The sequence below is a fragment of the Lactuca serriola genome, chromosome 4 (assembly GCF_051521515.1).
Source record: "Lactuca serriola cultivar US96UC23 chromosome 4, Lser_US96UC23_V15, whole genome shotgun sequence".
In the NCBI taxonomy this organism is placed as follows: domain Eukaryota; kingdom Viridiplantae; phylum Streptophyta; class Magnoliopsida; order Asterales; family Asteraceae; genus Lactuca; species Lactuca serriola.
The window spans coordinates 333,118,442-333,262,620 of NC_136411.1; positions in this window are offsets into that span (position 1 = coordinate 333,118,442).

Sequence of the window (144,179 nt, forward strand, 5' to 3'; positions counted from 1 at the left end):
TATTTTGAAGTGCTTTTAAATGTTTGAATATAAGTTACATGAGTGTTTTGATTATAATAAATGAAATTTTTACCCTATGATTTTTGGGATGTTACAAACAAATAACCAAGATTCAATAGGACTAGAAGAATCCACAACATGAAGAATGCATTCATAACAGTCTTATTTCCAATGATTTTGATTCAAACACAAATTTCATCAATATAGAGGGCCAAAAAGATGAATGCATAGTCCTTGAGGTTTGATTTCTAAGTTCTAACTTCCCCAAAGAAATCCACCAGGATAATCAGAAAACCAAAAAGTGTCATAGACATCATCAAGCTAGAACATATCCTATTAGTTGCATTTTAATTTCGATTTCTAGGTTTCAAGTTTCATTAGGCAAGAACAAACCCCAAAAATGCAAATCCTAGAAGAAACACGCAAACCCAAAAAAATCAAAAACCAAAACCTCATTGGAACCTGATGAAGGTTGTCGATGACGTTGGAAGAAGAAATCAGGAAGATGATACAAAATTTTGTCATCGCAAACTTGCACCACTGCTATTCCCTTTTTCCAACGGCTCGCTTCTCAGACCTCAGTTTGTATTTAAACCCATCAATGTCAGAGTCCACTTCCACATTCATTTGCATCAATTCCTCTTCCGCCGGTCAGTGTCCATGCCTTCCCATGATTAATCCCAGCTCCAATGACGAGATCTTCGATTGAATTTGTTTGCATTTGATAGGATACCACCGACATAGCTTTCGTGGTTCGCTTCTTATATCTGATGGGGAAATCGAGAACCGGTAATACATTAAGTTACAATATCGAAAATGAAGATGGGGATACTGAAGGTCAAGGGAGCATGTATAGATGATTTTATGCCTATAAATGGCCCCTACAATTTTTGAAATAATCATAAAATACAAAGATATATGAAAAAGGAAAACAAAGAAGGGTAAGAAAGTCATTTAACTGAAATTTACCAGCATTTTTTTGACTTCGTGTATTGGAGGGACCATCTATGTAATATCGGCAAAATACATAGACCAGGTTTGTCCATTTTGTTGAAATTGGACTGTATGTGTCTATTTTGCCAAAACTTAGGGACCATTTATGTAATTCTGTCTTCTTCCGCTTATTTATTTATCTAATTTTTTCCTTGGTAATGTCACGCCACGCGTAGAATGTATACCCGATGGTCTTAGTTACATTTCATCTCATCAATTTTGCTTTCAAAAGAAAAAGGGAAAATCTAATAACTGCCGACCACCTTAATGTTCTCCCATTCTGGCATTTGGAAGGTAACATGCACTGATGCGTGGGTACTCAAGATAACGTTGCTAACGGTCAATTTCTAACTCATGTGGCTTTTCAGATTTCACATGGGGTCATACAGAGATATAAACTCATTGTTTGAACGTAACACAATATGAAGGATTTTAAAAAAAGTATATATTTTGTATATAAAAATAACTAATAATTATACATGGTTATGTCTCCTTTATAACAATTAATGCTATGTTTTTTTAACGAAAGTTCATTCTGAAATTAAAGCATATGGTAAGATGTTTATAAAAACATATTTTTAAATGTTTCATAATTGCCTCTGGAACCAATAAGTTAATTCTTTTTTTTTTTTTTTGCCAAATTGAAAAGTCCTTTCAAAACAATTTTTTAACGCCATTCAAAAAAGTGTTTTTGAAAAGTAAAAATATTGACTTTTTGATATGTTTTTGGCTTTTTGAAATCAAAATACCATAAATGCCCCTCATTATATGTATAAACTAAACTATATTAAATACTTTTTTGAAAAACAATTTATTGATTTATTGACTTACTGATTTTTTTCACCGTTAAAACTAATCTAAATATTTTTTAAAAAATTTCTTTTGCAACCACCATCCATAAGACAATAAACATTTTAACAAAAATGACTTTTGGAGTTTAAAAAGTTGTCCCAAACATCCTCAATGGGCTACTTTGATGGTATTGGTTGTATTATTATATCCAAAATTTTAACTTTTCTATAAGGATATCTACAATGCATTGAATTATCACATCTTTTTAAATTTCATATAACTCTATCAATTTTATACTATAATGCATTGAACTCTACGACGTTCAATAGAACATTACAAAAGCTAATTTATAGTGTGTGTGTGTATATATATATATATATATATACACACACACACACACTATAAATTAGCTTTTGTAATGTTCTATATATATATATATATATACACACACACACACACTATAAATTAGCTTTTGTAATGTTCTATTGATCGTCGTAAGAGTTCAATGCATTATAGTATAAAATTGATAGAGTTATATGAAATTTAGAAAGATGTGACAATTCAATGCATTGTAGATATCCTTATAGAAAAACTAACACCAGAAAAGAGGATGGAAGTCACACCAATAAACTATTTCGAAAATCAAACCGGATGCCAGACATGACCTAATGCCAAAGAGAATTTGTGTTATCGACTACTAAAACATACTCCTTAAGGTGGGAATATTTTAGTTGAAATTACATTACATAATGCCATATTTTTAAAACTATCTCATACCAAATCAAAAGTAATGAATAACTATTATTTTAAAGTTATATGTTACAAACACTACATTAAAATTCAAGTTGAAATCATTAATATTCGCCTTCCATTTTCTAGTGATGTCCCTCACATGTACCTATGCCTAATTTAGTTACGAGTATCGTTTTCATCATAGATCACATTATTGGCAGCTTCATTGCCTCAAGCACCATCTTATGTTGTGTTTCCCTAGCTACCCTATTCCCTTATCCATGAGATAACATAATACCAAATATGTTGATATAAACAATGAACAAAAAACCTACATATAATTTCAACATAGTTAATGAAATTTGTACAAATGTGTGAGTGCATACCTGAGGGAAGGGGGTTTAGAGCATACGCCATTTCTGAAGTTTTTTTTATATAAGTTAGTCATTTCAAATCACAAAACTAACCATGCAAACTATAAAAACTATACATTTGTCCATTAAAAAGAAACAAACTATAATTTTTTATCATTTCAAATGATAATTGAAATATTAAAAAACAAAAACAAAACAATCTAGGAAATTTTGCTCTGGATAAAATGAAGACCATAAGAAGGAAGTATGCATTTTATAAACAATAAACTTGGTAGAAGATTGCTTAGTTGCATGGCGTGATAATTAATTACGGAAAAAAACAATATATATATATATATATATATATATATATATATATATATATATATATATATATATATAAGACAATCTTGGTATTTTGAGATTACCAATTTATATTTCACGATCATGACAAACTTGGCATTTTTACACAAACTTATGAAGTTTTACTTTTGGTCAAACTTAATAGTGATTGGGTTAACTTCAACATGAGGTCTTCACTTGGTTTGACTTTGATTAACATGATTAAGTGCCATGTCTATCCTCCATTTCAATGCTCTTAACACAACAATCCAGTATTGGCAGATTTTGCTTCCAAAACATATCTTCAGTCACCGGCTTGTGAAATTTAAATCAAATGCATGTTAGTAGTTTATTTACATCAAATAGGTCAATTAGGCAAGTATGTAACTACATCCGAACAAGAAAAAAATACATGAAAAGTTGAAGTATCCGAAATCATATGATTAGTTAAAATTTTCCAATAAGTGAGCTAGTAAAATTTTGCATCTTCAAAATGTTGTTATGTAAATTCATAAATAAGATAAACTTCAAATTGATTAAATAATATTAACATAAACAATCACTAAATAAGCTTCGTAACATATACCAAAATGAGCAAAAATCTAGAACATTGAGTCTTATAGAAATGACAAAAGCCTGAGAAGGACTTAAAGCACTAACCATGATATGCCATTTGTAGTAGGAATCTTGAACTTCACAAGCCTCCAAAATACTCCAAGAAAATTCAACTTTAGCTATTTACTTTTAGCAGGATAGGTTTGTAGCATAAAATATAATCAAAACTTGATTATGGTTTAAGGATCATGAAATATCAATACAAGCAACAAAATTATAACACTCTATTTCATATCGTTTCCATTTCGAGGTGGTGATCAAGGACTAAGTATTAGCAGGCTTAGGATCCTTGAAGAAGTTAGTTTTGGGCTCATTTGGAGGTGGATGATATATATTGGATAATCTGGGTATTTAGTTTGCATTTTGGAGTCAAAGGGTATTTCAGTAATTTGTCATCTTGGGATTTTATGGAAATTGAATGATGCTTGGGAAATGGTAAGGCAAGCATGAGTTGATTAAAGTGTAGAGCTTCTTGTTACCTTTTCGTGGATATAAGGAACGTCAGAATCGGGTTGGTAACAAAGAAGTTATGACCTTTTCATGGATATAAGGAATGTTGATTAAAGCAGAACGCGGGGTGTACATATATGTACACATGATTTACTAGTTCTAAAGTCGTTACATATGGCGTATAATAGTGTATGCAAAGCGTATAGATGCCAAGCAGGATCACGCCTCCGGGCACATACGCAGGGCGTACGTGCATCTTAATGAAAATCCTAATTTCGATGATGTACCCTATATAATCTCATTAAGTCTTTTTGGTTGGTCCTTATACCATCCTCCAAGTTCCCAAAAAAACCCTAGAAATTATCTCTAAGCCTCCATGGTTGTAATTTTGAGCTCATGATGTGCATTTTGGTGTTTTTGGGTTATTTCCAAGAAGATGGAGTTTGATACAAGGTTATGAATAAAGGATGAGCTTATGGATCTGGATTATGTGCTTCATTTCCAGCTTGTTTGAGGTAAAATGCTTGAACTTTTTTCATTGTTAGCTTAGTTCTAGCATGTATGAGTTTTTGGTTCAATTTTGGTCCTATGGATGAGATTTAGTGGTTGATACCATTCCTGGACCTTAGAGTTTCCACTCTTGGTTTTTTTTATGGTCCTAGATTCATAAATTTGGCACCTTTAGGGCTTAGAATCCCCTACGCTTGATTTTGAGCTCATTTAATTGAAGTAGAAGGTTATTTCGAGATTAGGTATGTTTGGGTCATGCAAAGTCACCAAGTTAGTAACTTGATGGTTCTAGACATTGTTTTTATGATTTAGATCTATGGTTTGGACTTCTAGACTTACGCATTAAGAGCTTAATGTTGTAAATGGGTCAAAGGAGGAGTACGATGGGCGTACAAGTCGGTACGCACATTGTACAAGCCAGATTGCATGTACGTTTAGCAAACAGCTTAGTACGCCCTGCTTACTCAGTCAGGAGGGTTTTTGGCCTTTTGGGCTTTGTGTTGGGCTTCCTTATTGGACTTGGGTGTTTGAGTTCTTAATTTTCCATCTAAGTGTGAGTGTCTTGGACTAGGAATTTTGGTTGGGATTTAGGGTAAGGCCCATGTAAGGGGTTTAGGCCCAATTTGGAGAAGTGAGCCATAACTAGGCCTTGGTTGGTTATTTGACTTTTGGGCCTTTCAGGTTATGAGTTGGGCCTTGGTCTTGGACCAAGCTAGATTAGGGTAAAATGGTCTTTTCACACCGAGTATGGATTTATGGTTATGGTTTGGAACCCAATTGGTAATTAGATTTTTTTTTTGATATTGACAGTTCAGAAATCTGTCAGCCAACAGCTAAGGATCGTCTATGTGTTTCGACAGTTCTAGGTGAGTCTCCTCACTGGGTTAAGTGAGTCGAAGGTATCAATGTCGACCCATGGTTTTATGTTAGGATGCTAGATGTCTGTTCTACTCTTGCGTACGTGAGATGATGATATATTTACTAAGCAAGGCTCGATGTCAAGCGAGGCCTGAGGAGGATATCGTATGTCAATTATCAGTATGTGTCTTATGATTTTCGAGCGAGGCCCGATGTCGGGTGGGGTCCGATGACTATATGGTATGCTATAGTCTTTGTGATTATTGCATATGCTGGTATGGTTATATGTTTATATGATTATATGGTTATATGGTTATGTGTGTACCAGACGGGGCTTGATGTCTGGCGAGGCCCGATAACTGGAACATATGCTAGTGTTTATGATCATTGTATATGTTAGCATTATTATGTGATAAATTGTATGTGTATAGTGGGCGAGGCCTAGGGACAGGCGATGCCTGAGAATAACAGATCTGTAATCCGAGCAGGGCTCGATGTTGGGCGAGGCCCGAGGCCGAGTGGGACTCGAGACCGGGCGAGGCCCGATGGAGGGCGGGGGCCCAGTATGTGATTTATGTATGTGTGGTATATGGTAACTCGGGGAACTCACTAAGCTTTGTGCTTACGATTTTCAGTTTATGTTTTAGGTACTTCAGTTTTCAAAATGAAAGGGGCTCATGATGATTGCAAAGCACACACCACATGTTTCCACATTCTGTGAAATACTTTGATTTAATGATATTTTGCTAAATCTTGGCCACCTTGGTTTTATGGAGTTGTTATGTATTAACGAATTTTAATCTAAAAAGAGAAATTTTGTGTCATTATTTTGGGACGTTATAGCACCAAATACAAAATTAATGACTCCTTTAGAACTGTATTTAATATGAACAATGAAGATGATTGATCCTAATTGACACCTTAGTTCCACAACATATCCAATCCTCAAACCAGAATCTAAGATTTTTCTTAATTGAAGAGTTGGAACTGTGTACCTGTAGATCAAAACAAGGAGAGGAAAAAATAGATAACTCAACATCCCAAACAATACACAATAAAATTAGAAGCAAATAAGCATAAAATTGTCATCTTTCTTATGCTACAGAAAGTGCAAGTCAGTTAAAACAAAAAATTTACACATAAGGAGCCAAAAAATAGTAATGACCTCTATGGATGTCGTTGTTTTATCAGTTACCAGAACCAAAAAGTGCCATGACATCCATATGTTCATTGGTTGTACATTTTCACTCCATCCCAGCCTATAAGCTGCATAGATCAATCAAGTAGTTAAAAAAGGAAAATGTATTAAAATGTAAACAATCCATTAGTTTCTAAGCCCCTCTATCCTAGTAAACAGCCTCTAATGACTCATATAAGCTCTAATAAAAGTCAAAATAACTCAATTGCATAGTCAAAGGCTCCAACAACCCCTAATCCTTTACTCCTGTTATTTTCAAGTCACCAATTTCTTTACCCTGTTTTTATAAATTACTAAAAATATCATATCAAAACACAAGAAAAAAAAGCTTGACATAGGTAAAGAAAATGTCATCTAAGATTCTATAAAACAAAACTTTATAATAAATCATTCTTCAAGAGAAGATGTAGAGCAAATGCAACTTACTTCGAAGAGAATCAAACCTTATATTGAAAATCAATGCACATAAAGATGAGAGAACTGATTCAATTCAACTGGCTGAAAATTGAGGGAGATCAATGGTTTGAAAATAAATTATGATGGCTTGAAAAAAAAAACTAACCATTAAGTTTTAGATCCGATCAACAAAATCATAAGTAAAAAACCCTCTATTTGAGGGTTCATATCAGGGGAGGAAAGGAAAATGATGGCCACAGGTGATGAAGGCAGCGAATTATGGTGGTACACTAGCTGTGCGATGGACAGTGGGGGAGTGACGACTAAACAGTGAGAGGAGATGTTATATAATGTGCAATGCGTGGTTACTGATTCATGTTGCTGAAAGTGAGGAATACCAATTCTATGTGGTTTGACTTTTACAAAATGTTGACCGTATAAGATTTATCTGTTTTGCAATGCATAAATTTATTGTACAAATTGCATTATGTTTTGTACCTCTTAAAATTCAGCATTTTGAGGGTAAATGCTTATTAAGGAATATATATATATATATATATATATATATATATATATATATATTCAAGAATTAGGAAACTTTCGTTTTTCTCAATGAAAAGTTCAGTGACCATTGAACTACAAATTCATTGAATGTCAAGGTGGCATCTGACAATGATATTATTCCAAATGACAACAAGACTTACCACCTCATTCAACTTTCCGTTAAAACTCACCGTCGTGGATACTCTTATGTAGAATGTAAGTCAAAGTATACGAGATGGTTTTACGTTGTTTTATAATTATTGTATCGGAGATATGTTCAGTATATTGATTCTAGTAGACTTTTCTTGGTTTTAATTCAAATATAGTTGTCTTATTTAAGTGTTGGGTGTTGTTTTCTTTACATATATGTCTTAATTTGTGTATTAATATATAAATATAGATTTATATAATTGTTTCTTTTCAATTTAAGAGAAACATAACAAAGTAATTAATAGATTTGTTTTGAACGGCCAAACCAATAAGATTAGAAAAAAGAAAGTCAGCTAGTGGGTTGATATGTGCATATTTAACTATGTATTTCATGCATATTTATAATACTTTTAGCTACAATTATGTTTATTTTGGGACAAAATATGCTTATTATGTTTGAAATATGTTTTGTAAGCGAAGACTTGCTCGAGATGAAATTGAAGCAAACGAGGAGTTTGAAGCAGGAAACTGGAGCTAAAACAAAAGAAGAAGAAAAGGGGACTGAAGACCACGTCATGGTGATCTCCAACATGACGTGGTGAATGGAATATCTGTGACGAATAAGATGGCGGATACAAGATTTACACGAGGACCACATTGTAGTGGCGGTCAACCACATTGTGGTGATCAGATGTTCGGGAATCTATATATTTCGAGAATCTGGACGAGTTTTAGGGAATTATTACGACTTTTATTGATCATTGGTCGACAAGAAACACTTATTCTGATGTTTTGAGGGTCTAGAAGACGTCCAGAAGGCTGATAAGGTGATACGGAGCGAAAATCTAAAGGATTAGAGAGTGGATTCATGCCAGAAATCATTTAGTTTGTTGTTCTGATCATAATTAGCATTCCAATGTGATTCCATATGTGTTTACTTTCTGAATTGGGTGTTAAAACTCTTTGCTTTGTGTTTATGACTAGATGAATCTTTGAGATTATAGATTAATTGCTATTTGGATTGTTTATTATTATTTAATTTAATTTGTCAAGTTTGATGGCAAGATCCATATGTGTTAATGATTGTTACTTGATTCCCTATTGTTGAATTAATAGAGTTTAGATGATCATTCTGACTGTGTTAATTTGAATCATAGTTATTCATGATCATTGGTAATTATGTCTAGAGTTAGATCAAAACCTAGGGTTAGGAAATAAAGTGATGAATTTCAATGTGTGTCCATGAGTAGATGCTCATTCTATGCATGATTTAATTCCTATGATCATTAGGATTAATAAAGAGCAATTCTTGTTTAATACGAACCAAATACTGATTTACATGATTGTATGTTCACTTGATTACTGAATTGATAGTTGTGTTAAAATCAAAGGATTAGTAGTTTGATCATGATGCTAGTCATATTAGGAATCGGTGAGTAATGAATAAATATCCATTGCACTTAGTATTTATCCAGTATCTTGAGATGAAAACTAGTCTAAACCAAAGTACCTAAAGAGATTTGTCTTTAGTCAGATTATCGAGATTTGCTGTTTAGATGTTTATTTGAGATTAATTTCATAAAACCCCTATTTACTGTTTTTGTGTGTTTAGTTTAACCTATAATCACAAACTCCAAATTAATTCACCATCTTTCCCCTTGTGTTCGACACCTGGTCTTACTACAACTATACTATATCACGATTAGGTACACTGTCTAGTGTGTTCATTGGTTCAGTTGCAATAAAAACAGTATTATAAATTTAAAACGTGAGCAATTAAAATATATACATAAAAATGCACATCACGGGTGAACAACATTGTTATAAAGAACATGAAACAATAGAAGACAAGCTAAAAAATAGCAAGATAGAGGGCTTAATAAAAGCAACAAGCACTTCAGGTCAACTAGTAATAACAATGAACATTGAGCTGGAACCAAAGGGGTGGTAAGGAACACACAAACACCAGCCAACACCGAAGAAAGACCAAGGAGAAACGAGCATGAATAGAGGAATCCCATAAACAAGCAGTAATAAACCACACAATACACAACCAAATCAAACACCAAAGGGCAAAATGGTCAAGATCGACATCCATAATTTTGACAGAAAATAACACAACTTGAACATCGTGTTCTATGAAGTCAAGAAAAAAACATGGAAAACAAGATGAAAAACATTGGAAAACCCAAAGTAAGCACTAAGGGGCAAAATGTTCAAACTTAGTAGAAAACCGTAATTTGATAGTAATGAGCACAACTCATTCTACCATCTTCAATGAAGCCAATGAAACCAACTTCACATAGATCCAAATGGAGAATGGTCAAAATCGCAATATCACTCCGAGCAGCAAACATCATTGCAATCCCAAGAAAACGAGTGACAAGGGTAACAAAGCTAAGCCAAATCTAGAAAACTTTGCAAAACACCTTGTATCAAAAACCACCAAAGCATAATCCAGAGAGCATCAATCGCAAAGCCTCTGAAAAAAAAAAAAACTATAACCAACTAAAGAACAAACATACACACCCAAAAAAGACACCAAACGAACGCCCACCCCTAGCGCCACACGGAAAAGAAACCACACCAAAAAAATATTGCATCACATAAAAACCTACCATATGTCTACGCAAACAAACAAGAATATGCATACCAAACACACACTTCCTGACCTAAACCCTAAAATCCACATTACTAGAATTTTTAAATATGAGACATACACCATGTGGACCAATCAATCTTGACAAAACTGGACCTATTCTTAATCCAATTAAATGTATCCATACATACATCATCCGCCATCATCATAAGTTCACACCTTTTAGATCCGAAAACAATAGCATTTTGTGTCATATTATTCTTTCCCTTCGTGTTCAACATCTCCAATAAATCATGACAGGTAGCAGGTCGTTTGTGCATGATAGATGATCATTCTACCAACCAATTCCACAGTTTCATAGCCACCTAACGGGAAAAGTAAACATTATCCAAAATCTTTTCTTCATATCTACAAAAAGGACACAAACTTGAGCTAATCGATATCCCATGATTCATCGCATTAACATAAACAAGGATTTTTTTTTTTTTTTCTGATTAGACGTCACACAAAATATTTTACCTAGGGGAATCCACTTTACCCATTTGAAAGGTGAGATGTTGTTATCAAGCGAGCATCCCATAAGAAGCCTAAGACTCTTGAAAATGAACGTCTCACTTCCATCACCTTTCCACAGCCACATTTCATATCCATTAGCAAAATGAAAATCATCCAAGATAGTCATTAAATTCTCATATTGAGATGTTTCTCTTCCCTTCTAATTTGTCGAGACGGACACTAAATCCATCTAGAATCAGTCACATCATTGCTATTCACTTTCTTCATGACAAGGCAATCTTTATTTGACATTAACCCATAATTTCGGACAATGACATTTTAAAGTAACATCACCACACCATATATCCTTCAAAAAACAAGTTTTATCGCTAATACCAACCACCATTTTAGACAAATCCATCAAAAAAAAAAAACCGCTTTTATCATTAACTCCAACTCAATATTAGAAATATTTAACCAGAACTTTTTTTATAGATTTTTTAGCTAACGGTTACCCATCAGCGAGCTTACGATTGTGTATAGATTTAATACATGAGGACCAAAAAGAATCATACCCATTTTTCAATTGCAATCACCATTTTGCAAAAATCCCCAATGCACCCAAGTCAAGATACCTAACACCAAGACCACATTCACACTTAGGTTTTGTCACAACATCCCAAGATGCCTAATTAATATTCTTTTTTGTGTTCATCCCCATCCCATAAAAATCTCCTTCTAATGACCTCAAGTAAATTAATGATCTTAGTTAGAATAATAAATTAGTAAACTATTAAGCACCATTTTAATGAAAGCAAGACGCGCGGCCGCCAACCGAAAGCGTCTTTACTTTTCATTTTTAGATAATTTCCTGTAAAACCTCTCAAACACTGAATTTCAATGCTTGACAAGCTTTATATTAGCATCCACAAAAAGTCCAAGATAAGTAAATAAAAAAACAGCAGACTCACACTTTAGACTGCTCACAATTTTGAATGCTTTTAAGTTCATAAATCTCCAACTCACTTGTATTACGAACGTACATAAAATTGCCCTCATTTTCAAATTTCATTGCTACACCCATGGTGTTTCCAAGATAAGTTTTAAAAAGTTAGATTTTGTTATTTACTTATTTTGGATTTGGAATCGAATGTGGGGAAATAAATATTGTAAATAAACTTATGTTAAATTTAATTATTACCTTTTTTGTTTTGTTATAATTATATTTCTAACATTATTTATATAAAAAAAATTATTACTTGCGTTTTAACGATAACAACTTTTTAGTTGATATTTTCTCCAACATTATTATATCTATACTAAAACCCCAAGTTCGTGGCCCGACTTTGGTTTTGCAACTTTAGTCCTTCTTCTTTTATGTTTCTATTGTTATTAACCCTTTATTTTATAAAATGATATTTTCACCTCTCTACATTTTAAAATGTCATTTCGATCCGCCGATTTTGAACTTTGTAGAATATCACTTTCGCCTTCTTTTTTATTTATTTATTTATTTTTAAACTTGCGTGTTTCCCCCATAGTGTGTGTGTGTGTGTATATATATATATATATATATATATATATATATATATATATATATATATATATATATATATATATATATAATATGATTTTCCTATAATTATCATCCTTTAACTTTGTAAAAAGTCACTTTGACACCCTTAGCTTAAAACTTTGTAAAATGCATCTTCAACTCATGGTCTTTCTAAATTTTCGCATCAATCCTCCTCCAACCACAACTACCACCCCTTAACATTATAAAATGTCACTTTCACTTCTTCAACTTTAAACTTTATAAAAGGTCACTTATTAATTTAATTCTTCCTTATTAACTTCCATTTGTTAACTTAAAAAAATAATTTTTAACATTCTTGTTATCTATTAGTTAGTATAAATTTGAGATGGTCAATATTTCGTTATAAATATAGAATTTTCAGTTGTCAGTCTAAAAAATAATTGTTTTTATGTACATATCAGTATAAATTTGAGATTGTCTACGTTTCGACGTAATTTTTTTTTTATGTTTTCTTGCTTATTTTTATTTACATTTCCTACATATGATTCGAGCAACTATAATACATTTTTGCATATTTGAAATTCGTGCGTTGACTTCAAAAAATTCAAGTTTCTTTACATTTCAACGTAAATTTTGTATGCGTTTTCATGGTTATGTTACGTTTACATGCTTAGTTTTAGGAACGTGTCGGTATAAATTTGAATTTCTTTACATTTCAACCTAAATTTTGTGTAAGTTTTCATGCTTATTTTTATGTACGTTTCTACGTATGAGTTCGGTCACATATAATATATTTTCCTTCGACAGTTTAAACCGAAGTTAGTGGTACCTACCTTGTATATTAATCTACAAACAGATGAAACTTTGCTTATTTTTTATCAATACAATTCTCAACGTTCAACTTAAATCAATTACTGCGGCCGCGATGTACGGTGGATAAAATTTTAACTATTTATCAAATTGATAAAATAAGAGTTTATATATATATATATATATATATATATATATATATATATATATATATATATATATATGGTTAGGTTATTTTGTTTTCACTATCTATTGAGTGCATGTATGATTGATTCTGGACCAATCATTTTAGTTATTTTAAGAAAGTAATTAATACATATTACATGTTGAAGATATAATATATATTAATTACATCTTTAGCATTTAATATGTATTAATTACTTTCTTAAAATAACTAAAATGATTGGTCCAGAATGAATCATACATGCACACAATAGATAGTGAAAACATCTGAGCCTTATATATATATATATATATATATATATATATATATATATATATATATATATATATATATATATATATATATATATATATATATATATATATAGTGAGGTTTAATAGAGAATCATAATTAACAAGGAACCAAAGAACCAATCGTGAGCGGAAATCATAATGATCAACGGCCAAGGAAATAGATGTACACTTGTACATTGGACGTACACACATCAGATTATACCAAAAAATCCACCTCCTTACCAAAAAAACCCACCTCTTTTTCTCGTTTAATTTTTTTTTTCAAGCCACATTTTTTATCAAAAAAAATAAAAAACTGAATATACCGTTGTTCTCGATTTTTCGTCCTCTTTCCATAGAAATCCATGTTGATATATATAAAAAACGATTTTTTTTCCGAAAAAAATACACTTCATTTTTGTTAGTTGTTTCAATATTTAAGTTTATTTTTATTAAAAAAAAACTAATTATACCAAAAATATTAACTTTTTCTACTCTATTAATAAACATGAACACCGACTAAAAAAAACCTCGATCAGTATAGGTTCACACTGTGAATCTAAATTATAAATATTTCAATTTTTAACATTCACAATGTGAAAAAGTTCGATCCGTTCAGATTCACATTGTAATATGACTTACTATTTTGCATACTGTGAATTTAAGAAGATTCACAATGTGAATCTGAACTGAACTATTGATTTTTTTTTAACATCAATATGAATCTATGTTTAAAGAGTACCAAAAAGTATGAATTTTGATATATTTTTAAAAATTTTTTCTATAAAAAATAGACCTAATTTTTAACAAATAAAGAAAATGAAGTGGACTTTTAAAAAAAAATCATTTTTTATATATCAATGTGGATCTCTATGGAAAGAGGACGAAAATTCATGAACAATGGTATTTTCGGTTTTTTTTTTTTTTTTTTTTTTTTTTGATAAAAAACATGGCCTAAAAAAATTAAACTAAAAAAAAGTGAGTTTTGTTATAATCCGGTGTCATTTGTAAAAGTCTACAACCTTTCATTTTGCTGTTGATCGTTTTAAAATTTCTAAGTTTGAATTGGTTCCTTGGTTCATTTATTAATAATGGTTCTCTATTGAAGTTATATATATATATATATATATATATATATATATATATATATATATATATATATATATATATATATATATATATATATATATATATATATATGGCACACATTTCAAAAGACAAAAAAAATAGATAAGGCTTTATTATGTATTTCAATAAAATAGTATAAATATTATATAAACGTTATAATTACATCATTTCATCTAACAAATTAAACAAATTAATAAAGAGTAAATTGCTAAAGTGTCCCCTATAGTTTATTAAAAATTATTGTTTTTGGCAAATTTTATTTTTCATGTCCAAAATTGAAACTTTGAAGCAAATTTGGTCCTTTGAGTTAATTGTCCATGTAAATCTTTCGTTAAGTGTCACATGTCTTTAGGAGCCTGGGGTATTTTCATCATTTCAGTTATATCTTTCTTTTTTATTTTATTTTAGAAAAAAATATTTATTTTCTAAAATATTAAGCAATTAAAAGAAATATATTTTTTCGAAAAATCACACATCAGGGAATCTTCTCAACCGTTCCTTCTTTTTCTTCACCATATCCTCTTCCACTATTACCATCTCTATGTCGTTGAAAGGGGGTGAAATGGTTGTAAATACCATACCTTACTCTTATCCCTACTTGTAATCCATTGTCCCTTATACGTGCTTCCATCCTTTATAATCTTCATTTGCCTCCTTGATGCCAATTGGGATGTTGATTCCCCCACCACACCTCATCAATCTCACCCACTTGTACAAAAATGACCAATAACTTGTTACAGATCTAGGGTTTATGAATGTGGCTGTCAAGGAAGAGGCGGTCAATCAAGGGCTCATTTAATGAAGCCAGAAGTCGAAAAAGGATGAAGCCGATGCTAGGTTAGGAGTCCGCAATAGGAGAAGATGAAGGGAATAGTGACGTTCTAGATCATGAAACCATGAGCATCTATCCTCTTCTCCATCAATTTTGTTTTCATTTTCGGTTACTAGAGGGTTGTAGATGTGGAAAATTGAGTTTTCTAAGTTTTTGTTTATAGATCTCAAAAACCCAATGATTCTGTTTTCATTTTCGTTTGTATCTCCAAAAAATCGAGTTTATTAGTTCATGATTCTAAGGTTTTTGATTTTGTAGATCTGGAAAAATATGAACTTGTTTCCAGTTAAACTGAGTTTTAAAAAAAAAATGAGTTTTCATGTTTGAGCTTGTAGATATGAAAAAGGAAGTGTTCATATTTGAGCTTGCAAATTTGAGAAAATTAAGTGTTTTGTTCTTCATATCTGAAAAATGTGTTTGCACGAAGATAGTGGTTGTGATCGGTAATGGTGGTGGTATTATTTATCGGAAGGTAAGTATGTAAAAATTTGGAGGAAGAAAATGAAAACAAGTAGGCAGCTGGGTGGAACTCGCATAAATGGCAGTGGCACCAATGGTTTCGGCAAAACAATTGATGGGTTTTATACAAAACAAATAAACTTAAGCTCTTAAGTGTGCAAGTGTAACAACCCATTATTTCACGTCAAACACGACTTTTTGATAAAGGATTATTTAGAATACATAATCTTATCTAAGTTGTAGTATATGTCATAGGGTTTCCGTACATATAAAGAACGCCGAAATCCAAGTTATAACGAAGAAGTTATGACCAATCGAAGATCCACGACAGAACCGGCACAACGCTGTGTGACGTAAAAAGTGAGTTTTCAATCGAATGCTTTTAGCCTTAACAATCAAAATGAAAGTCGCAAAATTCGTTAAACCGAGAACATCTATAAAAAGAATGTCCAAATCATACTTCGTATGAGGAAGTTATGATTTTTCTAAGATTCGGTATAACAATATACAACCCAAATTTTGAATTTTAGATCGAGCAACTTTTAGCCAAAACAAACTAAACGAGAATCGAAGATCTTGTCATTTGTAGTTCAACGGTAAAAAGACAGACGAAAACGGATGTCGGATGAAGAAGTTATGAATTTTTGAAGTTTCGAAAATAGAAGTACGCCCCGCGTACAAGAGTATGCCCAGTGTACTCGGAAACTAGACCTAGGATTGACCACGTCGCCCTTACCCTCACATGTGTCACGTGTCAGACACGTCCGCGACTTCGGATATGATCAAAGGGACTACGCCCAACGTACAAGAATATTACGCCCCACGTAACCTAACTAGCTTTGATGTGTATCTCGTAGCCTTGCCACGACCGACGATCGGATAAGACTCAAACTAGTACGCCCTGCGTACGAGATGTATGCCCAGCGTATTGAGGTTTTCCGTTGTACGCCCAACGTACATGAATATTACGCCCAACGTAAATTGATATTCCAGCCTCCTATAAATAGGATGCGAGGCTTCCGAGTTTTGTTTATAAAATTCAAAACCTCTCTCCTTTTAAACACTCATTTAAACCTCTCTAAACCCTCCAAAGTCCCAGGAACCTCCCTACCACTTGAAGCAAGCCCGGAAACCCCAAAGTCCTCGAGAAAAAAAATCTTTTCCTGTCTAAACTCTGCCTGCATAAAGCCCATTTTTTCTCCAGAAACTTGCGGTTTCTTCGAGAAAGATCATTTATAGAAACGAAACGCTACCCAAATCACCACTTATCAGGTGAGTTCATGCCCCCATATTTTTCTAAGCTTTTAAAGGTTTTTAGGGGGGGGGGGGGGGGGGGAATACAAGTAAAACACATTAAATTTTGTGTTTTAAAATACAATTTACCTATTATAATTTACTTATCATTATTATGTATGAAAACGTGAAACTTGTTAAGAATCATGGAAATAAACTTATAAACTATAATAACTATAGTTTATGGACAAAAGGATTCTTTTTACAATATTACTTGTTATTTAAAAAAAGAAGTTTTTATTACTTTATGTAACTAATTAATACAGGATTGTGAACCACTAATGGTACCAGTTAGAATCCTAATTATAACCAGAGTCACCTTGAGGGAGAGCGTGAGTTGGTGTATAGATCTATACAGGACTGACTATGTATTAGTATGGTTATAATTAATATTCACAATAAGTATTAACTAATTATATACATAAAGATATACTTTTCCTAAACATACCCAATGGATATTAACTATATGATACTCGGTATATACAATAAGGTTAGATAAAATTGAAATCCGATAGACAGTAGAATGTGTGACTTCCGCCTCATTTCTTATTCCTTGTTTGATTGTGGGCTTAGGACAGATTCACCCATTCAACTGTCTGTTTCGATCTTGTTTATATACAACTTGTATGTATTAAGTGATCATAGGAGGGTAGTATCGCCGTATCAGGTTTTCAGGATAAACAAGTCTTTATTCAGTTTAACTTATCAACTAAACTAGAAATCATTAAAGTAAGTATATTGATTATAATTGTGCTTTGTCGATCTTGGAACAACATAGACTACCAGTCGGTTTTATAGAAAATATAGGATTTTCTATGGTAAACAACGTTCTTTTAAGATAAACGATTTTCTATAGAACTTTATGAAAAAAATAACATTTATTACCAAAAAAAATGTTTCACAATAGAGTTAGTGAAACTGGAAACTTATCTATAAAAGGTTTAATACGTATTATTTAACTAGTATAACATAAAGTACCTTAAATGGTTAATTCTATAATTCCTTAGTTTACACATCAGAGGTATATATACTTAATATCTAGTAGTCAGTGGAATGTGTGACTTCCGCCTTACTTCCCGTTCCTTTTTTGGTTGTGGGCTTAGGGCAAATTCACACATTTAACTGTCCGTTCGATATTAGATTATATATAGTTAGTATAAACTAAGTAATTATAGAAGGAACTATTGTGGTTACCATTTTACAAAAAGGAAATATAAGATTTTCATAAGGAATATTTTCATCAGATACAAAAGAACTATTAAAGTTAACTCTGTAAGCACCTGGTGAATACGTTAGGGTTATATACAGTAAGGATCTAACAAACAATGAGATGTGTGACTTCTGCCTCATTTCCTGTTCCTTGTTTCGTTGTGGGCTTAGAGCAGATTCACACTATTTATTGTCTGTTAGATCTAGATTGTATATAACTTGTATTAATTATGTACCCATAGAAGGAATTGTAAGAGTCATTTTTACTTATCATTCATCACATCAGGAAATATAGGATTTTTTGGAGGAATAGGTGAACTCTTCTAAAGAACTTAGAGTGTACCTTTTTATAACAAAAATGCTTATGAAATCACCAGCTTAAATGTTGATACTCTCTTTCAAACCACTTGTATTCTCAGGATCGTTACTAGACAAGTATCCTCTCGGGTGTTGCGAAGACGGAGTTTTACGTCTTAACTTTTGTTGAACTTTTAATGTATTTCAAGTAATGTTTTGAATATAATGTAAATATTATATTATCAATAGGATGGTTGTTGTTACTTTGATTACTATGATGCATGTGTTGTGATACTTAACATGACCTCCTCCGCCCCCGCACGTTTCCGTCGTTCCAGTTTGGGGGTGTGACATATTGGTATCAGAGCATTGTTTATAGTGAACTAAGTATATCAACCTATAAAAGATATACAACAATAAATACAATGAGGCCGAAGTGCTCTGACTAAAAGTATACTTTTAAAATATAACAATATTTTATAAGAGTATATATAAATACTAGAACAAATATCACAAGAAGAACAAAACATAAGTATTTAAAGAGTGGACACTGCGGTCAAACCCGGATAGTTATGTAATCATATCTAGGATCAATATAGCCTGATCAACTATATTTATTTAAGATATGAGCAACATGTGTTTGGGAGTGATGTGGTGTTGCCACATATTTAAAACTTACCCAATCCTATATATAACAAAATACTAGAACAAAACATAAAGTTAAAATACTATAGGAGTATTTGAAGTACCATAACTAAGTTATGTGGAAACTAAAAGACCTCTACTGGTAATGTTATAATTATTGAGTGTATACCTAAGGTCATATATAATTGGGATTTTATAGACTTAGAATTTGTGATTTTCACTCTACTTCTTTTACCTTGTTTGGATGTGGTTTTAGAGTAGGATCACTTATTCGAAGGTCTATTTGTTTTGGATTATATATAATCTGTACACACTACGTGATTATAGAAAGACCTGGTAAGGATCATTTTCATAAAAATTTATTTTTAATAAAAATGTTTTATTAATCTCGTAGATTCTTTAGACACTTCCATTCTCGCACAACCGATACACCTAGACATCGCAATAAGCCAACAGAGGAATCGAGACAGAACCAAAAGAGGGTTCACGAGGAGGATTCTGGGAAAGAATCGGATGAAGAGAAAGACACTAGAAAGATCGTTAACAAACCTTACCCTATTAAGAACAAACTAGAGAGCACCGTATGCATGACACCAATAAATAAGAAATTGATATAAACTAGTGACTCGGTGATTACACTCCTCACACTATGTGTTAAATTTATAACGTATCTCATCATAACTAGTAACTGTAAATCAAGTCACGAAACTTTAGTGAGGTTAGTCTCTATTGAAAAATTCATAAGTTTATTTTACATAGACTCCTGTTTTGAATTGTTTACAAAATACTTTCAGAGCATGATACGCTTAAACTACAATAACCTAGTTCGTATGTCATTCAATTTATAACCACTACCGATATCTTACCAACCTTTCATCTTTAAACTCTATTACAGAAAGATGCTGCCTCGTAGATAGATCAGGCGTAATAAAAAAAACAACAACAAATCCACCACCACCACCACCTCCACAATATGACTCCGCTATGTTCCAGTCTGCGGTGACTACCGCCGTAATAGCTGCCATGGCTCATATTCACGCAAGTGGTACCAATGGGATGGGAAGTAGTGTTAACCCATCTAACCACGAAAATAACCAAATACACCTTAGGGAGTGTACATATAAAGACTTCATGAATTGAAAACACAAATCCTTTAGTGGGTATGGAGGAGTCATTGCTCTAATGCAATGGTTTAAGAAAACAGAATCAGTTTTCGAAATTTGCATGTGCCCAGAGGGGAGCAATGTCAAATTTGTTGCCTGCACTTTTTCCGCCAAGGCTCTGACATGGTGGAATGACCATGTCAAGTCACTGAACCTTGCAGTGACAAACTCAATGGGCTGGGAAAGCCTAAAAACAATGATGCTAGAGGAGTATTACCCTAGGCGCAAAGTGCAAAAACTTGAACAAGAGCCGTGGGAGCTTACCATGACAGGTTCAGATATAGTAGCCTACACCGATAGATTCAGTGATCTAGCGGTACTATTCCCCGGGATGGTTACCTCAAAGAGCAAGAAGATAGAGAGATATATCTTGGAACTATCTCCTCAGATTGAAGAAAACGTGTTAGCTGCAAAATCTCTCACGTTCGACAGTTCCAAGCGTTTGGCACATACACTCGTGGACCATGGGGTTCGCCAAGGAATGATGACCCCTGTTCCAGAACCACCAAAAGGGGACGACCATAAACGAAGATCTGAGAGTAGAAAAAAGGGACAGTCAACTCAAGATCCCTCAAAGAAACAACAAATTGTTGTTATTCATATTGTTACAACACCTTCCATGCCAATGCTAGCACGACAATATGCGGGGAATCGCCCAAAATGCAACAAGTGCAATTTCCATCACTATGGAGCATGCCAAGAATTACACTTCATAAATTGCAACAGAAAGGGACACACTGCCCGTTTCTGTAGGACACCGACGCAACCCCTTAACCAAGTCCCTAATGTTTGATTGAACCTGGCTTGTTACCAGTGCAGTGAAATTGGACACTTCAAGAGGGATTGTCCAATAACAAAGAATGTTGGTGGAGATGGAAGAGTGCTGATGATCACCGCAAGAGAAACTGTCCAGGAACCCCTGTGAACAGTGGTACGTTTTCCCAATGAAAATATTTAAAACATAAAACTTTTTATAGATAATTATAAATTACACTTTCTTTCGAACAAAACACATCATTCATATAAAAAAACTAAGAACCCTTGAAGGTAAGCTATGATGGATTAGTGTATACATTAGGGTCATTTTTAATTAAGATTTGTTGGCTTAGAGTGAGTGATTCTGCCTTATCTCCTGTTCCTTGTTTTGTTGTGGATTTAGGGCAGATTCACTCAGTTGACTGTCTTTCTAATCTTAATTATACATGACTCGTATACACCAAGCGATTATAGAAAGACCTGTTAGGGATTATTTTTCGTCATATTCTATTATCAGAAGACTCGTACTTTAATACTTTCTAATGTGGTACAAAATGTTCGTAGTAATAATAACAAGGATAAAACTGATAGCATTGAAAACAATTACATAGAATAATTCATCGTTCTAACAATCAATTCTTCCAAATCGACTTAACTTATGTTACGATAAGAAGTTCTAACATCATCATTCGACGTGGATTGTTTTGGTCCTCACCATACCAGTTTTATATGCTATGTAAAGAACCTACGCCTTAAACAACCGTCTAACAAAATCCTTTCAATGTATAACGACAAACTTAACGGAACCTTCGTATCGTCTTTCTCTTCAAGACTCAGAAGTACCCATGCGAGGGGTACCACGCCTTTCAAGCTTACTCCATAGACAAAAAAACTTAAAGTGAAACACACCGAAGATATTTTGAATGTCCCTAACCCTCCCGAGGTATTCCCAGTTGATCTCCTAGGAATACCACTTGTACAGCAAGGCAAGTTCGAGAAAAGAGACTAAGGACCCATGCGGTTAACCTATCACTGCTAAGTGTATACGCAAGGGTGGTATATAATTAAGATTTTACAGATTTAGAATGTATGATTTCACTCTATCTCATGTTCCTTATCTGGTTGTGGACTTGGGGCAGAGTCACCCATCCGACCTTCTTTTTAATATTAATTATATATGACTCATATACACGAGACGATGATGGATTGATCAGGTATGAGTCCTACCATGAACTTCAAGACAAAAGCTGCCCAAAGCTACGAGTGGACATCTTACCAGTTGGATAAACGTAGTCAAGTAAGCCAAACTCGCACTCTCTACTGATCATAACAGAAGATTAGATAGGATCGAAGTACCTACTTCTTTCCTCGTTCCTAGTAGCCACTCAGAATTCGAATTTTGGGAAGAAATTTCCTCTAACGGAGGGATAATGTAACTACCCATTATTTCACGTCAAACATGAATTTTTGATAAAGGATTCTTCAGAACCAATAATCTTATCTAAGTTGTAGTATATGTCACAAGGTTTCCGCACATATAAAGAACGCCGAAATTCGAGTTATAACGAGGAAGTTATGACCAATCGAAGATCTGCGACAGAACCGGCACAACACAGTGTGACGTAAAAAGCGAGTTTTCAATAGAATGCTTTTTAGCCTTAACAATCAAAATCAAAGTCATAGAATTCGTTAAACTGAGAACATCTATAAAAAGAACATCCAAGTCTGACTTCGTATGAGGAAGTTATGACTTTTCTAAGATTCGGCATAACAATATATAACCCAAATTTCAAATTTTAGATCGAACAACTTTTAGCAAAAACAACCTAAACAAGAATCGAAGATCTTGTCATTTGTAGTCCAACTATAAAAAGACAGACGAAAACGGATGTCAGATGAAGAAGTTATGAATTTTTGAAGTTTGGAAAATAGAAGTACGCCCAGCGTACTCTGAAACTAGGCCTCGGATTGACCACGCCGCCCTTACCATTGCATACGAAACGTGTCAGACGCGTCGACGACTTCGGATATGATCAAAGGCACTACGCCCAACATACAAGAAGATTACACCCGACGTAACCCCACTAGCTTTGACGTGTATCTCGTAGTCTTGCCACTACCAAAGATCGGATAAGACTCAAACCAGTACGCCCAACGTACTAAGGGTTTCAGTTGTACACTGCGAGGCTTTTGAGTTTTGTTTACAAAATTCAAAACCTCTCTCCTCTTAAACACTCATTTAAGCCTCTCTAAACCCTCCGAAGTCCCAGGAACCTCCCTACCACCTGAAGCAAGCCCCGAAGCCCTGAAGTCCTTGAGAAAATACTATTTTCTTGTCAAAAATCTTCCCGCATAAAGCCCGGTTTTTCATCAGAAACTCGCGGTTTCTTCGAGAAAGATCATTTTTAGAAACAAAACGCTGCCCAAATCACCACTTATCGGGTGAGTTCATGCCCTATATTTTTCCAAGCTTTTAAAGGTTTTATAGGGGGGGGGGGGATTACAAGAAAAACACATTAAATTTTGTGTTTTAAAATACAATTTACCTATTATGATTTACTTTATCATTATTACGTATGAAAACGTGAAACTTGTTAAGAATCATGGAAATAAACTTATAAACTATAATAGGTATAGTTTATGGATCAAAGGATTCTTTTTACAATATTACTTGTTATTTAAAAAAGTAGTTTTTATTACTTTATGTAACTAATTAATACAGGATTGTGAGCCACTCGATGTACCACTCATGGTACCCATTAGAATCCTAATTATAACCAGAGTCACCTTGAGGGAGAGCGTGAGTTGGTGTATAGATCTATACGGGACTGACTATGTATTAGTATGGTTATAATTAATATTCACAATAAGTATTAACTAATTATATACATACAGATATACTTATCCTAAACTTTCCCAATGGATATTAACTATCTGATACTCAGTATATACAACAAGGTTAGATAAAACTGAAATCTGATAGACAGTAGAATGTGTGACTTCCGCCTCATTTCCTATTCCTTGTTGGTTGTGGGCTTAGGGCAGATTCACCCATTCAACTGTCTGTTCGATCTTGTTTATATACAACTTGTATGTATTAAGTGATCATAGGAGGGTAGTATCGCCGTATCAGGTTTTCAGGATAAACAAGTCTTTATTCAGTTTAACTTGTCAACTAAACTAGATATAATTAACGTAAGTATATTGATTATACTTGTGCTTTGTCGATCTTGGAACAACATAGACTACCAGTCGGTTTTATAGAAAATATAGGATTTTCTATGGTAAACAACGTTCTTTTAAGATAAACGATTTTCGATAGAACTTTCTGAAAACAGTAATATTTATTACCAAAAAAAATGTTTCACAATAGAGTTAGTGAAACTGGAAACTTATCTATAAAATGTTTAATACGTATTATTTAACTAATATAACTTAAAGGACCTTAATTGGTTAATCCTATAATTCCTTAGTTTATACATCCGAGTTATACATAATTAATATCTGATAGGCAGTGGAATGTGTGACTTCCGCTTTACTTCTTGTTCCTTGTTTGGCTGTGGGCTTAGGGCAGATTCACACATTTAACTGTCCGTTCGATATTAGATTATATATAGTTAGTATAAACTAAGTAATTATAGAAGGAACTATTGTGGTTACCATTTTACATAAAGGAAATATAAGATTTTCATAAGGAATATTCTCATAAGATATAAAAGAACTATTACAGTTAACTTTATAAGCACCTGGTGAATACGTTAGGGTTATATACAGTAAGGATCTAACAAAGAATGGGATGTGTGACTTACGCCTCATTTCGTGTTCCTTGTTTGGTTGTGGGCTTAGGGAAAATTCACACAATCGATTGTCTGTTTGATCTAGATTGTATATAACTTGTATTAGTTATGTACTCATAGAAGGAATTGTAGGAGTCATTTTTACTTATCATTCATCACATCTGAAAATATAGGATTTTCTGGAGGAGCTGGCGTAATCTTCTAAAGAACTTAGAGTGTACCTTTTTATAACAAAACTACTTATGAATGCACCAGCTTAAATGCTGATACTCTCTTTCAAACGACTTGTATTCTCAGGATCGTTAGTAGATAGGTATCCTCTTGGGTGTTGTGAAGATGGAGTTTTACGTCTTAACTTTTGTTGAACTTTTAATGTATTTAAAGTAATGTTTTGAACATAATGTAAATATTATATTATTAATATGATGGTTGTTGTTACTTTGATTAGTATGATGCATGTGTTGTGATACTTAACATGACGTCTTCTGCCCCCGAACGTTTCCGCCGTTCCGTTTGGGGGTGTGACAACATGCAACCCTAATAAGGATCTTTGTATTCTCTATTGAATCTATAACTATGAACTTCAAATAAAACCCTAAGGATACTTGGGTATTTTCGGAATTTAGAAAGAAAGAAGGAAAGCATACCTTTTGATCATTTGGAAGAAAGCGCTACAAATGTCGTGCCTCTCGTGGTTCATACCCAAGCTACCAATGAAGATGAGGAGGAGAGAGGGAGAGTGAATTTTCGGATTTCTCTTGGATTGGAAGTGGTCGAAAAGTCAATGGCTTAGGACCCTTTATATAGTGCACCAAGGAAACCCTAGATAAGCTTAAAACCAATATAATAACATTACATTATTTTTGGTATTTATCCAGCTTTCTAATTATCCTCTAAGGATAATTCTGGAGCTCCTTTTATCTCCATAAAACCGTCCACCACATGGTAGAAGGTTCTGGAGCCTTTCGCTTAACTATTTAATAATTCCACTTTAGTCCCTGCATTTAATTAATTTCATTAATCCTGAAATTAATTCAAATTAATTTCTGATTAGTTATTAATTAAGTATTACTATTTCTAATTAATATGTTATTCACATAATATATTAATAAATTATTTAAATCAATTTATTAATCAAATAATAAATTAACCTCTCTCCAAAAAGTCACCCTGTCCGATTGCTAGGTTTGATGGCAAACCAAAAGGACTGTGCTCCTATCAATTCAAATTTATACGAATCATAGTTAATGGCTTACATACCTAATGCAACAATCTCCCACTTGGATAAGTCTGTAATTCTAATTTCTAGTATAACTTCAAAACCAATTAGCAAATTATAGCTTCCAAAAGTCGTTGTCGAACTCTGACCTAGTCAGATACGTATCCTAAGATAAGTGATCATATAGTCCTCCGTTCGTCAAGATATCATGGGAATATGAGACATGGAACATAATCAATCTCATTGTCCAATACTTTGTTTCCCTATTTATGATTAGCAATGAAAAAGAACTACTAATCGAACACATTAATTTAGTCCTAGTCACGCCCGACACTATAAGTCAACACCAAAACATCAAGGGGCCCAAAGATATTGCTATTCCTGTTAGGGAAAAAGGAACAGATAAAATTTGACTTATATGCTTGTACCATCTACTCACCAAATTATACATAACAATACGTTTTATAAGATCAAGTTAATGATGTGTTTACCTATCATCAATGCACAAATGACTTGTAAACTACAACTCATATATCTCCGTTTCAATATTATAAGATATTATTGTCTCGGAATTACTCGTGAAAAATTCCATGAAGTAATTCTTTGAGCATGGGTTAATCTAATACTTAAATCTCCATTTCAAAGTACTCACGAATATTGCACTAATACCATTGCTATGTCTAAAACCTTTTAGACAATCTACAATCTAGTTCACGAAAGTCTTAATTCACTACTTACTTCCAAAAGTATGATCGACTGTGGACGTTTAAATAATCGAATTATTTGGGAAGTAAAACATGAAAAATGAAACACAATAATAAACAATTGACAAAAGGTAGTAAACAAACTCATTAATATTTCTCTATTAGTTAATCACCAAAAGTCAATTACATTTACGTTGTTACAAGTTTCAAAATAACTATCTAACTACTAAAACTAATATCATCTCTCAGACCAATGCTCCTAGCATGTTGAACGTGCTTGACCCTACTCAGACCTTTTGTGAGGGAATCGGCTGGATTCTCTGCAGATGACACCCTCTTTACAATGAGGTGACCTTCTTCTACTCTATGTATGATGAAATGGTATTTTATGTCGATATGTCTTGATCTGCCATGATCTATCGGTTCCTTTGTTAAGGCAGCCACTCCTTCATTATCACAAAAAAATTCCATTGACTCCTTAATGGATGGAAGAACTCAAAGGTCTCCAATGAAATTCTTCGACCAAATCGCTGTTGGATTAGGTGTCTAAGCTCATAACTATAATTGGTATGTACTTGATTTGATAGTACCATGGTCCTTTTGGGTTGCCTTCACCATATCAATTTGATAGGATGAATTATGGAGAAAAAGGTTGATAAATGATTTATTAATATATTATAAGAATAATATATTAATTGAGAAATTATATTTTAATTAGTATTGATCAGAAATTAATTTTGAATTAATTTAGTGATCAAAAGAGACTCATTAAAAGTAAGGGGACTAATATTGCAAATCATTGATAGTTGCAAGTTGGGCTGATGGTCTCCTAAGGAAGGAGTGGATGAAATCTATGGGAAGCCCATAGAGATTTCGTCCAAGGGGCCTTCTAGAAGGTGTCCATGGATAACTTAAGGCTTAAGCAGAGAATTAGGGTTTCCACCTAAAACCATGGAAGCTCAACTATATATAAGGAACCCTTGGCTTAAGGTTTTCGGCCCCTATGCATTGTTGGAGAACCCTAGCCGAAATCTTGAAGCCTCCATCACCGCTCTCTTGTTCATTCGTTGCTAAGTGGTGTTTGTGACTCCATTAGAGGTGCAACACTTGAGGCACTAAGCTCTTGAAGGTCAAGATCAAGCTACTAATAAGAAAGGTATTCTTCTAAACCCTAATATGATTAGATTTCATTTTTCTTGTATGCTAGATAAGGATTTTGCTTTGGAAAATTAATTTTCATGTATAACTTGAGAAAAATCTAGATCCAAAGCAAATAGGGTTGCATGTGCACATAGGAATGCTGTAATTCTCAAAACCCAACAATCGCCTCCTTTGATCCTTCGCTTGCTGCTATGTACTCTGACTCACAGGTAGAATCAACCACCATCTCTTGTTTGGAACTTTTCCAGGTTACCGCTCCTCCATTTAAGGGTAAACACCCAGCCAAATTGAGAATGGAAGTTTTCTCTGTCTGTTTGAAATTTGGTGTCACTATACCCAGTTACTCTCAATGTGTCATTGCCACCAAGTACTACGACCCAGCCCTTAGTTCTCGCAGATACTTGAGAATATTCTTAACCGTTATCCAAAGAGCTCTACCTGGATTTCCTAGATAACGATTGGCCATGCTCAAAGCGAAGGACATATCAGGGCGAGTATATGTCACAACATACATGATAGATCCAATGGTGGAAGCATATGGAACTATACTCATTCCTGCTATCTCATCATCTGTACTCGGGCTCTGAGTCTTACTCAGTTTGATAGTACTCTGTATAGGCAGTTCTCCATTTTTGGAATTTTCCATACTAAAACGTTGTAGTACCTTTTCCAAGTATGTACTTTAACTAAGTCCAATTAGCCTTTACTCTTGTCTCTCAGAATTCTTATCCCCAGAATATAGTTAGCCTTTCCTAGATCCTTCATAGCGGAAGCAATTTACAAGCCAAGACCTAACCTCTTGCAAAGTTGAAATGTCGTTTCCTATAAGAAGTATGTCATCAACATAAAATACCAGGATGGTTACTATACTCACACTAGCTTTGACATATACCCAAGATTCATCTTCAGTTCTAGAGAAGCCAAACTCCTTGATCTTCTCGCCAAAGCAAAGATCCATCTGCGAGAAGCTTTTTTCATTCCATAGATCGATTTCTCAAGCTTACACACTCTATTCGGATACTTTGCATCCACAAAACCCTTTTTCTAACTCATGTGAACATCCTCAACCAACTTCTCATTAAGTAAAGCGGTTTTGACATCCATCAGCCAAATTTCTTGGTCATGAAATGTAGCTATGGCGAGCATTATGCTAATAGGTTATATCTTAGCCAATGGTGAGAAGGTCTCATCATAGTCAACCTTTGGGGTTTGAGTAAACCCCTTCACAACCAATCGAACCTTGAAAGTGTGTACCTTTCCATCCATGCCAGTCTTCTTCTTGAGGATCCATTTGCACCCAACTGTCTTACGACCTGGTACATTATCAACCAAATTCCAAACTTGGTTGTCATACACAGACTTGATCTCGTTGTTCATTTCCTCTTGCCATTGGCTGCCTCAGGGCCTGCATTGTTTCTTTGTAGTTAGTGGGTTCATCCAAATTTACTAGTGTACTATCACTGATAGACGTATCACCATCTATCATAATATGAAAACCATAGAACCCAGGTGGCATGCCAACTCTACTGGAATGCCTAAGAGGTAATGATTCACCAAATGATTCAATTGGAATATCTGCCTCTGGTTGAACCCTAGCGTATTCAGAGGTTCCTTCATCGTTTGACTCTTAAATGTCTTCAATATCAACGATACTCCCACTGTCCTCTATACATATGAGTTCTCTCTTGCGAAAGACTCCCCTTCGTGCTACAAAAACCACGTTTTCACTAGGTCGATAGAACAAATATCCAAAGGACTTTTGTCGATACCCGATGAAAATACATCTCTCACCTTGAGGTTCAAGCTTGTCGTGAGTCTCTCGTCTAACGAAAGTTTCACAACCCCAAACAGTGATAACCCGAAATTTCTATCTTGTACATCCATTCGATTCAATCAAATTCTGAATTGTTTTTGCTATCTTATAGCTTTGTTAAGGGTCTGTTTGAGGGTTCTAAGCCTACTACCTTCAAGAAGGAATGTTAGGAAGTATATTGTAGAGTTCAGTGTGCATGATACAAGCCAAAAAACTCCATCATAAGGAGTTTATGGCCGTAAACTAGAGTTTACGGCCGTAAACACCTCCTTGGCCGTGAACTCACCCCTTTATATATGACATTCCTTCTTCTTTCACCACGTTTTCCAACTTTTAACTCAGGAACTCGGATTTACTCTCAACTATCATCAAGTTTTACCTTGATCTTCCAAAATGTGAGCAATCTTTCCATTTTATTAGTGGTTATCCTTCTTGATCTTGTATCACCCTTTGATTTCATCCATTAAAATCATCTTTTTGGGTAGATCTTCAAGTATTCAACATTATCACCAAGAACAAGTACTAGTTCTTGGACCATGAACCCCCTCCCAAGCTTCAAAAATGTGAGTAGCTCTTCTATCTCCTAGTTAGACTTGTTAAACTCTTGTGTTGGTGCATGTTTTGGCTGCAAACTCCTTTAAGACCAAACCTAGGACCAAGAACACTTAGGGAATGCTTGTTAGAGCCATAAATCACCTCATTTCAAGCTCTTCAATGAGTGTACGACCATAAACTCCATGACCGTATACTCATTTGCCGAAAACTCCCTTATGCTGTAAACTCAATGGCCGTAAACTCCATTGTGTGGATTTAAACACCTTAGATGCAATCCTTTGTGATTGTAACACTTCCATATAAGTGTTTCCTAGTCCCTAAGGTGGTTTCCTTGCATAATTCATTGTATATACACTAATTATATCCATATATATGTCATTATAGGCTTATTAGTATCTGGTTGTGCCCGAGATTTCACTAAGCACTTAACATCCTACAATCGATCTTCATTCGAATCACTCACTACAGGTGAGTTGATACGCCTTTAATCTACCTTTTAAATGATTTTAAATGCATTTAAGGGCGTGGGGGGTGGGGGAATACAAGTTGATAACATTATAGTTGTTATATAAATCACATATGATTAATTACTATCAAACAAGTGGATTTTCTTATACTTCAAACTGTTTTATCAAACAAACTCTTCAAAACATTTTATAAACTGACATCAAGTCATATGTTACCCTTCAAATGGTTAAAACTCTTTTATATGTTAAACTTTTTATTAAACTCTTTTAAACTTATATATTGTCAAAATCATGTCTATATAGATATAATTATATAAGTAAGGTTGAAAGGACTCGGGACTGATAACTCACTTTATTTCCTGTTCCATGTTTGGTTGTGGACTTAGGGTATCCGATTATTTGTCCGAGTGTCGTTTGAATCTTAGTAATATATTATGTATATATATGTATAGATATAAAAGTTCCTACATAGTTCAGCACCTTTGGGTACCAAAGGTGTACAAACATACTCAGTCATTCAAACAACATTACTAGTAAACTATAATAGGTATATTTTAGAGGTTTAGTACTCACTATTTCTAGTATAATGGAACATACAAGAGTCAATTCATTCATGAGTCAAATACAAACGTACTATTATGAGAAATAGAAAGAACATACTATGAAGAGAAACTAAGAGAACATACACTACACTATACTCAGAGAACATACACTACACTATTCAAAGAGAACATACTATACACTAGAACAGAGAGAACATACAATACACTAGAACATATTATACAAACACTAGAATACTATCACATTAATGTGAGCCACTACTTCATGGCATGTCAATCTATTGCTGTGTCACGTTTTGTAACCAGAGTCTCCTAGAGGGAGAGCGTGAGTTTGTATATAGATCTATATGGGACTGACCGTCCTACACCTTGCTGCTAACTATAGTGGGACTTGCAGTTCTACAAGTGACGAATGTCATACCATTTCAACGTCTTTGATCGTCGTGTTTTACTAGTCAATCAAGTATGGTTACAACCTCATCACATTTTACCTTAATTAACAAACTGGTTTAAGGTAGTGAGTACATTGGTAGTTACTTATATACAATACTACAATACATCGTTATTTTCCGCATTGGATTCATATTGTTATCTTCTCACATAAACGATAATGTAAACTATATTTTGGTAATGATAGTCATACTTGGGAAATATACACACTTTTACAAACAAACAACATACAGGACATTCGAGCCTTGATAGAAGGCTACTTTTTAGTAGAAAATATAGGATTTTCTAGGAGATACAAACATTTACTACAAACACTTACAAACATTTACATCGAAAATTTACAAACACTTTCATATAAACAATGACACTAAAATACTTATGAACTCATCAGCTTTAATGTTGATCTATGCTTTCAAAATAACCTGTATTCTTAGGTCACCAGTAGACAGGTACCGATGAACAGGTTTTGAGAAGATGGAGCTTTCAAGACTCGTCTTTATTTTTATTATTCATTTTTGGTGTCTTTTAAACTACATAGAACACACTTGTATTAAAATTATATTATTAATGCAATGGAGGATGTTGTTGCTTGTTTACTATTATGCATTGTTGTGATACTGTACATGAAGTCCTCCGCCCCAGAACGTTTCCGCTGTTCCGGTTTCGGGGTGTGACAGATTGGTATCAGAGCTTTGTTTATAGTGAATTGAGTATATCAACCCATATAAGATATACAAACTATAAACACCTCGGGATTAAAATACTCTCACGATGAGTTTATACTTTTAAATAATAAAATATTTAACCAAAGTATACATACCTGCATTCATACTAAAATCAGTGTCACTAGGACAAAACAAAAGTATTGTGGTTGTTGGACAACATAAGTAGGCTTGGGGACATATAATCAGATCTGGGAGTGATATAGCCTGATCAATTATATCTTTCCGAGAAGTGATTAGCATGTGCCTAAGAATGGTTGTGGTGTTGCAACAAGTCTAAAAACTTACCAACACTACTACAATACAAACATTAGAACAAAACATAAACTTAAAATACTATAGCAATATTTTTTGTTACTATAATTACTTATTTGATAACTAAAGGTATTTATTAGTAGGTTAATAGTTTCTTATTGGATGCACTAAGGTTATATGTGACTAAGTTGTCATAGACTTAGAATCTGTGATCTTTGCTTTATTTCCTGTTCCTTGTTTGGTTGTAGATTTGGAGTTAGGGTCACTTATTCGAAGGTCTATCCGATTTTGTTTACATGTAACTGATATGCACTATGCAAGCATTGAAGTAACTGATAAAGATCATACTATAATTATCTTAGGTAGTACCTCTATGAACTATCTCATCCCTTTTCTCGCGTAGATAACATGGTTTGATTCCATCCCCACGACGACCTGTACTTCCCCAACCAAGGCAATGGTGGATGGCTCGATGCAGAGCCAGAAGAAAATAATCCAATCCCTTTGGATGATGACTTCACAGAGAACTTTCCGGAGGATTCTGACTCCGATCCAGAAGTTAATAATCTAACCCCAGTGGCTCCTGTTCTAAATCCTAACCCTCATTTGACATTTCAAGCCCCACACCTTTGTGGGCAACAAACTTGAACAGATGGAGTTACAAACAGGGTCAACCCTTACCCTACAATGGAGACAGAAGTTTCTACAACCTGAGCGAGGGAGGCTCAGCAGACAGAGTCCTGCCTATTCTTGTCCGTGGTATTGCTCGTAATGATGAGCAGGGTAGGGCAGCCATCAACCGAATCATGGAAGTTGATGCTGATACGGGAGTCAATACCGTATGCATTCGCCATCTGGAATCTGCTCATGAAAGAAATCAGAACCAGAATTTTGCCCAATAGAGAGAACTTACTGCAACCCAAGCCGAAGTCAGGGAACTTCGAGCTCGCCAGACAACGTTTGAAAGGCACATTAGAGACATGGAGCGCCGTCTGGAAGAATCAAGGACTCATTCTAGTGGTTCTCGTCGCAGATAGAGCCTACTTAACTTTATCTTTAGGATATAACATAGGTCTATGTAAGAGCTCTAGTTTTAGTTTACTATCTATGATAAGACTTTGAACTTGTTAGTCTTTTAAGGTCTTAGTACTGTCAAAATTTTCTCATTTTGCTTTGATGTAATACCTACTTCTAGGTCATTTTTCCCAAACTTTTTACGTCATTAATGCCAATATTATTGACAGTCATTTAACCTTTTGGGGAAATCTATATCCAAGTACTTTCAGACTTCTACTGCTAAGATCTCTATATTAATCATACTCTCATTTGTGTTGTTGGACTATGGAGAGTTAGTCCATGGACCACTCCCATTATACTTACCGTTGATGCTTACTACCATATTCATGTTTGTAAGCTTTTAGTTGAAGGATGCCTCCACTGAGAGTGACAAGGCATAATTCTCCGATAACCCCTACGCAATCTCCACCTCCTCCACAATACAACCCGACAACAATCCAAGCTGCGGTGAATGCGACTGTTATGACAGCCCTAGCTCAGTTCAATGCTAGTGGAACTAGCGGGAGTGGAACAACTATGCATTCCACTCAAGGTGATGCTCCAGTGCGCTCTAGGGAGTGCTCGTATAAGGACTTCACCAACTGCAAGCCCAGGTCCTTCAATGGGACTGGCGGAATCATTGCCCTCTCGCAATGGTTCGAGAAAACGGAATTGATCTTTGAGATCTGTTCCTGTCCGGAAGGGAGCAAAGTCAAACTTGTTGCCTGCACCTTCGCGTACAGAGCCCTAACATGGTGGAATAGCCATGTGAAGTCATTAGATCTAATAATGGCAAATGCCATGGGCTGGGAAGCTCTTAAGGAGCTCATGATCGAGGAATACTGCCCGAGGGGCGAAGTTCAGAAACTTGAACACGAACTCTGGAGCCTGACCATGAAGGGCTCCGAAATAGTGGCCTATACTACCAAATTCAGCGATCTGGTAGCACTATGTTCGGGAATGGTCCCTACTGAGGGAAAAAAGATAGAGAGGTATGTATGGGGGTTGATGCCTCCATTTCAGAGGAATGTCTTAACTTCAAACCCCACTAACTTCGATAGTGCCAAGCGATTGGCACAGCGACTCATTGATCATGGTGTTTGCACCACAACTACAACAACAAAAACCCTGGCTATCACAGAACCCTCCAAAGCCGCTGACAATAAGTGGAAGTTCTGGGATAACAAGTAGAAGAACGCGCCGCAGAGTTCTGCCAAAAAGCAGCAGGTCATGGCCGTTCATGCTGTGATAGCATCTACTGCTACTGCGCCGGTGCAGCAGTATGTTGGAAGCTTGCCTAAGTACAACAAGTGTAGCTTCAACCACAACGGACCCTACCGGAAAATGCAGTGCGCTAACTGCAACAGGAAAGGGCATACTGCCCGTTTCTGCAAGGCTCCGGCAGGACCAATCACCTAAGTCCCCGACGTTGTTGTGGGTCAGGCTTGCTACGGATGTGGCGAGGTGGGTCACTACAAAAGGAACTGCCCAATGGCAGGGGACGCTGGCGGAGTGGGAAGAGTTTTGGCTATAGGCCATGAGGAAGCGGTTGCCGACCCCACAATGGTCACTGGTACATTTCTCCTCGATAACTCATATGCATGCATATTGTTTTATAGTGGAGCGGAGAGGAGTTTCTTGAGCCAAAAATTTACTCACTTGCTCAAACAACAATCACATACATTTAAAGAATCGTTCAATGTAGAAATGGCTAATGGTAAGACAAAGAGTACTAGCTGTATATACATAGGATGTATTCTTACTCTAGATAGCCATTCATTTTCAATCAACATCATGCTGGTCTCAATTAAAAGTTTCGAAGTCATTATCGGTATGGATTGGTTGAGTCTTGATCATGCCGACATCATGTGTTATGAAAAGGCCGTTCGCCTTAATCTGCCGTCTAGCGAAACTCTAGTTTTCTATGGCGATAAACCCGACGCGAACCTTCGTATCATCACGAGTATTCAAGCCTAGAAGTACTTGAGAAAGGAATGTCGCGCATTCCTTGCTCATGTTGTCGATGTGAGCCAAGAGACGAAGGACATAAAGAACATCCCAGTGGTACGCAATTTTCCCGACATCTTTTCAGAAGAGCTACCACGATTATCTCCACAACATCAAGTCGATTTCAGAATCGACTTAGTTCCAGGGGCTACCCTAGTAGCCAAATCGCCCTATCGTCTAGCACCAATTGAGATGCAGGAACTATCTAGTCAACTTAACGAGTTGCTCAACAAGGGCTTTATTAGACCGAGCTTCTCACCTTGGGGAGTACCGGTCTTGTTTGTGAAGAAGAAAGACAGATCGTTTCGTATGTGCATCGACTACAAAGAACTAAACAAGCTAACCGTCAAAAATCGTTACCCTCTGCCTCGCATTGATGATTTGTTCGACCAACTACAAGGGGCAAATTACTTTTCAAAGATAGATCTGAGATGCAGGTACCACCAGTTACGAGTGCTTGAGGAGGATGTTCCGAAGACAACCTTCCGAACTCGTTATGGACACTATGAGTTTGTAGTGATGCCATTTGGATTCACTAATGCACCCGCCGTATTCATGGACTTAATGAATAAGGTATGCTGTCCTTACTTGGATCAGTTCGTCATTATGTTCATTGATGACGTACTTATCTACTCTTGTAGTAAGGAAGAGCATAACAAACATCTACGTCAGATCTTGGAAACATTACGATCAGAGAAGCTCTACGCGAAGTCCTCTAAATGCGAGTTTTGGATTTGAAGAGTCGCGTTCCTGGGCCTTGTTGAGAGAATTCATGTGGACCCTTCCAAAATAAAGGCCATTGAGAACTGGTCAGCACCAAATACGCCTATAGAAATTTGCCAATTTCTAGGCCTCGCTGGCTACTATCGTAGGTTCCTTCAAAACATGTCTAGGCTCGCGAAACCTCTTACTACGTTGACCCAGAATGGCGTGGCCTTTGACTGGGAAGAGAAAAAAGAGAAGGCGTTCCAAACGCTGAAACGAGCCTTATGCAGCGCACCGATACTATCCCTTCCAGAAGGAATAGAAGACTTCGTAGTTTATTGTGATGCATCAAACCAAGGACTCGGTTGAGTTCTTATGCAACGAGGTATGGTCATTGCCTATGCCTCAAGACAACTAAAGTCACACGAGGTCAACTACACCACATATGATCTTGAGTTAGGAGTGGTTGTGTTTGCTCTGAAGATATGGAGACACTACCTGTATTGTACAAAAAGCACTATCTTTACAGACCACAAATCCTTCAACATATATTCGACCAGAAGGAGCTCAATATGAGACAACGACGGTGGGTCAATCTGCTCAATGACTACGAATGCGAAATTTGTTATCGTCCCAGTAAAGCCAACGTAGTAGCTGACGCCCTAAGTCGGAAAAAATACTTTATTTCGTAGAGTCAAATCATTGACTATGACTATCCATTCACATCTGTCCACAAAAATTAAGGAGGCTCAACTCGAAGCCTTAAAACTTGAAAATGTTACGGGTGAATCCCTGAGAGGGATGGATAAGAACTATGAAGTCAAGAGTGGCGGAGCCTTATATATCATGGATCGGATCTGGACACCAAAGCACAGTGGTTTCAGATACGTGGTCATGACAGAGGCGCACAATACTCGATATTCCGTCCACCCAGGTTCAGATAAGATGTATCTGGATCTTAAAAAGCTATACTGGTGGCCTAACATGAAAGCAGAGATTGCCATCTTCATGAGTAAATTCCTTACTTGCGCCAAGGTTAAGGTCGAATACCAGTGCCTTACTTGCGCCAAGGTTAAGGTCGAATACCAGAAACCATCAGGTTTACTTCAGCAACCAGAGATACCATAATGGAAGTGGGAGTGGATCACGATGGACTTCATAACCAAGTTTCCCAAGACTGTGGGTGGTCTCGATACCATACGGGTGATCGTAGACAGGTTAACCAAGTCCGCACACTTCCTGCCTATCAAATAGACTGTCAAGATGGAGAAACTCACTAGAACCTACATTAGGGAGATCGTACAACTGCATGGTTCTGGCAGTCGCTACAAAGTTCCCTTGGAACTATGTTAGACATGAATACAGCCTAGCATCCGCAAACTGATCGATAAAGTGAGAGGACTATTCAAACTCTGGAAGATATGTTGCGAGCCTGTGTCATTAACTTTGGAAAGGCATGGGATATTCATCTACCCCTTGTCGATTTCTGCTAATTAATAATAGTTATCACACGAGCATAAAGGCTGCTCCATTTGAAGCCATCTATGGCCGAAAGTGCAGATCCCCTCTGTGTTGGGTTGAGGTGGGTGACACTCAGTTAGCTAAAGGACATGTTCCTGACAGCACACTCACAGGTCCGGAAATCATTTGAGAAACGACAGAGAAGATCGTTCAAATTCGTGAACGATTGAAAGCCTCTAGAGACTGACAGAAAAGCTACAAAGACAAGAGAAGGAAACCTTTAGAATTCCAGGTTGGTGACCGTGTTCTATTGAAGGTCTCACCCTGGAAGGGCTTGATACGCTTCGAAAAGCGTGGAAAGCTAAATCCAAGATACGTAGGTCCTTTCGAGATTATTGCGATAATTGGCCCTGTAGCTTACAAACTCAAACTACCTCGCGAACTTAGTAACGTACATTCTACTTTCTACATCTCAAAATTGAAAATGTGTCTGTCCGACGAGACTCTTGTAATCCCACTCGACGAGATCGAGATCAACGAGACCCTCAACTTCGTGGAAGAACCAGTAGACATCATGGACCGAGAGGTCAAGCAAACGAAGCAAAGTCGTATCCCGATAGTGAAGGTTCGCTGGAATGCCTAGTGAGGACCTGAATTTACTTGGGAACGCGAGGATCAAATGAAACTGAAATATCCTCATCTTTTCGCTTAGTTATTTGTAATTGCTTAAAATCTAATTTTGGGACGAAATTCTCTCTAACGGGGGGGGGGGGGGGGGATAATGTGACAACACGAAATTTCTATCTTGTACATCCATTCGATCCAATCAAAGTCAGACTTATTTTTGCTATCTTATAGCCTTGTTAAGGGTCTGTTTGAGGGTTCTAAGCCTAGTACTTTCAAGAAGGAATGTTAGGAAGTATATTCTAGAGCTCAGTGTGCATCATACAAGCCAGAAAACTCCATCATTAGAGTTTACAGCCATAAACTAGAGTTTACGACCGTAAACACCTCCTTGGCCGTGAACTCACCCCTTTATATACGATATTCCTTCTTCTTTCACCACTTTTTCAAACTTTCAACTCAAAAACTCAGATTTGCTCTCAACTATCATCAAGTTTTCACCTTGATCTTCCAAAATGTAAGCAATCTTTCCATTTTATTACTGGTTATCCTTCTTGATCTTGTATCACCCTTTGATTTCATCCATGAAAATCATCTTTTTGGGTAGATCTTCAAGTATTCAACATTCTCACCAAGAACACCTACTAGTTCTTGGATCGTGAACCCCCTCCCAAGCTTCAAAAACGTGAGTATCTCTTCTATCTCCTAGTTAGACTTGTTAAAATCTTGTGTTGGTGCATGTTTTGGCTGCAAACTCCTTTAAGAATAAACCTAAGACCAAGAACACTTAGTGAATGCTTGTTAGAGCCATAAGTCACCTCTTTTTAAAGCTCTTTAATGAGTGTAAAGCCGTAAACTCCATGACCGTATACTCACTGGCCGAAAACTCCCTTAGGGTGTAAACTTAATGGCCGTAAACTCCATTGTGTGGCCGTAAACCCCTTAGATGCAATCCTTTGTGATTGTAACACTTCCATATAAGTGTTTCCTAGTCCTTAAGGTGGTTTCGTTGCATAATTAGTTGTATATACACTAATTATATCCATATCTGTTTCATTATATGCTTATTAGGATCCGGTGGTGCCCGAGATTTCACTTAGCACTTAACATCCTACAATCGATCTTCATTTAAAACACTCACTACAGGTGAGATCATACCAATTTAATCTACCTTTTAAATGATTTTAAATGCTTTTATGTGGGGGTGGGGGGGATACAAGTTGATAACATTATAGTTGTTATATCAATCACATGTGATTAATAACTATCAAACAAGTGGATTTTCTTATACTTCAAACTGTTTTATAAAACAAACTCTTCAAAACATTTTATAAACTGACATCAAGTCATCTGTTACCATTCAAATGGTTAAAACTCTTTTATATGTTAAACTTTTTTATTAAACTCTTTTAAACTTATATATTGTCAAAATCATGTCTAGATAGATATAATTATATAAGTAAGGTTGAAAGGACTTAGGACTGATAACTCACTTTATTTCCTGTTCCTTGTTTGGTTGTGGACTTAGGGTATCCGACTATTTATCCGAGTGTCGTTTGAATCTTAGTTATATATTATGTATATATGTATAGATATAGAATTTCTTACATCAGTTCAACACCTTTGGGTAGCAAAGGTGTACAAACATACATAGTCATTCAAAAAACATTACTAGTAAACAATAATAGGTATAGTTTAGAGGTTTACTACTCATTATTTCAAGTACAATGAAACATACAAGATTTAGTTCATTCATGAGTCGAATACAAACTTACTATTATGAGAAACATAAAGAACATACTATGAAGAGAAACTAAGAAAACATACACTACAATATACAAAGAGAACATATTATACACTAGAACAGAGAGAGCATACAAACACTAGAATACTATAACATTAATGTGAACCACTACTTCATGGCATAGTAATCTACTGTTGTGTCACGTTTTGTAACTAGAGTCTCCTGGAAGGAGAGCGTGAGTTTGTGTATAGATCTATACGGGACTGACCGTCCTACACCTTTCTGCTAGCTACACTGGGACCTGCAGGTCTATGGGTGACGAATGTCATACCATATCGACGTCTTTGATCGTCGTGTTTTACTAGTCAATCAAGTATGGTTACAACCTCATCACATTTTTCCTTAATTAAGAAACTGGTTTAGGGTAGTTAGTACATTGGTAGTTACTTATATACAATACTACAGTACATCGTTATTTTCCCCATTGCATTCACATTGTGATCTTCTCACATAAACGATAATGTAAAATATATTTTGGTAATGATAGTCATACACGGGAAATATACACACTTTTACAAACAAACAACACACAGGACATTCGGGCCTTGGTAGAAGGCTACTTTTCATTAGAAAATATAGGATTTTCTAGGAGATACAAACATTTACTACAAACACTTACAAACATTTACATCAAACATTTACGAACACTTTCATATAAACAATGACACTAAAATACTTATGAACTCAATAGCTTTAATGCTGATCTACGCTTTCAAAATAACCTGTATTCTCAGGTCACCACTAGACAGGTACCGATGACCAGGTTTTGAGAAGATGGAGATTTCAAGACTCGTCTTTAGTTTGATTATTCATTTTTGGTGTTTTATAAACTACACAGAACACACTTGTATTAAAATTATATTATTAATGTAGTGGAGGATGTTGTTGCTTTTTTACTATTATGCATTGTTGTGATACTGTAGATGAAGTCCTCCGCCCCAGAACGCTTCCGCCGTTCCGGTTTTGGGGTGTGACACAAACCTTGATATGTGCTAATTAGGGAACATTCCTTTTCCACGTCCCGTGTGGTGTTTTGGTAACCTTATTAATTAGGACAAGTTAAGAATGTGGGCAACAGTCTCTAAGGCATACCCCCATAACGAAATTGGAAGAGAAACATGACTCATCATGGAATGAACCATTTCTAACAAGGTTCAATTATGCCTCTCATCCACACCATTAAGTTGTGGTGTCCTAGGAGGTGTCAGTTGTGAAACTATTCCACAATCCTTTAGGTAGTCGTGGAACTCGATACTAAGATACTCACCACCTCTATCGGATCTAAGCATCTTTATGTTCCTGCTCAATTGATTCTTGACTTTTTCCTTAAACTCTTTCAGTTTTTCAAAGGTTTCTTACTTATACTTGATTAATTAGATATAGCCATATCGGCTATAATCATCAATGAAAGTCACATAGAATCGATTTGCCTCCCTTGTTGTGGATATGAAGGGCCTACACACATCTGTGTGTATGAGGTCCAACAAACCTTCATCTCTTTCACAAGATCCAGTGAAAGGTGATTTTTTTCATCTTACCTAATAGACAAGAGTCAGATGTATCATTTAACCTTAAGTCAAATGATTCCAACACTCTATCCTTTTGGAGTTGGGCAATGCGTTTCTTGTTAACATGTCTAAGACGACAATGCCACAAGCATGTTTTGTCTATACCATTAGACAAATCAATTTGAAAAACATTGCTACCTAAATTGTCTACAGTCATCATAGTTTCATAAACACCATCACAAGGTAAAGCTTGAAAATAAAAAACACCATTTTTATAAGCAGAAAAAGAACCATTCTCACCATTAAAAGAATATCTAAGCCATAAACTCCAATCTTGGTGCTAGGTGAAGATCGCCTATTCCCCATGATCAAGTTTATCATTCTGTGCTCCACATCCTCACTTCTATTTAGCCCTTGCAAACCAGAACAAATGTGAAATCCACATCCTATATGAAGGACCCAAGAACGAGAACATGATGAGTTATTAGATAAGATAGTGTATATACCTGGTGTAGTTGGCTTCGCCTTGCCATCTTTGATATCTTGCAAGTATTTTGGGAAGCATCCATTCTAATGCCCTTTGTCATTGTAATATAAACAAGTGGCCTCTTTGGGATCAGAGATAGGGGGAGCATCAGAACTGGATTTTCCTTTGGGTCCATTGCTTGATGACCCAACTTGAGACTTTCCCTTCCAGTTTTACTCAGGAGAACCTTTCCACTTTTTCCCTTTCCCTTGACTAATGGCCTAAACAGGAGCATTATCAGGAGTGGAGGCAACACCATTTCGCTTCATCCCTACTTTATCTGTTCGCAGGAGGTTGTGTAATTGAGACAAATTAGTTTCATTGTTGTTCCAATGATAGGTCAAAATTAACTGACCATAAGGACCTGGAAAGGAATTCAACACTATGTCGATTTCTAACTCCTCATCAAAATTCACATTAAGCTTGACAAGCTTGTCCACGTATCGTTCCATCCTCTGAACGTGGCTGCTAACACATTCTCCCTCTTTCATATTGCTATCTATGAGGGAATTTACCACTTCATACTTTTCCTGATGAGCTCGCTTATGGTATTTCTCCATAAGGTCCTTGTTCATCTTTTATGGCCAGTAATTCTTATAGTATCTTTGCAATTCGGGAGTCATTGTGGCCACCATGATGCAAACAACTTTTATTGCATCATTGTAGTGTTTCTTGTAGGCGACCATTTCTGTAGGAGTGGCCTTCTCTTCGTCGATCCCATCTAATGATCTCTCAAGGACATACTCCTTATCCTCAAAATGAAGGGATATTTTTTTTTGCGCATCCAGTCATTGTAGTTAGTGTCATCCAATTGTGCCTTGGAGCAGATGTTAAACAAGGAAAAGTTTTTGTTGTTGTGGAGGAGGAGGGGGAACCAAAAGCATCAGTTAGAATAGACATCTGTAGGAAGATAGTTTTAGTTAGATAAGAATAATCCTCAATATAACACCCAAAATGAAATTTTATGGCTAGGATCCAACTAGATAATTCACAACTTAGAAAGGGATACCATAATCTAATTGTAAATTATATAAAGGTAGGTAAATGACGATTTACCAATTTCACCACAAGAAAGCGAATTTTGAACGAATTAGGTTATAATGAAATTCCTAGTTCTTTTGAGATTCATTAAAACTCTTCAATGGCATGTTTAATCTCAATTATTCTCTTCCATTGTGACTGGGATACTGAGGATCACAAACAAGATGTGAATAACCAAGAAAATTAGCTTGGTACTCTTGATGCACTTATCATCTCATTTTAATGTGCCTGTTAGCTACACACGCTCCATTAATCAGTCACTATTTATTATTACCCATTAGTGTGTCGGTTAACCATACACGCTCCACTAACGACTTATAACATGTAATGTGCAATTTCATGGGTTAGCATACAAATTCATATTTTTCCTAAAGTAATTAAGATTAGGAATGTTAATAAAAGGTTTAGTTACTTTTTAATTCTATACTTATTAATGAGAATTAATTTGTCCTATCAACCCCATTGAGCTAACGACCTTCTACTAATCAAGGAAGCCGTGGGTGAGAGTGGACACCCATTCAACTACCATTTTATAGGTAGTTTTCTTATACCCCCTTATAGACTAGCTTCTTGAATGAGGCATACTAGCGGTTTGACAAACTTATTCTTATACATATATTAATTATTAAACTTTTTATTTAACCTATAGTATAAGGTGTATTTAAAAGCTTTTCAAAATACTGGGTTTAAAAATTAAATTTCGAAAATTAAAAAGAATTAATTTTAAATTTAAAAGTAAACCAAATGATTTCATAATTATCTATTAATTAAACATTTAAATAAATATATTAAATCATATAAGGATTATCCAATTAAATTAATCAAATAATTTAATTTTAATCCTTACCCCTTAATTTTCAAATATATGGGGAGGGATTATCCAATTATATAATTATCCTATTTAATCAGATAAACTAATCATTACCAAAAATAAGAAAACCTTATCTACACTAAACAATTTTCGAAAATTGCTTGCTTTGGAGGAAGTAAGGATTTCAATCCTTACCTTATTTTCGAAATCTTGAGGGGAAGGAACCCCTCTCCAAAATCGAAAAATTGAAGGGCAAGGTAAGGGTTTCATCCCTTACCTAAATTTCGAAACTTAGGGCCTAAGAAACCATAATTTCCAAAACCCTTGTACAAGAGGGTTTAATTGTAATAAACCCAAATTTGATCAATTCATCTATTATAGCAATTCAACTGAAAACAAAACTAATGCTCTGATACCACTGATGCATTTTATGCAATATAAATAAACTTAAACTCTTAAGTGTGCATGGAACCCTAATAAGGATCTATGTTTTCTCTATTGAATCTATAACTATGAACATCAAATAAAACCCTAATGATACATTGGTATTTTCGAAATTTAGAAAGAAATAAGGAAACATACCTTTTGATCCTTTGGAAGCAAGCACCACAAATTCCATGCCTCTAGTGGTTCTCACCCAAGCTAGAAATGAAGATGAAGTGGAGAGAGGTGGAGTGAATTTTCAGATTTCTCTTGGATTTCAAGTGGTAAAAAATTCAATGGCTTAGGACCCTTTATATAGTGCACTTAGGAAACCTTAGATAAACCCAAAACCAATAAAATAACATTATCTTATATTTGGTATTTATCTAGCTTCCTAATTATCCTTTAAAAATAATTCTAGAGCTCCTTTTATCTCCATAAAACCGTCCACTACATGGTAGAAGGTTCTGGAGCCTTTTGTCAACTATTTAATAATTGTACTTTAGTCCATGCACTTTTAATTAATTCCATTAATCTCGAAATTAATTCAAATTAATTATTAATCTAATATTACTATTTCTAATTAATATATTATTCACATAGTATATTAATAAATTATTTAATTCAATTTATTAATCAAATAATAAATTAGCCTCTCTCTCCAAAAAGTCATCATTTCCGATTGCTAGGTTTGATGGCAACCCGAAAGAACTATGCTGCTATCAATTCAAGTTTATACCAATTATAGTTAAAGACGTAGACACCTAATCCAACACTCCAACTTCATGTTAGTGTTTTTAAGAAAACAAACGAAAAGAGGCATTAACATACTCAAGGCCCCGTACTTACTCATTATGAAAAAAAACAAAGACAAACCACAAAGAGAAGGAATGAAAATAGGTTTTAACTTAGAGTCAAGGAAGACAGGTGCTCTGTGGTGATATGTGAAAGGTTTTATAGGTTACAAAAATTAAGTAGCGGAAAAAACATAACCCTAAGTTCACATGCAACGTAATGGATCTATGTTTTCACTATTTATTGGCAACAAACAATTGAACATCAAGAACCCTAGGAGTGCTATACTATTTTGGAAATTTGTAAAAGGGTTTTAGGGTTTACATACCTTTTGATTGTTGTAGTAAGTTATCAACTACTCTATCTTGATCAAGCTTCAGAAGCAATCACCATAAGTACCGTGCCTCTAATGGTTTGTATCTAAACCCTAGCTATCGAAGACTTTAGAGGAGAGATGAGAAGGAATGGAGTTTCGGCTCTAAGGCTATTAGAGACGGAGTTCCAAAGTTATGAGGTTTTGGCGATTAAGGAGTCTAGGATAAGGCGGGTTTCGTTGGTTAGGACCTTATCCTTTATCTTACTCCCTAAGGCTTCCAAGAAGCTCTAGAAACCTCCTCGAAACCCCCCACCCCCCCCCCCCCCTGGTATGGAAAGGTTCTGGAATTCTTCAATGCTCAAATTTTGTACATTATCACCTTTAGTCCCTATACTTTTAATTAATCCAATTAATACTAAAATTAATTCCATTTAATTTCTGATTATTAATTAAATAATACTATTTCTAATTAATATATTAACCTCATATTATATTAAAAAATTATTTATTGCTATTTATTAATTTTATAATAAACCAATAAACCAACTCTCTCTCTAAAAAGTTATTCTTTCAATTACTAGGTTTGAGAGCTACCTAAAAGGACTATGCTTTTAATTCAAGTACATATCAATTTAGTTATTGGCTTAGACACCTAATCCAAGAGTCTTCCACTTAGATAAGTCTATAATTAGAATTGCAAGTATAACTTTTTCATTAATAGCAAATTGGTGCTTTCCAAAGCAACTTTAGTCTCCGATCTGATCAGATATCGATCCTAAGATAAGTGAAATATTTCTTCATTCTACAAGATATCCTATGGAGATGAGACATGGATTATAGTTAATCTTTGTCCAAAGTTTTGTTTCCTGATTTCCCGATTTATGATGACCCATAAGATTTACTAATTGAACACATCAATTTAGTCCTGGTTGGGCCCAACACTATAATGTCAACATCAAATCACTGAGGGGCCCACACATATCCTTTTTCCTATTAAGGAAAAAGGAACGACTAAATTTCAACTCATATGCTTGTATCTTTTACTCACCAAATCATGCATGACACTATCTTTTATAACATCACATAACTGATGCGTTTACGTATCAAGAACTAATGACTTTAGTAGTATGAAACGTTTAGATAACTACCTGAACTGGATTCAGTTGCTTGAACCGAATTATCCTTATCATGGTTCAGGTATTCGTGGTGTTTTGGTCAAAAACTGATCAAGTATTATTCAACCAAATTATATGAGAGGTTGTGGTGTTTAAGGTAAGGCAAATATCATATGGTAATCAAAGTGAGACAAGTGAGTTACAAGGAAATCCCTTGATCCTTTATAGGATCTCCGACATAAAACCTTGGGAGGTGATAATGATCACCGACCTTGTTGTGTTTGATTGATTTAAATCAAAGATTACAGAGATGATGAAGATAATACGAGTACAAGTGTAGTAGTAGAGCTAAGCGTGTCTTTAGTGTGTGATTTAGAAGTGTTATTTATAGTCTAAGCTAATTATCAAGAAGTTCGAGATTTCCGGGATCCTCCTTGAACAAGTATTTCCATGTTGTTCGAATTGGTATTCCCGGGTCTTAAGCTTGGTTATTCTCCATTGGGAATAAGTGTTGAGTTGATTAATTATGAACATGTGAGAAAAAGAAAGAAAAATATAGCCATTATATGTGTTAGGAAATATTAGTGATAATAATAAGGATCTTGAGACTTTAAGAGCATTAAGGATCCTGAATATGATTCTGGGATCCCACCCCTAATAACAATTGCCCCATATTATACCTGCGGAATATTAAGGTTAGTTTCAAGATATTTAAAGGTATAATTTAAGAAATAGAAATAAAAGAGATAAAAAATTTCAATTTCAAACCCTAATCAGATAGGTTTTATCCGTTCCATAAGCATCAGTGCTTAGTAAAATCAAGTTCTCTCTCTTTTGTCACATAAGTTAAATAGGGCTAATCGACTTAATTTCTTTTACCTTCCCCAATAATTTTTTCGAACATCTCTGGCTACCTTCACATGTAACTTTTTTCTCATCTTTTCCTTTTCTTTTCCTCTTTCTTCCGATCATGGGAAAGAAGGTGACCTATTCTCATGCCAACATTACTGCCCCTCACGAGAATGACTTCATGCACCAGGGGATCCTGAGTTATGATGAGGTATGTTCCTTGATGATGAAGACATGAAGTCTCTCAAATATAGTGGAGCTTTTACTTCTGATGTAATCTGTAGGTCCTTTGAGGCTTCTATTCAACCTAATTTCGTTTCTCCTTCCTAGGCATGCTTTCTTGAGTATCCCTTTTCTTTGGGTCTAAAATACCTTATTTCAGGTATTGTTTCTGATTTCTTCCAAGCCACCAAACTTCCATACATTTAATCCATGCCTATTATCTGGAGGATTTTATTCTGGATTGATCGAGTGAATCGTTCCCACAATCTGGACACAGGTCTTACCGAGTTGGCTTATGTTTATGAAATTTCTACTTTTGGGAATTCTCGTTTTCTGCTTAAGGTCAATACTAACAAATCTCCTCTTATTCTGAAAACAAAAAACAATGATGGGGCTTAGATGGAAAAATATATTTTTTTGTGAGGTGTGACTCTATTGCTAGTGGGGATCTCTTGCCTAAAGCTTGGGTTGAAAAGGGTAGGATCTATATGTTGATCTTGACGATCAAAGGATTTACTCTTGTTATTTTGTTCATTTTGATAAAGGTTTCAAGTTTGGAGAAGCTTTTTCTATTGATGGAGATACTGAGGATAAGATCACGAATTTCGTTGCTTTATCTACAGACACCAGATCATTAAAGTTTGAGTGACCTAGCCTTTAAGAAGGTTCATCTACCACAACATCAATGGTGACTGATAAGGATCCTTCTTAGTGTGTTTTATCTTTTTGACATTAGGATCTTGAACCTTTGAGGATCCTTCATGGTATGCAGGATCCAAAGCTACTCGTTCTAGTGCTCGATTTATCTTATCTGAGCCTGAAGATGACATGTCTAGCGGTTTTCTTGTGGTGAAGAAGGAAATGATCCCTCATTCTCTTCATCCTAAGAATACTTAGCTTGATCTTACTATGAAGATCCCAACATCTCACAAGAGGAAATCGTCCAACGCATGGGATCTTGAGAAACTCGGAACAAAAGAGGCGATAAAGAAGTTGATCTCCTTATCCTAATCCATAAGAATTCTTGTATTCTTTTCCATTTAATTTTATTTTCTACTTATAGTTGTCCGTCTTAGGTTGTTAATCATGTCTTTCATCTTCAGTGAAGATCTCATGGCCAAGCTTGCTAAAATTAGAGCATGCTTTGAAGGAACAAGAGGGAATCAACAAGGATCTCCTGTAGAGGATGGAGAAATTGAATAGGGAAAAAGATGAGAAGGAAGTGGAGCACGTGGCCGAGACGGACGAGGTGATTGCGGAATTGAAGGCAAGTGTTGATGTTGCTGTCTGGGAGGCGAAAATTAAGCATACGGAGGATCTTAAAAATGTGGGATCCTGGAATGTGGTCGATGGCATGAGGCCCTGGGCAAGTTAATTGGTGAGCCTGTTAATGCCAATCAGGATCCTGCATCGCAGCCAAAGGAAGGAGGAGAGAAGACAGAGGCGGCTCCGGGTGGTGGTCATCAATCTGCAACTTAGTTTTTGTTTAGATAAAAACTACTTTAATATTTTGGGCATTTAAGAAAATATTTTGCTTTTTGTGGGGTTGATGGACAACCCCCTTTTCTAGTCTATGGCTATTTTATATTTCCCTGCTTGCATGGTTGACTTGTGTGATTGCAGTAATAGGATTTTTGAGGATCTTCCATAATCAAGATCCTAACAAGGTCACATCTTATAGGACCTCTGAACAACCTGAGAATAGTTAATACACAATTTTTTGATCTTAACGTAGCTAAGATCTTTTAAGATAATAAACCTTCAAACATCACGTAGGAAAAATATTTTTAAAGGACGGAGAGAACGTGGTACTCTTTAGGGTTCATAACATTTTTAGTCGGGTGAAGTTTGAAGTTGTGATTCCTTTAGTATTATCCGACAGTTTGCGTATGAAAGGATTACTTTAGGAGTACATGATATAAGATCGTTGTTAGTCTTTTATTTAGCAAACCGGGGAAGATCCATCCTTAGGAATTAACTGGGAATAACCCCAACTTAGATTACAACTGGGAAGGATCCCTATTTTTAACATGATAATGCTACAAGCCTTAGATATTTCCTAGGTCAAATCACAACTTATGAAAACATGACAATGTTTATGAACAAACCACTGTAGAAGAAAATAACTTAAGATAACACATCAGTGTTATAAACCTTAGGAAATTACTGGGGAAAATCCCAACCTAGGATAACACGTCAGTGTTACAAACCTTAGGTGATTACTGGGGAAAATCCCAACTTAAGATAAAACGTCAATGTTACAAACCTTAAGTTTAAACGTCAAGATCTCGACATATGTTCAGAAATAAGAGTGTTTCCAAGTCGCTGAAGCGTGAAATGATCCCCTTATTCTCATCCCATAGTGAGATTTCGTGCATCCAAGCGAGGTGTAGAAACCTTAACTCTTATGAAAGAGGTAATTAACTCTATTTGTGGTTACTTGGATACGTGCATATTGCAATCATTAAGATCACCGAACTATGTATCTATTAGGATCCCTGAGTGCTAGGATCCTCAAATGTTAAGATCCTATTGTTTCGGGATCATTGAATGTTAGGATCCTTTAGTTCCTGCGCATAACAAACGTTAGTTTGGGGTGGGCGTTATCTTGGTTAACGCCCCTCCGATGCTTATATTAGTAATAGCTTTTAGAAGAATGAAAGATTTAGATAAAGTTAGAGGGTAGAGAGAGTGTACCTTGAGTTTGTTTGAAAATGATTAATACAACTTACATGAAATATGATTTTAGATTGATGGTGTTCCAGTATCTTGGCAAGATATTCCCTTCAAGGGTAGTTAGTGAATATTCCCTCTTTCCTGCTCTTGAATTAATGAGATAAGGTCCTTCCCTTTTAGGTGCCAATTTGCTTGCATTGGGATCCTTGGAATTTTGGAACGTTTTCCTAAGTACCAATTCACCTACCTGGAACCTTCTGACTTTGATGTTCTTGTTGTTTGCTTTAGTGATCCTTTGTTGATGAGCAACAATGCGGATCCTGGCAAGATCCCTGAGTTCACCGATAGTGTCAAGATCCTGGGCTAGGATCCTATCGTTGTTCTCTTAATCCTGCAATTGATATCTTGACATTGGGATTACTACTTTAGCGGGGATTATGGCTTCCGTTCCAAACACCAAGGATTATGGAGTTTGGCTAGTGGCCATTTTTGAAGTGGTCCTATCTTCCTACAGGAAGAAAGGAAGTTCCTCTGCCCATCTTCCATTCTTCTCATCTAATATCTTCTTTAAATTGTTGACTATGATCTTATTGATGGATTCAACTTGACCATTAGCTTGAGGATGAACAGGAGTGGACATTGTCATTTTAATCCCCCAACTTGTGCAAAAGTCTCTAGTCCTTTTTCTTATGAACTGGGATCCATTGTTGCATATGATCTCAGTAGGGATCCCGAACCTAGTCAGGATATTACGTTTGATAAAAGAGACTACTTCCTTGTCTCGTACTGGAAAAAAGGCTTCAAACTCTATCCACTTCGAGAAGTAGTCTATCAATACTAACATGAAGACATTTCCAATAGGAGCTTTCGGTAACTTGCCAACTATATCTATTCCCAATTTCATGAATGGAAAAGAGGAAATGATAGGATGCAACGGTTCTGCTGGTTAAGGATGTTGCTATGTCCTTGAATAGCATCCCATTTTTAGGCATGCAAGAAAGCATCCTTTTTCATTGTTGACCAGTAATATCCCGCCCTTAACGCTTTGGAGCATAAGGATCTGCCCCTAGTTTGGTTGCCACAATCTCCTTCGTGTATATCTTTTAGGACTTATGTAGCTTCGTGATCTTCTAAGCATCTAGGGTATGGGTCTGCCATTTATTTCTTATATAGTCTTCCTTGGATCATCACAAATCGTGAGACCCTCATCTTAAATGCTTTGTTACTTTTCTCTTCTCTTGGGATCATGCCATTTTGGAGATATTCCACAATGGGTTTTATCCAAGATTTAGAGTACTACAAAAGATCCTGAATGTTGGGATCCTAACAAGTAGAATCATGAGGAAGTGGTTGAGGGTCAGGATCCTTGATTATTGACATTTTGGTTGTTTAGTCATGGTGATTGGGATCATCGAGTTTGTTGGAGGGAGCTTCTATCGCTGGGATCCATATGTGGGTTATAGGGATCCCAACTTCTAGCGGTATCCTAAGGGAAGATCCTAGGTTGGCTAGTGCGTCTATCTCAACATTTTCTTCTCTCGGAACTTGGCTAAGGCTAAAAGTTTCGAATTCGGAGGACAACTTGTTGAGGATTTGGAGGTATACTGCTAGTCTTTCTCCTTTTATTGCATAGGATCCATTAAAATGATTATTTAATAATAAGGAGTCAACAAATACCCGAAGATCCTTGGTCAAATGTAATCCCATGATCCATGCTTTGTATTCAGCTTTGTTGTTGGCTGCATGAAATTCACAGCTAACTGCCTTGGGTATGATGTCCCCATGTGGAGATTTTAGTATGATCCCTAGGTCCATTCCTCTAAAGTTTGAGCATCCATAAGTGAAGAGTGTCCATCTTCCCATGCTTTTTTTTGGAGTTCCTTGTTTTCCTACTCCGCTTCAGGTTGTAGATCATCACTGAAATCAACCACAAAGTTTGCTGATCTTGGTTCATATTTGATATCATATATGCTTAGCTCCATGGACCAATTATCCATTTTACCTGGCATCTCTGGTTTTCGATTAACATTCTTGATGGGGTAATTAGTTCTAACATATATACTGTGTGTTTCAAATTGCGTCTTAATTCTGTGGAAGAAGTTACTAATGCAAGTATTTTTTTCAAGGTGGGAATACCTGGTGTCAGGATCCATGAGACTTTTACTTACATAGTATATAGGATGTTGGTCCCTATTGAGATCCTTGGTTAAAACAACACTTATAGTTTTAGAGGATACTAAAAGGTACAAGAGGAGTGGTTCCCCATCTAGTGGTTTCACCAGCAAGGGTGCAAAACTTAAATAATTTATAAGTTCCTGAAAAGCATCTTTGTGCTCTTTATTCCACTCAAATCTTTTTTTCTTCTTCAAGATGTAATATAAAGGTTTACACCTCTCTGAGGATCTTGAAATGAACGTGTTTAGTGCTGCTACTCTTCTTGTTAGTCTCATAATATCCTTTGTCTAGGATGGGGATCTTAAATCGATGATGACCATGTATCCAAGGAAATTGCCTGATCTCATTCCAAAATGACATTTGGAAGGATTCAGCTTCATGTTGTATTAGTCTAGTATGTTGAAGGCATCGTCAAGATCCTTGAGGTGATCTTGATATTTCTTTGATTTGACCACCATGTCACCAATGTAAACTTACATGGTGTCCCCTGTTTTATCCTTGAACATCTATTCAACTAGGATTTGGTATGTTGCACCTACATTTTTAAGACCAAAAGGCATAACAATGTGGCAATATATACCAGTTGGTGTTATGAACATGGTATCCTCTTGGTCAGATGGTTCCGTTTGAATTTGTTGGAACCCTGCTGATGCATACATGAATGTTAGCAACTCATGGCCAATCGTAGCATCTATCATGGAATGTATGTGTGGTAGGGGAAAGGATCCTTAGGGCAAGCCTTTTTAAATCCGTACAATCCACATACTCTCCATTTTCCATTCTTCTTTTGTACTACGACCACATTGGTTAGCCACCTTAGGAACTTCACTTCCTTGATCATCCGTGTTTTAATAATTTTTTCTACTTCTTCTTGGATGACCTGATTTCTTTCAGGTGCAAACTTCCTTTTTTTTTGGTTTATTGGTCTTAAGAAGGATCAATGTTAAGTTTGTGAGTTATACTATTTTTGTCTATACCTGTCATGTCCTCGTGCTTCCAGGAGAACATTTTGCATCTATCTTAGGAACATTATTAGTTCTTGCTCGATATGTTATGGTAATGGGGATCCTATGAGGACTTTCGCTTTAGGATCCTCGAGTTTCAGGGGAACTTGCTTCACAGACCGCTTTCTTGTTTCTAGTACACCTCGTGCCCCTACTTTTTATTTCTATGCTTGTTGTGGTACCGTAGATGGTTTCATTGAAGTCTTGTAGAATGCCTTGGATTCTTGTTGATCACCTCTGACTTTTACTATCCCCAATGGAGTGTACATCTTAGCACACTGATGGTATGTTGAGGGTATATCGTGGATCGATGGTCTACCTAGTATAACATTATATGAGGACAATGTTGATGGGTTTTATATGTTACAAAAATCATATTTTAGGTGGAAAAACATAAACCCTAGGTTCACATGCACCTTAAAGGGTCTATATTTTCAGTATTGAATTTAATAACCAATTGAATATCAAAAACCCAACAAGAACCCTAGTGCTTTTGAAATTAATAAAAGGGTTTAGAAAAATATACATTTTAATTAATTTCTAATTAATTATGAATTAAATAGTACTATTTCTAAATAATATATTATTTTTATAACATATTAATAAATTCATTTATTGCTATTTATTAATCATATAATAAATCAATAAATCAGTCTCTCTCTAAAAGTCATCCTGTTCAATTACTAGGTTTGAAGGCAACCCAGAAGGACATTGCTAATATTCCTTCATTCTACTAGATTTCATATAGATAAGAAATATGGATTTGAATCAATCTCATTGTCCAAGTTCTATTTCTCGATTCCTGATTTGCGATGATGACATAAGACTTCAAACTGAACACATTAATTGAGTCCTGGTTGGGCCCAACACTATAAGTAACCACCAAACCACCGAGGGGCCCAATGATATCGCTTTTCCCCTTAGGAAAAAATGAACGAATAAACTTTGACTTATATGCTTGTATCCGTTACTCACTAAATTATACATGATACAACATTTTATAACACCATGTTACTGACACATTTTCACAATACCAATGCACACCGACTTGTAAATTACAACTCATATATCTCCGTTTCAAGAATATAAAATATTATCATATCAGAATTACACGTGATATAATCAATGTAGTAATTCTCTGAGTATGGGTTTATCCAATACTTAAATCTCCATTTCTAAGTACTCAAGAATGTTGTAGCAATACGATTGCTATGTCTAACTACCTTAGACAATATACAATCCAATTCATGACATACCTCATTCACTACTTACTTCCAAAGTATGAGTGACTATGGAATTTGAATATTTAAATTATTCGGGAAGTAAAACATGCAAAATAAAACACAAGAATAAACAATTGACGATGGTAGTAAACAAACTCATAAATAATCTATATTGTTTAATCACCAAAATCAATTACTTCTATAAGTTTCAAACTAATTATCTAACTACTAAAACTAATGTCATCTCTTAAACCAATGCTCCTAGAACCCTGACTATGCTTAATCCTACTTAGATCCTTTGGCAAAGGATCTACAGGATTCTCTTATGACGAAACTCTCTTTACTATGAGATGACCTTCTTCATCTCTATTTCTGATATAATGGTACTTTCTTTCGATATTTATTGATTTGCGATGATATCTCGATTCTTTGGTCAAAGCAACCACACCTTCAATATCACATAAAAGTTCCATACTCTTCTGAATGGTTAAAACTACTCCATGATCTCCAATGAAGTTCCTCAACTAAGATTCTTCCTTCAATGCTTCACTGGCCGCTATGTACTCTAATTCGCATGGAGAATCATCCATAATGTCTTGTTTGGAATTTTTCTAAGTTATTGGTCCTCCATTTAATGTGAACACCCAGCCAGATTGAGATTGAAAGTATTCTCTATCTGTTTGAAAGCTGGCGTCACTATACCCTGCCACTCTCAATGTATCACTGCTACCAAGAACAAGAACCATGTCCATTGTCCTTCGTAAATAATTGAGAATGTTCTTAATTGTTGTCCAATGAGTTCTACTAGGATTTCCTTGATAGCAACTGACCATGCTTAAAGTAAATGATACATCAGGGGTGAGTACATGTCATAGCGTACATGATTGATCCTACAGATGAAGCATAAAGGACTCGACTCATATCAGATATCTCTTCATCCGTACTTGGGCTTCCAGTCTTAATCAATTTGGCATTGCTCTGAATATGTATCTCTACCTTCTTATAAATTTCTATACTATACCATCTTAGTACCTTGTCCAAGTATGAATTTGACTAAGTCGAATAAGTCTTTCCTTTCTATTTCTCATAATTTTTATCCCAATAATATAGGCGTCCTCTCTTAGATCCTTCATAGCGAAACACTTTCGAAGCCAGGATTTTACTTCTTGTAAGGTTGGAACATCGTTTCCTATAGGTAGTATGTCATCAACATACAATACTAGAAAGGTTAATACACTCTTACTATCCTTGATGTACATACATGTCTCATCCTCACTCCCAGAGAAACCAAATTCTTTGGCTTTCTCATGGAAGCAAAGATTCCAGCAGCGAGACACTTGTTCCAATCATAAATGGATTTTTGAGGCTTACACACTCTATTAGGAAACTTTGCATCTACAAAACCCTCTGGCAGACTCATGTAAACATCCTCAGCCAATTTCCTATTAAGGAAAGTAGTTTTGACATCCATCTACCATATTTTATAATAATGAAAGGCAGCTATGGCGAGCATTATCCTAATATAAATTATCTTGGCCACAAGTGAGAAGGTTTCAACATATTCAATCACTAAGGTTTGAGTAAAGCCCTTCGCAACCAGTCGTGCCTTGAAAGTGTGTACCTTTCCATCCTTGTCGGTCTTCTTCTTGAAGATCCATTTGAAACCAAATATCTTTCGACTAGGTTCTTGATCTACCTAGTCAAAACTTGGTAATAATACATGAAATTGATCTCGCTATCCATTTCCTCTTTCCACTTTGAAGCCTGTGGGCCCGTGTAACGCCCGCAAATCTGGGCTAGTCAAATTAGAGGCAATAGGGGTTGAAAACGACTTTTCAACAAAAGATTATTTAGAATAAATAATCTTAACCAAGTTTTAGAGTATGTTATAAGGTTTTCGTACATATAAAGAACGCCGAAATCTGAGTTATAACGAAGAAGTTATGACCCGTTGAGGTTTCGCGACGGAACCGGCACGATACCGGGAAGCGTAAATAGTGAATTTACGATAGAACGAGATTTAGCCTTAGCGATCTAAACGAAAGTCGTAGAATATGTAAAACTAAGAACATCGATAAAAAGAACGCCCAAATCTGACTTCGTATGAGGAAATTATGATTTTTCTAAGATTTAGCATAGCAGTGCACAGCCCGAAATCTGAATTTTAGATTGGTCGATTTTTAGCCGACGGGATCTAAATGAAAGTTGTAGTACTTGTAAATACCAACGCGTGGATATAAAGAACGTCGATAATAGAGCTCGTATGCGAAAGTTATGGATGAAGCTTAGTCCCTACTTTTCGAGCGCGGCAAATTCGATACAGTTTTGTAAATACGAGATAGATTGAGAATTAGCCAACGAGGTCTAAATGAGAGTTGAAGATCTCATTAATAGGAACTCAACGGTAAAAAGACAGACAAAAACGGAACTCATATGCGAAAGTTATGGACGAAGCTTAGTCTCTACTTTTCGAGCGCGGCGAATTCGATACAGTTTTGTAAATCCGAGATAGAATGAGAATTAGCTAACGAGGTCTAAATGAAAGTTGAAGATCTCATTAATGGGAACTCAACAGTAAAAAGACAGAGAAAAACGGAACTCGTATGCGAAAGTTATGGACGAAGCTTAGTCTCTACCTTTCGAGCGCGGCGAATTCGATATAGTTTTGTAAATCCGAGATAGAATGAGAAATAGCTAACGAGGTCTAAATGAAAGTTGAAGTCTCATTAATAGGAACTCAACAGTAAAAAGACAGACAAAAACGGAGCTCGTATGCAAAAGTTACGGACAAAGCTTGGAGACTACTTTACTATACACTTCCTATAAATACAAGGGTGAACTCCTCATATTTTCTTCACACCATAAGCCTTTCTTTCTCTCTCTAACTTCTCTCTAACCTCCCTAAACCCCTCCCAAGTCTAGGGAACCTCCCTATCACGAGAAGAAAGCCTCGGAGCGCCCGACGGCTCTGAGAAGAAAAGCTTTCGGCTCGGAAACGCTGCTCCAGGGAAGCCCGATTTTTAATAAAACCCCCTGTAAGTGAGCTACGCCTATAGTATATTTAATATAGATTTTATTTAATTATAGTAACATTGTTAGGACCTTAAAATAATTATTTAGGCTATTATTATGAGTTATATTGAGTGTTATTTAACGCTTATATAATAATAATAATAGCTAGACTATTAAATTAGTCTCGTCAAGCGTTAGACTAAACTCTAGTGGTAATGATACTAGGTTTCGTCAAGGGATAATTGTTTTAAGAGTAACGAAGTGCTGTCCGAGTGCCGACTCACCACCTTTCAAGTGAGTGCATAGTTACTTTCATCTTACACATAGATATGAAGTATTTTATTATAAATTTACGTGCTATGTGTGCATATTGTCTGAATACTTGCTGTGTATGCTGGTGAAAGATTTTTATACATGTTTTAAATGATGTAAACTGTGTAAAGTATTTTATATCTACAAGATATGTTGGGTAAAACATGGGTAGATGAATGATGAGGGATAAAAGTTGAAATAGAGGAACATTAGTAGCATGGACCTAGTGCCTTATAGGTATACATTGGCATCAGTGGACCTAGTACCCTATAGATGAGCACTGGCAGCTGCGCCACAACCCGTAGATGTTTTAGATCTACGGTAAACGTCCTAGCAGCTGCGCTCTAAGGATAGTATCAGTAGTAGTGCCTAATAGGGAGCCTTATGACCATGAAAGTGGTGTTAAAAGGTCAATACCGGCAGAAGCGCCTCATAGGAAATGTCCCAATTCTGGCAGCTGCGCCTAAGTGACAAGATTAGCAGCTGCGCTTGACCAAAGTGTCATTGGCAACAATGGACTTAATGTTGTTTCCTTAGGATGATCCTTACGAATGAATGAATGAGAAATAGCTGGTTCTTAGGGTAGATCCGTAAGAATAAAGAAGATAATGGGGATGGGTAATTGGGTTGATTGTTTGATTGTTTAAACATAATAATTATATTATTGTGGGTTGAAAACCCTATGTACTCACCAGGTTTCCCAACCTGACCCACTCAGTTTATTTATATCACAGGTGTTGATATGAAGTGACATTACACTGAGAGATTTAAAGAGATGTAGATCACTAGTGTAAATAATTGTAAGTTCTGTTTATGCTTATGTTTCTGTATTAACGATGACATCCCAAATGTTTTAAAATGAAATAAAGACGTTTCTTCGAAAATGTTTTAATAACGTATTTACCATGTTTTTCTGGGAACAAAGTCCGCAACATTTTTATAAAATGAAGTACTCTGATTTTTATAAAGCATAAACAACATCGGTGTTTTCTGGCCGTGAAAATGGGGATGTCACAGTTGGTATCAGAGCATTAGTTTAAGCGAACTAGGGATATGGATTTATTTCTAGACTTAAACTTACAATGCTAAGCGATGATTGTGAGGTATGAGCACTAGCTTATTTTAGGAATTGTGCCTAAAATGCTTTTATGTGCTAAATGCTTGTGCCTGATATGCTATTATTTGTTCGGATCTATGGTTTGTTGCCGACCGGATCTGGAAACCTTATGTGTTTAGGATTCTAAGCGTTTAACTACGATATTAGAACTAGCATATAAACGTTTTGGAGTGATAAGAATGATTTAAACGTCAATCCTAAGTAAAGGTCTAGATTCACCTTATTCGGTGTATAGATCAAGATGGCAAGAACCCGTAGCGGAAACGTGAATGCAAATGGGAACCGAGATCAACCTCCAGCGATTGAGCAAATACCGGTTGTGGTAGCCGCTGCTGAGCCAATAACGATGGCAGGAGTGCAAGCGATGATCCAAGCAATGTTGGATCGTCAAATGGAGGAAACCAGATGTTTGCTCCAGCAAAATCGAGAGGAAGCGACTATTCAGATCGAACAGCCCAAGTTGAACGAAGGGCAGACTGAGGAAGGAAACTACAGTGGGACTGTTGGTCAAGTCAACCCACCAATAGTTCGACAAAACAACCAAGATGACGAAGTCGAGAGGAATGGATGCAAGTACAAGGATTTTCTGACTTGCAAGCCATCGACTTTCACTGGAAAGGAGGATCCGATCGGGGTCATGGATTGGATCTCGGAGATGGAATTAGCTTTCATGACGTGCGGTTGCAAGGGAAAACAACAGACCACGTTTGCAGTGCGTCAGTTTCGAGGAGGCGCTGTACGATGGTGGAATACCTTGGGAAAGACGCTGAGCCCCAATGAGCCCCTGCAACTAACATGGGCAAAATTTCTAGTGCATTTCAAATGTAGGTACTGCTCAGCCCAAAATCTGCTCGAGCTAGAAAACCAATTCCTTACCTTAAAGAAAGGAAGCATGTCTATTGATGAATACACCAACAACTTCATAGAGAAGATGGAGTTCGCCTTACGTCTTGTTCCAGATGAGCTGACAAAAATTGACAAGTACGCAAAAGGACTTCCATGGGAATATGCAGTGCCAGTGCGTCAGGCACCTACTTTGGAGGCAGCTATCTGGACTGCCAAGTCGGTGGAGGAGATGATCAAGGTAAGAGCCGCCAACAAGACAGAGGTTGGCGAAAAGAGGAAGTTTGAGGGGTCTGCGAAGCCTGATGAGAGAAGCAAATCAAGTACCATGAAGTTTAGAGGAGGAGGGAGTGAAGAAAGATGGTGCGAGAAGTGCAAAAAGAAACACTCGGGAAAATGCAGTGAGGAAGTAACTTGTTTCAAGTGTGGGAAGCATGGGCATTGTGCCAATGAGTGTAAATTCAATAAAAGGGTGTGTTACGAATGTAATGAGGAAGGTCACTTCAAGCAAGATTGCCCAAAGAGAGAGGGGGCTACAAAGCCAAATGTGCCGCCAAAGCCAAAGGCGAGAGCATTTCAAATGATCCTTGACGAAGCAGATGACAATGCGAGGATTCAGGAGTGACGATTTGACATCCAAAGATCGAGTTATGAAGTAGCCATAGAATCGTATGATGTAGCCTGTTAGAGGCATAGTCTAGGTGAACTTGAACACCAATGTAATAGTTTCAAGGAATAATAAAAACCTGCGTTTTGATATTTGATGTGTTAAGCTGTTATATGATTTTATTGTGTGGTGACTTGGAAAACTGCGGGACAATACCTGAGATGAGTATGAGTAGGTGTGAATGGTAGTAGAGGCCTATACTACCGGAAGCACAGGACTCACACTTGGATCAGGGAAAGTCACAAGGTTACCAAGAAGCTAGTAATTGATTTCGTTTTATTCAAGTGTGTTGTTACCATCGTTTCGGTAATGACTAAGAAGATTGTTGATATTCCGACCCTAGTGGTCATATCGAATCAAGTCCGACTACGATGAGTATGTTGTGTGGTTCAGAGAACCAAGTTTGATGTAGCGTCTGACTTAAACCAAACGGTTGAAATCAAAGCGATCAATAGAAGTATCGCACTCGTTGTTAAAGAAGTTGGTGGCTAGAAATGCCTAATGTTAAAGTGTGATTATATCACATTAGAACATGAAGGAAGGCATAGTCTGTTTTGGAATTTAACTCTAAGAGACCTAAGTCTAAGTGTTGCAACATACGATGATATGTCATTAGAATATGAAACATCGATCTATAGTAGTAATAAAAGAACTTATCTCAAGTCCGTATCCAGCAAGGATCGAGATTGTGACTTGAAGGTCATAATTTGGAGTCTAACATGAGGTAGAGAGCAGGTGCACGATCGAGTACTCTTACAGTCAATGAGTTTAAGAGATAGAATTGAAGGAATGTAGAAGTTATAATTATTACCTAGGATGAAGAGATAACGTATGGAGTCATTATACGACCCTGTTTCATTGATGATTCCGGGACGTAATCATCCTAAGGGGGAGATAATTGTAACACTCACAAATCTGGGCTAGTCAAATTAGAGGCAATAGGGGTCGAAAACGACTTTTCGACAAAAGATTATTTAGAATAAATAATCTTAACCAAGTTTTAGAGTATGTTACAAGATTTTCGTACATATAAAGAACGCCGAAATCCGAGTTATAACGAAGAAGTTATGACCCGTTGAGGTTTCGCGACGGAACCGGCACGATACCGGGAAGCGTAAATAGTGAATTTACGATAGAGCGAGATTTAGCCTTAGATATCTAAACGAAAGTCGTAGAATATGTTAAACTAAGAACATCGATAAAAAGAACGCCCAAATCTGACTTCGTATGAGGAAATTATGATTTTTCTAAGATTTAGCATAACAGTGCACATCCCGAAATCTGAATTTTAGATCGGTCGATTTTTAGCCGACGGGATCTAAATGAAAGTTGTAGTACTCGTAAATACCAATGCGTGGATATAAAGAACGTCGATAATAGAGCTCGTATGCGAAAGTTATGGACGAAGCTTAGTCCCTACTTTTCGAACGCGGCGAATTCGATACAGTTTTGTAAATACGAGATAGATTGAGAATTAGCCAACGAGGTCTAAATGGGAGTTGAAGATCTCATTAACAGGAACTCAACGGTAAAAAGACAGACAAGAACGGAACTCGTATGCGAAAGTTATGGACGAACCTTAGTCTCTACTTTTCGAGCGCGGCGAATTCGATACAGTTTTGTAAATCCGAGATAGAATGAGAATTAGCTAACGAGGTCTAAATGAAAGTTGAAGATCTCATTAATAGGAACTCAACAGTAAAAAGACAGACAAAAACGGAACTCGTATGCGAAAGTTATGGACGAAGATTACTCTCTACTTTTCGAGCGCGGCGAATTCGATACAGTTTTGTAAATCCGAGATAGAATGAGAATTAGCTAACGAGGTCTAAATGAAAGTTGAAGATCTCATTAATAGGAACTCAACAGTAAAAAGACAGACAAAAACGGAGCTCGTATGCAAAAGTTACGGACAAAGCTTGGAGACTACTTTAATATACACTTCCTATAAATACAAGGGTGAACTCCTCATATTTTCTTCACACCATAAGCCTTTCTTTCTCTCTCTAACTTCTCTCTAACCTCCCTAAACCCCCTCCCAAGTCTAGGGAACCTCCCTATCACGAGAAGAAAGCCCCGGAGCGCCCGACAGCTCCGAGAAGAAAAGCTTTCGGCTCGGAAACGCTGCTCCAGCGAAGCCCGGTTTTTAATAAAAACGCGCTGTAAGTGAGCTACGCCTGTAATATATTTAATATAGATTTTATTTAATTATAGTAACATTGTTAGGACCATAAAATAATTATTTAGGCTATTATTATGAGTTATATTGAGTGTTATTTAACGCTTATATAATAGTAATAATAGCTAGACTATTAAATTAGTCTCGTCAAGCGTTAGACTAAACTCTAGTGGTAATGATACTAGGTTTCGTCAAGGGATAATTGTTTTAAGAGTAACGAAGTGCTGTCCGAGTGCCGAATCACCACCTTTCAAGTGAGTGCATAGTTACTTTCATCTTACACATAGATATGAAGTATTTTATTATAAATTTACGTGCTATGTGTGCATATTGTCTGAATACTTGCTGTCTACGCTGGTGAAAGAGTTTTATACATGTTTTAAATGATGTAAACTGTGTAAAGTATTTTATATCTACAAGATATGTTGGGTAAAACATGGGTAGATGAATGATGAGGGATAAAAGTTGAAATAGAGGAACATTAGTAGCATGGACCTAGTGCCCTATAGGTATACATTGGCATCAGTGGACCTAGTACCCTATAGATGAGCACTGGCAGCTGCGCCACAACCCGTAGATGTTTTAGATCTATGGTAAACGTCCTAGCAGCTGCGCTCTAAGGATAGTATCAACAACTGTGCCTAATAGGGAGCCTTATGACCATGAAAGTGGTGTTAAAAGGTCAATACCGGCAGAAGCGCCTCATAGGAAATGTCCCAATTCTGGCAGTTGCGCCTAAGTGGCAAGATTAGTAGCTACGCTTGACCAAAGTGTCATTGGCAACAATGGACTTCATGTTGTTTCCTTAGGATGATCCTTAGGAATGAATGAATGAGAAATAGCTGGTTCTTAGGGTAGATCCGTAAGAATAAAGAAGATAATGGGGATGGGTAATTGGGTTGATTGTTTGATTGTTTAAACATAATAATTATATTATTGTGGGTTGAAAACCCTATGTACTCACTAGGTTTTCCAACCTGACCCACTCAGTTTATTTATATCACAGGTGTTGATATGAAGTGACATTACAATGAGAGATTTAAAGAGATGTAGATCATTAGTGTAAATAATTGTAAGTTCTGTTTATGCTTATGTTTCTGTATTAACGATGACATCCCAAACGTTTTAAAATGAAATAAATACGTTTCTTCGAAAATGTTTTAATAACTTATTTACCATGTTTTTCTGGAAACAAATTCCGCAACATTTTTATAAAATGAAGTACTCTGATTTTTATAAAGCATAAACAGCATCGCTCTTTTCTGGCCGTGAAAATGGGGATGTCACAGCCCGCTATTGCTTCTATGTAGTTACCTGGTTTTTCCAAAGTTACCAGCATACGATCACTAATAAACATATCACGATCTGCAATTATATGGAAACCATAAAACCGAGGTGGCATGCTATCTCTAATAGAACGAAGAAGAGGTAATGAATTTTCAACTGGTTCAACTGTAATTTCTTCTTCTAGTTGAACGTTGGTGTCTTGAAAGGATCCTTCATTGGTTGACTCTAGAATCTCTTCAAGATCAATTATGCTCCCACTATCCTCTTTGCATATAAGCTCTATCGCACGAAAGACTTCGCTTCATGCTACAAATACAACATTCTCATTAGACCTATAGAATAAATATCCAAAAGACTATTGTGGGTATCCAATGAAAATATATCTCTCGCTTCTAGGTTCTAGCCTGTCGAGAGTCTCTCGTCTACCAAAAGACTCACAACCCCAGGCATCGATTTGTTCTAAGGAGGGACCTTTCTTGTCCACATCTCGTGAGGTGTTTTTGGAACCTTCTTAATAGGGACAAGATTGAGGATATGGGCAGACATCTCTAAGGATTACCCCCAGAAAGAGATGGGAGGAGTGGCTCGACTCATTATGGATTGAACCATGTCCAACAAGGTTCGATTGCTCCTATTAGCCACACTATTAAGTTGTGGTGTTCTACGAGGAGTCAATTGTGAAACTATTCCTCATTCCTTGAGGTAGACGTGGAACTCGATACTAAGAGACGCTCCTCCTCCATCAGATCGGATCATCTTTGTCTTCCTGCCTAATAGATTCTCGACTTCATGTTTAAAATTTTTAAACTTTTCAAAGTTTTCTAATTTATGTTTGATCAAGTAGATGTAATCATATATCCTATAATCATTCATAAATGTTACATAAAACCGATTGGCATCTATGGTGGTGGAGCTGAAGGGTCCACACACTTCTGTGTGTATGAGGTCCAACAAACCTTCACCTCTTTCACAAGATCCAGTGAAAGGTGATTTTTTATCTTCCCCAAAAGACAAGATTTGCATTCATCATCTGGACTTAGGTGAAATGATTCCAAGACTCCATCCGTTTGGATTTGGGCGATGCGTTTCTTGTTAATGTTCCCAAGATGACAATGCCATAAGCATGCATTGTCTAAACCATTAGACGAATAAATGTGAAATACACTACTGCATAAGATATCAACACAAGTCACATTTTCATACACACCGTTACAAGATAAAACTTCAAATTTAAAAGCACCATATTTATAAACTAAAATTGAAACATTCAAATCATTAAATGATGCTCTATCTCTTCCTAATCTTCCTAAAAAGAGTAGATCTCCTATTTCCTATGACCAGGTTTATCCTCCGATGCTCCACCTCTTCACTTACTTTTAGCCCCTACAAATCAGAACAAATGTGAAAGCCATATCCTCTGTCAAGGACCCAAGAACAAGTAGATTGTGAATTATTGGTTTGAATAGTGTATATACCTGCTGACGATGGCTTCACTTTGCCATCCTTGATGTCTTGTAGATACTTAGGGAAGCTCTTCTTCCAATGGTCCTTATCATTGTAATAGTAACAAGTGGCCTCTTTGGGGCCACTAACAACTAGAGTGTCTGATTTGGGACTCGCCTTTGTCCCATTTCTTGATGACCCAACATAGGCCTTGTTCTTCTAGTTAGCTTTAGGAGCAACTTTCATCTTCTTCCCTTTGCTTTGCCCAATGGTGATAATAAGATCATTAGTGGAAGGGGCTAGATACTTTCCAATTGGCAAGAAAAGGAGCATTAACAAGGCGCTGCACACACCTTTTCATTCTATGCACTTAGTCGCATGCAAAATCTCCCTCTTTAATCTTGAAAGACATGAGAGCTTTTATCGCTTCATATTTGTCTTGAAGAGCTCTCTTGTGGTACTTTTCCACAAGGCCATTTTTAATCTCATATGGCCAATAGTCCTCATTGAACATTTGCAATTCGGGAGCCATAGTAGTGACCATGATGCAAGAAACTTTTGTTGCATCATCGTAGTGTTTCTTGTAGGAGGCTAGTTGTCCTAGAGTAGCAGTGGCTTCGTTGATCTCAACAAGTTCCTTTTCAAGGACATACTCCTTGGCCTCGAGTCATAGAGCCATCTTAAAGTTGCACATACAATCGTTCTAGTTGGTGCCATCAAATGTTACCTTGGACACAATAGAGAGTAGTGAGAAACCCATGTTGTGGGTAGACGATGAAGGAGCAGAAGCATCACCAGGAGTAGAAATTTATAGAGAAAAAGGAAAATAGTTTTAGTTAGATGACAATAATCCTTAATATTTTAACCCATTATAAATAATTAAGGCTAGGATCCAAAATAACAATTCACAACTAAGAAGAGGGATGTCATATTCTTATCGCAAATTTATAGAGGTAGGTAAAACCAATTTACCAATTTCGATCAAAATGAAATCCTAGATCTTTTGAAATGCATTGAATCTATCAGTGACATGTTTAATCTCAGATTATGTTGTTCTATTTGTGACTGGGATACAGAGGATCACACACAAGATGTGAATAACCATACAAATATGGTTGGCACTCTCGTTGTCATTTATCATCTCCAATTAATGTGTCGGTTAATCACACACACTCCATTAACAATGATAACTTTAGAGAGGCCCATTATTACTCTTTCTAGTCACTATTAGTGTGACGATTAACCACACACACTCCACTAACTGCTAATAAAGTATAATGTTTAATTTTATGGATTAACATAGTTTTCACATTTTTCCTAACGTAGCTAAGAGTGGGATTTTATAAAAATAATTTAGTTACATTATATCATTATACTTAGTAATGATATTATGTCATATCAACCCATTTGGCTAACGACCCTCCACCATACAAGAGAGAGGTGGGTTAGAGTAGATACCTAATGTCGGTTATTTTATAGGTCGTTTCCTTATACTCCCCTTATAGTATGACTTCGTGAATGATGTCTACTATTGATTTGACTAACTTTGTCTTATACATCTAGTATATTAAATCTTTTAATTATATATATATATATATACATATATATATATATATATATATATATATATATATATATATATATTATAAGGTGTATTTTTTGAGTTTTCTAAAACACTGGGTATCATTTAAATTTTCAAAAGTAAAAAAGATTAAGTTAATTTAAAATAAACCTATTAATATTTAATCTTTATCTTTTAATTAACAATGAATTAAATTAATTTAAATCTTGGAGGATTAAATAATTATTTACCATTAACTATTAATCAAATAATTTAAATTTAATCGTAATATCTTTCCATCTATATTTTCGAAAATCAAGGGATAAGGGGTTATCCAATTCTAATTATCCTATTTTAAACAATTTAAAAGCAATAATTATCAAATATGGAAACCCTAAACATTTTGAAAATAAGGGCTGGAGGCTAGGGTTTAAAGAACCCTAGCCCAAGTCGAAATTTACATCCATTAGGGTTTAATTTCTATAAACCATAATTTTGGTATATTCCACTATTATGCAAATCAAGTTAAAAGAAATGCTCTGATGCCACTGATGGGTTTTATATGTTACAAAAATCATATTTTTGGTGGAAAAACAAAAACACTAAGTTCACATGCACCCTAAAGGATCTATGTTTTCACTATTGAATGCAATAACCTAGTGGATATCAAGAACCCTATAAGAAAACTAGTATTTTCGAAATTAATAAAAGGGTTTAGAAAAAATTACATTTTGATTATACTAGTAGATAATCAAAACAAAATCATTCTTGTAGTCACTTGGAAGCTAGCACAAGAATCTCATGCCTCTGGTGGTTCACACCCAACCCTAGCAACAAGGAGGCTTAAAGGTAGAGGAGAGGCTTGTCTTGTGAGAATGGATGGCCGAAAGTTAGATCCCAAGGGGTCTTTATATAGTTGAGTTAGGAAACCCTAGATTACCCTAACTTGAGTGTTATACTAATATCTGAAATTTGGTAATTATCTACTCCCTAATTATATATAAGGATATTCTAGAAACCCTAGATTATCCTCCAAGAAAACATCCACCTCGATAGTGGAAGGTTCTGGGACCTCTTTCTCAACTATTGAATAATTACAATTAGACCCCTACACTTTTATTTAATCTAGTGAACCCCAAAATTAATTATAATTAATTTCTGATGAATTATTAATTTAATACTATTTCTAATTAATATATTATTTTCATAACATATTAATAAATTTATTTTCTACTATTTATTAGTCATATAATAAATCAATTAATCAATCTCTCTCTCTAAAAGTCATCATATTCAATTGAGGGCAACACAAAAGGACTTTGCTAATAATTCAAGTATATACTAATTATGTTGTTGGCTTAGACACCTAATCCAACAAATATATCAATTACACAAAGACATTGCATAGAGTTTACTCCTTCTATGTAGATAGGTAGGTTTATATCGCCGACCATATGCTTCGTTTCACCACAGAATCCTATTAGTATTGAGGATCTTTTGACTATTTTGGTTTTGGGGATGTTCAATCTTTCTAAAGCATCCAGGAGTATAATGTTGACTAAGGATCCTCCGTCAGCAAAGATCCTTCTGAAAAAAATGGTTGGCGATGTAAAGAATGATCACCAGTCCATCGTGGTGGGGATTCTAGACGTCTGTTCTATCTATCTTGCCGAAGGTAATCTCCTTCTTGATCGTGATTGACATATTCTAATGAGGCCTTTCTTCTTTCTCCGTTTTTGACACTTTGGCATGTTGTTTTGTTGCAGAATAAGAGGTATCACAAATGTTAGATCCTCCAGAGATTAAATTGATTACCTTTGCATCAACATGAGGGGATCCTGGTTTTTCTAGGGTCTTATGAGGATCCTGATCCTTTTCTTTGATTCTTTATTTTCTTCTTTCGAGCATCTCCTTGAGGTATCCCTTGCTAAGTAGGTAACTAATTTCCTTTCTTAGGGTTATGCAATCTTCTGTAATGTGACCAAAGTCCTCATGGTATGTACACCACAAAAAAATAGTAGTCAGTGACCTTAAGAAATTCTTCTTCCTCCCCTTCATCTTCAAGGGCATTAACCCTATGATGATCGGGTCTAGAATAAGGTTTAGATTTATAGGATCTCTAGGTAGAGGAGTAAGCCTTCCTATTGGGGTTATGATACGAGCTTGGTGGGTTGATCCTTTTTTGGATCTCCTTTTCTTCTTCGAGCCTTATAAACCTTAGTGCTATGCTCCTTACTTCATCCATTCTTTTGCATGGAGTCATTACAAGGTCTTCATAGAAAGGATAGTATTTCTTCAAGCCCATTTTGAAGGCTTCTACGATAGTTTCCATGTCGATATTAGGGAAACTTAGAGCTTCCCTGCCAAACTTGTTCACGAAATTTGTGAGGGATTCCTGTGGATCCTGAATCACGTGATAGAGATCAATAGTGTTCTTCTTTATTGTTCTGCTACAAAAAAATTGGTTGTTAAAAATATGTGTAAACAAAGAAATAAAGTAGTGAAGAACATTTAGCAGCCATTTCAAGGTTTATCATGTGAGGGTTAAACCAAAACCCTTGCATAGGCAAGCTTCCTTCAAATGTGTAGGAATGAGGATGGTCTCCATTCTTTCCAAGTATCGTGCCACATGTTCTTCAGGATCTGTAGTCCCATCATAAGGCTTCATGTAGCGAGTTTGGAAGTGCTTTTGGACTTCGGTGTCAACAATCGTAGGAGTGAATCTTGTGATCATGTGGCTTGTTGGAGAGACTTCTAGTATAGGCTGGACTACTCCAGGCACACTTGAGATCATATGTATTAGCTATTGAAGTTCTTTGTCCATGATCGGGCTCATTCCTACCTCAACATCCATAGAGTTAGTAGTAAAAGTATTATTATTTATCAAGTTACCAAGATCCTTGTGATTGAGAGTGACGAAGGTTTCACAAGGATCCTAGGTAATGTGAGCTTGTTCTTTTTGGATCTGTAACTCAAGTAGCAGTTGGGACTCGTGTCAAGGATCCTATCTCATGGAGGTTTCCTGAGGATCTTGAATTCTCAAAGTTCAGGATCTTGGGCTAGAAGATCAACGATGTTGCTTCTTGGGGTTTGTGGATCTCTGACCTTATTCTCTCCATTTCCTTGACTACCGTCCTATTGTCCTCCTTCTTCTGAGTGACTTTTCCTTCTAATATCTTCATCATAGCAAATAGATCGTTATTGGAAATCAGTACAGGAGGATCCTAAAATCCTTGGGTAGTGACCGGAGAGGTGTTTTTCTTTGGTGCATTAGAAGTTTTCTTGGGATCTCCACTTGGAGGTGGAGGAAGTTTTTTAGAGGAAATGGGACGAATAGAGGAAGAGGATAAGGTTAGTTGGGTAAACATGATTCTTGAACAATTGTAAACACCACGACCCCGCAGTGGGAGCCAATGTGTTTTGGTCAAAAATTGATCAAGTATTATTCAACTAAATTATATGAAAGGATGTGGTGCTTAAGGTAAGGCAAATATTGTTTGGCAATCAGAGTAAGACAAGTGAGTTATAGGGAAAGCCCTTGATCCTTTATATGATCTCTAGCATAAAACCTTCGAAGGTGATAATGATCACCTTCCTTGTTGTGTTTTAATAATTTCAATGTGAGATTCTAGAGATGATGAAGATAATATGAGTACAAGTGTAACAGTAAATCTAATCGTGTGTGTAGTGTGCGATTTACATTTGTTATTTATTGTCTAAGCTAATTAACAAGAAGTATGAGATTTCTGGGATCCTCCTTGAAAAAGTATTTGCACGTTGTTTAACTTGGTATTTGTAGCACCTGGTTCCTGGTACGTATTCGTTGTAATTAATATTTCTTAAATTATGCATTTTTGCCTTGGACTCGGCGAGTTGAAAGACCAAATCGCTGAGTAGGAGCGGGATAAGACGTGGGGTCTGAGCTTTGGACTCGGCGAGTCGGTTCCCGGACTCGGCGAGTAGACTCTGTTTGGGCAAAAACCCTAACCCGTGTGTTTGCACCCTATTTAAACGCTCTAACTTGGCCTCCTTTGTCCCCTAACACTTCCAGAGAGCTGTAGAGCGAAACCCTAGCCCCCATATTGTTCTTGTGAGTGATTTTGGCTTTGTAAAGAAGGTTTGGAGCTTAAAAGAAGGAGGAGGAGGTTGAAGAGTGCAAGGAGGGGAGGTAGATCCGGAATCTACACTGTGACAAGTTTTCATTCAGGTATAAAAGTTCTTACCTTGATCACTAGTTCATTAGATCCCCTTTTTGTCCCAAATTGGTGGTTTTCATGCCCTAAAACCTCAAAATCCATGTGTTTATGCTCTATGTTCTGAATGGACTTCAGATCTGGACCTTATGGGCATCATAGAAGTATAAAGTCTCTGTGGTTGAACTGATTGAGGTCCCTATTGAGTGTATGACCTCATAAAGAGCTTGGATTTGCCTTTTGGAGCTTATAGGGCCATGCATGCACGTAAAGTTTGCAACTTTACGTGACAAGCATGCCCTAGAATCATAGATCTATGGTTTGGAAGCGTTGCATGTCTCAGATTTGGTCTGTATGGGAAATAGGTCGAAGGGACTCGGCGAGTCCCAAAGTGGAACTCGGCGAGTTCTATGAAGATGGTCTTAGACTCGGCGAGTTGGATGAACAACTCGGCGAGTCCTATGAAGATTGCCTGGAACTCGACGAGTTGTTCTTAAAACTCGGTGAGTCATATAAACTGTTACTGAGTAAGAGGGGTTTAAGTATTGAAGGTCCAACCCTTCGTATCTGCATGCGAAATTAGCAATTTAACGTGTAGCAATAGTCCCAGAAGCCCATATCCTCATAAAGGATGCTCTGGTGAGGATTTGGAAGCGAGTAAGAGATCTGATCGTGGGGACTCGGCGAGTCGAATCGCGAGTCGGTTCAATCGTCCCAAGCAGTGAGTTAAGGGTGACTCAGTGAGTGGGAAGAGGGACTTGTCGAGTAGGACCCGGTTAGTAGGAGAAGGACTCGGCGATTCTGTGCCATGATTCGGCGAGTCCAGTCAACTGGAAGTTGACTTTGACCAAGGTGTTGACCTTGGACCAGGGGTGGGTCAGTCATTTGACCTAAGGGTACTTATGAGTGGCTAATCTATGTTTATTGATTTATAGCCGGAGGATTACCAGTGCAGCATTCAGACGTCTAGCAGTCAGACTTTAGGTAGCTACTTTTCGAGGTGAGTTTCCTTCCAGTAGGAACGGGTCTAAGGCACCAAGGCCGGCCCGTATAGACGATATGTTAGTGTCAGAGTGTGGGCAGAGGCCGTATCTCATAGTTGAGTATGATTATGATATATGTCAGTATGATATAATTGTTTATACTCGTTGTCTGTGTGATACTTTTATGTTATGGTTGAGTAGCTGAGTGTGGGCGAGGCCCGTATCTCTCTGATAGTGGAGTGTGGGCGAGGCCCGTATCTCTCTGATAGTAGAGTGTGGGCGAGGCCCGTATCTCCCTGATAGCGGAGTGTGGGCGAGGCCCGTATCTCTCACATAGCGGAGTGTGGGCGAGGCCTGTATCTCCCAGCTAGCGGAGTGTGGGCGAGGCCTGTATCTCCATGAGTGTGGGCGAGGCGCGTATCTCCTAGTTGTTCATTGTATGATTGCATGGTATGAGGTATTATGGGGGAACTCACTAAGCTTCGTGCTTACAGTTTTTATTTTTGGTTTCAGGTACCTCTTTAGCGAAGGGGAAGGAGCTGGCACGGTAGTGGCACATCATACACACATCTGGTTTTCTGCACTACGAGATTATTCTGGGATTTGTACTCTGACACTATGGTTGATTTCATGTTTTGGCTTTCAGACACGTAATATGTTTTAAGATATGATATGATCGAATGTTGGTTATTTTCAAATGTTTTGCAAAGTGTTTAATTAAAAAATGAAATTTTTGGACTTGAAAATTTGGTCGTTACAAGTTGGTATCAGAGCCCTGGTTTGAGGGATTCGGACACACCCTCAGGAGTGTCTGGACTCAAATCAAGGGAATAAAAGAATTTTATAAGAAAATGATTTTTCCCAAGAGGTAAACTAAAGAGTCTCGGGAAAAGTACGAAGTGTGTGATGTGTGCGACCGACCGAGCTCAAGTAAGTATTTCCCAAAGTACCCATACGAGATATGTAGTGTTTATCAATAGAACAGCATGCTAGTATAGTACTAAGGATCTAGGAATGATGCCTTATGTGCCTGCTATATGTGTTTCTGCTTATGAATATTGCATGCTAGTATTGAGTAGACAGCAGTAGGGTAGCGTGTATAGGTTATACCTGAAAGTGTGAGCTTAGCATTGTATGCTAGTATAGTTTCCTTCTTTGAGGATGTGATTGTGGATATCGTTCCCTCTTCGTCTGAATGCCGCTTGCTTTGTGCTTTGAGGGACTTCGGGTGGTGGGGATTAGCTATCAGGAAAATACATTAGGTCACATACGATCAGGGTCATATAATTCAAGAGTGAGGGGTTTGACTTTATTTCGTAGCTCTTGTTTGAGTCCTAACCGTGGTAGGGGTGAGCCCCTTACTCGAAGGATTATCTGAGCCTCGTTGTATGTGATTGTATTCAGGTGATGGCTAAGCACCATCACATATAGACCTTCGGCAGCTGAGGATTGATTAGGGTAGGGTCGGGAGTTCCCTAGGCAAGCCTAGGACGAGGCTAGCAGAGAGCAGTAGTGATGAAGGGACTTGGTGGAGTCGAAGCAGTCATTGAGGAAAGTACGGATAGATGTGGAAGGTAGTATGGGCCCGTACTACTGAGAGCAGAGGATCCGTACTCGAGTCAAGGAAGGCTAAGGCAAGACCAAGGAACTTGTTGTAGATGTGATCCCTCTAGTGGGTTAGTATCACTGATGATTATTATGGTGTATTGCAGAATGGTGGTACTACATCCGAGGCCAGCAGTTGGCAGCTCAGGAGAGGGATCGGGTTCGGGATCAGGGTCCGAGCCAGTTGATGAGAGCCTACGTGAGTTCATCACGTCAGAGATCACTAGAGGTATCCTTGAGTCGACCCCTATCATCTTCGAGTCGATCAAGGAAGGGATAGTCGAGCTGATAGAGGATCGCCTCAGGGCGTTCAGGAGTGATATGGCGTCAGGCCAGTCAGGATCCCGCACACTGTCCTTTAAGGACTTCAGGGGTAGTGGTGCACCATATTTCCATGGGGCGAAGGACCCCATTGCGGCCAGACGATGGAATACAGACATTGAGTCTGCGCAGTTGACTAACTTCTGCCCTGAGGGGTCGAAGGTGAGATACGCAGCAGGGTGTTTGAGTTATAGAGCTAGAGATTGGTGGGAGTCCGTTGGTGACTCGTTAGGAGCCTCTGCAGTTGAGGCTATGACCTGGTCGGACTTTGTGACCAAGTTCAGGGCAGAGTTTGCACCGGCTGTCGAGCTTCAACAGCTGGCCAGGGAGTTCTTAGACATGAGACAGACTACGGAGACTGTGGCGGAGATCACCGCCAAGTTCCGGGAGAGGGCATTGTTGGTGCCCCAGTATGCGGGAGATGAAGATATGAGGAGGACCTGCTATCATGACATGGTACGTGCTGACATTTGACAGCATGTTAGCTTTTTAGCTTGCCCTACCCTGGAGTCCATGATTGTCAGGGCACGAGAGAGGGAAATTTATTTGGAGCATATCCGGAAGAGGAAGGCAGAGGCGGGCCAGGTGGCTGGGGCTTCGGGGAAGAAGCCCAAGGGATCAGATGGTAGGCCGAAAGGCCAAAGAGGACCGGGCCGTTGCGGGAAATGCGGCAGGTCGCACGAGGGAGCATGTAGATTGGGATCTTCGGGTTGCTTCAAGTGCGCCAAGGCTGGACACTTTAGCATGGATTGTACTGCCCCTGCCTCGGTTGTTCAGACATCTGAGTTACTGTGTTTCCACTGCAACCAGAGGGGCCACAAGAGGGCCAATTGCCCCCAGTTGACAGCAGCATCAGCGCCAGTGAAGGCGCCGAATCTAGCGACTCTGAGGATCACAGATGGCAGGTAGGGCAAGTCGGAGGCTCCAGTGGTGAGGAGTCGGGCCTTTCAGCTGACTGCAGAGGAGGCACGCGCTACGCCCGACGTGGTGACGAGTATGATTTCTTATTTATGCTTTATGTATGTGCTCTGTTTAGGATCGTTCATGTGAACGGTATCCCAGTTCAGGTGTTGTTTGATTCAGGGGCTAACCGATCATTTGTTTCTCTTGCGCTTAGCAAGAAGTTTGCTGAGTCTCCAGGCTTGTTGGATTGATCTTTAGAGGTAGAGATTGCCGATGATCGATCAGTGTGGGCATCAACAGTGTTCAGAGATTGTGTTCTAAGGTTGTTTGAGGAGCGCTACTTGCTGGATTTGCTTCCCATTCTGTTGCGTGGGAACAAGGTGATTATAGGCATGGATTGGTTGAGCCCTAATGGGGCGGTGATAGATTGCGCACAATAGCTGGTGCGGATCAGGAACCCAAGTGGGGGAGAGTTGGTGATCCACGACGAGAGGCCACAACGTGGACCCACAGTATGTTCAACAACGAGAGCTAGGCGCTACCTTCAGCAGGGTTGAGCGGGATATGTCACGTATGTTTTGGATTCCCGGGAGGCGGGTAAGGCGATGGTGAGCGAGGTTCCAGTGGTATGAGACTATGCTGATGTGTTCCCAAAGGAGCTTCCTGCAATACCTCTGGAGTTCAGGATAAACCTAGTCCCCGGTGCGGCTCAGATAGCTAAGGCACCGTACCGGTTGGCTCCTCCCGAGATGCAGGAGTTGTCTACACAGCTATAGGAGCTGTTAGACAAGGGATTCATTAGACTGAGCAGTTCACCCTGGGGAGCCCCGATTCTGTTTGTGAAGAAGAAGGACGGGTCGCATCGGATGTGTATAGATTATCGGGAGCTGAACAAGGTAACGGTGAAGAACCGTTACCCACTCCCGAGGATTGATGATCTCTTTGACCAGTTACAGGGAGCATCTTGGTTCTCCAAGATCGATTTGCGTTCGGGTTATCATCAGATGAGGGTCAGAGAGGAGGATGTGCAGAAGACCGCGTTTCGGACGCGCTATGGCCATTATGAGTTCGTGGTGATGCCGTTTGGGCTCACCAATGCCCCTGCCGCGTTCATGGACCTCATGAACCACATGTGCAGACCGATGCTGGATCGGTCTGTGATTATTTTCATTGATGAAATCTTGGTTTACTCCAAGACGCAGGAGGAGCACGAGGAGCATCTGAGAGAGGTTTTGGAGACCCTGAGGACGGAGAGCTTGTACGCCAAGTTCTCCAAGTGCGATTTTTGGTTGTGCGAGGTGCAATTCCTTGGGCACCTTGTCAACCAGAACTGTATACTGGTTGACCCAGCCAAGATAGAGGCCGTGATGAGATGGGAGGTTCCGAAGTCTCCATCTGAGATTAAGAGTTTCCCGGGATTAGCGGGATACTATCGGAGATTCATTCAGGACTTCTCCAAGATAGTCGTACCCCTGACACGGTTGACTAAGAAAGTCGTGGTCTTTCGATGGGGGCCTGAGAAGCAGACAACGTTTGAGGTTCTGAGACAGAGATTGTGCAAGGCGCCAATCTTAGCCCTGCCAGAGGGCATAGAGGATTTTGTGGTGTATTGTGATGCGTCCATTTCGGGGTTGGCACGGTACTGAGAGGGCATGTGTGACAACCCGAAGTTCGTCTCGTTGTCGTAACCCGTTCCGTCGTTAAAAATTCTTCGTCTTAAATTATTTCCGTTTTGTTTCTAAATTAAGTCATTTTGAGTTTGTTTATGACTTAATAATTATCCGAACGCATTAGAAACTCGTGGAAATTCCCCAAGTTATTATTTAGAAAAATAATGATTTATTTCGTCAAGTTATAAAACAATTAAATCGGGTACGACCAAAAGCCCCGCTTATCAGCAGTATCGGGTAGAATTCCACCGTGTCCTAAACCTTGAGCATATATAAAGTTGAGAGAGCCTCATTTGAAGATTTTCCACTCTCTCTACTCTATCTCTATGCTTTCTCTCTCTAGAAATCGAAATCAAGCCAAAATCATCCAAAACAAGCTCCAAATCGTCAAGGTTACTATCCTAGCTCCTAGTATAACACCTTTGGCCTTAAAATTCATGAAAAATATGAGGAATAGGACAATAAACATGTGTTTACGGTCCTAGAACCTCCTTAGGCCGTGAACACATGTTATGAGGGGTTTTGAGCCTTAAAACCCTTCCAAAACTAATTTGGAACCTAGATATAACCTAAGGACTTGTTTGCATGGACTTAGAACACCTTAATCTCATCATTTGGGGTATAAGCATGATTTTATGGCCCAATCACATGCTTGGACCGTAAACACCAATTCTTAGGGAGTAAACTCAATTTAAGGTGTTAGTTTGCCCCTAAGCACCTCCAAGAAGCTTCCATGAGAGTATAGAACCCTATAATCCTTCAAGAAAAGCACCAAAACTTACACAAATGGGACAATCTTGAGTTTACGGTCCAAGAACATTCTTAGACCATAAACTCATCTCCTTAGACCTTAAACTCATTCAATGGGTGTTAAAGTGCCCTTAACACCTTGTATGGCTTAGAAATGGGTCTAGAACTTAGTAGGCTTAACTTTCAACCACCAAAACCCATGAATCTTGGGCAAACACGAGTTTAAGGTAGTAAACTCGTGTTTAAGGTAGTAAACTCGTGTTTAAGGTAGTAAACTTGTGTTTAAGGAAGTAAACTCGTGTTTAAGGTAGTAAACTCGAGTTTAAGGTAGTAAACTCGTGTTTAAGGTAGTAAACTCGTGTTTAAGGTAGTAAACTTGAGTTTAAGGTAGTAAACTCGTGTTTAAGGTAGTAAACTTCCGAAGAACATCTTCATAGACCGTAAACTCTTATCCAAGGTCATTTAGAGTCCCAATCACTTCCTAAGCCATGGAATCAACCCTAGAACCTTTCCGTGTGCATTGTATGACCATTTGGCATCCAGGAACCCACCACCCATGATTTTACAGCTGTAAACGCAAGGGGATATGGTCAATGGACCGTGAACTCCTCAAGGAGTTTACTCTTGAAGAGTAAACTCCATATCTAGGTCCTACACATCCATAGATGCCACCCGGGTCACTCCGAACACTTGAATAGAAGTTTTTTCATGCCTCAAAGTGTATAATCATATCTAATTAGTTATTTAAAGTCTAATTAGATACATTTGTATCTCATTTTATATTTCATAGGAACCTCGCACGTTATCAAGCCCCGAACTAACGTTTAGCATCCAATCAGGCACATCCTTCAATCGGTGAGTTCATACCCCTACCCTTTTCATTGTTTTTCAAATGTTTTCAGGGGGGAATACAAGCAAAAGTACAAGGAAATCTTGTACTCAAACTTATGATCTTACTTCATTCGTTTCATATTTCGTATGCTTTTAACACGGAAAACTATATTAACCAAACGTTCAACTTGCAGAGTAAACCTTTATGTTATTTGTGAAACTCGTTTTAAAATGTTATATTTTATATTTCGCAAATGGATTGTTCCATATCATTATTGTTAAAAGAATGAATCATAAAGTATTAAAATGTTCGTGATATAACTCCCCATAGATACGAGAGTGCAGGACTAATAACATTAAACTTAGAACTTTAGTACTCCCCGTAGATACGAGAGTAGAGGGATAATAATACATAGTTAGAACAAAATAATAACACGAAAGTACACCTAGGAACAGAACGAATATGAATACGAATAGAAGCAGGAATAAGAATACGAACACGAATACGAATACGAATACGAATGCGAATACGAATACAAATACAAATAGCAATAGGAATAGGTATACGAATACGAATACGAATGCGAATACGAATATGAATACGAATCCGAATACGAATACGAATACGAATACGAATACGAATAGGTATACGAATACAAATACGAAAGCACGCCTTTGGATGACGCCAAGACTTCGAATATACTGTTAGTGTATGCCTTGGGTCTCACCAGAGTTTCGAAATTAATTCGAAAGTACGCCTCTGGACGTCGACTATGTTTCGAAAACATACGCCTTTGGATGTCGATAGAGTTTCGAAAATACATCTAATGTACTCTTTTGGAAATCACCAGAACATCGAAAATACTGTAATGTTCGTTTCTTAGTGTATCCAAATATTCGAAAATACAACTAAGTATAGTAGATAATCGACATTCGAATATAGGGTAACTAAGATATCAGAGTACCTAAACACCTCCAAGAAGCTTCCATGAGAGTATAGAACACTATAATCCTTCAAGAAATGCACCAAAACTTACACAAATGGGACAATCTTGAGTTTACGGTCCAAGAACATTCTTAGACCGTAAACTCATCTCCTTAGACCTTAAACTCTTTCAATGGGTGTTAAAGTGCCCTTAACACCTTGTATGGCTTAGAAATGGGTCTAGAACTTAGTATGCTTAAATTTCAACCACCAAAACCCATGAATCTTGGGCAAACATGAGTTTAAGATAGTAAACTCGTGTTTAAGGTAGTAAACTCGTGTTTAAGGTAGTAAACTCATCTTTAAGGTAGTCAACTCATGTTTAAGGTAGTAAACTCGTGTTTCAGGTAGTAAACTCAAGTTTAAGGTAGTAAACTCGTGTTTAAGGTAGTAAACTCGTGTTTAAGGTAGTAAACTCGAGTTTAAGGTAGTAAACTCGTGTTTAAGGTAGTAAACTCGTGTTTAAGGTAGTAAACTCGTGTTTAAGGTAGTAAACTTTCGAAGAACATCTTCATAGACCGTAAACTCTTATCCAAGGTCATTTAGAGTCCCAATCACTTCCTAAGCCATGGGATCAACCCTAGACCCTTCTCGTGTGCATTGTATGACCATTTGGCATCCATGAACCCACCACCCATGAATTTACGGCCGTAAACTCATGGGGATATGGTCAATGGACCGTGAACTCCTCAAGGAGTTTACTCTTGAAGAGTAAACTCCATATCTAGGTCCTACACATCCATAGATGCCACCCGGGTCACTCCGAACACTTGAATTGAAGTGTTTTCACGCCTCAAAGTGTATAATCATATCTAATTAGTGATTTAAAGTCTAATTAGATACATTTGTATCTCATTTCATATTTCATAAGAGCCTCGCGCATTATCAAGCCCCGAACTAACGTTTAGCATCCAATCAGGCACATCCTTCAATCGGTGAGTTCATACCCCTACCCTTTTTCAGTGTTTTTGAAATGTTTTCAGGGGGGAATACAAGCAAAAGCACAAGGAAATCTTGTACTCAAACTTATGATCTTACTTCATTCATTTCATATTTTGTATGCTTTTAACACGAAAAACTCTAGTAACCAAACGTTCAACTTGCAGAGTAAACCTTTATGTTATTTGTGAAACTCGTTTTAAAATGTTATATTTTATATTTCGCAAATGAATTGTTCCATATCATTATTGTTAAAAGCATGAATCATAAAGTGTTAAAATGTTCTTGATATAACTCCCCATAGATACAAGAGTGCAGGACTAATAACATTAATCTTAGAACTTTACTACTCCCCGTATATACGAGAGTGAAGGGATAATAATACATAGTTAGAACAAGATAATAACACGAAAGTACACCTAAGAACAGAACGAATACGAATACGAATATGAGCAGGAATAAGAATACGAATACGAATGTGAATACGAATACGAATAGGAACAGGTATACGAATACGAATACGAATACAAATGCGAATACGAATACGAATATGAATACGAATACGAATACGAATAGGTATACAAATACGAATATGAAAGCATGCCTTTGGATGACTCCAAGACTTGAATATACTGTTAGTGTATGCCTTGGGTGTCACCAGAGTTTCGAAATTAATTCGAAAGTACGCCTCTGGACATCGACTAAGTTTCGAAAACATACACCTTTGGATGTCGACAGAGTTTCGAAAATACATCTAATGTACTCTTTTGGAAATCGCCAAAACATCGAAAATACTGTAATGTTCGTTTCTGAGTGTCCAAATATTCGAGAATACAACTAAGTATAGTAGATAATCAACATTCGAATATAGGGTAACTAAGATATCAGAGTACCTAACTAATACTATAAGTATGGTAGATACTAGCACCTCGAAATCCGAACTAAGATCTAACCGTAAAATTAGGAAAATATGGGATTTTCCTGGAATAACATAACATCTCGTAAACAAAGGGTGTAACGAATGGAAAACTAAACTAATAGGAAAATATAGGATTTTCCTGGGATAACATAACTACTCATAATCGAATCGGGTAACGAATGATAACTAAACTGTTTTTATAAGAAAATATGGGATTTTCTTGGACAACAACTTTTCAAAAAACCAAAAAGGGAACTCTTCTTTTCAAAACTAAACCGCTTATGAACTCACCAGCTTTATGCTGATTTTCAAATTGCTTGTATTCTCAGGTCAGCATTAGACAGGTACACTGACATCCTTTGGAGAAGACGAAGTGTTAGGAAGAGTCATCTTTGCTTTTATTCATATGATATGTATGTATGACACTTGTAACATTTTTATTTCAAAAAAATGTAATAACTTTATGTAATGTATTGTTTTGTGTTTACTATGCTTACTACGTACATTGGTTGCGATATTCATGATGTCCTCCGCCCCGGAACGTTTCCGCCTTAGGTTTTGGGGTGTGACAGATTGGTATTAGAGCCCTTGTTTATAGTGAACTAGTATACCAAACCTTACATGGTATAAGACTATAAACATTAAGAGGCCTAAGTGCTCTGAACTAAAAGTAAACCTTAAGATATAAGTATTTTCAAAAGTATACAAGTATACCTAACCGTGAAAACCCGTAACTATAAGTAGAACAAAACATAAGTAAATGGGTGTTGTACGCTGCAGTTAAACCTGGGCAGTTATGTAGTCGTGTCTAGGATCAATATTGCCTGGCCAACTATATTCATTCGAGACACGGCCAACATGTGCTTGGGAGTGACTGTAGTACACAGCATACCTAAAACTTACCCAATACCCCAAACAACGAGCCGTCGTCATAGCGAATCATGAAATACTATGGGAGTATTTCTCGAGTCAATCCGTTATAGAAATCCTCATTCAAGCATTGTTCCTTGATCATTCCTTTAGCGATAGTTTATCTGCTTTGATAACTCTTTCCTGCTTTATCGCTTAATAAAATTCTATATCTGTCGTAAAGAGATATCCCTTGTATCAGATCACTTGGTTCAATTTAGAGGACTTATGATCCTCTCTTTCCTGGCTATTCTAGATCAAGAGGCCTCCTAGGAAAAGACCCAGCTCAAAGAATAACAACCCTCCACCACCACCACCTCCTCCTCAAATTGATGCTCTCGTGTTCCAAATAGCAGTTGCTGCTGCAGTGGAAGCCGCCTTATCTCACATAATCCCTGATCGATCAGGAGGTGGTTACCAGCCCCAAAACTAGGAAGGTAGCCATGGACACCGGAAGGAGTGTTTGTATAAGGACTTTATGAACGCAAAACCCACATTCTTCGATTGCACTGGGGGTGTCATTGCTCTAACTAGGTGACTAGAGAAAATTGAATCTATCTTCGAGATCTGTGCCTGTTCAGAATCCGACAAGGTGAAATTCGCCGCTTGCACATTCACCGATAAAGCTCTGACTTGTTGGAACGGCCGAGTCAAATCCTTAACTTTACCTGTAGCAAATGCTATGGGTTGGGAAGTTATGAAGGAACTTCTATTAGCAGAATACTGCCCTCGGGGTGAAATACAGAAGCTGGAGCATGAACTCTGGAACCTGAAGTTGAAAGGTTCCGATATTGCCGCCTACACATCCAGATTCGATGACCTGGCATTACTCTGTGTCACAACCCCAAACCAGAATGGCGGAAACATTCGGGGGTGGATGACTTCACGTAGTATCACAACAATTGAATATTGTAAAGAAAGTAACATAACCATCATATATATAATGAAAACGTATATTGTTGCATTATACATATTAGCAAAAGAATATTACAATATGATGATAAATGTTCAATAATAAAACATCCTTAGTGTTCCTCCTCCAAAAGCTGGTAGTTACCTGTATTACTGATTCCCTGAGAAATACAAGTGGTTTTGAAAAAGTGTCAACAATTAAGTTGGTGAGTTCATAAGTGTTTCACATCGGAAAGTATGTCCTTTTAGTAGTAAATGATTGAATGGGGTTTTCAGAAAATCCAATATTTTCTATAAATGGTTTGAAAAGTTTCCAGAATTGGTGTGTGTTAGTGTGTTCCATACTTGAATAATAATGATAACTTTGTGCCAAAATGATGTAGAAAACTGAATGCATATATGAATCTCGTAAATCAAACTTGTTTTTATACTTTTATGTGAGTTTTATAACCATACTATTGACACTGACGGCATGTAACAACATTCTTCAGGTGTTGTAGTGTTATGACATTTGTCACCCCAGACCTGCCGGTCTAACTATAGCTAATAGTTTAGGTGCGGGGTTGTCAATCCCGTATAGATCTATACACAAGTATCACGCTATCTCTCCAAGAGATTATGGTATATAATACAGGACTTGAAATGCATACATACGAGTACGTTGAAGTTTGAATGTCTCACATTAATTGGTATAAACAGATTTACGATAATAAAGACTTTACTTCTTTTGAAAGTATTTCATTTGTCAAGATGTATATGTAAAATGTATGAATAACTTGATAACTATACTCATTATAGTTTCTCAAAAAGTATGTTTCCATTTAGTAAGAATAACTTGGTGATATAATAGCCCTTTAAACATAAAGATGTTTGTATCAATACCCTATAAGATAGACATTATAATTATGTTTATAAAACGATACTTTGACTTGTAATGTACTTGTATTCCCCTCCCCCCCCCCCCCCCAAAAAAAAACAAAGTGAAAAGAATTGAAAAGTAGGGGTATTAACTCACTCGTTAAGTTTGAAGAGAGAGGCTAGAGTTGAGCAGAGTTTCGACCGCGGAAAGTTGCGTCTTCGGGCTCTCGGGAATCTCTGCAGCGTAGATCTTTCGTCGGGGGCTCGAGTGCGGAAACCGAGGTGATGGAATGGTCTCTGGAGCTTAGAAGTATGGGAGAATGACTGAGGAAATGAGATTGGTGTGCAAAAACTCGAAGCTCAACCTCTCTATTTATAGGCTGGAAACTCCTCGTACGCGGCGCGTACCTCCGAAGTACGCTGGGCGTACGCAGTACGCGGGGCGTACCTCGGTTACGTGGGGCGTAATAATGCGGCATGGCTTACGACTCGGGTCTAGCTAAGCATAGAGGGGGCAGCCGATGGGACTCGACTCTGGGTCTAGTACGCGGGGCGTACTCCCATATTACGCGGGGCGTAATTCTGGCTTCCGTCTTCTAAATTACGTAACTTTTGCGTACGAGCTCCGTTTTTCGTGTTCTTTATATCCACGCGTAGGTGAGATTATGCTCTACAACTTTCATTTTGACTCCGTCGGCTAGTTTTGACTTTATTTTTAATGATATAATTTTTAATAAGCCGGGACTCCTAAAGTCCGTTAAAAATTCATAGGTTCTTTATTCGACGTCGGTTTTCGTTTGTCTTTTTATCGTTTTATTACTACTGTGCAGATCTTCAACTTCCGTTTAGGTGGCGATAGCTAAGTAACACTCAATCTTCAATTTGAGTTTTTAGTCGTCTACTACTGTTACGAAACTTAGGAAATTCGTAACTTCTTCATACGAAGTCCAATTTGGGCGATCTTTTTATGCACGCTCACCTTTCAACGAGATCTACGACTTTTGTTTAGATACTTAAGGCTAAAATGCATTTTATTGAGATTTTACTTTTTACGTCAAATAATGTTTTAACGGCGTGTCGTAAATATACGAGTGGTTATAATTTCTTCAATATAACCCGGTTTTGAGCGTTCTTTATGTTTTTGGAAACCTTGGCATGATATCTAATATTTGATGCAACACAACTTAGATAAATAAACGCGTTTATTTTTGAGGTTAATTTCGTTGTATTTGACTTTTGAGCGTTACAATGCTTTTGGAAAATATAGGGTTGTCACATCATCCCCCTGTTAAGGGAATTTCGTCCCGAAATTTAATCTAAGATAGAGTTTACAGTTTTAGGAAAAAGATGCGGGTACTTTTGTTTCATCTGATCCTCACGTTCCCAGGTGTATTCAGTTCCTCGCTTGGCGTTCCAGCGGACCTTTACAATAGGTATGCGGCTTTGTTTAGTCCTTTTGATTTCCTGATCCATGATCTCTACGGGTTCCTCTACAAATTGGAGATTTTCATTTATTGCAATTTCGTCTAGAGGGATGACAAGGGTCTCGTCGGATATGCACTTCTTTAGGTTCGATACATGAAAGGTAGGGTGTACGTTGTGGAGCTCCTAAGGTAGTCTAAGTTTGTAAGCCACTGGACCGATCCTGGCAAGGATCTCGAATGGTCCGATGTATCTAGGGTTTAGTTTGCCACGTTTTCCGAAGCGTATTAAACCTTTCCAAGGCGAGACTTTGAGTAGGACATGGTCTCCAACATGGAATTCCAAGGGTTTTCGTCTCTTATCTGCATAACTCTTTTGTCTATCCCTTGATGCTTTTAGACGTTCTCGGATTTGAACAATCTTCTCCGTAGTTTCCCTTATGATTTCTGGTCTAGTGAGCGTGTTGTCAGTTGCTTGTCCTTTTGCTAGTTGTGTGTCCCCCACCTCGGCCCAGCACAAAGGTGATCTGCACTTGCGGCCATAGAGGGCTTCGAACGGGGCAGCTTTGATACTGGTGTGGTAGCTATTGTTGTACGAGAACTCGACCAAGGGTAGATGTGTGTCCCATGCTTTGCCAAAATCGATCACGCAAGCTCTCAGCATGTCTTCTAGGGTTTGTATGGTTCTCTCGCTCTGGCCGTCGGTTTGTGGGTGATAAGCGGTACTCATGTCTAGTCTCGTCCGCAAAGCTTTTTGTAGTGACTGCCAGAACCTTGAGGTGAATCTACTATCTCGGTCCGAGATAATGGATATGGGCACACCATGCAGTCGTACAATTTCTCTGAGGTATGTCCTTGTTAACTTCTCCAATTTATCCGTCTCTTTGATCGGTAGGAAATGCGCTGATTTAGTTAACCTGTCGACAATTACCCAAATGGTGTCGAGTCTGCTTGTTGTTTTGGGTAATTTTGTTATGAAATCCATGGTTATCCGCTCCCACTTCCATTCGGGTATTTCTGGTTGTTGTAATAAACCCGAAGGCTTCTGGTATTCCACCTTGACTTTGGCACATGTCAGGCATTTGCTCACGTAGGTAGCAATTTCGGCTTTCATGTTTTGCCACCAGTATAACTTCTTGAGGTCGAGATACATCTTATCGGAGCCGGGATGTATGGAGTATTGTGTTTTATGGGCTTCGTCCATAACGATTTCTCTGAATCCACCAAACTTCGGTATCCAAATTCGATCCATGAAATAACGAACTCCGTCGCTCTTGGTCTCAAGGTTCTTATCCATTCCCCTTAGGGCTTCTCCTATCACATTTTCGGATTTCAAGGCTTCTATTTGGGCTTCCTTGATTTGCGTGAACAGGTGTGAATGGATCGTCATAGTTAGGGACTTCACTCGGCAACTTGAGTACTCCTTCCGACCGAGTGCATCAGCCACTACATTAGCCTTTCCGGGGTGATATCAAATTTCGCATTCGTAATCACTTAGTAGTTCTACCCAACGTCTCGGTCTCATGTTGAGTTCCTTTTGGTTGAGGATATGTTGGAGGCTTTTATGATCGGTGAAGATTGTACATTTTGTGCTGTAGAGGTAGTGCCTCCATATCTTCAGAGCAAAGACGACTGCTCCTAGCTCAAGATCGTGCGTTGTGTAGTTTTACCTCGTGCGTCTTTAGTTGCCTTGAGGCGTAGGCGATGACCTTCCCTCTTTGCATTAAGACACACCCAAGTCCTTGGTTTGATGCATCACAATAGACCACGGAGTCCTCCGTTCCCTCTAGCAGGGTTAGGATGGGCGCACTACATAAGGCTCGCTTTAGTGTCTGAAATGAGCTGTCTTGTTTTTCTCCCTAGTCGAAGGTCACATTTTTTTGGGTTAGGGTGGTAAGTGGCTTGGCAATCTTTGAAAAGTTCGGTATGAATCTTCGGTAATACCCGGCGAGTCCCAAAAATTGCCGGATTTCTGTAGCGGTCCTTGGAGTAGTCCAACTATCTATTGCCTTTATCTTGGAAGGGTCCACGTGTATTCCTTCTTTGCTTACAACATGTCCTAGGAAATCCACTTCCCGAATCCAAAATTCGCACTTGGAAAATTTTGCGTAAAGCTTCTCTGCCCTTAATGTTTCCAGTACTTGGCAGAGATGTTGGCTGTGTTCTTCCTGGCTTCTTGAATAGATGAGTATATCATCTATGAACACGATCACGAATTTATCCAGGAAGGGACGACATACTCGGTTCATCAAGTCCATGAACACTGCTGGAGCATTTGTCAATCCGAAGGGCATTACCACAAATTCGTAGTGACCATAACGTGTTCGGAAAGCCGTTTTGGGGATGTCTCCTTCCAGTACTCGCAGTTGGTGATAACCAACTCATAGATCGATCTTTGAGAAGTAGCTTGCTCCCTATAGTTGGTCGAATAGATCGTCTATGCGCGGTAAGGGATATCGGTTCTTGATCGTGAGTTTGTTTAGTTCCCGATAATCGATGCACATGCAAAAGGCTCCGTCCTTCTTCTTCACGAATAGGACTGGTGCTCCCCATGGTGAGAAGCTTGGTCTAATGAATCCCTTGCTCAGCAGCTCGTTTAATTGACTGGACAGTTCCTGCATCTCGGCTGGGGCTAAACGGTAAGGCGACTTTTCTACTGGGGTAGCTCCGGGGATTAAGTCAATTCTGAACTCAACTTGGCGCTCTGGTGGAATTCCTAGAAGATTTTCTGGGAAGATGTCTGGGAAGTTGCAGACTTCCGGAATGTCTTTAATGTCTTTCGATTCTCGTTTCTTGTCTACTACGTGGGCTAGAAAGGCATGATATTCTTTGCGAAGATATTTTTGTGCTTTAATACAGCAAATGGTTTGTAAATTTGAACTAGGTTTGTCGCCATAAATGACAAGAGTTTCGCCGTTTGGCAGATTTAGGCGAACGGCCCTTTCGTGGCAAAGTATATCGGCATGGTGAAGGCTCAACCAGTCCATACCGATGATGACATCGAAACTTCTTATGGAAATGGGCATAAGATCGACTCGAAACAAGTGCTCGTTTAAATTTAGTGTGCATCCTACGTACAAGTCACTTGTGTTTTCCGTTTTACCGTTTGCCATTTCTACGGTGAATATTTTATTGAGTGTTTGGGGTTTTTGACTAAGTAGGTGCTTGAATTTATGACTCACAAAACTTCTCTCCGCTCCGCAGTCAAAGAGTATGCATGCATAAATGTTGTCGAGTAGAAACGTACCCGTAACCACCGTGGGGTCTGCTATTGCTTCATTCTGGCCTATTGCCAGTACTCTCCCCATACCACCAGTATTCCTTTCCTTGGGACAATTCCTCCTGAAGTGTCCAGTCTCTCCGCACCCATAACACGCCTGGCTTACTCCAGTACTAGAAACTTGAGTGATTGGTCGTGCCAGTGCTTTACAGAAACGGGTTGTGTGCCCTTTCCTGTCACAGTTCTTGCAGTGCATCTCGCGACAAATACCGTGGTGATGGTAGTTGCACTTGCTGCATTTGGGCAGATTCCCAGCATATTGTTTCGTTGGCACAGGGGTAGCAGGAGTTGTGGTAGGGGTAGTAGCAGCATGAACCGCAACCATTTGTTTCTTTGAAGGTTCTTGCGAAGTTTGCCCCATTCTCTTGTTCCATAATTTCTTCTTCTTGTTGTTGTTGGCATTGATCTCGTTGTTGCTATTCCCTTTGGTTGGTTCAGCCATGATAGCCGTGACTCCTTGACAGACACCATGATCAACGAGAGATTGCGCTAGTTCCTTGGCGCTGGCGAAGGTCATGGGTTTGGAAGCTAACACACTTCCTCGAAGTTGAGGTGATAGTCCCCAGATGTATCTCTCGACCTTTTGGCTTTCCAGGGTTAACATTCCTGGGCAAAGTGTTATTAAGTCACTGAACCTGTTGGTGTGACCTGCTATGTCCGAACCTTCCATCGAAAGGTTCCACAGTTCCTGTTCAAGCTTCTGAATCTCGCCTCTTGGGCAGTATTCTCGAAGGAGCATTCGTTTCAGGTTTTCCCAACCAATGGAGTTCGCCACCACCAGGGTAAGTGTCTGGACATGGCCGTTCCACCACGTCAGGGCGCGTTCAGAGAAAGTAAAAGCGGCAAACTTTACTTTGCTTTCTTCAGGGCATGCGCAGATTTCGAATACAGCTTCCGTTTTCTCTATCCATTGAGATAGAGCCAATACTCCCCCAGTCCCGTAAAAGGGAATAGGTTTTCCGTTGGTGAAGTCTTTGTAAGTGCATACCCTTGAACGGCCTTGACCTTGGCCATTTGTAAAGCTGTTTGCTCCTTCTCCCGCTCCGTTGTTGCTCATTTGAGCCATTGCTGCGGTTACAGCAGCGGTTACAGCAGTCTGGAACATAACGACGTCCATAATTTGAGGAGGTGGTGGAGGTGGTGTTGAAGTTGAGTTTCTGCGTGTTGATCTACGAGGAGGCATGTTTTGGTAGAGAAAATAAGAATGAATACTATAAGTTTCTAATGTTTGGACAATAGTGTGTTAGTTGTAATTTGTAATTTGTTTTGACCTTAGTTTATGGTTTCAAGGCTGGCATAGAAATTTTTAGTTAACCCATAAGTTTCCGAGAGGTATTATAAAGAAGTACTTCATATTAATATATATATTGGTCACACCCGTGGTGTGTTACATGTCTTGCTTGGAAAATTTGACCTACCTAGAGGTCTCCGACTATAGTTACAAAAGGAAATAAGCAAAAAGAAAAACTTTTATCCGAAATCCTATTTTATAACAAAATTGTTGGGGCTCGAACAAGCTCTACTTGCGGCGTTTGGAGCTAGATTCGGCATCCGACCGTTTGACTCCCATCAGTCGCCTCTCGAGATCTGCTTGTTGTTCCTTTATCTCTCTTATTTCTACCAGAGTCGTTATCATTTGGTTCTGAAGTGTCCCCGTGTAGATTTGGGTATTCTTATGTAGTCCTTCCAAACGGCGGATGTTAGCGGCGTTACCTTGGGTAGCAGCATTGATCTCGCGAACTCTGGCTGCTTGCTGGTCCGCCTGGTAGTTCTGGTTAGCTATAGCGTTCACGACGACAGGAAGTGCTCGATCAGCTGAGCCTCCCCCACTGACATTGTAAAAATCTCGGCACATGCCGAAAGGAGGGCGTACACCTTGCTGGAGGCTCCAGTAGTAGAGGTGGCTTCCCCAGATGGGGATGGGTCCCGGTTGATATGGTCTAATTACGGGAGGATGAGGGATGGGAGGGTCGATTACTTCCGGCTCGGAGTCTGTTCCGCTAGAAATTTCCTCGATCTCTTCGTCGACTTCGAATTCCTCTCCGACTTCGACTTCGAATTCTTCTTCGATAACCCCTTCGGGTTCTTCCTCGACCTCTTCCTCGATATCTTCTGGGTCTTCCTCCGGGTCCTCTTCTATCCAACCTTCGTTGCCTTGGTTTGGGTAGTAGGGATCTCCTGGTAAATGGAATCCGGCAATTTGTCTGTACTAGGATAGAGGTATGACAATTTTATAACAAAAGAAATTTCTATTTTACGACTTACTAATTTAACTACATTTTTACGGAGCACCATTATTTTATTGTACAACTATTTTTAATAATACTCCTATAGTATTTCAAATTGGCGAATCTAAAATAATTTGTATTTGGTAAGTTTTTGGCTTGCTGTCCACTATGACCATTCCTCGACGTACGTTGGTCAAATCCAGGATAAATATAGTTGATCAAGCTATATTTATTCTCGACCTGATTACATACCCCGAGGCTCAATCGTAGCGTCATAACTTGCCTTAATACTTTTTATAAAACTTGTTATGACACGAGGTTAATGCATGCTAGTAAAATTGTATATCTTTAAAAGGAAGTATATTGTTCATGAAAACGTTTCGTCAGAGGGTTTTTGGTCCCCTTTGCATTTATAGTTTGTATATCTTATGTGGTTCGATATACTTAGTTCACTATAAACAATGCTCTGATACCAATCTGTCACACCCCCAAACCAGAATGGCGGAAACATTCGGGGGTGGATGACTTCACGTAGTATCACAACAGTTGAATATTGTAAAGAAAGTAACACAACCATCATATATATAATGAAAACGTATATTGTTGCGTTATACATATTAGCAAAAGAATATTACAATATGATGATAAATGTTCAATAATAAAACATCCTTAGTGTTCCTCCTCCAAAAGCTGGTAGTTACCTGTATTACTGATTCACTGAGAAATACAAGTGGTTTTGAAAAAGTGTCAACAATTAAGTTGGTGAGTTCATAAGTGTTTCGCATCGAAAAGTATATCCTTTTAGTAGTAAATCAATGAACGGGGTTTTCAGAAAATCCAATATTTTCTATAAATGGTTTGAAAAGTTTCCAGAATTGGTGTGTGTTAGTGTGTTCCATACTTGAATAATAATGATAACTTTGTGCCAAAATGATGTAGAAAACTGAATGCATGTATGAATCTTGTAAATCAAACTTGTTTTTATATTTTTATGTGAGTTTTATAACCATACTATTGACACTGACGGCCTGTAAGAACATTCTTCAGGTGTTGTAGTGTTATGACATTTGTCACCCCAGACCTGCCGGTCTAACTATAGCTAATAGTTTAGGTGCGGGGTTGTCAATCCCGTATAGATCTATACACAAGTATCATGCTCTCTCTCCAAGAGATTATGGTATATAATACAGGACTTGAAATGCATACATACGAGTACGTTGAAGTTTGAATGTCTCACATTACTTGGTATAAACAGATTTACGATAATAAAGACTTTACTTCTTTTGAAAGTATTTCATTTTTCAAGACGTATATGTAAAATGTATGAATAACTTGATAACTATACTCATTATAGTTTCTCAAAAAGTATGTTTCCATTTATTAAGAACAACTTGGTGATATAATAGCCCTTTAAACATAAAGATGTTTGTATCAATACCCTATAAGATAGACATTATAATTATGTTTATAAAACGATACTTTGACTTGTAATGTACTTGTATTCCCCCCCCCCAAAAAAAAAAAAGTGAAAAGAATTAAAAAGTAGGGCTATTAACTCACTCATTAAGTTTGAAGAGAGAGGCTAGAGTTGAGCAGAGTTTCGACCGCGGAAAGTTGCGTCTTCGGGCTCTCGGGAATCTCTGCAGCGTAGATCTTTCGTCGGGGGCTCGAGTGCGGAAACCGAGGTGATGGAATGGTCTTTGGAGCTTAGAAGTATGGGAGAATGACTGACGAAATGAGATTGGTGTGCAAAAACTCGAAGCTCAACCTCTCTATTTATAGGCTGGAAACTCCTCGTACGCGGCGCGTACCTCCGAAGTACGCTGGGCGTACGCAGTACGCGGGGCGTAATAATGCTTCATGGCTTACGACTCGGGTCTAGCTAAGCGTAGAGGGGGCAGCCGATGGGACTCAACTCTGGGTCTAGTACGCGGGGCGTACTCCCATATTACGTGGGGCGTAATTCTGGCTTCCGTCTTCTAAATTCCGTAACTTTTGCGTACGAGCTCCGTTTTTCGTGTTCTTTATTTCCACGCGTAGGTGAGATTATACTCTACAACTTTCATTTAGACTCCGTCGGCTAGTTTTGACTTTATTTTTAATGATATAATTTTTAATAGGCCGGGACTCCTAAAGTCTGTTAAAAATTCATAGGTTCTTTATTCGACGTCGGTTTTCGTTTGTCTTTTTATCGTTTTATTACTACTGTGGAGATCTTCAACTTCCGTTTAGGTGGCGATAGCTAAGTAACACTCAATCTTCAATTTGAGTTTTTAGCCCTCTACTACTGTTACGAAACTTAGGAAATTCGTAACTTCTTCATACGAAGTCCAATTTGGGCGATCTTTTTATGCACGCTCACCTTTCAACGAGATCTATGACTTTTGTTTAGATACTTAAGGCTAAAATGCATTTTATTGAGATTTTACTTTTTACGTCAAACAATGTTTTAACAGCGTGTCGTAAATATACGAGTGGTTATAATTTCTTCAATATAACCCGGTTTTGAGCGTTCTTTATGTTTTTGGAAACCTTGGCATGATATCTAATATTTGATGCAACACAACTTAGATAAATAAACGCCTTTATTTTTTATGTTAATTTCGTTGTATTTGACTTTTGAGCGTTACAATGCTTTTGGAAAATATAGGGTTGTCACACTCTGTCCGGGAATGGTTACCCCGGAGAGTAAGAAGGTTGAGAGGTTCATCTGGGGATTGACCGAGCCAACTAAAGGGAACGTCTTAGCTGCGAAACCGGATACTTATGATAGCGCCAAATGCCTAGCGCAAACCTTGATCGGCCATAGTGATGACCTAGAGGAAGCGGCCACCACTCCTGAGCCGACGGAGAAGAGTGGTGAGAAAAGAAAGTTTTGGAAGAAGAAGAAGAAAATCCAGTCTTCCCCGGAGTCCTCGAAGAAACAACAGATTGTGGCAGTCCATGCTGCCACTACCCCTGCTGCTGTTTCGGTTATCGGTTCCTCAGCCCAAGGACCTATCACCAGATATGCCGGTATCCTTCCGTGGTGCAATAGGTGCAGTTACCACCATCGTATCCCCAAACCTTGTCGCGCAAAGTTTTGTAAGAAGTGTGGCCAAGAGGGTCACCTCGCGAGAAGCTGCAGAGCACCAACTCAATCAACAAGTCAAGGTTCTGGAGAGGGTATCGGTCAGTCCTGCTACAGTTATGGAGAAGTCGGACATTACAAGCGAAACTGCCCTAAGGCAACAACATCTGGCAACACCGGGCGAGTCCTAGCTATTAGACAAGGTGAGGCAGCCGCCGATCCCACTGTTGCCACTGGTATATTCCTCTTCGACAACCTTTATGCTTGTAATCCTTTTCGATTCTCGTACTAAAAGATAATTTGTTAACTATTCATTCGAACTTCTTCATAAACCTAGTCCTCAACTAGTAACTGAAACGTCTACTGTCGAGATAGCTAACGATGAGAGAGAAAGTATGTTACATTCTGAAACGTGTATCCCGAAGTACATAGAACTTTTTCGAAATCCTCATTAGGGTCAATTACGTAGCCTACAAACTCCGACTACCCTCATAAATTAAGAGCATTCATCCGGTATTCAACGTTTGTGTCCTTAAGAAGTACCTAATTGGCGAAACCATAGTAATCCCTTCGACGAGACCGAAACCAAAAAAGTCCAAACTTCATGGTAGAACCAATCGAAATCATAGATCAAGAGGTTAAACGTACAAAACAAAGCCGCATCCCGATAGTGAGGGTTCGCTGGAATGTCAAGCGGAGACCCGATTCCATTTGGGAGCGTGAAGATCCGAAACAGTAGGTTCATCCATATCTCTTTTCAATTAATGAAATGTATCTTTATCTTTGAATTTCGGGAAAAAATTCCCTCTAACGGGGGGATAATGTGACAACCCGAAGTTCGTCCCGTCGTCGTAACCCGTTCCGTCGTTAAAAATTCGTCGTCTTAAATTATTTCTGTTTCGTTTCTAAATTAATTCATTTTGAGTTTGTTTATGACTTAATAATTGTCCAAACGCATTAGAAACTCGTGGAAATGCCCCAAGTTATTATTTAGAAAAATAATAATTTATTCCGTCAAGTTATAAAACAATTAAATCGGGTACGACCAAAAGCCCCGCTTATCAGCAGTATCGGGTAGAATTCCACCGTGTCCTAAACCTTGAGCATATATAAAGTTGAGAGAGCCTCATTTGAAGCTTTTCCACTCTCTCTACTCTCTCTTTATACTTTTTGTCTCTAGAAATCGAAATCAAGCCAAAATCATCAAAAACAAGCTCCAAATCGTCAAGGTAACTGTCCTAGCTCCTACTATAACACCTTTGGCCTTAAACTTCGTGAAAAATATGAGGAATAGGACCATAAACATGTGTTTACGGTCCTAGAACCTCCTTAGGCCGTGAACACATGTTATGAGGGGTTTTGAGCCTTAAAACCCTTCCAAAACTCATTTGAACCTAGATATGACCTAAGGACTTGTTTGCATGGACTTAGAACACCTTAATCTCATCATTTGGGGTATAAGCATGATTTTACGGCCCAAGCACATGCTTGTACCGTAAACACCTATTCTTAGGGAGTAAACTCAATTTAAGGTGTTAATTTGCCCCTAAACACCTCCAACAAGCTTCCATGAGAGTATAGAACCCTATAATCCTTCAAGAAATGCACCAAAACTTACACAAATGGGACAATCTTGATTTTACGGTCCAAGAACATTCTTAAACCATAAACTCATCTCCTTAGACCTTAAACTCATTCAATGGGTGTTAAAGTGCCCTTAACACCTTGTATGGCTTAGAAATGGGTCTAAAACTTAGTATGCTTAACTCTCAACCACCAAAACGCATGAATCTTGGGCAAACATGTGTTTAAGATAGTAAACTCGTGTTTAAGGTAGTAAACTCGTATTTAAGGTAGTAAACTCGTTTTTAAGGTTGTAAACTCAAGTTTAAGTTAGTAAACTCGTGTTTAAGGTAGTAAACTTGTGTTTAAGGTAGTAAACTCGTGTTTAAGGTAGTAAACTCGAGTTTAAGGTAGTAAACTCGTGTTTAAGGTAGTAAACTCGTGTTTAAGGTAGTAAACTTCCGAAGAACATCTTCATAGACCGTAAACTCTTATCCAAGGTCATTTAGAATCCCAATCACTTCCTAAGCCATGGAATCAACCCTAGACCCTTCTCGTGTGCATTGTATGACCATTCAGCATCCAGGAACCCACCACCCATGAGTTTACGGCCGTAAACTCATGGGGATATGGTCAATGGACCATGAACACCTCAAGGAGTTTACTCTTGAAGAGTAAACTCCATATCTAGGTCCTACACATCCATAGATGCCACCTGGGTCACTCCGAACACTTGAATTGAAGTATTTTCACGCCTCAAAGTGTATAATCATATCTAATTAGTGATTTAAAGTCTAATTAGATACATTTGTATCTCATTTCATATTTCATAAGAGTCTCGCGCGTTATCAAGCCCCGAACTAACGTTTAGCATCCAATCAGGCACATCCTTCAATCACTGAGTTCATACCCCTGCCCTTTTTCAGTGTTTTTCAAATGTTTTCAGGGGGGGGGGGGAATACAATAAAAAGTAAAAGGAAATCTTGTACTCAAACTTATGATCTTACTTCATTCATTTCATATTTCATATGCTTTTAACACGGAAAACTTTATTAACCAAACGTTCAACTTGCAGAGTAAACCTTTATGTTATTTGTGAAACTCGTTTTAAAATGTTATATTTTATATTTCACAAATGAATTAGTACATATCATTATTGTTAAAAGCATGAATCATAAAGTATTAAAATGTTCTTGATATAACTCCCCATATATACGAGAGTGCAGGACTAATAACATTAAACTTAGAACTTTACTACTCCCCGTAGATACGAGAATGAAGGGATAATAATACATAGTTAGAACCAGATAATAACATGAAAGTACACCTAGGAATAGAACGAATACGAATACGAATAGGAGCAGGAATAAGAATACGAATACGAATACGAATGCGAATACGAATACGAATACGAATATGAATAGGAATATGTATACGAATACAAATACTAATACGAATGCGAATACGAATATGAATACGAATACGAATAGGAATAGGTATACGAATACGAATACGACAACATGCCTTTGGATGACACCAAGACTTCGAATATACTTTTAGTGTACGCCTTGGGTGTCACCAGAGTTTCAAAATTAATTCGAAAGTATGCCTCTGGACATCGACTAAGTTTCAAAAACATACGCCTTTGGATGTCGACAGAGTTTCGAAAATACATCTAATGTACTCTTTTGGAAATCACCAGAACATCGAAAATACTGTATTGTACGTTTATGAGTGTATCCAAATATTCGAAAATACAACTGAGTATAGTAGACAATCGACATTCAAATATAGGGTAACTAAGATATCAGAGTACCTAACTAATACTATAAGTATGGTAGATACTAGCACCTCGAAACCCAACTAAGATCTAACCGTAACATTAGGAAAATATGGGATTTTCCTGGAATAACATAACATCTCGTAAACAAATGGTGTAACGAATGGAAAACTAAACTAATAGAAAAATATAGGATTTTCCTGGGATAACATAACTACTCATAATCGAATCGGGTAACGAATGATAACTAAATTGTTTTTATAAGAAAATATGGGATTTTCTTGGACAACAACTTTTCAGAAAACCAAAAAGGGAACTCATCTTTTCAAACCTAAACCGCTTATGAACTCACCAGCTTTATGCTGATTTTCAAACTGCTTGTATTCTCAGGTCAGTAGTAGACAGGTACACCGCCATCCTTTGGAGAAGACGAAGTGTTTGGAAGACACATCTTTGCTTTTATTCATATGATATATATATATATATATATATATATATATATATATATATATATGTATGACACTTGTAACATTTTGATTTCAAACAAATGTAATAACTCTATGTAATGTATTGTTTTGTCTTTACTATGCTTACTATGTACATTGGTTGCGATATTCATGATGTCCTACGCCCCGGAACGTTTCCGCCTTAGGTTTCGGGGTGTCACAGTATGTCATTGCCTATGCTTCTAGGCAGCTAAAGCCACACGAGGCGAACTACCCGACGCACGATTTAAAGTTGGGGGCGGTGGTCTTCGCCCTCAAGATTTGGCGACATTACCTCTATGGGGTTCGGTGTCCCATTTACACGGACCACAAGAGCATAAGGTACCTTATGGACCAGCCAAATCTGAACATTAGGCAGCATCGGTGGCTTGATGTGGTGAAGGATTATGATTGTGAGATCCTTTACCATCCGGGGAAGGCCAATGTGGTGGCCGATGCTCTTAGCCGCAAGGCGGCGCCGATCAGGGATATCTGCATGCGGATGACAGTGGTGACTCCGCTATTGGAGTGGATTCGGGAGGCCCAGCAGGAGGCCATGAAGGAGGAACATCGGAAGAGTGAGCGCATAGTGGGTCAGGTTTCCTCCTTCGATTATGATAGCCAAGGATTATTGACACTACACCGTAGGATGTGGGTGCCGTATCTCGGAGGCGTGTGCCAAGTCTTGATGGAGGAGGCGCACAAATCTCGATTCTCCATTCATCCTGGGGCAACGAAGATGTATAGGGATCTTCGTCTAGACTATTGATGGCCCTGCATGAAGTCGGATGTGGCTTGGTATGTTGAGCGGTGTTTGACCTGCAGGAAGGTCAAGGCCGAGCATCAGATACCACATGGAAAGATGCAGCCGTTATATATTCCATTGTGGAAATGGGATGATATTACGATGGATTTTATCACGAAGCTTCCCAGGACCGCGTGAGGGGTGGATTCGATATGGTTCATCATGGATCGATTGACTAAGAGCACTCATTTTATTCCGATTCAGGAGAGCATCTCGGCCGAAAAGTTGGCCGACATCTATATCAGAGAGATAGTGGCGCGACACGGGGTGCCAATATCAGTGATTTCAGATAGGGATGTGCGTTTTACTTCCAGGTTTTGGAAGAAATTTCACGACGAGTTGGGCACTCGTCTACATTTTAGCACCGCCTTTCACCCGCAGAAAGATGGTCAAAGTGAGCGGACCAACCAGACTCTTGAGGATATGTTGCGGGCATGCGTGCTAGACTGCGGTGGTAGTTGGGATACCTATCTTCCTCTAACTGAGTTCTCATACAACAACAGCTACCACGCGAGTATTGACCGTCCTCCCATCAAGATGTTGTACAGGCGGAGGTTTAGGACTTCCATATGTTGGGGTGAAGTTGGCCAGAGGGTCGTGGGGAGCACCGAAGTGGTGTTCATGACGACTGAGAAGATTCAGCAGGTTCGGAGCAGGCTTCAGACTGCACAGAGTCGGCAGAAAAGTTATGCCAATAAGCGCCGTTCAGACTTGGAATTCCAAGTTGGGGATATGGTTCTTATGAAGGTCTCGCCATGGAAAGGCGTCATCCGGTTCAGGAAGCGAGGTAAGTTGGGACCAAGGTACATTGGGCCATTCAGGATTCTAGCCCGGGTGGGAAAGGTAGCGTATAGGTTGGATCTGCCATCCGAACTCAGCCAATTCCGAAACACTTTCCACGTCTCTCAGTTGCGGAAGTGTCTGGTGGACGACTTGGCCGTGGCGCCTTTGGAGGATATTCAGGTCGATGACAGCTTGAATCACATTGAGAGGCCAGTAGCAGTCCTCGACCGGAAGTCGAAGGATTTGAGGAACAAGAGAGTGGAACTCGTGAAGGTGCAATGGCAGCAACGGAAGGGATCAGAGTGGACTTGGGAGCCGGTGGAAGATATGATGGAGCACTACCCCGAGCTGTTTCAGGATCGAGCAGCAGACTTCGAGGACAAAGTCTAAAATAAGTGGGGGAGATTTGTAGCACCTGGTTCCTGGTACGTATTCCTTGTAATTAGTATTTCTTAAATTATGCATTTTTGCCTTAGACTCGGCAAGTTGAAGGACCAACTCGCCGAGTAGGAGTGGGATAAGATGCGGGGTCTGAGCTTTGGACTCGACGAGTCGGTTCCCGGACTCGCCGAGTAGACCCTGTTTAGGCAAAACCCTAACCCAGGTGTTTGTACCCTATTTAAACCCTCTAACTTGGCCTCCTTTGTCCCTAACACTTACAGAGAGCTGTAGAGCGAAACCCTAGCCCCCATATTGTTCTTGTGAGTGATTTTGGCTTTGTGAAGGAGGTTTGGAGCTTAGAAGAAGAAGGAGGTGGTTGAAGAGTGCAAGGAGGTGAGGTAGATCCGGAATCTACACTGTGAGAAGTTTTCATTCAAGTAGAAAAGTTCTTACCTTGATCACTAGTTCATTAGATCCCCTTTTTGTCCCAAATTGGTGGATTTCAAGCCCTAAAACCTCAAACTCCATGTGTTATGCTCTATGTTCTGAAAGGACTTCAGATCTGGACCTTATGGGCATCTTAGAAGTATAAAGTCTCTTAGTTGAACTGATTGAGGTCCTTATTGAGTGTATGACCTCATAAAGAGCTTGGATTTGCCTTTTGGACCTTATAGGGCCATGCATGCATGTAAAGTTTGCAACTTTACGTGATAAGCATGCCCTAGGAGGATAGATCTATGGTTTGGAAGCGTTACATGTCTCAGATTTGGTCTGTATGGGAAATGGGTCGAAGGGACTCGGCGAGTTCTATGAAGATGGTCTTAGACTTGGCAAGTTGGATGAACAACTCGGCGAGTCCTATGAAGATTGCCTGGAACTCGACGAGTTGTTCTTAAAACTTGGCGAGTCATATGAACTGTTACTGAGTAAGAGGGGTTTAAGTGTTGAAGGTCCAACCCTTCATATCTGCACACGAAATTAGCAATTTAACGTGTAGCAATAGTCCCAGAAGCCCAAATCCTCATAAAGGATGCTCTGGTGAGGATTTGGAAGCGAGTAAGAGATCTGCTCGTGGGGACTCGGCGAGTTATTCTTGGACTCAGCGAGTCGGAACACGAGTCGGTTCAATCGTGCCAAGCAGTGAGTTAAGGGTGACTCAGTGAGTGGGAAGAGGGACTTTTCGAGTAGGACCGGGTTAGTAGGAGAAGGACTCGGCGAGTCTGTGCCATGACTCGGCGAGTCCAGTCAACCAGAAGTTGACTTTGACCAAGGAGTTGACCTTGGACCAGGGGTGGGTCAGTCATTTGACCTAAGGGTATTTATGAGTGGCTAATCTATGTTTATGGATTTATAGCCGGAGGATTACCAGTGCAGCATTCAGATGTCTAGCAGTCATACTTTCGGTGCCTACTTTTCGAGGTGAGTTTCCTTCCAGTAGGAACTGGTCTAAGGCACCAAGGTCGGCCCGTATAGACGATATGTTAGTGTCAGAGTGTGGGCAGAGCCCGTATATCATAGTTGAGTTTGATTATGATATATGTCAGTATGATATAATTGTTTATACTCGTTGTCTGTGTGATACTTGTATGTTATGGTTTAGTAGCTGTGTGTGGACGAGGCCCGTATCTCTCTGATAGTGGAGTGTGGGCGAGGCCCGTATCTGTCTAATAGTGGAGTGAGGGCGAGGCCCGTATCTCTCTGATAGTGGAGTGTGGGCGAGGTCCGTATCTCCATGAGTGTGGGCGAGGCCTGTATCTCCTAGTTGTTCATTGTATGATTGCATGGTATGATGTATTATGGGGGAACTCACTAAGCTTCGTGCTTACAGTTTGTAGTTTTGGTTTCAGGTACCTCTTCAACGAAAGGGAAGGGGCTGGCATGGTAGCGGCACATCATAGACACATCTCGTCTTCCGCACTATGAGATTATTTAGGGATTTGTACTTTGACGCTCTGGTTGATTTCATGTTTTGGCTTTCAGACACGTAATATGTTTTAAGAAATGATATGATCGAATGTTGGTTATGTTCAAACGTTTTGCAAAGTGTTTAATTAAAAAATGAAATTTTTGGACTTCAAAATTGGGTCGTTACAATATTCCTAGGTCTTAAGCTTGGTTGAAGTGAATAAGTCTTGAGTTGACTAACTCTGCACATTTGAGAAAAAGAAAGAAAAATATAGCCGTTACATGTGTTAGGAAATATTAGTGATAATAATAAGGATCTTGAGATATGTTTAAGGATCCTCAGACTTCAAGATTATTAAGGATCCTAAATATGATTATGGGATCATGTCCCTAACACATGGCAACTTCTTTTATTGTAGTCTTTTAACTCACATCAAAGATAATAAGCCTTAATTGAAACATGGTTTAGCGCAACCTCATGGTCAACTTTTATATTGAGTTTCTGTTTGAATTTGCCATTCAATTTCATTTCATTCTTATGAAGGAGTGTGTTGGGTCAAAAATATGGTTTATATTTTACTTTTCTAGAAAAATGTATTTTTGTGTCTTGGACCGTAAACAATTTGGTGTTTACGGCCGTAAACAGGTTTACGACCTTAAACCCATTTACAGCTCATGTTCACCAAGACCATAGAGAGTGTACGGTAGAGAGAAGAACAAGTGTGTGTTGTGTGTGAATCTTGTAAGGGAACTTCATTCTAATTAATTCAAACAAGATTCATATCATTCTTCTTATTCTTCTCTTCTATTTGATCTTACATCATCCGTTTGATTGGGATTCCACACCATCAAACGGATCTGATTGATACACAGGCAAATTAGGGACATACAATTGGTATCAGAGCCTGGTTGTATCAGTCAATTTTGTCTGATATGAGCATTATTTGATCCTATTTTCGAAATATTCTTGCATTTTTCGATAGATCTCTGAAAAATAAGGGGGGTTTGTTCTTCATGTTTTTCATAAAAAAGGGTTTTTGATCGAATTTTGGAGCTTCAAAGTCGAAAAATCGGTGTTTTTGGTCGAAACCTGCGAGGGTGTGGCGGAGTTTGCAGCCGGCGGCTAGGGTTTCAGAGTTCACGGCCCGAGGTTTACGGTCCGGAGTTTGCTGCCCAAAGTTCACGGTCCGAGCTTGCGACCTCGGAGTTTACGGCCTGTCCTCGGAGTTTGCGGTCCAGCAGCCTCGGTCTTCGCTTCGGAGTTGATCCTCACACAGCCTCGCCTCGCAGCTTCAAATAAAAAAAGGGAGCGACTTTGGTGTGGCCAGGAATCGAACTCACGAGCTCCCATTCATAAACCAGCGCCATCTCCACTCATCTAGATTGCTAGATGTTCCTCTGCCTTCCTTTTTAATTCATAAAGTGTTATTGCTTCGCCTTTAATTTCGCAAATTTGTCACTTTTAACCCAAAATTCAATTTCTTTTAGTTTTTTTTTTTTTTAAATTCCTTTTCATCCTAAATAAAAATTATATATATATATAAAAATAAAAAAAATATAATAATAATTATAATAATAAAAAAAATAATAAATAAATTATATTTTGATTTTTGACTTTTATTTTTTAACTTTTAACGTTAAATTTTTACTTTGACTTTCAAGTTTGACCTTTGACTTTAAACTTTGACTTTTTTGTTTAGCTTTTAAATTTTCAAATTTAGCTTTTCGGTTTGACTTTTCAAGTTTAACTTTTTAAATTTGACTTTTAAGGTTGACTTTTGAGGTTTATAATCAAAGAGAATTTTTGTATTTTAGTTTGTCGTTTAAGTTTTATTTTAGCTTCGAGTTGTGCTTTTAATGGCTTTTGAGGTCAACAAGGGAATTGAAGACATGAAAGAGAATCGTGAGGAGATGTTAAGACAAAACTTCAACATGTTCAATTATATTCCCGGAGAAACCCTGGAGGCTCAGCTGCAACGATTCACCATTCTCACTACTGAGATGAATATATCTGGGATCTTCTTGACCAAATCTGAGATAAACAAAAGCTACTGAATTCACTTCCGAAATCGTGGGATATGAACGTAGTTGTCATCAAGAAGACAAAAGATCTGAATCGTCTTACTATTGCTAATGTAATTGAAGAGCTTGACGCTTTGAAGTGTGGAAAAACAATGAGTTCCACAAACATCCCGGTCAATGAAGTTTCATGCTCTCCATCTTGTGAAGATACGATTAAACTTCTTCATGAACATAATCATCTGCTAAAAAGGGATGTCGAGGATCTAAAATATGAAGGATATCAACTTAAGAAATGACAGAAACCCCTGAAGGCTAAATTAGAAGCAAAAACCAAAGACTTTAGGAAGCTTCAGGAAGAGTATAGCAACAAGTGTGAAAATTATGATTATATTAAGACACAACTTGCTGTTGTAACTGAAGAACTTGACACATTGAAAATTAAGTGTGGAAAAACAGATGTCAATTTCAAAAATTATACTGTGTCAAGTCAGATAGTCAGATCCTTATTTGAAACCCAATTAAAATTTAAAGATAATCAAAACAAGGGTCTAGGGTATGATGGTGTTCCTCCACCTTTCAATCATAACTACACATCTATCCCTATGACACAGGAAGAAATTGCAAGGGAGGCACATCTTCAATATGGCAAACGAGCTGGATTTGTGTCAGTAGGAGTTATTAATGTTGAAAATACTAATGTTTCTACTTCATGTGCATGTAAAGTAGTAGATGATGAGAACAAGGAGAGCACTACTGAACAAACCAATGACTCTTTGAACTAAGAATCTGTTGCTTCGAATTTTGTTACTCCTAACAAACCTGCCGTTGAGAAATATAGGCCTCCAATTCCAGCGCAACAGAGTGCTTATTACAAGTGTACATCTGGGATCAATAAAAGACAAGGCAAGGATATGCCACTAGGGGCAGGGAGAAACAACTTCACAATGATGAAAAAGACATGTTTTCACTGTGGAATACCTAGACATATTGCCCGAAACTATTCAAATCGCGCATACGTTCCCTACTACGCACAAGGCCGACAGAACGCGCCAAGAGGGAGATACTTCAAAAGAAACCCCTCAAGGTCACGTTCAGAACATGGTGACTGGAATGCGCAGAAGGCCAAGAATCAAACCCACAAGGCCAAGAATCTGAATCCCAAGGGTAAAAAGGGAATGTCGGAGAAGAAGAAAAATCCAAGAGATGCTCCAGCGAAACCAAGACCGGTTAGGTCAACGTCATCTCGGCAGCCGACTTCAAGTTCCAAAACAAGTGCCGAGGCACCCACTGGATCGAACAAGAAATGGGTTAAACCCGACTACAAATGGGTACCAAAGGATCAATCTCCTAAATCTCCTAATGATTCTAATATTTCTATATCTTCTGTTTGTGATAAACAGGATATGTCATGGGAGAGAGTACCCTACATTGAAGACAAAGGTCGACCCAGTTTCAAAATGGACTGGGTTCCAAAGACCAATTGATCCCGCTCTGTGTCAGAGCAGCTATGGAGGGATATCATCAGACTTCGGTTTGTTGGTAGGGGTTGTTCCAGGCACATGATAGGCGACATCTCTTAACTGTGCAACACTCATAACATTGTTTGAGAGTATGTATCCTTGCGAGAAGGGAAGAAAGGAAGGGATCACTCATGGGGTTAGTGCTTAACGATGTTAAGAATTTTTGGATATGTTCTGAGATTACACGTGCTGTTCTCAGACCTTCTGGATGCAAATTCAATCATTGAATTACGGTTTGCGTTTTCTTCTCTATACTCCTGAGTTTTTCTTAAGCTGATTCGCTTTAAAGACTAATTTTTGTTTTAGGATAGTTTAAATTTGTGCATTTACTTTCGTTTCTCCCCTATGCACAAATTTAGGGGGAGAAATAAAAACAAAACAAAAATTAGACTACAAAATTATATAACGGTGCTGCTCTTTGATTGTTACGAAAGACCCACCAGCAAACAATCTTTCAGTTTTTAATTCCCGCTTCAAGATTGCATTTGGGAAAAAAATTTAAGGCTTGGTGATGCAAACAAGGTGTTTCCTTTTCTGCCCGCCAAGTGTTTGATAAAATTCCTGAATGAGTTTTTCAAGTGTTGTTGCCAATTTTCGATTCAAGCTGATGTAGAGATTCTATCCGGTGTGGGTTCCATTGTGCACACTCCAGCCTTTTGTTGGAGTGTCACTTTTTCTTTTGGGTTAGTGCTTCTAATTGCGGGTCTCACCTTGAGGCTTAAATAAACTTTATTTGTTGGTTTATGGCGTCCTCTCATTCCTTTGAGAGCGGGGCTTGGCCGTGTCCTTTTCAGGGCTTTCACTGTTGCCCAAATGGTATTGTTGGAAGTAAGGGGACTTCCCGTATGATATCTCATCTCAAGAGCTTACACCTCCATACAGATGAACGTAGAGCTGTGTTACGGGAGGCTATTACTTCTGACATTGGTTTTTTTATGTCTGTGACAACAACTTTGAAGGACTTTGGTCAATGGATATGTGGGGATTGCATGAAGCTTCATGCCCTGAGTCGTTCATGTCACCACCCGGGTGGCTTGATTAAGTTTATTGACGGGGCTGATGACATGAGCATGCATATTTTTGGCATTCCAAAGCCGTTACCCAATGAACCGGAAGTCGACCTCAATGATTGGTTGGTAATCGATACTCAACTACTTGATCGTGTTTTTAAGCTGCCTATCACCACTGTCAAAAGCATCCATCATAATTGTCGCATGGTTTTCTCTTAGGCTTTGAAAGCAGCCCTTTCCAAAGTGGTTGCTCATCCCAGATCCGTTGAAGCGTGGGTTGCTTTGTTAATTCTTCCTAGGTGTACTCTTCAGGTGTTCAGGCCTAAGAATAGGAAATAAAGAAGGTCTGGCAACAGGAAGTCTTTGCAACATCGTAATATCTTGAGCGCTTTAGCTACTTGGGGGACCGAAGAAGGTATCACCAAGCTAGTTAAAAACTTAGTTGACAATGCAAGACTAGAGCAACAAGATAAAAAAGAAGGGTACATTCAGGAGAAAAGAACACCAGGTAGCACCAATGTCAGACAATGTCTTCGTAAGGTTGTCGATGGACATTTTACAGCAACAGTGAAAGTTTTATGTTCTTCGGGGATTGCTCCATTTTGGGGTGATACCATGAAGGCATTGGAGGATAAGCATCCATACAAGCCACCGCCTTCCGTGCCCAACGCCATATTTTCAGAACTTCCCCTGGTAGTGGATGTTGACAATGTCCTTGGGGGAATTAAATCCTTCCCTAAAGGTACCTTGTGTGGGAGGGACGAGTTGAGAGCTCAACACATTTTAGATGCCCTTTGTGGAGAAGGTTCGGCTATATCCAAAGACCTCATGCGTTCTATTACTTATGTGGTTAATCTATGGCTAGGGGGAAGATGCCCTTCGAGCTTGGCAGAATTTGTTGCCTCTGCTGCTCTCACGCTACTCTTAAAACCTGACAAGGGAATACAACCTATTGCAGTAGGTACTATTTGGAGATGTTTGGTTTCCACGTTGGCCACGAAAGGGGTTGGTAAAGAAATGGCAAAATATCTCAACGATTTTCAATCCGGTGTCGGGGTGTCAGGTGGCGCTGAGGCCATTTTACATAGCGCCAATAGGTTGTTGAGTGAGCACCACGATGACAAATCGCTCTCCATGCTTACTGTGAACTTCTCTAATGCTTTTAACCTTGTTGATAGATCCGCATTACTTCATGAGGTCAGATTGAAGTGTCCCTCTATTTCCCTGTGGGTAGAATTCCTATATGGTCAAGCAGCAAGGTTATATCTAGGCAACACACATAGCATGTCTTCTACTGGGGTTCAACAAGGAGACCCCTTGGGACCACTTCTCTTTGCCATTGTGTTGCACCCGCTCTTACATAAGATTAGAGAAAATTGCAAGCTTCTTCTCCATGCATGGTACTTGGATGATGGCACACTTATCGGAGATTCGAAGGAGGTGGCCAAAGCATTGGACATCATTACGGTGACTGGCCCAAAATTGGGCCTTCAGCTGAATATCAAGAAAACCGAGCTCTTTTGGCCCTCGTGTGATGGAAGGAAGTTACGGGAGGGGCTATTTCCGACAGACATCGGGAGGCCGACTTTGGGGGTGAAACTTCTTGGGGGAGCTATTTAGTATAGATGCTAGTTTCATTCGCAGCCTAGCCATAAAGAGAGCTGAAACTGCTGTGAATTTGATGCGCCTTCTTCCACAATTGTCTGACCCCCAGAGTGAGCTCCTTCTTCTTCAATCTTGTATGGGTATTTCTAAGCTTTTCTTTGGGTTGAGGACGTGCCAACCCGTTCACATGGAGGAGGCGGCAATATTCTTTGACAATGGATTGCGCGGGGCGATTGAGGACATTGTGGTTTGTGGGGGCCCTTTCTTTGGTGACATACAATGGAGAATTGCTTCCTTATCCATTAGGTTTGGGGGTTTGGGTTTATACTCAGCAGTAGAGGCTACCTCCTATGCTTTGGTTGCCTTAAGGGCCCAATCTTGGGTATTGCAAGACCACATCTTACGGGATAGTGGTATACATGGTATGGATTCTGATTATGATTGTGCCTTGGCATCCCTTCGTAACAAGCTTCCAGATTTTGACCTTAACAATTTTACTACTAAAGACACCGCCCCTCCTAAATCCCAGAATACACTGGCGAGTGCCTTTTATCGTAAAATTGTCCAAGATATGGAAGTCCATTTCGACATGACGGCTCGGCAGAAAGCGGTTTTCCAGTGCTTACGTGCACCACCTGCTCAAGATTTTCTTCTCGCTATCCCTATAGATGGGCTTGGCTAACACATGTCTCCCGTGGCATATCGTACTATTCTCAAATATCGACTCATGATTCCCATTTTCCCAGCTGACGAGATATGTCATGTGTGTCGCAAGGCATGTTTGGACTCTTTTGGAGAGCATGCAGTTCACTGTAAAGAACTCACGGGGTTCAAATACAGGCACGATATGGTTAGCGATGTTTTGTTTGATATATTTAAGCATGCCGGGGTTTCTGCTAAGAAAGAGACACCTGTTAATTTCTTGACTGACCTGACAAAATGAAGGTCAACCCTCAGACCGGCAGACATTTTGATTTTTGGATGGGTCGGAGGGAAACATGGATGTGTGGATCGTACAGGAATATCCCCTCTCATGGTACTGAGGGATGGGGGTTTCACAGCGGGACTTGCTGCTTTAAAAGCAGCCACAGGCAAAGTCACCAAACATGAGAGATCATGCCTGGAAAATCAACATGTGTTCATACCATTTGCATTTGATACGTTTGGTTTCCTCGCACCGGATGAGGTAGAGCTTCTTAAAAGAGTACAACGAATCATGTATTGTAATGTTATATCCCCTAGATCTTCAGATGTAGTCTTTAAAAGAATTAGCTTTACCATTCAAAAAGGCTTAGCGGCACAACTTGTTGCCCGTTTTCCATCTCACTCATTGTATGATGAATTTTAATTAAAGATAAGAAGAATGAGGATATAATTTACCTCAAAAAAAATTAGTAAATTTTAATTTAAAAAAATCCAAAAACATTAGAAAATCAGAAAATCCAAAAATCTGGTGTTAATGGAATGTGCTTGCAGGAGATGTTTTGGGAAGTGATATAATCATGTGATAACAGGAAATCTAAATCTGTGTAAGGGACTGAATCTGAATTGTCTAGGCTCTGTGTTTGATGCGCTGGTAGGCACAAAAGATTTTAAATGGACTTGACTAGGGACAGTTGAATCTAATGAATTTAAGTACTTGACAAACTTTGACCTAGTTAGATCCGTTTAGCTTGACATCACGACGCTCTGATAGGTTGAGCAGGGAGATATATATAATAATCTACTGGTCACACTAAAGAACCTGTATCCAGAACTGTGGATTCACTTTTCCTCGATGTGCGGATTCTATCCTTAATTCCGGTTAGATGGGGTGACTGGGGAATTCCGATAAATTAGGTCTATAGAAGGTTATTTTCTTTCTTTCTGTCTGTTAGTCATATGTTGCCTCCTCTACATGATCGAGAGATCTGACCTGGACTATAACATATGCAATTCTATCTCTCTACATCTTCTATCTATGCAATTCTTTCTATATGTTAGCCATATACTGTCTCCTTTGCGTTACTCGTAATCCGACCTGGTACATAGTATATGCACCATTCTCTTCTCAATCCCTCTAAAAACTTGAGTTAGTCATATTTTCATCCTTTGCGTGATTGGAAGATATCTGACCTGGATTTATAACATATGCATTCTAAATCTATCTTCTCTCTTAATAATTGTCTGCTCACCCGGTGTAAGGAATATTCTGGAAGTCCTTGATGGCTGGCGCATATCAGGATGCGGGAAACACATTCTAGTACATTTAAAATTATACAATCACCAGATTGTCTGTAGATCTCGTTGCTCAATTTAGGTGGACAACAATATCCCTGGTCGTCATCAGCTGAATGGTCATTAAGATATAGTATCTTGGAACTTATGATCAAATATAGTATCTAGGAACTTAGGATCAATTTGTCTTACAATTATTAGTATGTCCTAATTTTTTCACAATTTTTCGTGTTTAAGTGGACAACAATACCAGTGATCAACCAGACAAAGACATGACGATAGAAGGTACCGACAAGCGGATAAAGGTTGTCTAAAAACTTTGATGCCAAATCACTCTTAAAGTTAGCTATTATTTTTGTTTTTGTTAAGTTTGTTAATAGTGTTCTTCTAATTTAAATATAAGGGGGAGAATTAAAAATAAAATAAAATAAACAAAAAAATCAGAAAATTTAAAATCAAAATAGTGTTATTTCTATTTTATTTTTTGTTCAGAAAATATGAAAAACCCAAAAATATTGTGTGCTAAATTTTCTTTTAGTTTTGTTTTGTCTTGAAAAGTGATTTCAGGTGTAAATGAAACTCATGGAGTTTGTGTCAAAAATTTCTAAGCCAAAGCCTCGTCCGTGAGCATCGAAGAATTCTCATTCGAAGGAGCAAGAAATGAAGATTATTGTTTCAACATTGAATTCGTCAATCCCAGAAGGAAGGTGAAGCAGAAATTGAAGATTATGTGATGGATTGCATTGAAGCCTCCTCAATCAGTATGTTGCTATCGTTGTACCAGCTGAAGTGATCCAGCAGATTATTTCTCTCTAAAGTTCTCTCTGAAGAATCACAAGCCGAAAGCACCATTTTTCAAGAATTAGTACAAGAAGCCTCCTCACCCAATGTGCGTTCAGAGTCAGATCATGAAGAAATGCCCAACTGCTCAAGATGAAGTCATTTATTGAAGATTCATCAAGTTCATCTTGAAGTTGTGAAGTCATTGAAGATAAACGCTGAAGCCAATCTCCAACTGAAGATTAACAAGAAAAGTCAGCTACTTTTTAGGGGGAGCTTGTTGGGTCAATTAAGAAAAGAAAGTTATAAACCAAGGGGATAAATTGTTGGGTCAAAAATATGGTTTATACTTTACTTTTCTAGAAAAATGTATTTTTGTGTCTTGGACCGTAATCAATTTGGTGTTTACGGCCGTAAACAGGTTTACGGCTGTAAACCCATTTACGACCCATGTTCACCAAGCCCATATTCCCTTGTATATATAGGTGTTAGGGTGAGGAGTAGAAATTGATGAACAATAGAGAGTGTACGGTAGAGAGAAGAACAAGTGTGTGTTGTGTGTAAATCTTGTAAGGGAACTTCATTCTAATCAATTCAAACAAGATTCATATTATTCTTCTTCTCCTTCTCTTCTATTTGATCTGACATCATCCGTTTGATTGGGATTCCGCACCATCAAACGGATCCGATTGATACACAGACAAATTAGTGACATACAGAGATAAACTATTTTTTCTCAAATTCATCATTATCAATGACTTCGTAATGAGCCATGGTTTCCATTTCGACAATTTTGGCTTCTTCAGCTCTCAACATTAAGGAAAGTACCATGAGTGTGATTCCGTGATTGATTAGGTGGAAGTTTGCTACAAAGCTGTTGTAACATTCTGGAAGTGAAATTAGAATCATATCTATTGCAACTTCCTTTAGAAATACTCCACTCATATTGACTAGTTTGTCAATATATGTCTTCACTTTGTCGACATAAGCACACACTGAAGTTCCTTCTTTGTACTTGACATTTATTAAAGCTTTAGTAACATCGTGTCTTTAAAGTCTCATAAGGATGGATAGAAGTGATGGTTGCTCATCAGGAATGTGTGGTGATAGAGCATGAAGGAGGTGTGAAGCAGAAGCAACGTAGTTGAATCCCGACATCAATATGAAGGAAGTAGTTTTAGTTAGTGGATATAAGTCCTTAATATTTTAACCCATAATTAATATTTAAGTCTAGGATACAATATAAAAATTCAAAAATAAGACGAGGGATGTTGCAATCTTATTGCAAATTTATGAAGGTAGGTAAAAACAATTCACTATTTTTAACTTATGAAACTCCAAGATATTTTTATATTCATTGAACATTATCAATGGCATATTTAATCTCACATTATGATATTCTATTTGTGACTGGGATGTCGAAGATCACAAACAAGATATGAATAACCATGCAAACACGCTTGGCATCCTCAATGTCATTTATCATCTCAGATTAATGTGTATGTTAACCACACACAATCCATTAACAGTGATAATTTGTGAGATGCCCATCATTTCTCTTTAAAGTCCCTATTAGCATGATGGTTAACTACATATGCGCCTTAAAAAACATATTAAAGTATGATGTGTGTTTTCATTGATTAGCATACTATTTCACATTTTTCCTAAAGTAACTAGAGTGAGATTTTAAAATAGATTTGTTACTTTATACCATTCTACTTATTATTGAGATTATGTCCCTTCAAACCCATTTGGTTAATGACCCTCCACCACATAGGAGAGTGGTGGGTGAGAGTGGACACCCATTCAACGGCCATTTTTTATGCTGTTTCCTTATACCCTCTTTATAGCATGGCTTCAACAATGAAACCTACTATTGACTTGACTGAAGTTTATTATACATTTAGTAGATAATTTTTAATAACATATATATAACATATATTTTAAAACCTTTTAAATAAGAGGTTCAAATATTAATTATTAAAATTAGTTTTATAATTAATTAATATTAAGCAGTTTTGATTTATCTTTATCGTTTAATTAAACAACTAATTAAATTAACTAAATCATTTGTGGATTAAATAATTATTTATTATTAACTAATTAATAAAATAATCCTAATCCAAAACCCCATAATTTTCGAAAATAGGGCTTGAGTTTATCAGGGTTTAATTATTCATTTTTAAGGCTTTTAAAATAACAATTAAGGAAACTATATAAACCCTAAAAGGGCTCCCTAAATTTCGAAAAATGCTAAAGAGGCTAAGGTTTTAAGAACCCTAGCAAATTTCGAAAACCTAAGGGTGGAGACGAGGGTTTCGAGAACCCTCGTTGTTGAGTATTTGAGATATTGAAACTGATTTGACATCTTTAGTTATTTAGGGAAGCCTTTTTAGGGTTTTATATTTTAGGTAAATATTTTATGTTCCCTATATATAATCATTAGGTTAGCTTTTGATGTAAGCTTTTTCCTGAAAAGGGTTTTCATTGTACGTTCATATCAATATCAATATAGACAAAACCTTTGACAAATTACTTGTATATTATGTTGATTGATTCATGATTGTTCTTCAAATTTTGCATTCTTTATCTCGTCATTATTCTTCATTATTTTCAACATCTAGGGGGAGATTGTTGAATATTTGAGATATTGAAACTGATTTGGCATCTTTGGTTAATTAGAGAATTTTTTTAGGGTTTTATATTTTTGGTAAATATTTTATGTTCCCTATATATAATCATTAGGTTAGCTTTTGATGTAAGCTTTTTCCTGAAAAGGGTTTTCTTTGTACGTTCATATTAGTATCAATATAGACAAAACCTTTGGCAGATTACTTGTATATTATGGTGATTGATTCATGATTGTTCTTTAGATTCCACATTTGTCGTCACGTCATTATTCCTAACACTAGCAATATTCGATAAATGCCTACTTAGGGTTTAATTTCTATAAACCCAAATTTTGATCGATTCAACATTGTGCAAGATCTATTGAAGACAATGGCGCTGATACCACGGATAGGTTTTATAGGTTACGAAAGGTATGCGGCGGAAAAGACTTAACCCTAACTTCACATGCAACGTAATGGATCTATGTTTCTACTATTGATTTGTAGCAAAGAATTGAACACCAAGAACCCTAGGAGTGTTATACTATTGTCGAAATTCATAATGGGTTTTAGGGTTTATGTAAGGTCCTGAAACGGATTTTACCAGTGATCAAACAAACAAAACAATCAATAATAACAAGAATGAAGTAGAAACAGAAATCAGGAACAAGCTTGCACACGCTTCTAAATGTCTGGTACAACTTGTCAACAGCAGCCGCGAACTCTGTGGCATCAACAACCATTAAATGACCTAGCTAGCATCTATATATAGTGGACTTGGGCCGATCTTGGCTTTACAGCCGTAAACAGGCTTACGGCCGTAAACTCATAACATGGCCATAAACTACTATCAACACTACCAAAATTGTCTATCGACACGAAATAGCCTATTGCAACAAAAGCCTAGACCAAACCATTAATTTCACCCTTCAATCTCCCCCTTGGTTTGGTGCAAGCTTGAAGTTAATCTTTATCGACCATCATCACATCTGCCTGCCCCATTGCCCCGTTCCACATACGTTTATTGATGATCTCGACAACCATAGATGTGTACTCTTTCGCTGCTTGTTCAAAAATCTCCTCGGCAACTTGTATTTGATAAGTACTCATATGATGAATATCCCACCTTCCGAACTGGAACAAATCCCTTCGATCATAAAGACGGATGCATCCATTTTTAAGCTTGATAACAGCAGATGTTGTAGTCTCGTTGAAAACTCAATACTCCATGAAGCTTAGAGATCCATCTGGGTAGCTTTGAAGCACAGGGATTTGTTTGACCTGATTGGTTGCTGGCCACATCACCACCTACAGAGGATGACCAGTCTTGGGATCTAAGACATCAGGATAATGCTTGATAAGAGACTCAATAGTCTTCATCGAAGGAAAACCCTTTTTCACCTGGTCTTCTAGAAAATGTTTGAACTGAGTTGCATGTGGATTATCCAAAGGATTTGAAAAATGAGATCGTGACAGCTCTGACAGATCCACCCTAGTCCATGAGTTGAAATCATGACGGTCTTTGTAGAGTTCGGTGTTGTCACTCTTTCTTCGTACAATCCACATGTTAAGAGGATCATGAAATCCCCAAGAGATAATCCCAGATCTATCACCATACGTATCTCTAAAGCGAACAACTCCAAGATCCGTAATACTGATTTTTGCTTGATCCGCAGGTGCATTCATGTGAGAACTCCTCTTAAACAATACTTGTCCCTTTTCAGAAGCTTCATCTTGTCTATCACGTATAATTGCCTCAACATGGGGAGCATGAGCGGGTTCCTCATCAAAACGATTAAGGACCCGTGAATTCTGAACGGTTGGCATAGTAACAGGAAAAGCTTGAGTATGTAGATTGATCCTGTACTCATCTGCAGATGTTTGGTATTTGTCACCAATATCACCTTCAAGCTTCTTCTTCAACTCAAAATAACTGGAGGTCAGGAGATTAAAATGGTCTTGAAGATCAAAGATTTTCTTTGTCTTTATCGCTCGATCATCTTGATGATCAGACACTTGAGACTTCAGCTTGGCATTCTCATTCAATAAATCATTGACTTGAATATCAAGTTCAATGTTCTTCTGATCCAGGACATTGATCTTCTTTTGAAGCTCATCAACTGACGGTTTATCTGCTCCTTGACGACCTTCTTCGAAAGAAATTCCTTTACCACGAGAAGAAGGGTCTACATTTTCATTTGGAGCAAGATGCATGGCTAATCACACAGATGCATCATCAAGATCTATCGTAGGAGGAGAGAATCCTGGTGGAGCAGAGGAACCACCAACATCAAAAGTGGTACTAGGACCTCCATGAATTGGTTTTATTGATACGATGACAGGTGTAGTAGTTGGCGTAATCGGCACGTCATAAGACAAGTCAAAATCTAAAGGCCAAAACCTAGTATCACGTCTTCTTCTCTTAGGTGGAGGCTGCAAGGTCTAGTCTGATGTATCATCACCCTGAAGTGGTTCAATAGTAGGTGAAACAACGTCAAGGGGAGGAATCCCTGACACTATCACCGTTGGAGCTGTAGAATTAACCACTTCATCTGAAGACATGGGTGTCAATTCGAGAATGTCTTATGGATCCCTTATCTTTGTTGCTGTGCGAGCAACATCACTGATATTATCAAGCAATGTGTCGAGATTGATATTCGACAAAACACATCATTGCCTTCAAAGTTGGTTGGAATCTCATCTTTATCAAAACCTGTAAGATCAAGGTGTTCATACTGATTAGACTCAATTGCATTTTTGGAAGACCCTTCATTGTAATCACCTTCAACTTGAACTGTTTGCAGGTCATGCTCTTCAGCTACTGATACAGTAGGAGCAACTGTCTCTTCCCCTTCTTGATCTGATACCGTGTTTAAATCTCCTTCCTAGATCACCTTTTCTGACGATGTAGGCTTCGAAGATATCTTATCAAAAGATCCGTGGGACTCGGACGCTTCATTCGGCTCAGCAAATCGTCTGAATTTAACCAGAGGATACAGTCCTTGAAAAATAACCTTCCCTTTGCGATTTTGTTTAATGAGCCCAATAGTGTGAGGGCCCAAGGAATTCATATCAAGCGTTTCTCCCTCCTTTACCATGTCAGGAAATTGTTTATTGATGAAGAGCTGAATGAATCGATGGTACATTAGGAAGGTATCCCGAGTGATGGAATTGTTGTTGACCACAAACTCGTCCAGGATAAACCTAGAAAAGTTCAAACCAATCCTCGCAGCAAGAGAAACAATAGCTCCAGTGTTTCTTAGGGATATTTCATCTGCACCAGACCTTCTGCTGGAGATACAACTCACAAACACGTGGGCTAGGAATCTCCAATAGGGCGGCAGAAGCTTCTTCATTGTAGGAGGAGAATCACCTCCATACCCTATTTTCTTTAAAATTCTCTAAGCATCTTCAATACCAATTTCCATGGGAAAGCTCGGTAGGTCGTTGATCAGCAAAGTCTCTCTCACAAATGGCTCATCGATCACAATTTTGCATCCTTGCACGACTGTGTGTACTGGCACCGCTGCATCATCATCTCTTGTTATCTTGGCAGTCTTCCAGAACTCTCTGATAATCTTCTGAGAAACAACGATGTTCATGGTGATGACAGAGGCCAGACAGCATTCCCATAGTCCATGAATCATCGACTTAAATTCTCCATGTGCTACCGGAGGATCTGCCAGTACTATTGCCAGATTGTGCATATCTGCGAACTTTAGAGCTGCCATTTGATTTGCACTAAAACATACCAAATATGAAACGAAAGACATTTGAGCAATGAACAATATAATTAATTTTTTTATATTTATTTTATGAAATCAATTTTAAACTTAGCCCAAAATAATAAATAATTTTTGATCAAGAACAATTTTGCAGTCAACATAGGGTTTACGGTCAAACTTGAGTTTGCGACCGTAAACCCATGGCCATAAGCTACCGGTAGTAAACTGAGTTTATGGCCGTAAACTCCTGGTCGTAAGCTTGCGCCGTAAACTCCGACAGTTAGTTTTTCGTCGAGTTTAGCCTCAAAACTCATCGATTTCATGGAACGAATGCATTTCCTTGGTCGGAATCCTCTTACCTACGAGATGAACGAAGCAATTTCACAAAATCAGACAAAAAAATTTCGAGGTTGAGAGAGAATGAAGGGGTGTTTGCGGCCGGAATCAGAAAAATGAGGGGTTTCCGGCTGTAAACCCCTATATATATTTTTGACCTTTTAGCTGCTTTCTACACTGTGTAATAATACTTTGAGTATTTTAAAAATTAAAATAAAACTTAAAATAAAACAAAATAAAATTTTAACGGAAATAAAAAATAAAAATTTAACAGAAATAAAAAATACAAAATAAAAAATAAAAATAAAATAAAATAAATTAAAATAGCAAATAAAATTAAAATTAAAATATTTCTAAAATTTTTACATACACAAAGATAAAATAAAAAATAAAAATAAAATTAAACTCAAAATACTTTCCAAAATTTAGAATTTTTTAAATTTTGACAATTACAAAATAAAACAAAAGAAAATAAAAATAAAATTTAAGACAAAATAAACTAAACTTTGTCTCTACAAACACTGAATATAAATTTTGTGACTTTGGGATCAAAGTTGTTAGACAGTCTTAGTCTACTTGTCGGTACCTTTATCTTCATGTCTATGTCTGATCGATAGTCGGTATTGTGGTCCACTTAAACACGAAAGATTTGTGACAATTTTGAACAGACTAATAATGGCCAGACATTTTGATCCTATATTCTTAGATATATTTCCTAGGGACCATTTAGCTGACGACGACCAGGGATATTGTTGTCAACCTAAATTAAGCAGCGAGATCTACAGACAATCTATATGTGTTCAATTTTAATTGTACCAGAACATGTTTCCCGCTTCCTGATATGCTCCAGTAATCAAGAATTTCCAGAATACTCCTTACACCGGGTGAGTAGACAATTATTAAGAGAGAAGATAGATTTAGAATGCATATGCTATACACCCAGGTCGGATCTCTTCCAATCATGTAGAGGATGAAACATATGACAAACTGAAGTTTTAGAGGGATTGAGAAAAAGAATGATGCATATACTGTGTACCAGGTCGGATTGTGAGTCACGTAGAGGAGACAATATATGGCTAACAGATAGAAAGAATTGCATAGATAGAAGATGCAGAGAGATAGAATTGCATATGTTACAGTCCAGGTCAGATCTCTTGATCACGAAGAGGAGGCAACATATGGCTAACAGACAGAAAGAAAGAAAATAACTTTCTACAGACCTAATTTATCGGAATTCCCCAATCACCCCATAAATACCAGAATTAAGGACAGAATCCGAACATCGAGGAAAAGTGAATCCACAGTTCTAGATACGGGTTCTTTTAGTGTGACCATTAGATTCCCATGTATATCTCCCTGCTCAACCTATGTGAGCGTCGTATTGTCAGGCTAAATGGATCTAACTAGTTCAATATTTGTCAAGTCCTTGAATTCCTTAAGTTCTAATCTTCCTAGTCAAGTCCATTTAGAATCTTTCGTGCCTACCGACGCATCGAGCACAGAGCGTAGACAATTCAATTCTGTTACGTTACGCAGATTCATATTGCCCATTATCACTTGATAATATCACTTCCCAAGAAATCAGCTACAAACAAGATAATTAGCATCATACTTTTGATTTTCTGATTTTTTATTGTTTTTGGATTTTTGGATTTTTATTTTTTGTTTGGTTTTTGTTTATTTCTCCCCCTAAATTTGTGCATGGGTGAGAATGAAATCACGAAAATGCGCAAATTTAAACTAATCTAACCAAAACCAAAAATAAAAAATAAAAACTAAATTTAAAAATAGAAGATAAGAATTAAAAAATTAAAATAAAAAACTTAAACTAAGTAAAAAGGTAAAAAAAATTAATCCTCAAAACGTATCATCTTCAAAAATCCAACAAGCACATCGAATCGAGTTTTGTTAAAAGGATTGGTGAACAGATCCGCCACATTATTAGCAGTGACAACTTGTTCCAGCCGAATAAGTGAACGTTCATAACAATCTTTGATAAAATGAATTTTGATGTCAATGTGCTTGGTTTTTGAGTGTTGCACAGGATTTTTAGCACAACCTCATTGTCACAGTAGATTGTGGTTTCTAGATAATTCAAACCGTAATCCAACAGCTGATGTTGGATCCATATGACTTGAGAGCAACAGGCTGATGCAGCAACGTATTTTGCTTCAGCTGTTGAAGTTGAGACAGTGTGTTGCTTCTTGCACTGCCATGACACCAGCCGATCTCGAAGATATTGACACCCTCCTGAAATGGATTTCTTGTCAAGCTCACAGCCTCCATAATTATTGTCAGCAAAAGCATATAAATCAAATTCAGAATTTTTCAAATAACAAAGACCCAATTTTGGGCTGCCTTTAATATACGAAAAAATTATTTTGACAGCAATAAGATGTGAAAGTTTAGGATTATCCTAATAACGTGCACATTGACAAACTGCAAACATGATGTTAGGTCGGCTTGCAGTAAGATACATCAACGATCCGATCATCGATCTGTAGTGTGTCTGATATATGGATTCGCCATCAGGATCTGGAATCAGAAGAGGTCGTTTAGCCATCGGCGTCGATGCAGGCTTAGCGTCTTGAAACTCGAACTTCTCAAGAATATCCTCCACATACCTGGCTTGATGTAGCAGGATTCTGGTTGAATTTTTTTTGACCTGAAGCCCCAGAAACATGGTCATTTCTCCCAACGAACTCATCTCAAACTGCTTTTTCATAACACCTTCAAACTCCTTGCATAGCTGTGGACTGGTAGACCCGAAGATAATGTCGTCAACGTAGATTTGAACTAGAATCTGATCGTTACCAACATGCTTGATAAACAAATTTTGATCGATAGTGCCAAGAGAGTATCCATACTCGAGCAAGTGCTTTGTTAAAGTCGCATACCACGCTCGAGGAGATTGATGTAAGCCATACAATGCCTTGTCCAACTTGTAGACATGATTAGGAAACTTTGAGTTAACAAACCCAGGGGGCTGATCAACATAGATTTCTTCCTTCACTTTGCCATATAAGAAGGCGGTCTTGACGTCCATTTGATAAACTGTGAAGTTCATGTAAGAGGCATATACCAGGAAGATGTGAATAGCTTCCAAGCGAGCCACTGGAGCATAAACCTCAATATAATCAAGACCCTCGACTTTTCGAAACCCACGAACTACCAATCTAGCCTTATTGCGCACTATAACCCCTGAATCATCCTGCTTGTTTCGATAGACCCAGCGTGTATCAAGAGACTTTTTGCCATTTGGTAACTCAACTGTCACACCCCAAAACCGAGAACGGCGGAAACATTCTAGGGCGAAGGACGTCATGTAATGTATCACAACAATGCAAAGTAGTAAACAAGCAACAACATCATCCATTGCATTAATAGTATAAATTTTAGTTACAAGTGTGTTCTTTCATAATATACAACAATAAAATGAATAATCAGAATAAGACGAGTCTGGACTGCTCCGTCTTCACAAACCTGGTCGTCGTACCTATCTATTTGTGACCTGAGAATACAAGTTATTTTGAAAGCGAGTATCAGCCAAAAAGCTGGTGAATTCATAAGTATTAATGTGTCTTTGATTTGTAAAACTTAAAATGAAAGTCCTGACATTGTTTTGAAAGAAAGCAGTATAAGTATGGAAATGTTTGTAAGTAATGGAAAGCGTTTGAATAACCTAGAAATCCCTATGATCCCTATAAAAGAAGTCTTCTAACAAGACCCAACTATTTTGAAAGTAGTCTTCTACCAAGACCCAACTGTTTTGAAAGTAGTCTTCTACCAAGAGCCTACTGTTTTGAAAGTAGTCTTCTACCGAGACCCGACTGTACTACTATTATTATTAATATAAGACATTATATCCTTTGGTACTAGGATACTCAAATATAATTCACCTCATAGGTTATGTTAATGACTCACAAGATAAAGGTAATAATAATATAAATAACTCAAGTATTATCTTTTTGTACTAGGATAACCAACAGTGTTAACTTATGACATCCTTAGATGTATATTTACCTCTGTTGCTAACAGTTGGGTGTAGGAATAGTTAGTCCCTTAAAGTATACCAGCAATGGTATCAACCGTAGACATCCGTAGATGTGCATTTACCTATGTAGCTAACAAGGTTCTAGGAATGGTTAGTCCCACAAAGTATCCTTTGGTACTAGGATATTAAGTCCAATCTATCTCGTCGATTATGTGATTGTATCATAAAATAAAGATAAGAATGAGGATTATATAACAGAATCTATACATATAAAATGTAATAGTAACTCATCATATATTATCTATGTAAAAGTATCCATGTAAGAGTATATGAATGTATACCTTTGCTACCCAAAGGTACTGAACTGACTGATTAGAACTATTATGCCTATATATGTACACATGATATATAACTGATATTTAAACGACCTTCGGGTGGATACCCGATACCCTACCAGACCACATCCCAACGGGGAAAAGGAAATAAATCGGGTTAGCCTTCCTAAGTCCTTTAAACATTATTTATATAACTATACATATACAAGCATCCATTTAACGAGGTATCTATGTAAAAGTATCCTGGCAAGTGTATCAAAGTAAGTGTATCCAAGCAAGTGTATCTCTACAAACAACATGTATTTGTATGGACTCATGAATGAACTGACTCTAGTGTAATTCCTTGTAATAGGAATAGCAAGTAGTATCTCCTAACTATACCTATAATAGTTACTAGAAATATACAAGTATCAACGAAGGTGTACCTTTACTAGCCAAAGGTACTGAGCTGACTGAGGGCACTTTTATGTCTACATATATATACATGATATATAACTAATATTTAGACGACATTCGGACGGATAACCGATACCCTACCAGACCACTTCCCAACGGGGAAAGGGAAATAAAGCGGTTTAGCCTTCCTAAGTCCTTTAAACATTTCTTATATAAGTATACATATACAGGCATGCATTTGATAATATAAAAGCATAAAAGGAGTTTTGTAAAACCTTTGGAAAAGATTTATATTTAAGAAAAGATCGACTTGATGTCAGTTTATAAAACGGTTTGAAAATATTTTGTTTGAATAAACAGTTGAAGTATAAAGAAAACCTTTGTTTGAAACATATTTGTAATAGAGTTTGAAAAGAAACATACAGTGTATAAAGCATCTTGATAAAGAGTTTTAAACATATAAAAACGTTTAAGAAAGTCCTTTGAAGAAATCTATTTGGTAAAACAACTAACATATAGTAAATCCATTTGCATGTTAGTTATTAATCACATGTGATTGATATAATAACTAGCATGATTCAAATTGTATTCCCCCCCCCCCCCCATAAAGCATTTAAAAAAATTTAGAAGCATTTAAAAGGTTAATTCAAGGGGTATGAACTCACCTGTAGTGAGCGGATCGGAAGGAAGTGTCGGACAAGTGCTTGGTGTCAAGTGAAGACTTAGACACACACAATGATCCTAATTACATATGAAGACATATGTATATAAACAATTAGTGATTTTAAAACTAATTAAACATGTAAAAACATCCTATTTCGAGGAAAACACTTTGGTCAAGTGCTAGGAGGCTATCGGGTTGCAACAAAGGAGTGCGAAGCCTCATACGGGAGTTTATGGTCCAATGACCATCTTTATTGGAGTTTACGGCCCAAGGGAGTTTACTCCTAGCCGTAAACTCTCCATTGGTCACCAAAAGGGGCTTAAAACTCTAAGGGCTTAAGTGGTTAAGTGCTCCAAAGCTTTAAACAAGTGTTTGGGAGGGTTTAAGGTCCTAAAATGACCTTGTTGGGTGTTCACGGCCCTGGGACCACTCCCCCATGAGTTTACGGCCGTAAACTCATGGTAAGGAGTACCATTTCGTGAATTTTGGTCCTTAGGTCAATGGGGTAAGGTTCTATGTCACTAACCAAATCTTACTAAGGTGTTAGGGTGTCATTTGCACCCTAAGAAGGGGTTTACGGCCCTAAGATGAAATCCCTTGGTGTTTGCGGCCGTAATCTAATATGCACCATGGTATTTTGTGCTTTCAAGTCCCATACACATTAAGGTATGAGTCTAGACTAGTTTAACAAGGAAAGGAAGGGACTAGGGCACACTTTTGGCCATCAAAGAAGGGTTTACGGTCAAAGGTGTTCTTGGGCCGTAAACTCTTTGATCTTGGTTATTCCTTGTGATTTCTTGATGTATAGACATATAACAAGCCCTATTATACTCTAAGATAGAAGCACTTATGATTTGGGACAAAAGGCTGAAGATCCTTGAGAGAGTATCGGGTTTTTCTCTAGTTGAAAATGGAACAAATGAAACAAATATGGCTAAGGGCCATATTTATACCCCTTGGGGTTTTTGGTCCAAAAATATCATTTGAGCCCAGAACTCCAAACTCTTATAGTTTTGAAACTTTTAAGATGCACATAATTCTCTAGGGCATCCTCTCTCCCGATATCTCCTAAAGTATTAACCCTAATATGCTCAAACTTTTTCCAAAAGCTTGAAAATTAGCAGTTGTTGATCTGACTTCGATTGAAGCAAAGGGTTGTACAAAATACAAAATTTCAGGTTGTCACATCAACGAATTTCCAAACCCCAAGTTTTACAAACTGATTCAGTTCTTCATGCATAGCATCTACCTAGTTGGGCTCATTCAGCGCCATTTCAACATTCTTGGGATCTATTTGAGAGATAAAGCAAGAGTAAAGACATGTATTTACATCTCCACTTTGACTTCTGGTTTTAACGCCACCGCCCAGCTGGCAAATGATATTCTCTATCGGATGATCATGTTGAATTCTAGAGGGTATCTCCTGGCTGGTATCATTAAGCGAGACGGGAAGATTGTGAATATTGACACCTCCTTCATTTGCTGATTGTTCCACACCAGAAGACTCTGCTACAAACTCATTTGAAATGTCTTCAGGAAAGAGTAGTTCCATAAAAGTTGGAGTGACAGCGGAAGCATCTCTAGACATGAACTCTCTTTCAACAGGAATGAGTGGTGTAGCCTCAACATTAGGAGTATCATTCTGAACTGGAGATTTTGGACTATCAAGTGGTACAGAAACTCCCCCTCAGGCGAAGTAAAGGACTCCCCCTCAGATGGTGAAGAGGATACCGTTGGAGGTATGTAGACAACTTCTTCGTCTTCGTCTTCAGAAACATTCTTCGAACCAGAGAAAGACCCAGATGAGCTATCCGAACACACATTTATAGACTTGAAAAACGATGTGTAATCAAATAACCAATCTGGACCCACTCGAGCATCCATTTCATTTTCCTCTAACCAGCGCACGTCATAGGATTCCACAATCTGCTTCATCTTCTTATTGTAGACCCTATACGGTGTGTGCAACATACCCTATAAAGTAACAATCATCAGCCTTGGCATTAAACTTTGGGTTTGACTCTAGGTGAGAAGGGTGCAAGGGCAGCCAAATACATGGAAATGACTGATTGTTGGCTTGTGACCTTATAGAATCTCATACGGAGTCTTCATCTGAGCTTTGTTGATCAACACACGATTCTGAAAGTAGCAAACAAGCAATGTTAATCGGCTCGACCCAAAAGAAAACTAGTAACTTGGAGTCACACAGCGTTGTCCTTGAAGCGTCTTTTAAGGTTCTATTTCTCCTTTCAGCGACACCGTTTTGTTGAGGTGTGTGAGCGGAGCTGTATTGACGCATAATCCCCTTTTCAGTGCAAAAATGATCAAGAATAGAATTCTTGAACTCTGTTCCGTTGTCGGTACGAAGCGTCTTCACCTAATGGTTGGTTTGGTTCTCAATTAACACTATGAACTTCTTTATCAGTTCTACAACCCCAGCTTTGTTGGATAAGAAGAAGACCCACGTAAATAGAGAGAAATCATCAATCACAACCAGATAGTATTTTGTTGATGCTAAGGATGTTGACTGGACCGAACAAGTCCATATGTAATAATTGGAGCAACTGACTGATTGAGTTAACCTGTTTTGGCAGGTGTGGTTTTCTGTGATGTTTACCTGGGCTCGTGACACACACTTTTCAAACGTTAGCATGACCGAGTCTTCGGTGCCACAGCATTGCATTTTGATCTGAGATTTTTGAAAATAGGCACGTAACTTGTTCTGGAAGATTGCTATTGATATCAATAATGTATGAATTCCCATCCCTTTTAGATTTGACAAGAATCCACTCTTTTGGGATGACAAATCCTGGCTTGAGAATCATACATTCCTTGTCAGTGAAATGTGTAGAATAGCCTTTGTCGCATATCTGAGACACACTCAACAAACTATGCTTTAATTTGGGAGCAAAGTTGAAATTCTCAAAGCTTAACATACCATTTTTAACAGTTCCTCTCTGAGTGATCTTGCCACCTTCTCCACCCGCAAAGGAAACATATCCCCCATTAAAAGATTGAATGTTGTTCAATTGGGAGATATATCCTGTTATATGTTGGGAGCAACTGCTGTCGACGAACCAAGGTCTGACGACATTCCCCCGCAACTGTCCCTGCAAAATGTGCGGGTTCATTCAGATTTGGGAACCCAGGTCATCACTTTCCTGGGTTGACCCGTTGCCTTTCAGATTTATAATTATATACTAATTTTCTAGAGGATACAGATGATGGATTGGAACTTATTTTGGGTAGCCATTGATAATTAGGTTTTCTAACAGTCACTTATGGTTTTGAAACAAGATTTCTATCAGTTTACCTTGAGCATCTGGGTTTTCTACCAGAATTGGTTGAAGACCCAGAGCTGCTCCTTGACGACACCAATCTTGGCTGAGCCATGTTTGATTTTGGCAAACTGTTCGGGACTTTGTTATGAAATACGTTTTTATTATTTTTAAAAACACCCCATTTTCTACTACGATCATCCTTCCAATAATCTTTCCGAGAACGAGTTTTAGAGGATTTTCTAGTTAAAGACCTTCCTCTAAATTCGTTCTCTCCTGTTTGTGACATATAATGTACAAACATTCTATTAGGACAATTCCTAGCTATATGACCACCAATACCACAATTGAAACAAATCTGTTTGTTATTGTTAAAACCTGTACTGCTCTTTTCAGATTTGTTTTCCATACCGAAACCCTTGCTTTTCTCACATGAACATGAACATGAACAAGAATTAGGTTATGATATAAGTGAGGGTGTATCAGATGGAGAAACTTGTGAAACTTGTGGTTTTTTATTAGTATCATCACAAACATTAGAATTGTCAACCACATCATCAAACACTTTAAAAACATTCAAACTAGTATCAGAAGGTGTAGAAAAATCACAAAAAACATTGTCACTTTCAACATCAGAAAAATTAAAGTCTTTATTTAAAACTAAAACTTCAGGTTCAGACTCAATTTTATTTTCAGAAATAGATCCTTCAACTTTGTTCTTTGACTAATTTAAGGATTGATCTGCAGGAGAAGTAGAAATGTTAGTACTTTCAACATTAATAAATCCTCCCGAAACAAAACCACACGGCTTGCCATAAACCATGAATGGTTCATTGGCAATCTCCTCCTTGGATAAAGGTTGAAACTTATATGAATGGTTGAAAGGAGGAGGCACTTTGTCATACCCTAGACCCTTTGACTGATTATGTTTAAATTGCATGCAGTGGTCTATAATGTTGGCAACTACTTCACTTGATACATCAAATTTTCTAAAATCGAAATCAGTAGTCTCAAATTTGCTCTTTAATGTGTCAAGTTCAGTAATTAATTCAGCATTTTGTCTCTTTATGTAATCATAATTCTCACATTTATTACTGTAGTCTTCCTGAAGTCTTCTAAAGTCCTTTACTTTAGTTTCTAACTAGGCCTTAAGGGGTTTTTGTTCTTTTCTAAGTTGATAACCCTCATATCTAAGGTCCTCTACTTCTCTACGTATGTTTCTATTTCTTCACGAAGAATTTTAACATAATCAATAAAATATGAGAGCATGAAGGCAAACTTACCTCACTTTTCTTTGGTTCAGAAGTAGAAGATACCATCAACGCAAACTGAAGCTCCATCATCTTTTCTTCAGCAGCAACATTCTCCGCAGAAGCTTCATCTTTGACTTGGTCTAGGTGAGCATTTTCAGGTTTTGAAATATTCAAGGCCTGCATATGGTCCTCCTAGTCAAATTACTGAGCAACCATAGGCTTCTCGCTGTTGACCTGAGCACCTCCCCGATTGTTTCCCATCGCCACCATTGTCATGTTGTTGTTCAATCTTCGATCCGACATCGGGCACTCATGAGCAAACTGACCTGGCTCATGAAAATTGAAACAACGTAGCTTTCCCTTGTTGAACCCTACCTTCTTATCGGCACTCATATCCCAGTTGTTCTTCCCGGTCTTCTTAGAAAACTGCTTCACCCTGAAAACTGCCATGGTAATTTGCCATCTTATATCCATTTCTTCCACGAATTCTGGATGAATATGATCCAGATCAGCAAACAACAGTTGTGGTGGAAGATCTCCTGCTACAAGAGCATTGTAACAATTAACACGTCCTATGGCGAGAGCAAGATTTTCTTCACACTCCTTAGAAGAAGAAGCGACTTGAGAGGCAGCAAATGATTGGTTCTGAGGAAGAGGCATGGATGATGCAGTAGGAAGTGAAGTAGCTGATGAAGTGGAAAAGGATTGAGTTTCAACTTGTTGAACAACATAAGGTTGACATGTAGAGGGAAAAGTGAGAGATGAAAGAGCATTGTTAGATGAAATGCCAAGATTTACAGCTGAGTACGAATTTACATGGTTTATCTCCCGCTTTTTATCATCAATATCACACACCTTGATGATTGCCATCACTTCATCAAGAGTAAGTTGATTTACGTCTTTGGTCTTCTTGATAACTACTACATTCATGTCCCATGACTTTGGAAGGGAATTTAGTAGCTTCTTATTTATTTCAGACTTTCTCAAGAAGATTCTAGCTATGCACATCTCAGTGGTGAGAGTAGTGAATCGTTGAAGCTGTGCCTCCAGGGTCTCACCTGGAAGGTAATTGAACATGTTGAACTTTTGGCGCGGCATGTCCTGGCGAATCTCCTTCATATCTTCATTCCCTTAATATACGTCAATTAGGGCTTCTCATAAAGCCTTTGCTGAAGTATACTCCCTAAAACCTTGAGCTATATCCGGAGACAGGGCCATGGTTAAAGTGGCCAAAGCCCGTTCTTGCTCTTCAACCTTCTCAAAGTCTTCATCAGTGTAATTCTCAATCTCTTTGTCAACCACTTGCCCTGCAACAGTTGTGGTTATTCTGATGGGATTCTTGACGATGCTTCTCCAAATTTTGAAGTCTTTCATTTTAATGTACTTCTCAATTCGGTATTTCCACTCAGGAAACCATCTGTAGACAAGAGTCTTGGAATGCGAGTAGTTGTGCCCATAACAGAGTCCAGCTCATGGTGATGAGTTTGACTTTGTGAATCCATTTAATATTAATTTAAATAAAAATTAAGTTATTTTCTTAAAAAAATTGAGTTTCCAGTCAAAACAACTGTTTACGGTCAAAGGGGTGTTTGCGGTCTAGAGTTTACGGTCGTAAAGAGTTTGCGGTTTCTGTATACGGTCTATGAGTCTAAGCTTGCGGTTATTCAAGATGCTTTATTCACGGTCTAAGAACGGATTTTACAACCCAAGAAATTTCTTGTGCTTGCGGCCGTAAACTCTAGACAAGAAACTCTCAGAACTTCAAGAAATCACGATTTATGGATTAAACTTGAATCCCCTTCTCAGCAGACACCAACTTCAGTAACAATGAAGAATATGCCCAAAAACTCGATTGTAGGATGTTTTGACACTTGTTTTGCTCTGATACAAATTGTAAGGTCCTGAAACGGATCTTACCGGTGATCAAGCAAACAAAAAAATCAATAATAACAAGAATGAAGTAGAAATAGAAATCATAACAAGGTTGCACACGCTGCTATTAATGAAAACGTCTGGTACAACTTGTTAATAGCAGCCGCGAACTCTGTGGCATCAACAACCATTAAATGACCAAGCTAGCATCTATATATAGTGGAATTGGGCCGACCTTGGGTTTACGGCCGTAAACAGGCTTATGGCCGTAAACTATTATCAACATTACCAAAACTGCCTATTGACACAAAAGAACCTATTGCAACAAAAGCCTAGACCAAACCATTAGTTGGACCCTTCAGTTTACATTCATTTTGATTATTATAGTAAATAAGTAGCAATTCCTTCTTGATCAAGCCTCAGAAAGCAAGCACCAAAAATCTCTTGCCTCTAATGGTTTGGACCTAAACCCTATGAATAGAAGACATTAGAGGGGAGAGGAGACGAGAAGGTATTTCGGCTCTAAGCCTCTTAAAGAAGGAGTTCCAAAATTATGAATCCCATGAGGGGTTTATATAGGTTGGTAAGGAGTTTAGCATAATGTATGTTTCTTTGGATAACCCTTATACTTTTTCTTTCTCGCTAAGGCTTCCTAAGGCTTAGAAGAAGCCCTAAAAACCTCCTCCAAAACTGCCCCCTTTATGGGAAGGTTATGAAATTCTTCAATGCTCAACTTTTAAACATTGTCACCTTTAGTCCCTATACTTTTAATTAATCCAGTTAATTCCAAAATTAATTCCAATTAATTTATGATTATTAATTAAATAATACTATTTTAGTTAATATATTAACCTCATAATATATTAATAAATTATTTTTTGCTATTTATTAATATTATAATGAACCAATAAATCAACATCTCTCAAAAAAGTCATTCTGTCAATTACTAGGTTTGACGGCAACCCAAAAGGACTCAACTGTTTAACTAAAGTACATACACATTTAGTTATTGGATTAGAGACCTAATCCAACAATATGTTTATTATGTAGAGGAAATCTCCAACTGATCCTTACTTTAGCAACATTCGGGATGGGATTTGGAGAAAGAATCGACAACCTCGAACAAACATCATCAGTAGTAATCTTCACCATTTGAAGGTTCTTCTCTAAGTTTTGAAGATTCTGTTATTTATTTCGATCCACGGGTGGTAAATAGTATTTGAAAACACTCAAGGAAGATTAACATATCAACTAGTATTACCTTTTCTGGTTTGTGTGAGGAGGTCGATGGTGTTGATCCAGTTTGTTGTGGATATTGTTGAGATTCGTTTTTTCTTTCATATTAATAGGGTATAGGGTTAATCACCGTTCATATACCCTCGGAATGACCGAATAGTCGAACCTTGGGTAATCCTAGAACTATATGAAAACCTCGAACCTCATTCGATACGTGATCAAGCCTAAAGAAGCGAAATTAGGCAAAGAGGTAACAAAGGAACAAGACGATGTCGGCATTGTACAAAAAGTACATGGGAACTCAAAGAAACAGGAACAACTTTGTAAGAATGATTGAGTGAACCTTGTACAACTGTATAACGGTTTCCGAGTGTTCCTATTCGTACCTTTGGGTTTGATGCCATAAATGCTACAAATCTTGGACCATTTCGGCAGGAAGGAGGGTCGGGATGTTTTCTTCTCCAATTATAAATAAGAGATTCAATTCACCCATGCATAGTACGTTAAGAACTAATTCTATTACTATGATTTAAGATACGTTTTAACAACCATATCAAGGTCTCAACTAACTTAATGATTGGAGCGTTCTTTCGGCACCACTTCCCAGAAAACATACTCAAGAGTTTGTGATTGTTTCTAGGTAATCCATTGTTAAAATAAGACACTTAACTCTGCTAATATGGACGACGGACCCGGGGGGACATCAAGTGGTGTCATCTGAAGGACTGTGCTACAAATGGATGGTGTAAACACATCAGGCTAACGTGAGTTCCGTCACAAGAATGAAAAACCTTGAAAGTCCTTGAGAAAAACCACATGTTACGATGATGGAAAGACACCAAAATGAAATGACAAGGGGTGTAGCTGAAGAAGGAAGGGGGTGAATCAGTGAAACAAAATGGTGGAAGAATGGGGGTGGAGGAATTCAAGGTGTTTAAAACCTATGGAATCATGAGCAGCATGAGAAGGTCGCAGAGAGAAAAGAAATTTCACAAAGAATAAGAATAGGATCGGGTCTCTATCCAGACATATCAAACAAAGGATTTAGAAAAAGAAGAAGAGGAAGTAAGGGAACACAATAAAAGCTTAAGCAAAAAGGAAGAAAGTTTTAGTCGTACGAAAGCCAGAAAAGAAGCTCATAAGGACCAAGAAAAACTACATGAAATGGTAGAAGCTAAACAATATACCCAAGCCTTCCAAAATTCGAACTTCCGGTCACCATTCACAAATGGAATCAACGAAACCCCTATTCCTAAGGGTTAAAAGGGCCAAGAGTTCTGACATATAACGGAACATGTGACCTAAATGACCATGTCTCCAACTTCCAATGGGCGATTAAGATGATTCCGATGGATCCAAAGTTGTGGAGTTTGTAATTTGCAGGAACTTTAGATGGATCTGTCCAATACTAGATAGCGAGCCTACCCCAAGAGTATAGGAAATTTTGAAGAGTTGTGGTAGAAATTTTTCAATTGCTTCATCCAGAAGAGATGATTCCAGCAGCATGCACATGCAATATTTTCTTGCCGACAAAGGGTGGGAGATTCTAATAGATCCTACTTTAAGTGTTTTAACGAAATCAACCGACGAATGCCGACAACATATGATCTCATGATCATAGATGCGTTCACTTATGGTCTCCTATAGGGTGACCTATTTCAAAAACTGGTGGGAGGGGCTAATGTGAACGTAGAAGAAATGATATGTAAGTTCAATAGGTTTTTAAGGGAAGAAGCAAAAAGTGCAGAAAAAGCAAGAATGGAAGGGAAAATAGTATCTAGAGGTGATCGATGAGATCAATGAGCTAAAAAACATCAAGGGTCGGGAGCTAATAATAAATCCCAAAGATTTTTACATAAAAGATTTGCTTAGAAGGTTCAAAACCGACGTCGGGAACATTTTCAATCATGTTGGGAGGAGACATACGAAACATATGCTCCCAGGAGCCCGAACAAAGGAAACATGAATAGATTTATAAAATACCCTCGAAACCCCAATAAGCATTGTGATTTCCATACAAATTTGGGTCATGCTACGTAAGACTATGAGGGCCTGAAAAGAGAATGAGAGAAGGGTCGGGCATTTAAGATCGGGGAAGAACGAGCACCTAAGAAAGAAGAAGCCCGAACCTATCACGCATAAATCGCCATGATACAAGTTGGAGGGGGATTTGATGTCAAACCAATAAAGAAGCGATATATGATTAATATCGAGTTCAATCATTCATCATGACCCAATACATTTCGGTCATCAGGGAATCTAGCCATTGATAATTGTGGCAACAGCGGGAAGAATGTTGATACGAAGGATATATGTAGACAACGGGGATTCCGTTAACATTATATACAAACACTGCTTAAAAGGTTTTCCTACTGAGGTTCAAAAATACATCTGATCGACCATATCAGCTGTAGTAGGATTTGTCGTACAATCCGTATGGTCGAGGGCGAAATTTTCATTACCCTTTATAGTGTAGGACTATAGAGGTAGCATTCGGAAAACCATCCTGGAAAAATTTATGGTATTTCCAGTACCTTATTCCTATAATATGTTGCGATGAATAACCCGCTTATGGATATTACAGGCAGTCCCATCTACCCTGCATGGACTACCCAAGTTTCCTACAGATAAAGGTATTGCAATAGTCCAGAGCACAACCTTAGGCCCGCCTGAGCAAAGCCACACAGTTCAACATGATCCAGAGGTGCCAATATTCAAGGAACAAAGTTCATTAGTAGACATGGAAGAAGTAATGATGAATGAAATGCACGAGGACAAGAAAATCATGGTAGGGATGGAGCTTCAATTGTCATTACAAGAAGGTTTAATCAACTTATTAAAGAAACGTGTGGACGCTATCGCATGAAAGCCACAAGATATGAAGGGGATCCCCTAAACACTAATAGAGGGTCGATTGAACATTAATCCAACCTATGTCCCTTTCAAGAAAAAGAAACATATTATGTCTAAAGAAAGGAATGAGGTGGTTAACAAAGAATTTAAATCATTCGTAGCAGCAGGGGTCATGAGGGCGATGCAATTCCCGAGGTGGATTGCAAACCCAGTTCTAGTAAGGAAGACTGATGGCATGATACGAATGTGCATCAACTTTACCAAACATCATAAGGCGTAACGACCGAAAAAATCCAACCAATTTAAACTTTTCAAAAACAACCCGATTTCATTAAATTATTACGAAAAGGTTTTCAATACAATTTATTTAGAGTATTCCCAGAATCACGTCACAACATAAACATGAGGAGCGGTACGATCACGCTTTCGCCTTGCCACGGTCTCCTGAAGAACCTGGAAAACATAAAACTACAACTATAAGCCGGAAAGCTTAGTGAGATATCCCCAAAATACCAACCACATACACCATACACGCATAACATGCCATAACATATCCGATCACAGAACAACCATGCACTTCGGGTCTACTGTGTGACTGGTCCGCCGCACCGGCCAACAGTCCACCTGGTCCACCCTCCAAGTCTAGCCGTATATATCGAGTCTGCAGTGTGATTGGTCCACCCGCACAGGGCCTTCAATCCACCTGGTCCACTCTCTGAGTCTAGCCATATACATCGAGTCTGCAGTGTGATTGGTCCGCCCGCACCGGGCCTTCAATCCACCTGGTCCACTCTCCGAGTCTAGCCATATACATCGAGTCTGCAGTGTGATTGGTCCGCCCGCACCGGGCCTTCAATCCACCTAGTCCACTCTCTGAGTCTACAGTATGACTGGTCCGCCCGCACCAGGCCTTCAGTCGGCCTGGTCCACTTTCCGAGCCTCGGCACGTCTGGTCCGCCCTCTTGGGGCCTAATGCCTATCCGGACCGCTCGTTGGGCCTTCAGGACAACCGGTCCGCCCTGGGTATCTTGGCCTACAGCACAAAGCCGGACCCGCCTCAACCCAACTCCAACCCAAACAACCATGTTCATATAAACATACAATCATATAACAATTCACAGTCAACAAACCGATCAAACAGATCACATAACATATCATCATCCTAACCAGGATACCGACCTAACTGGTCACTAGCATAGCATCACCCTACATCTTAGGATATCGACCTCAACCAGGTCTCTAACATATACCATCCTAGCAACCAGGATGCAACATATCAAAGCAATATCATAACAATAAATACCCGGATCTCAATCCAATAAAGGGCCGGCCTTGGTGCCTTAGACCCTATTGATATAGTGAAGATAACTCACCTCGAAATTGCCGACTAAACAGATAAACCAAAGCTACTCCAACCACTGATACGATCTCCAACACTGGCCAACACCAAGACACTGAACCCAAGACAATATTCAACAATTACCAAAATGCCCCTGGAAAATAATTGGTCAAGCCATGGTCAAAGTCAAAGCCAACCTCGGACCGACTCTACTCCCTGAGTCAACCCAATGACTCGCCGAGTTCACATACACAGAACTTCCCCCATCTGCGACTTAACTCGTCGAGTCACCCCAAGACTCGCCGAGTCCAACAACTCTGAGTCCTTCTCACTCGACTCACCAAGTCATCCCTTGACTCACCACGTCACAGCTCAACCAGAAGAAACATGGACCTCACGACCAGACTCGTCAAGTCCAAGAACAGACTCGCTGAGTCCAAGGCTATCTTCAACCTACTCGCCGAGTTGTTCTTCCAACTCGCCGAGTTCCAGACCGTCTTCAAGCAACTCGCCGAGTACACCTTTGTGACTTGCCGAGTGCCTCTAGATCTCATCCCAAACAGAACCTTCCAGGCCATGCAATTGATCCAAAACGTAGATATAGCCTCCTACAACCGATCCATCACGTAAAGTGGCAAACTTTTTGTGAATCCAAAGAGATCTAGGCATTTTACACTTTAGGGCTAGGGTTTGGGACGTGATGGCTTCATAAATCACTCAAGAACACAGACTTTAATGCACATAAGACCTCCTCCACTGCAGAACTGAGGTAGCAACCTCAGATCTACTCTTCAAACTCAAGATACCACAAGCTAAACCACCCATACATTCCAAGAATCATGGATCTAGAAGAATAACAACCCAAGAACGAGATTATACCTCAAAAAGAAGTGCCAACATCAATGAAATCCGAATCAAAGCAAAGCCCCTTGCTCTAAGCCTCCTAACTCTCCAAGATCTTCCTCCAAATCTCCTTTCCAAGGTTCATTTGCACTCCAATCCTTCACAATCGTGTTTCTAGGGTTTTCTGGTCTGAAGGGAAGGTAAGGAGGGTGGGGAGAGGGTATAATGTCCTTTATATAGGGCTCATCCGAGTCCAGCCGCCGACTCGCCGAGTCGGCCACTTAACACGCGACCAAAATCGCGACCCTACTCGCCGAGTCCACTCATGGACTCGCCGAGCTGCCCTTTCCAATTTACTCTTTTAGCCCTTCAACTTTACTCTTGATATTCTGGGATGTTACAATTCTCCCCCTCTTAAATTAGGCTTCGTCCTCGAAGCCTGCGGCAACTCAACTCCAGAAATACTCCCGCAACGCACCACCTGGCATTAACCAAACCAGGTTCCTCAAAGCACAACCATAGAAACCCGGAACTCACTTTCTCCTTTCTGGCGGTGTCCTGACCACCGTCTCAAGCCGGCCACCGGCTTTACCCTCTGATAACCACACCCATCAGGCTCCACACTTAACAACCGAGTACCACTCCATGGCACTTTTCTCGATCCTGATCACCACAATCACTTGACTCTTACGAGTTAGATATAACCCTGAACCACCGGATTCCTGACCCGAGTCTAACTTTATCCACACCCTGCTGATAGAATGACACATTCTTCAGCCTTAGAGCAACTCCCATGAGTTCTCCTCTTGCAATTGCATGCACATGCTGAACTAGCCCTAGCACGCTCGGGTTGGGAAAACCCATCACACTAACAACATCTCCAAACATCCCTCAGGATGAACCACCACTACATACATAATTCCCTGATCCGAATCACACTGGGAGCCCAAGACTCCCTCCCTGCATCCCTTCCGAGCATCTTGGCTCTACACCAACGGAATTCCTTCCACGACCTCAACCGACATCCCAAACCGGATGTGATCCCATACCACTGCCACAATCACGCTGCTCAATGACCGCAATTGGACCACTCCAATCATAACTCTGCACTACTGCTTTCACTTCCATGAATTTACACTCCCTCACGGAGTTACATTCCTCTTTCTTTCCCTTACCAAGGAAATCCACTTGGCCGCCTTGTCACTACGACAAGTGCCACGGTGTTCGCCCAATGCTACACCACTCCTTTATAGCATAACCGCTATCCATGCAACACACATGCTCTGAATCTGCTCGCAAGGACCCTTGAGTCCATGCACCATCTCCGCTAATCGAGATCAATACCCGGGGCCAGACCTTCTAATGCTAACACATCGCAACACACTCAATCCATTTCCTCGAACCGATCTAACAATACCTGCAGAGTCTTCAACATGACTGGACCGCCTTACCAAGCCTTCAGTCAATCTGGACCACTCTCAGAACCTTCAGCCAATCTGGACCGCCCTCCAGTGCCTTCAGTCTGGCTGGACCGTTCTCCGAGCCTTCGTCCTGACTGGTATGCCTACCGGCCTTCAGTCTATCCGGCCCGCTCAACTAACATTCATCATTCCGAGTTATCTCTACGGGAAATCCTCCCATGCATACTGTTCTAGCCCTCTAGGGGTTCCGAACTCTATCTCCATCACACAAACTCAATCCCGGCCTGATCCCAGGCCCTCCCCAATCAAGTACCCTTGGTCTGTATCTCACCCCGCACGCCTGCCACTTATTCACACCAGCCTACGCTCTTGGCTGACAGAACACTACTGAATCCCAAACAGCTAAACAACCTTACATGCTCATCGATCTTCCGCAGAATTTTCCAATTATCCCCCACTTAGGGCACAAACTAACATCCACCGGTCGCTACCACCGACCTCCCAAAACAACCCTGCACAAAACCAACACTTACTCGCGGACAGATTCTCACTAGCACTAGCAACCTTCACAAAAATCCCATTTCCACACTGATCATCCTGCTCGAAAGAAACTCAATCTGCAGCTAACCACTCCTCAGAAAGCAGATGCTACCCGACATTCAGACCAACACCAGATTTCCACTAATAACCCTCATGAATGATAACCAACGAAATTCCCAAACAATAACCCATAACCAAACCATAACCCTCAAAGAACAATGAATACCACACCGAAAACCATGAAATGAAACTAGCAGATAAACAATGCTCCACAATAAACACAAGATAATCGAGACATCAAGAAAGAAACATACCCGCGGCTGCATTCGGCACTGCTCTGACCTCCTCTGCTGCAAGCTGAAAAGCACGACCCTGAGCCCTTGGGGGCTCCGCTCCACCCTGACCTCCACCCGTGATCCTCAAAGTGGCCGGTGCTGGAGCCTGCACCGGTCCTGCAGTGAGCTGTGGACAGTTGGCCCTCAAATGTCCAACCTGATCACAATGATAACAAATCCTGAATCGGTGCTGACTGTCGACAATCCCTCGCATAGTGCCCCTCCTTTCCGCACTTGCGGCATGCACCACCAGACCTACAAACTCCGGTGTGACCCCTCCCACACTTCCCACAAGCGTGGTTGCTCTGATCTCCCACCCTAGAATCAACGGTCTTGGACCGTTTCGGCGCCGACTGCGACTGCACCGGAGCCTGCCTCAGCTCACGCAACTGCAACTCAATCTCTAACTCACGCCGCCTGGCAGCCTCCTGCAACTCCAACAAAGTCTCGCACCTCTGCATAGACACAAACTGTCTGATGTCTCTCTTGAGCATGCTCAGGTATCAAGACATCTGAGCTTGCTCTGAAGCGAACTCAGGGCAGAACATCGCCCTCTCAGTGAACATCCTGGTGATCTTAGTCACCGACTCTGAACCCTGCTTCAGCTCAAGGAACTCCTGAGCCAATCTCTCTCTCTCAACCCGCGGAACGTAACGAGTGCTGAACATCTCTCTGAACTGATCCCATGAAACCGCAGCCCTCTGCGCATCCGAATATGACCCGGTGGTCAATCTCCACCAATCCTTCGCCCCGAGTCTCAACAGATTCAGAGCACACCTCACCCTCTGATCAGCAGGGCATGAACACGTGAAGAAAGACCCCTCCACGTCCGATAACCATCTCATAGCAACAATCGGGTCCTGAACTCCATCAAAGGTGGGAGGCTTCGTATTATCGGAGTCCCGATACTGAAAACCCCGACCAACTCCTCCACCTGCCGCTGCTACAGCCGATGTAGCCACCGCGGAAGCCGTCTCTATGAGAGCTGCATAGCGCTCATCAAAATACTCAACCATGGCGGTCTTGATCGACCCAAACAGTTCCGGCAACTCAACCCGGAACATCGCAGCAACCTCATCATGTAGGATCTCATGAATCCTCACATCCAACTCGCACGTGCTCATCTAACCAATAACCTCGGGCGGTACTAACCCGTCCGGAACTCCCTCTCCTGCTCCCGATCCTGACCCGGATCCACTCCCAGCATGCCTCAAAATCTCCATACTGAAAAACACCACAAAATCTCAGACACTTCCCACCAACCCAGGAACCAACTCTCAACCCAACCCTAGAGGTCATGGTTTCCCTGATACGTGTATGCGTCTTGTGCTTTCAGTAGTACGGGCCCATACTACCTTCCGCACCTACCCATATTTGTATGAAGTACTACCACAACACCCTAGTGAAAACATACATAACAAGCGCTAAATCCTCACACCAGAGGAACACTGGAAATCTCCCACAAGGAAACCCTAGGCTAATAGGCATCATAAATCAGGCAACATTATCATGAAATCCTGAAGATCCCTAGCCTAGCATTAGCATGTTGTTCTATCAAAGCTCAAAAAGAAATATCATGTATGGTATTTTGGGGTTACTTACTGGCTCCGGCTGATCGTACCTCCGCGTCCTCCTTTTACTCATTTTGAAAACCATTTTAAATTCTCTTTTGAAAACCCTCCTCGATTTGAGACTGGAGTCACACAAGTGTTCCTCTAATTCACTCAAACCAAGGCTCTGATACCAACTTGTAACGACCGAAAAATTCCAACCAATTTAAACTTTTCAAAAACAACCCGATTTCATTAAATTATTACAAAAAGGTTTTCAATACAATTTATTTACAGTATTCCCAGAATCACGTCACAACATAAACGTGAGGAGCGGTACGATCACCCCTTCGCCTTGCCACGGTCTCCTGAAGAACCTGAAAAACATAAAACTACAACTGTAAGCCCGAAAGCTTAGTGAGATATCCCCAAAATACCAACCACATATACCATACACGCATAACATGTCATAACATATCCGATCACAGAACAACCATGCACTTCGGGTCTACTATGTGACTGGTCCGCCGCACCAGCCAACAGTCCACCTAGTCCACCCTCCGAGTCTAGCCATATACATCGAGTCTGCAGTGTGATTGGTCCGCCCGCACAGGGCCTTCAATCCACCTGGTCCACTCTCTGAGTCTAGCCATATACATCGAGTCTGCAGTGTGATTGGACCGCCCGCACCGGGCCTTCAATCCACCTGGTCCACTCTCTGAGTCTTCAGTATGACTGGTCCGCCCGCACCGGGCCTTCAGTCGGTCTGGTCCACTCTCCGAGCCTCGGCACGCCTGGTCCGCCCTCTTGGGGCCAACAGCCTATCCGGACCGCTCGCTAGGCTTTTGGGACAACCGGTCCGCCCTGGGTATCTTGGCCAACAACACAAAGCAGAACCCGCCTCAACCCAACTCCAACCCAAACAACCATGTGCACATAAACATACAATCATTTAACAATTCACAGTCAACAAACCGATCAAACAGATCACATAACATATCATCATCCTAACCAGGATACCGACCTAACCGGTCACTAGCATAGCATCATCCTCCATCTCAGGATACCGACCTCAACCAGGTCTCTAGCATATACCATCCTAGCTACCAGGATGCAACATATCATACCAATATCATAAAAACAAATACCCGGATCTCAATTCGATAAAGGGCCGGCCTTGGTGCCTTAGACCCTATTGATATAGTGAGGATAACTAACCTCGAAATTGCCGACTGAACAGATAAACCCAAGCTACTCCAACCACTGATACGATCTCCAACACTGGCCAACACCAAGACACTGAACCCAAAACAATATTCAACAATTACCAAAATGCCCCTGGAAAATAATTGGTCAACCCATGGTCAAAGTCAAAACCAACCTCTGACCAACTCTACTCGTCGAGTCAACCAAATGATTCGCCGAGTTCACATACACAGAACTTCCCCCATCTGCGACTTAACTTGTCGAGTCACCCCAAGACTCGCCGAGTCCAGCAACTCTGAGTCCTTCTCACTCGACTCACCAAGTCATCCCTTGACTCACCAAGTCACAGCTCAACCAGAAGAATCTTGGACCTCACGACCAGACTCGTCGAGTCCAAGAACAGACTCGCTGAGTCCAAGGCTATCTTCAACCTACTCGCCGAGTTGTTCTTCCAACTCGCCGAGTTCCAGACCATCTTCAAGCAACTCGCCGAGTACACCTTTGTGACTCGCCGAGTGCCTCTAGATCTCATCCCAAACAGAACCTTCCAGGCCATGCAATTGATCCAAAACGTAGATATAGCCTCCTACAACCCATCCATCACGTAAAGTGGCAAACTTTATGTGAATCCGAAGAGATCTAGGCATTTTACACTTTAGGGCTAGGGTTTGGGACATGATGGCTTCATAAATCACTCAAGAACAGGGACTTTAATGCACTTAAGACCTCATCCACTCCAGATCTGAGGTAGCAACCTCAGATCTACTCTTCAAACTCAAGATACCACAAGCTAAACCACCCATACATTCCAAGAATCATGAATCTAGAAGAATAACAACCCAAGAACGAGATTATACCTCAAAAGGAAGCCCCAATAGCAATGAAATCCGAATCTAAGCAAAGCCCCTTGCTCCAAGCCTCCTAACTCTCCAAGATCTTCCTCCAAATCTCCTTTCCAAGGTTCATTTGCACTCCAATCCTTCACAATCGCGTTTCTAGGGTTTTCTGCTCTTAAGGGAAGGTAAGGAGGCTGGGGAGAGGGTATAATGTCCTTTATATGGGTCTCATCATCCGAAATTAGGGTTTTCTCCACTCATTGGGAATATTCAAGTGTAAATACTTTTTGGATGCATACAAAGGGTATCACTAGGTGAATATGGTAAAATCAAATGAAGATAACATAGCTTTACACACAGAGAAATGGAGATTTTGTGACACCAAAATGCCTTTTTGGTTAAGAAATACAGGAGCAAGTTACTAGAGGTTGGTCGATAAGGTGTTTGAGCAATAGATAGGGACAAATATAGAGGTATACGTGGATGATATGGTGATAAAAAGAAAAGATCATATTAACTTTCTCTCAGATATGTAGGAAACTGTGAAGTAGCTTAAGCAAGCCAATATGAAACAGAACCCAATAAAATATGTCTTTAGAGCACAAAAAGGAAAGTTCTTGGGTCATGCAGTCACTACGTTGGGACTAGAAGCAAACCCAGAGAAAGTTGAAAACTTGCTGAAAATGGGAACTCCTAGAACAATGAAAGATATAAAAAGCTTAAAATGGTAATCCAGGGGCTCTGGGACGCTTTCTAACCAGGTCTGTCGAACATACATTATCTTTCTTCCAAACGTTGAAAACTCACATGGGGAAGAAAAACATTATATTTACAGAAGAAGCGGATGAGGCTTTTCAGAAGTTAAAAGAGTGCCTTCAAAACTTACCAACCCTTGCATGTCCTAATGTACGAGAGACACTTATAATATACCTCTTGGAAAGTCAAGAGGTAATTAGCACAGTGTTATTGATAAAAAGAGAAAAAAATACGGATGCCAGTGTAACTCATTAGTGGCGTATTACAGGGAGCAGAGAAGAACAACTTGATAGTAGAAAGCTAGTTTTGTCTTTGCTTTATGCAACAGGATGACTACGTATATACTTTCAGGTACACCTGATATTGGTATTAACGAATCAACCCATGAAGCAAATTCTGATGCAGTCAGAGCGGCCAGGCTCTATGCCGAAATGGGTAATTGATTTGGGTGAGCATGATATAGTCTACAAACCTAGAGCTAGTATCAAAGGTCAGGCTCAATATAAATTTTATCATCGGTATAGTCTGCCACATCATACCATAATGATGTACATATATACCTCGAACTATAAGTTTATTAGTTATAGTTTAGTATAAATTTTAACATCAGTATGATCCGCCACATCATACCTCGATGATGTACATATATACCTCGAGCTATAAGTTTATAACTTATAGTCCAGTATAAATTTTAACGTCCGTACGATCTGCCACATCATACCTCAATGATGTACATATATACCTCGAACTATAAACTTGTAACTTATAGTTTAGTGTAAATTTTAACATCGGTATGATCCGCCATATCAAAGCTCGATGATGTACATATATGCCCATAATTATAAATTTGTAACTTATAGACATTGTTCACATGACAATGGAGGCCTACAATAAAAGAATACGAGAGGACACTTGTCCTAGACTTGTGCAACTCGCAATTCCTGCTACTGCTACCTTTGATCTTAAGGGACATATCCTTACTGCGCTAAAGAATATTCCATTTTCCGGAAAATACCATGAAGATGCATACAAGCACCTCGATGAAGTGAATGACATAGCTGACTATTTCAACATTCCCAATGTTCCTCGGGAG